Genomic DNA, 113630 nt, shown 5'->3' on the forward strand with positions numbered 1-113630 from the left:
TTTTTATGTGAAGCTACCATGGTGAAAAATGAAAATCAGAGAAATAGACCAAAAAGGGTAGTGAAGTTGATAAAGGCCACAGCTCAGTTTAGTTGTTCTTCAGGCCAAGCTCTTTCTCTGTTTTTATCCCAGGTTCATTGTTCTTCGTCTTGATTCTCTCAGGTATCAATACCCCTACTATGTAAAGCCAACTGAGTTGAATGTCTGTTGTGAGCATCAAGATTCTAATGTAATATGAACACTTTGGTGCGTTTACTCACATGTGCATATTGTACTTCTGTGTTCACATAATCTCTGTGTATTTGTATCTGTGCTTCCATTTGTGGGATATATATCTCTGTATAGTCCAACATATATTTTGTATATTACTGTATGTGTTTATTATATAGGAGTATGACTATGACTTTGCCTGGCACACAATGGAACAGATGTTTCCTGTACATCATTGTATAGCCAGTGAGTGAGAGAGAATGATGCGGGAAGAAGGGATGTACTGTAAATAGTAGAATTCTGCTGCAGCATCTCCTGGCTGTAATTGAAGTCAGGCAGGGATGGTTTTCAAGCTTCTATTCTTTCCAGATGGCTGATGAAGGTTTCCCATAGGATGTATATCAATGAGACTCTGTTCTTAGTCCTTTGGCAGGCAAAAGAAAAGAAAGAGCCTTACCACACTCTCTGATGGTTATAGGGAAACATTTTTGTAAAGACAACCTACATAAGTCTAGAGTCAGGTGGACAGATGTCAGTCCCTGTCATCGGCTGGATCTTTGGGTCAAGTGTCCTTTGTTATAATGGGGACTTTTAACTGTAGGCTGTCTGCATTTGTCTTTGGTAGTTTTATGATCAGGTGGTGTGACAGAAATGGGAAGACTTGATATCTGCCATTTGCACTTTATTGTCATGTGTTAGGAAAGTATTTTGCCTTAGTGAGGTGGAAAGATTGAACAGACAGCAGTGAAGGGCAGCAGAGGTGAGAGAGCGTGAGCACTGCAAAGAAGGTCAGTCTGATTCTTGGGGGCTTTCAATGTGAGAACCGGAGACTCATGAGTTCAAAAGGACTGTACAGCCCAGTTGGTCTAATCACTACAATACCAACTACTCTATGTTAAGCACTCTCATGTGGTCTTTCCTGGAGTCTATTTCTATTCATGGCAAACCAAAGAAAGGATTCCAACCCATGTTTAGCTGTTTGAACCAATGAGTTCACTGCAGTAACTTACAGAGTGAATATAAGAAATGGTTACTCCAAGAAGTCCAGGAAACTGACAGGCATCCACACCACTGAGGAGCCTTCTCTCCTACCTCCATTCTCCCAACATTTGTGTATTCTCTTGGGGAGAGCAGGGGCCTCATTGAGCCAAGGGGACTTCATTGTAGGCCTTGGATTTTCACTTCTTAGTTGTCTGATTGAGTATTAAGTGACAACTATTCTGAGTTACATTCTTTTCTCTCAGTTAATTTACCAGGGAAAATTGTACCTGGTCTATGAGATTCCCACAGATGAAATACTCAGAGAAGTATCTCATTGCATGGAGAATCACAAGGGTTTGCCATGTTGCATGCAGAAGGTATCCCTTCTCCATCTGAAATAGTGGTTCTTAGATGTGCATCATTTTGCTCTTCAAGACTCTGTGGAGGTACTGTCACAACAATAGAAAGGGTTTGCTACTGGCACTATGGATTGAGATACTTTAAACATCTTACACTATACAGAATACACATCACAACAAATGGCCAAAATGTTAACAGATTTAGAGGGATCACATAAAACTTCTCAAACTAAGAAGTATTGAATTGAGTTCACAGGGATGGATGAATGAAGGGTAGGGGGGAAATGGACTTTTTAGAAAGAAGGGCAACATAGCCCAAAATCTGGGAGTAAAATGGAATAGGTTAAGAATGGGCCCACCTTGAAATCCAGAACAGTAGACTCATCACAGTTCAATTAGCCTAAAGAGCCAGGAGGCGAAGTTCCCAACATACCCTTTGAGAGATGCTGTGTGGGCCTTGCCTAGCAGAGCTATAAGAAATGACCCTACTAAAGCCTTAGGGAGGAAATCCAGAAGAACCTTTACCCCAGAGAGTCCACAAGATAGAATGCAGAGTCAACAAAGATGGTTCTCAAGGCCTATGATTCCACAGTACTGGCAGTTGTTGAATTTACATGGCACCTCTTACCTCCCCCATCGCTTCCATTCCTCCTTGTCACTTTGGTCTCTTCCCCTTAGATTGAGAATGTCTGTTTTGTATCTGGGTCGCTCTTGTACTTTGGAAACATGTTGACTTTTCAGAACAATTGACTTTAGGATAACCCACCTCGAGCCTTCCTATGGGGGAATGAGTCGATATTTAGATGAATTTTTGACTTAGATGTCAATGTTGATGCTGGAATGAGAGTTGGGTCAGAGTCAATATACCTGGAGTTTGAGAAGGGTGTGGACAAGATGGGCAGGGGTTGAATGGAATTGTTCACCTGTCTCTGTACAGCTCATTTGTTGAAATCTAATTCCCAATGTGATAGTATCCAGGAGAGCTCTATAGGAAATGATTAGGTCATGAGCTCAGCCCTTACCAATGGGATTAATGTTCTTACAAAGGAAGCCACTGGGAGCTTTATACCTTTTATACCCATTGTTTATACCCTTCTCCCCCATCCCATGACAACTTAGAAAGAAGGTTCCATTTTTGAAATTGGGAGAAAGCCCTCACCAGATACCAAACCTGTTGGGACTTTAGTATCAGACATACCATTGTGGTTAACAAAGGATTTATTTATAAGTTACCAAGTGTAGGGTGCTTGGCTATATCAGTTTAGCCAGAACCCAATGATAGAGCACCACCCAATTGCAAAGTTATTTGACTATTACCCATTTTTGTTTTGAGAAGGAAAGAAAATGGATTTGGTAGTCACGGGACCTTTTATATCTGTCATAGGATAGAAGGAAGAGATCATACTTGGAGACAGGAAGACCACTTAGAAGAATTAATCAGAACAAGTACCAAGATAATAACTATGCCATAAGGCTTTTAAGTGCAAAATTGATAAGACTATTATCAAACTCACAGGTTAAAGTCATGCAATCCCTCACGGGTTTGAGCAGTCCTTTGGAAGAATTGCCACGACACTGGAAGTACATGTCCTTTGACTTTGTATTTGTCTTGTTAGACTTGTCCTGAAGATGACATTGTTTCTGCTGCTCTGTGAGTTTTGTTGTTGATGCAAAGTGACAAGGTTCTGTCTTACTGAAGCCATCACTGAAGCATGAACAAAAAGTGAGAATTTGGGTACAAAGATTTCTCAGATCCTTAAATGACATAGAAAATCCTCCCATAATGGCTGTTGGGAGATGTACTGAAGTCTGGTGTATGGATCTTGAGTGAGGGACCTTTTTCATCAGAGAGTTTCAAGAAACACATGAATAATCATAGAACCCAGAGACACCAAAACTCTTGAGATACAGGTACTTAAGGTCCTGTGTCTTCTAGCAAGGCAAGACAAGGATGAGTAAAGAGTAACACATTTATCTGGGAGGCAACATTCTAATAGGTTCACTTAGAGTTTCCTCCAAACCCTGCCATTCAGTTGTGACCTAGCATATTGTAGAGGCCAATATGGTTTTGGAACCAGGTAGGCTAAGAACTAGGTTCTATCCTCATTTAATGTAATATTTAATAAGGGAGAGTAAATTAGACATGAACATGGAGTGCCTGGCAGAGAAGTAATTCTTCGTAAGTAGTTAAATCATAGGAACAATAAAGGTGTATTTGCTAAAGTTAGACTTCTTGGGTGTGAATCTTATTTTAGCCATTTACCTTCATGCTTAAGTACACTTAATCTGTTGTGCCTTGACCTATTTATCCACACACAGGTGTCTTGGTATTATCTTGAATAGATGCTTATAAGGGGAAATACCATGAGTACATAAGAAGAGTGTGTGACATTGCCATATGTAAGTTGTAAATATTTATATTTGTGTTGGTTTGAGTGAGAAATGCCTTTCATAGGCTTATGTATTTGCTGTTGGTCCCCAGTTGGTGGCTTTGTTTATTGGGAAGGGATGGGGAGTGGGGATGGGGGAGAAGGTGGTGGTTGTAGTGACACTGGTAGTGGTGATGGAGGGTTATGAACCTTTAGGAACTGGAGTCTTGATGGAAGATGAAAATCACTGTGGGAGGGGGGCGCTTAGAGAGTTTATAGTCTTGCCTTACACTCTCTAATTCTTACATGTAGCTAGACATGTGAGTGCTAAGCCTCCTACTTCTGCTGCAATGCTTCCCCTGCCACATCGACTCGACTTCTGAAACTGTAAGATCAAATAAACCCTTCCTTCCTCAAGTTGCTTATGGTATTTCATCACAGCAACAGAAAACTAACCAATGCACTACCATTATTATATGATTATTTCACCTCACCACATGACCACCTATAGTTTGAGGTACAGTGACATCTCTTAAAGATCTGCAGGATAACCCAAGCATGCCGTGTGTTTTTTCTGTGTGTGTTTGTCTGAGATAGGTAGATAGATAGATAGATAGATAGATAGATAGATAGATAGATAGATAGATACAGAGAGACAGAGAGAGACAGAGACAGATGGAGAGGGAGACAGAGATAGACAGAGAAAGAGACAGAAACAAACAAACACACAGTACACACACATGCAAAGACAGGGATAGAAGCAAATAGAGAAGCAGACAGAGAAACAGAGAAAGACAGAGGAAGGGGGTCAATGGCATATTTACATTGTGACATTAACATAAGCATTTAAAACTAAAGTTTTCATTTTGCTATACTCAATTGGCAACAGCTGTAAATTTACAGGAAAAAATACATAGCCACAGGACAGGGCTATGAAGAGCACTGGAATGGGAGAGTCAGAATCAATTTATAGTTTATTAAGACAAAAGTATTAATTCTTTTTATTAGAAAAATGATGTTTTGGGTCCTTGTCCATCATTGATCATTACTTCTATACTTCTATAGCAGTCACCGCATGACCACTCTGTGTGTGTGTGTGTGTGTGTGTGTGTGTGTGTGTGTGTGTGTGTGTGTTGGGTGGTGCACTGGTAAGATCTAAAAAGGAGTTTCACATTTAGTCCTTACAGCAGCCTAGGATGCTGGAGCAGTTTAAATGGAATCTAATAGGTTGACAAGCTTCAAGTCACCCAGTCAGTAATGGTGGCACGACTACTCTGCTCCCAAAGGCAGGGTCTATGCTGCAGGTGGTGACTGTTAGGTCATGCCAGATGGCAGAGTAAAGTGTTTGTAGTCACTGTCCTCTCTGATGAGTGGGTCCCTTGACCCTCTGATGAACTGCTAAAAAGATGATGTATGGCTACACATCTCAAACATGAGACACCTCTGCAGTCAGAGGCAGGAAGGCACATTAAAGACCTTTTTAGCATCTGTGAAATATTGATTTGAACCTGAAAAGAAAGCTAAGTCTAAAACACACAAAATGTTTTGATTTTAGGAATAAGGAGGTCAGTTGTTTTACTACATGTAAGCATCATGCCCAAAAGCATCATGACACACTGTGTGTCAAAGAATGGACAGGAAAAGAAGCATCTGACCAGAAAGAAACAAATTCAAAACATAAAACACTCTATCACCCACAGTTGTAAAGTCTTACTTACAATCCTCCTTGGACTACTGTGACCACTTGGATGGGTCTATGTGTACAGTTTCAGAAGTATAAGAACATCTTTCTGTACTGCAGGATGAGAGAGTTGAGCTCAGGAATTTACTTTCTGTCCAATGCACCCTGACGATTACTCAAATTACTCCAACCAAGGTGTCCAAGGAGAGAAGTTAGGTACATGCCCCTTTTAACTGGGCTCTAGTTTGTCCCCGGCCCCAAATTGTCTAAAGAGAAATTTTCTTCCTGTGTAAAACTAAAAGGCAGGAGGCAGTGCAGTATGTCATTCTAACAATGCACATGACAGTGCAGTAAAAACAGAGTCAACTGCACACTCTCAACCCTTTTTCTCCCAACAGCTGTCTAACAGCATAGGACAATTATTCCTACGAGGTAGTAAAAACTTAAAAAGTCCCCTTACAAAGCCAGTGATACAGGGACGAATTCATTAACACTTTATTACCTTGAACTCCATTGTAACAGCAAAAAAAAAAAAAAAAACCCATATGATGTAATTTGTCACTTTTTTTTTTCTCTTCCCAGTTTTGTTCCTGTGACACATGAAGACTTGGGTGCTTGCTAGTGTGTTGTGATCCCACATTTAATGATCTTAACAGGGATTTAGGAAGACATTGTTCGTTTCTCCTGCGCTATCCCTGAGAGAAGTGTTACAGGAACAGCGAGACCCAATTATATTATAGTGTAATTTACAAAGGAGGGAAAAAAGTTCTTTTCATGGCATGTTCCCCAAGGAGACTGGGAGTACGGCAGCAGTTTCTTGGCTCTGCTTTGCAACAATATAATTAGCTATAATCTGAGCATTTGCATATAGTAAGAGAGCAGGAATAATTCCCCACATTCTCCACTCGCTGGCTTAGGATGCAGACTGTCTTTAAAAGACATTCACTCAGCTACACCTAATTTTACTTAGCACATTTGCATGTATGTTGTGGCTGATCATCACAAATGGAAATTGTCTCTCTCAATATGGAAGAAAAATGAGGAAATGCACGATAATGGAAGGTATATATATACATATATATGAATATATAATATATATATATTTCAACACAGAGACTTTAATTGAGTGCTTTTTATGAACTCAGGATTGGGGTAGAACTTAGAAGTTTTTGAGCTTAGAAAGCTGGGTTTTATTTTAAGGGTCAACTTTGAATGGCTGGGATTGTTTCATACTTTGAGGAGGTCAAGTTTCTTAGCACCATGGCAACTGGAGCCTTCAAGCACAGGTCTTTATTTCCATCAAGAAGAGAAAGTTTATGAAATTGGGAAATGGAAAAAGAACTTTCTAGTTTGTTATCTCTTTCTTAGCTGGCAATCAGGATTGATCATAAATCCGCCAATGAGTTGATTTCATTTCAAAAGTGAGGATCTGGCTCCAATATGTAAGACAAAGCATACTGGGGTCAAAATAACCTTTGAAAAATCACCTACTTTACCTCCAAGAATGGGGAGAATCCCCGTTATGAATGGCCTGTGAGAGGAGCAGTAGACTCATGGCAGTCTCTCAGTCTCCTTCTAGGGCATCCCTTATATAGGGTGGAATGCTCATCCTATGTGCTGAGTTTGGATGTAGAATGTCCCCCACAGGCTCATGTACTTGACCCTTGGACCTCAGCAGATGGTGTTATTTTAGGAGGATGTAAAAACCTCGGGTTATAAAGCCAATAGAGCACAGCAAGGTTTAATGTTGAGACTCGTTGATCTGTTTTGCTTCTAGCCCCAGTTCTTGGCTTCTAAATTTTCTGGCTGTGGCCAGAAGCTTCTACTACGATAACCCTTGTCTTAGTCAGGGTTTGTATTCCTGCACAAACACCATGACCAAGAAGCAAGTTGGGGAGGAAAGGGTTTATACAGTTTACACATTCACATTGCTGTACATCACCAAAGGAACTCAGGACCGGAACTCGCATAGGGCAGGAAGCAGGAGCTGATACAGAGGCCATGGAGGGATGTTACTTATTGGCTTGCTTCCCCTGGCTTGCTCAGCTTGCTCTCATATAGAACCCAAGACTACCAACACAGGGACGGCACCACCCACAATGGGCTGGGCCCTCCCCTCTTGATCACTAGTTGAGAAAATGCCTTACAGCTGGGTCTTATGGAGGCATTTTCTCTGTGATCACTTCAGCGTGTTAAAGTTGACACATAAAACCAGCTGTACAATCCTATTATGGTCTCCCACCCATGATGAACTGTATTCACTCAAACTATGGGACAAAATAAATCCTTCTCCCCCTAAATTGTGTCTGTAGGATATTTTATCACAGTGAAGAGAAATTGGCCATTATGCCATGTGTCGTTAATTCTCTTTCAGGGTCTCCTCCTATTTTAACAGCTATGAAGACTAAGGTAGCTCTGAAGCACAATGTCTTTCTTATGTTTTGAACACAAAAGTACCCCACAGTTGATTTGTTGCATTCTTGGTCTCTAGTCAGCAGGACTATTTGGGAGGATGTGGAAACATTAGGAAGTGGGCTTAACTCTAGAAAGTAGGTGGCTTGACTGTGTCCTTGGGTCTCAGTCTTGCTGTTGCCCCTTTATGTATCTCTGCTTGCTATGAAGTGAGCTTCTAGACATAGCCCCATTACCATGGTATCCTTCTTTCATCTTTGTTATAGACAAAATAGCTATAATAGAAAGGACATAATAAACATAAAGACAGAAGACAATAGACAGAAAGACACAATAGAAAGGAGAAGATAGAGACCCAGAAAGAGAATTTCCTAATGCACGTCATACTAACCACTTAATCTTCACTATGACAGAATATCCTACAGATATAAAGTTGACTGTGGACGGAAAGCTATGAACCGTGAGCTATCTCCCCCGTATGTGTCTATTGCAGATACTTTGTCACTGAGATAGAAAGTCATCATCAGCACGATGTTTTCCCACAGATCCATCTTACAACACCAACAATTCAGAAAGCAGTTAATCTGGGCTACTCATGTGATGCTCCATTGTTTGGCTCATTTTCTCTGTGTAGGATCGGGAATGTGGAATCTGTACCTTTGGAATGGACTGCAGCAGACTTTTTGGCCAGCCAGCATGTATGAGTTGAATACCGGGTGCTTTTGATTTTTAGATAAAAGAGAATGGACTCCAGCTCATAGTTGGCATTGTGGATAGGAGTGCATCTCTCTGGTTTCATATGCTGAAGGTCTAAGTGTAGTGGTTAGGACTCAGAAAGTGATCTTATTTATGGATACGTTTTCTACAGAGGTCATAAAATTAAAATTATGTCATTAGGGCAGGCCAGAATTCAATGTAAACCTTATGCATGACGGTTATTGGGATCCAAAGACAAGTATAGAGGGTAAATAATGGGAAAAATCTATACAGATAGAAAAAGGCCACCTGTAAGCCCAGGAAAAAGACATAGTATAATGACTCAATAGCAGGCTGAAAAAGACCTGCAAAGCCTCAGCTTTGGTCCTTCAACCTTCATGACTTTGAGACAATAAGTTTCTTCCGTATGAGCTGTCCAGGCTGGGGTACTTTGTCATGGCACAGAGTGAACTTGAGTTCCAAATCCAGAACACTCCCAGGCTTTTTGTTTGCCACGGTAGTAGGTGCTTTAGACTTGGCTTGATTGAATACAAAAAATTCTCAGCACTGGAGAGTGTTTTGGGAAAGGACATACAGTCTATTCTATGTGTAATTCCCTCTTCAAGAACATTCTCTAAACTTAAATGCTTAATCAAGAAGGAAGGAATATATTCTTCTGGCCCAAAAAGGCTGATGTCTTTGTTCTGTGTTTCTTTGCTTGCCTATCAGGCAACATGCCTGAAGAGCATTGGTAGGAGTTTCCTACCTTGTTTGAAATTTGCTCACTTAGTGTGTGTCATAATTGATTTTCCTATTTTGGAGTGGTGACTTCTTTTTGTGGAAGTTGTGAATGGCATAAGGGAAGAGGAAAAAAACCCAGAAAAGAAGAAAGGAAGGTACAGTGTATCATTTGTTGTGATTTGCCTAGCAACCCCTAAGTTATTTATAGATTAACTTGAAGTAAATTTAACTAACCAAAAAGTTTCAAAGTAAAAGGGATTTTGCATGGCTCTCATTCAAGTTCTCCAGTGGCTGCCATTCTTCATGTTTTACCACATTTCCTTTATAATCTAAAAATACACTCCTGTTTTTCACTAAACATACCATTGTGCTTCCCGAGGGTGAGAATATTTCTCCATGCAACTGTAATAAAATGATTAAGATCAAGAAATGTAGCATTGATATAATGAGTAGACATTGCTCAAATTTCTCCAATTATCTCAATAATGTCTCTTTTAGCATCGGCCTCCTGCTCAGTTCAGAATATAATGCATGCTTAGTATTCTTGAATTCTTAGTATTCATCTGCTTTATCTGAAGGATTCTTTAGTCAGAGATATTGATGTATTCTGCAGAAGGCAGTCATCTGCTGTGTAGGCCAATCCTTATTTGCTGCTCCCCTTGGTTAGAATCATGGGACTCTCTGGCAGGGTATCACTGAGGTCTGTGGTGCTCTTCTCAGCATGTGAGACACTGCATTGTTTTAGAAGCTTCCTCTCCCACAAACGCTCTACAGGGCAAACGAAAGCCGAGGAGTTAGTAGAGTACAGATAAGGTTAGCTTTTGAGAGGAAAATTTATGCGTTCATCTATTCCTTCATCATTTATAAAAACATTTACAATTTCAAGTATCAGTTTGTTTTGTGGAGCATGAGTGTGTGTGTGTGTATGTGTGTGTATGTGCAGGAGTGTGTGTATATGTGTGTGTCTGTGTGTATGTATGTGTGTATGTGTGTGTATGTGCGGGAGTGTGTGTGTGTATGTGTGTATGTGTGTGTATGTGCGGGAGTGTGTGTGTATGTGTGTATGTGTGTGTATGTGCGGGAGTGTGTGTGTGTATGTGTGTATGTGTGTGTATGTGCGGGAGTGTGTGTGTATGTGTGTATGTGTGTGTATGTGCGGGAGTGTGTGTGTATGTGTGTGTGTGTATGTGCGGGAGTGTGTGTATGTGTGTGTCTGTGTGTGTGTATGTATGTGTGTGTCTGTGTGTGTGTTAGTTTTTACTTTCTTTCAATGCTTCTAGGCAATTGTTTAGTTGAGGAATCCTTGGAACTCACAACTACTCTTTTCAATGGAGTTTTGAAAGATTCTCTCCCTAAATGCATATACAGGAAAACAAACTGCAAACATTCCCTCCCCTAAGCTTTTATATAAAGAAAGAAACAGTCTAATTAACTAAGAGGCATCATCATCTCCAAACTTCCACCTTCATAACTTTTCCTTTCGCATTTACTCTGTCTTCTCTGACCCTCTTTCAGTAGCTGAGGAACAACTAGATCTCAAGCTTTAAAATGAAACTTTTAGGGAAAAACGTCCTGGCTAAAAATTTGTTCTTCATTAACATTTTGTGTTGGAAAGATTGGAAATGTGCTGCCTGTGTTGGATTTTAGCTGCGGAATCCATTTGTGGGATACTAGTGCTCGCAAAGAGGATAACACGACCTGTGGCTTTCCGTCTCTACTTCTCCATTTGGTTTGGGGTAACTGGACTATTAGGATGTGAGGTGCTGGACTCTCAATGCCTCCGCCAAAGTCCAGATTGAAACTTAATCCTGTGCTGGGATCCTATCACTAGGGAGTGATAATTTAATCCGACTGTGGTGCTTGGAAGGGGACCTTTGGGAGATAATTAAGGTTGAATGAGGCCATACGAGAGGGGTGTTAATCCAGTATGACTATGGCTTTATAAGGAAAGAAGGAGAGGCTGAAATGGAGTGTTCTGTGATGCCACGTGTCAGTTCTGCATGGCTCTCACTAGCGTGAACCTCACCAGATAAGGTTGCCTGGTCTTGAACTTTGTGGCCTTCAGAAACATGAACTGAACAAACTTCACTATTCACTATAAATAACTCACTCTGGCACAGGGAATGGACTTAGAGGGTACTCTTTTCTCCTGTGTGTGTAGTCATTTGGTGGAGTCTGGAATTGGAGATCCTGAGCTTATTGCCCCAGACCACAAGCAGTCTTAGGACTTTTTTCTCTTCTGTCCCTAAAACTATTATGTTTTTCTGTACTTGGGAGATGACTCCATTTACCAATGGAGTGCATACAAGGCAAAGTACAAGGGCAGGAATTTGATTCCTACAACCTACTTTAAAAGTAATAATACTAATAAGTGGGCATAAAGGCATATTGGGGAGGAGATAGATGGGTCCCTGAGCTATCGCACCCCAATTAGCAAGTCTCTGAGTTTGGCTTCTGGCACACACACACACACACACACACACACACACACACACACCTATTGGGAAAGTCTTCAGTTACCAAATTGGTTCTCTGGCTCCCAACCCAAAGCAGGTGCCTGTAACACTACCAGGGTCTCTCCCCTTTCTTCCTTCATCTTTGCTCTGTGTGGCTTTATTGAGTTGAGATCATTGCTACTCTGCTCTGGATCAAAGCAGGGGTGGCTCCACTGTGGGGAATGTTTGCAGGCCACTTTTCCCACAGCGTGCCCTGGAGGACAGAGAGTCTTTTAAAGTACTGCCTTAAAGGACACCTTGAGTCTGAAATAGAGCGAATGACAAAGTGGTGAAGGAAGAGACACATAGCACATTTCTGGAGAAAGAGGGTGAACCCAATCCTGACAGGATTAGCAGGTTAATTAAAGAATCTGTCCTGATGAGGCTGGCACATCTTCAATTCCGACTGACATTAACTCCAGGCACAGGCTCCAATCTATCTTTTCCACCAGCTGCCATGGCGCTGAAATACTTATCCGACAAGTTGATCCCTAAGAACCTTCTAGACGTGTGCTATTGTATCACAGGCCGAAGCCCACTTTAAGAAAGATGATACGCCAGCTTAAAGATCAACAGGGTCTGGGTTATCTGACTAATAGTCGGCCACCTAGTGAGTCAGTGGATAAAATGGAATAGGAAAAGATGGTTTCGATAGAGTGAATGAACTGCTTCCTACTGTCTGTCATGTGCTTGGCACAGTGTCGGACACATTGTACCACTTAGTTCCCTCATTGTGCTGATTTGAAGAAGCTCCTGTGTTGTGGGGATGATCTGGGTCTAATATAGGCATCCCCATGCAATTTCTTTGTGACTCCGGGTAGCTTGTTTTTCATTTGATTCTTGGTTGCCTCATCAACCAAACAAGGACAACAATAACTTTTATATTCATTATTTTCGTTTTTTTTTTCTTTTTTTTTCCGGAGCTGGGGACCGAACCCAGGGCCTTGTGCATATTCATTTTTTTTCAGAGATGCTGTAAGATGATACCACAAGTTTGGTGGTTAAAAACAACTGAAATGTCTTTCTCTGTCATTCTGGAGACCAGCAATCCAGTAGCATGCTGCAATTAGCCTTGGGTTCTCTCCATAGGCTTTACGGGGAACTCCTGGCATTGTGTCTCCAAGCTTCCATGCTCCTAGAACAGTGCTTCTTAACCTCTCTAAACCTTTAATAAGTTCCTCATGTTGTGGTGATGCCCCCAACCATAAAATTATTTTCCTTGCTACTTCCTAAATGGAAAATTTCTACTGTTATGAATCATAATGTAAATGTCTGCGTTTTCTGGTGGTCTTAGGCAACCCCTGTGAGAGGGTTGTTTGACCCCTAAGGGGTTAAAACTCATAGGTTGAGAACCATACTACTCTAGACATTGTTTGGCTTCTGTCTGCATTATCCCAAGCATCATCTCCTTCACACAGCCTTTACCTGTGTCCTCTCGTTTCCTCCCAAGCACTGGCGATTGGACTTACAGACTGCCTGGGTGATTCAGGTTGTTCTCATCTTGGGATCATTAAGTTGATTGCTCTGGAGAGAAGACTCAACACTATGCAGTCTGAGAGACTCACGTACATGTCAAAATAGGTTCATTCAAGTTTGTCACTGTGCCCAAGGTTAAATTAGATTTCCTATCCAGTGACAAGTAGTCACAAGACACTGTGCTTTAGCCCATCATTGTGAAGACTGCACTGCAGCTTCCAACCCAGACTCTGAAACAGAGGTACCTTCAATGCAGACCTTCAGACCAAGATATGGGTAAACACTGGTTATTTGGAAAATGATCTGGGAGTTCAGTAGATGATTGAGGAAATGAGCAAAGAGAAGAGAGAAAGTTGTGGGCGTGACATTGTAGTGGATGCCTGAGCTCTGTGGGTATAGGGACCACTCTCATTCATGCTGAGACCTTTGGGAAGATGGTATGTATGAAAACTTTACCAAGACCCACGTGACCTATAATGTAGGACAAGAGGATTGAAGAACAGCACAAAGATGATCTTTTACCAATAAGCACCTCTATGCTGACAAAGGTCTTGGGGAGCTGAGAATGGGATGGAGGACACTGAAGTAAAAGATTGAAATTAACAGTAGAAGTCAACTCCGATTTCTGGACATCGTTTGGGCAACTCTTAGAGTTCTGATGAAGTCGTAGATGCTCAGTGCTGGCCTAGACCTTTTCAATCAGAAGTAATCCACATGGCCTTTGATTTGTCCTCAGTGTTTATCTGTAGCTTTTACCTGGACTTCTGTATGACCAGAGGGCTCACTAGCCCCTGGCATCCTGTTTTATTGATATACAACACCAATTTAAAAAGTCTTCTTATTTTGTTCACAATTTGGCTCCTCAAGTCTCCTATACATGAGCTCTAGTTCGTTCTCAGGGTTTGCTTGTGTACTGTGTTTGGCTCTACAGTGCTGGTTTGTCCTTGCCCTAAAGCTGTGGCTCTTTGGAGACACTATGTCCAGCTCCTGAAGGGCTGTTGTTTATAATGATCTAGGAAGTAACTTAAGTGGTTTTACAATGAAATATAACTGAACCCTCAGGGGCAACTGGAACATATGGTGTGGTAAGAGAAGCATCAATTCAAGGGATGCTGAGTAAGCACTTACTTTGTGTGTCAGCTCTGCGGCTGAGAGCATGTTGGGAGAGTTGGACAGAAAATGACCACCTATGATTCCCAGGTAAAAATCCTATGATATCAGTTTGTAAGGGCAGTTTGCATGGTGCTTATCAAAGCTCAGAGACAACCTGTTCTGAACACTTCGATCTCAGAAGGTGAATTGGAAAAGCTCCTTGTAGGTAGCATTTGAACTGGGTTTGGCTGGCTGGCTTGTGTTTTAACGGACTTTGTGAGAAGCAGAAAGGAATTTGAGAATATAGGGATATAATCTGAAAAATGAAGGCAGGTCTGCTGCATTCAGGGAATTCTGATTTATCAAGCTTTCCTCGAAGTTAGGGTAGGTATATGTGTGCCTTCATTTCATAAATACGTATGGTGAGGGAACCACCTGGTTCACCCACTAAACTGTAGGGAAACGTTCAGAGGTTTATTGTGTGTGGTGCTTAGGATTGAGCCTAGGCTTCTTTGTGCCTGCTATATAAGAACCCAACCACAGATCTATATCCACAGTCTTCTTTTCATTTTGAGAGAGCATCTTACTAAATTGTCCAGGCTGGCTTTGAACTCACTCTGTAGCTTACAACTCATGGACTTGTGGTTCTTCTATCTTAGTCTCCCATGTAGGTCTATGCCACCAGGCTCAGCTTCGAATGCTGTTTTCACGGGGAAGAGAAATACTTGCTTTTATTTTCATTTTTAACGTGGCATTCTAATACTTCTTTGGATAATAGGCAAGGTTGTAATTGGGGTAACTGAGGACAGAAGGACTAAGTAAGATCAACTACAGATATAAGAATTCTCCCTCCCCTTCACTCTCCCCTCCCCCTTTCTTTCTTCTGTTCATCTAACTTCCATCTAATATTGATATGCACAGCTAGAACTAAGCATTTATTCATTTATGTGCTAGAAGTAATCATTGTGCTAGAATTAAGACTTTAGAAAAATGAAGGTATTTTCTGCCTTCAAGGGGTTTATGTTATACTTGGGCTGGGGAACTAGAGAGGAAAGGGATTATAAAAAGATGACTTAGAATTGATCGATGCAGACTTCTTCTCTGATTTTACAAGGATGGAGATAAAGAGGAAAGGCAGAAAGTGGTCCTCACACTGGGAAGGGCAATGTGACTTCTGCACTCAGTTATTTGATGGCTACATTGTTTGATGCTATGCAATATCATATGCTGGCCATGTGATCTTGGACCAGTCTTTTTATCTGGGTCTTTTACTTGTCCACACACTTTGGACTGGGTAATATCTTTTTCTGGTATTTCACACACTACAAATCTATTATTCTAGTCCTGTGCATTAGTAAAAATAAGCAAAGATTAGGAGCTAGTGAACTGTGCGCTGTTTGGAGCCTGGTAAGTAGGATTCTGTGAGGATGAATAGTTGAGTAGGGACAAAGGTTGGAGTTGGGCATGGAGAGAAGATGTAGATGTCAGAATGACAGGACATGTCAAGTTTCTCTGCACTAGAAGTACCCTTGTGCTTCTGACTCTCACCTGTGACACAAACAGCAGTCCTCTGGAACAAGATAACCAGTTTCTTGCACTCTTTTCTTGACTGTGTCTGGGCTCACATTTGGGCAGTGGAAAATGTGGACTGAGGGGTTTTTGCTCAAGCTCATTGGTTACCCTCCTCTGTGTGCTGGCTGCCTCCCACTCTAGGCTAGGGCTTCCTCATTTTTACCATTTGGAATTGTATACAGCTTAACAAAGAAGAGATATATATTTAGGGACTCTAGAAGACACAACAGTCATTGATTCCTGAAGCCTAGAAGCTATTTAAAGTCATACCCTGGTACCTCTCTGAATTCTCTGAATTCTAGCACAGATCCTATCTATAACATTCACAGAAAGAATGATGGACTGACTGACTGATTGATTGAATGAATGAATGATTAGATTCAAAGACATAGAAGATTAAGTTCAGCGGGGCTAGGTGGCTGCTAAAAAGAGCCCTGGCTTTTGGGTCAGGCAGTGCTGGAGTTGTGTCTCAGAGTCACCCCTCTTGGTAGTAGCTATTTAAAACAGAGACAGTGATGCCTGCAAAGACAGCAGGTGCGAGGATCCCAAGGAGACTGCAGATAGAGCTTCTAGAACGGGGCTGAGCACACAATTTGCACCCAATATTTTTAGGCTCTGGCCTGGCCCAAAGCCTCCCAGAGTGTCAGTGACAATCCTCTGACCTTTGAGAAGTTTTACAACCATAGGCAGCTTGGTCTATCTAGGGCAACTCTGGATACAACCTCACAAGACAGAGAAAGATGGATTAAATGACCCTGGGCTCTGTCCAATCCCTTTTGGGTCTTCAAACCAAGGCTGTACTTCTGATCCTGACCATTGGATGGCACCAGCCCATCAGCTTAGGTAACTAGATGGTGGAAGGCTAGGCCCCCTTGGCTACCCAGCAGGGGAGTTGGAAAGGGGGCTGTGGAGTGGAACCAAGAGAATGGGTGGGGGAAGGAGCAGCTTAGAGAGTCCAGGTGTTTGTGCCTCTGCCTGACTGTCTGTGTGCTTTGTGTGGGGGTGGGCTCTATAAACATGAGGCTCAGGAGGTGTGTGTGTGTGTGTGTGTGTGTGTGTGTGTGTTGTCTTTTTTTCTCTCTTGCATATGTACAAGTAATCATTTGATCTAAATGAAATTGTTTGCCCAAAGGATATTAATTTATGGCTGTGGGTAAAGTGAGTCTAGGGGACATGGGATTTTCAAGATGTGAAAGGCATTAAAATTTAATTGACCTCCTGAATTTGCACATGGAACAAAATGGGATTCTAACTGGTCTGGAGATCCTGGTTCCTTGATCTTGCCCACCACAGTCTCTGCATTGAACAAGGAACTGGACCAACCAAACATGGTGAGTCACCCAGAAAAGAGAATCTGGACCAAAGTGTGAACCGGAACCCCCTTATTTAGCCTAAACCACGTGATCATCATGGTTTCTCTCCTTTGTATTTTATTCATTCCATCTGGATTCTAGAGCTAGCTCACACTGGCTGCCATACCTCAGAGGACAGCTGTCCTCGCTCCAGAGCCTATGACAGGTGACAACTGAGAACAGGAGTCTACATTTCTGCTCTTTCTCCCATACCACTTTCCTGCTGTTAGTGCTTCAGTTGTGTTCTCCTGGAAGCAATGTCTCCACTGTAACCAAGGCGTCCAGCCTCTGCAGGAGTAGCACATTGCTTTCCCCTTTATTCAGTACCTCCCAGGCATCTCCCTTCCTTTTAATAAAGACCACCATGAGGCGTGCTCTAGATCTGCTGATGGCAGCAAAGTCCATGCACAGAGTTGGCTTGCAGTCCATAAACATGACAAAGAGCCTTTGCCATCCTTCATTTGGTTGACTCTGTCCTAGGTGACAGGCGAGGTCATTAGAACTAAGTTCAGATTCCCTGTGCTTCTATGTAGGCTCCTCAGCTAAGCTGTCCTATGACCTCCAACCAATGACTTTAGTCTTTAACCTTTCAGTATCGACCTTTTAAAACTGAGCTGAGCCTAGTGCTCCCATAGGGGATTGCTGGGATATTTAAGTGAGTTGACACTTACAAAATATGCAAAATGAAGCTTCAATAGGTTATTGCTTATTCTTAGAACAATTCTATACCAAACTAGCAAAAGGCTATTCCCACCTTACAAATGAGGAAACTGAGACTCTGGGAGGTGATGGATAAAAACAAGTCAGAATGATAGCTGATTAATAGTGGGTCTCATTGAAGGACCCAAGTAAGATTCAGACTCTATATCAAGCATCTAAACATTCTTTATTGTCTCATCATCAAGTCTAGGTATTGGGATAGTTGTTTTAAAAACATTCCAACAAAATCAGAATTGAATATTATACACACACACACACACACACACACACACACACACACACACACACACACACACATATATATATATACCACACAGTTGAAGAAAGATTGAAAAAATGAAAAAGCTTCAAAAAGTGACTTCTTCCTAGACCTAGCCCCTCTGTCAAGCTCTGGGTCTTCCTTGGATACTGACAAAATACTGGAGGAGAAGAACCTTTCTCCTTCCTGGTCTGCTGAAGCCCTGTATTCCCAGAAGGGAGTCTTTGACAATCTCTCTTTTGTCAATTTGAACCCACCCCATATGGGTAGTGGGACTATGTGGAATGTACCATGGATTCCTCAGCTCAGTTCATAATCAGAGCCCCTTTGTAAGCTCTGTGCCAGCATATTGTTGGTTTTCTATAAAATATAATCATGAGCACTTACTATGGCTGGGTGGTAGTAGTTAGCATAGGAATCGTGCAGTTGGTATGTTCAGTGTCAGGCCACTAATGAATGAACCTGGAAGCCAGAAGGTCCCACCTGGCCCAGAAAGAAGCCTCTAGGAAGCTTCATTCCAGCCATCAAGATAAGGAGATGTTTTCTGGGTGTCAGATTCTTTGCATCTTTTCCCATGATTCTTCTGTCTGTGGAGTCTAACAGAGAACATTCTAACAGAGAACATTCAGGACCTTCAATCCATTCATTCACAAAACCCATCACTTTGAATTTTCTGCTTTGACTTAGTGAATGGTGTCAACTTCTACTCTGCCTTCATCTATCTTGGGACACCTTTGGATTTATGAGTGACATTGTGTCAGAGTACTGTCTTTTGGGGACCCAGAAGACCCAGTCTATCTCAATTTGTAAAGAGTCAGTTGTGCAGATGGGGAGATAGCTGGAGTGGCCAACAGCAGGTCAGGCCGAGTCTTTGAAGAGTGTTATAAATTACCCTGACATAAAGCAACTCAATGGAATAAGGGTTCATTCAGCTTAGAAGTCCACACTACAGTTCATCATTGAGAGAAGTCAAGATGGGGACTCGATACAGCCAGTTAAAACCATAGAGTAGGGAGAATGAATGGATATATGCTTTTGCTCAACTTGATTTCTGCCCCTCCCCCCTTTTTTACACAGTTCAGGGCCCAATCCCAGGGAATGGCATACTCATAATGGGTGAGATTTCCCACATTGATTATGCAATCATGACAACCCTCCCATAGACATGCCCACAGGCCAACATGATCTAGACAATCCCTTATGCCGACTCTCTCCCCAGGTGATTCTAGTTTGTCTCTTGACAACAATTAAAACTAACCTTCTCAGGGAGCCTTGCATCTGGGTGGAAGAAGATCATGTGAGTTGTGAACAGACATTCTGGGATCAGAAACCAGTGCTCAACTGTTTAATAAGACATTTAGCAGAAAGCAAAGGAAGTCTCCTTGCTTCTATTTTTTTTTTCTTTTTTCTTTTTTTCGGAGCTGGGGACTGAACCCAGGGCCTTGCGCTTGCTAGGCAAGCACTCTACCACTGAGCTAAAGCCCCAACCCCTGCTTCTATTTTTTTAAGAGAATAATTTAATTCTTTCATCACGTTTCAATAAATTGAGTGTGTGTGTGTGTGTGTGTGTGTGTGTGTGTGTGTGTGTGTGTGTGTGATTACACAGGCCATGGTGTGAATGTAGAGATCAGAGGATAGCTTGCAGGGATGGGTTCTCTCTTATGACTGTGTAGGCCCTAGGAATTGAACTCGGGTTCTCAGGCTTGGCTGCAAGCACATTAACATGCTGAGTCATCCCCCTGGCCCTCTATGTTTTCAATTTTTTGTTATCTACAATTCTTTTTTCACTCTGTTGGCTGAGGAATCTCCTAGACTCTTCAACTATGCTAACTCCCCCTCTTGTTTGAACCTCCCCAATGGTTCCCCCACTATTCTATAAATATAATACACAAAGAAAACACAAGACCTTTATAGTGATATGAAAGGGACAGTCTCTCTCCTTCTCCTGTTCCCAGGCCGTTATCATATTCTCATTATTTTCCATCACAACCCTTCACACTGGTCCTGCTAACTAGACATCCTTCTGTCTCTGGGAACACTGTCAAGCTTTCTCTTACCACGGAACCTTTGTACCATTTTCCCTGTCACCATGAAATACTGTTCTCCCTGGTGGTCCGATTCGTTATTCAGCTGCCAGTTGGCACAAAACCTCAGGACTCTGGCAGTAATGGGAGTGCTGGTCATTTTGTTTTAGAGTTGGTTATGGGACCCTGGGATGTGATGTAATTCCCAGGATGCCTATATTCTATATGTCACACAATTAGAGTTGTTTACAGGATGTATATTCAGAACGGTGGTGGAAAATAGAAGTTTGCATGATGCATTTGGATTCTTATAAAACAGTATTATGAGAGGTGGGCATGGTGGTGCACACATGCACACATACACACACATATGCATACACAGGCACACATACACATGCATACACTCACAGCTACATAGGAAGCTAGAACACAAAGATTGTGAGTTCAAGGTAGCCTAGGAAACAGCAAGATCCTGTCTCAAGCAAAACAAGAATCATATTTTATTAATATCTAGATAATTAAAGAGTGAAAATTGGCTCATGACCTCAATGCGTCAATGGAGTAAACAGATGTTGTGCTTGGCCTTTCTTCTAGGCTTGGTCCATACAGAATGTTCATGAGCAAGCCATCATTCTACTTGGAAAGGGCCTATGAGAACTTTACTGTGTGTCAGTGCCAAGTGTTAGGGGCGGACTTGCTGTGTTCTTCAGGTATGTAATATGGTCACTGCATTTGGAACCTGGCCTTCAAATTTCAAGCCTTGGCATTTAAAAGCCTTCTTACTGACAAACTTAGATTGATACCAAACTTGATGGTGCACATCAATATCCCAGCCTCTGGGAAGTTATAAACTCGGGATGTGGCAACACATCTGCTGACATAGGGAGAACTTATTTAAATAAAACAAAATAAAAAATTCTAAAATGGGAGTGATAAAAATAATACTTTAAGAACCAAGATAAATGGATACTTCATGGGATGTTATAGAACACCACGTGGGATAAGGGAGATGAGAAGAATCAGCTGATATGATTGCTTGAAGGCAAAGTGACTTTCTGTTGAATAATTATATTGGCTTATATGACTTAAAATAAAGAGTTGGCTTAACTGTGACATTTTCATTCATGTTTATAATACTCCTTGATAACATTTAGTCACCCTGTTGCCTACACTTTTGTTCACTTTCCTGTACTGTATTATTACATTTTTGGTTTGTTTCTGGAACAATGGATTTCATTGTGACATTTTCATACATAAATATAATTGCATTTTATCCACATTCACATTGCTCTTTGATGTCCTCTCACCTCTTATTGATTCCCCTTTTCCATGGAAGAAACTTTGTCATATTTATGTACATATATATATATAAAGTATATATTTAAATGTAGATTACATACATAAGCAAAAATCTTTTTATCTCCTTTATCCTTTCATTTGTTTATCTTTCATATTTTTAGACTCTATTCTTCCCCACATAGTTCTCCTCCTGCTTTCTCATAAGAGAAAAATATCTCTGTGTGTTATAGTATGTATATAGTTTATACATGTAATACACACACACATTTAGATCTAGGTACTGCAATGAGAGACATGAAGTCTTTTTGACTTCTACTTTATTTTTCTTAAATTGATATATAGTTGTATCCTTTTAAATTTAAATTTAAATTTTATTTATTTATTATTATTTTACTTATTCACTTTATGTCTCACTCATTGTCCCCCTCCTGGTCACCCCTCCCACAGTCCTTCCTCCATCCCCCTTCTCCTTCTTGAGCAGGTAGGGGTTCCCTGGGTATCCTCTTACCTTGGCACATCAAGTCTCTGTGTCTCTAGGTGCATCCTCTCCCACTGAGGCCAGGGAAGGCAGCCCAGCTAGAAGAACATATCTCACGTACAGGCAACAGCTTTTGGGATAGCCTCTGCTTCAATTGTTCAGGATCCACATGAAGACCAAGCTTCTCATCTGTTACGTTTGTGTGGGAAGGCCTAGGTCCTGCCTGTGTATGTCCTTTGGTTTGTGGTTCAGTGTCTGTTAGCCCCAAGGGTCCAGGTTAGATGACTCTGTTGCTCTTTCTGTGAAGTTCTCATTCTTGTAGGCCTGCAATCTTTCTTCCTATTCTTCTGTAAGAATCCCCAAGCTCCATCTATTGCTTGGCTGTGGGTTTCTTCATCTGTCTGAGTCAACTGCTGGGTGAAGTCTCTCAGAGGACTGATATGCCAGACTCCGTCTGTAAGCATAGCAGAGTATCATTGACAGGGTCAGGGATTGGTGCCTACCCAGGGGATGGGTCTCAAGTTGGGACTGTTATTGGTTGGGCCTTTCCTCAGTACATTTCTGCTCCATTCCCCCATTCTTGCATTTCTTGTAAACAGGATAAATTTTGTGCTGAAAGTTTTTGTGGGTTCATTGTATCCATTTTTTAGAGGTGCTAAGTTTATTTTTTTTTATCATTTAACATTTTGCTTTACAGTTCTTTGTGTGTGTAAATAAGAGGACAACCTGTGAGAGCTCTTTTCATTTGGCATGTAGGTCCTGGGTGTGTACTCGGGCCATCAGACTTGGTGACAATCTTACCTTGGCTGAGTCATCTCATCCTCGGCAGTCCAATTTTATTCATTTTTACATAGCTTTGTTGAGAGAGATACAGGCACTATGGGGGACAAGAGACTGCTGGAGAGGGCCAAGGAATGTTTGTTGCAGGAATTTCTGTCAAAGTAAGAGGATGCCAGTAGGGGTGAGGTCCTTTCCCTGTTGAGTTTGCAATTTGTCAACTCTGCCTTTGGACACATGAATAAACCTGTTCTGGGGACTAAGTGTCGTCTCACTGGGGCCAGGAGATCAGTGCAATGACACATTGGAGGTGCTGCATCACAGCGGGCTGGAGGGAAAGAGCAGAGTATGCTTGCTCCATGAAGCTACATTGTGACGCAATGCTTCAGTGTGCGACAGCCAGTCAGCCTTCTTTAGGATTGCTTTAGCAGAAGAGAGATGCCCTTCCAGGGTAACATGTCTTTGGGGGAAAGTCTGATTCTGTTTTCTAAAAATCTAGGAAGCCCGAGGACACCATGAATGGCACACAGCTCAGGTGCTTCTGTCGGGTGAGCTGAGGTCCTATCATGGTTGTGCCACCTCTGCTGTTTCCTGTTTCCCTGTCTCCTGGTGTTGTCTGGGCTCCTATAAAGGAGCATCACTCACTCATTGTCTTAAGAAACGGTAATATTATTGCAGCTCTAAAGGTTGGAGGTCCAAGGTCAAGAAGTCAGCAGGCTGTTTTCTGGCGAGGTCTCTTTCCTGGTTGCCAAGTAGTAGCCTTCTGTCTGTACATGGCTTTTCCTCTCCATGTGTGCAGGAACAATGATTCTGGTCTCTCTTCTCTAGTTTTCATAAGAAAATCAGTCTTATGAGATTATAGTTCTACTCATATTTAACCTTAACTCCGTTCTTAAAGATCCTATGTCAACACAGATTAGAACCGAGGTTTCAGCTTCAGCATATGAACTTTAGAGGCAACCAACACCATTCTGCTTCCCAGATACGGATCCTTGAATAACGTCCTTTACATGTTTGCCTCAGCCTCTTCATTCCAGTGAGTCTGAGATTTGCATTCTTCTAGTCTCTCTCTCTCTCTCTCTCTCTCTCTCTCTCTCTCTCTCCTCTATCTCTCTCTGTCTCCCTTTGTCTCTCTGTCTCTGTCTCCTGTCTGTCTGTGTCTGTCTGTCTGTCTCTCTCTTTCTTTGTCTCTCTGTCTCTGTCAATCTTTCTCTTTGTCTCTGTCTCTCTGTCTCTGTCTGTGTCTGTCTCTATCTGTCTCTGTTTCTCTCTGTCTCTGTCTCTCTCTTTCTCTCTCTCTGTCTCTCTCTCTGTTTCTGTCTCTGTCTCTGTCTCTGTCTCTGTCTCTCTCTCTCTCTCTCCGTGTGTGTGTGTGTGTGTGTGTGTGTGTTCATTTATTTACATGTAAGTGGAATCTAGAGGTCAATGTTCAACATCTTCCTCAATTTCTCTCAACTTTATTTTTGAGACAAGGTCCCTCACTGATGTGGCTAGACTGGCTAACAAGACAGCTCCAGGTGGTCCTCCTTCCTCTGTCTTCCCAGAGCTGGGACACAGGTATGTTCCATTGCACTTACCCTTTACTTTTCTGTTACCCATGGGTTCTAGAGAACTGACCTTCGTTCTCATGCTGTGTGGCACACACTTTACAGAGGGGCTATTTCTCCAGACCCTGTATCGCTTATACATAGCACTCCAGAGATAGCACTCATTCAGTGAATGGGAACTGCACGTATGGTTGTTTGGATCTGAGTTAGAGTGGATCACTCAGGGCTGCTGTTTGCTGAAGGCTAGAGAGAACAAAATCTTCCTGTGCCCTTATGAACTTGTTTAAGTACACAGACACCATGAATTCGAGGGCCAAGAAATTTAACTGATTTGAACAAACGCTCCTCTGGTAGTTTTAGGTCCTCTGTTAAGAATGTTGCTGTTGCTGGAGAGAGGACTCGGGGGTGAAGAGAACATAATACTGCACCCACATGATGATTCACAACTCCCTGGATCTCCAGTTCCAGGTTGTCCAATGCCCTCTTATGGCCTCTTTAGGTAGCTGCACTAATGGGCACATACCAACATGTACATGCACACATATAGTTTAAATTACATATAAACTTTTTTTAAACAAAGGAGAATGTCTCCAAAGATTTGACTATCAACTGCTATCTGCATCAGAAGCTGTGTCGGCCCCTTGCTAAGCCATGCTTTCCCCAACTGTTTGGTGAAGAACTCTTGTTTTGTTAATCCTATTACATAAACTCAGAAACTGAGGCTTCCTGCATCAGTGCAAACAGTCTCACCACCGAGAGTCCTATCATCCCATAGCCTCAAAATCCGTCAAAGGAGGGCATATCTTCTCTCCATCAGCAGATGCATCCTGCTTCCCTCTAGCTTCCAGGCCCCACCTCAGCTGCTATTTCCCAGAAGCCCTTGCAAGACTGAGGAAGCAACCTCTGGGGATATGGCTGACACTGGAAGTTAATGACTATCAGTTGAAACAAAACACTTGTTTACATGTTGCCATCATTAGAGGCTCCAGCCTTACCTCTGCTGGGCCTCCTGCCAGATGTTTGGAGGGGCTTTTCACAAGCTGTGCAGTTTACTAAATACAAAACACACTTATTAAGGCCTTTTAGTATTAGGCGGTGCAGCCCTGATAACCGGTAATTGAATTTCTTCATCTGGGAGATAAAGGACCAAGACAACTCTCAGAATCTGCTCAGCTGGGAACACAGATGGTTGCTGGAGACTCGGAGCTCCTCTTCTTAAACTCCTGCAGAGGAGGGCAGTGTGGTTCAGTGGTCCTTCATGGCATGTGGCTCCTGGCAGGCGAACAGTTCTTCCTGAGGCAATCGGGGGAGACTTCATGGGAAAAGTGGCTGGAGCCCTTGATGTTGAAGGTAAGTGGAGATTCTGCAGGCATGAAAAGGACCACCTCATGCCTCAAAAGAAGGTAGATTTACTCTATAGTCCAAGATGTCCTGCCTCCTCCCTCAGCATCCCCTCCCTCCCTTTGCCCCATGCTGGCCTCTATTTTCCAGAAGATTACAAAGCTGAGGAACTGAAAGGACATACTCAGAAGCACAGAGGCACAAGAAGTGAAGCACAGAAAGCAGCTCTCATGACACCAAGGACCCCCTTGTCTGACTGCTGACCATCTGGACCAGTGGCTCCAAGTTGTAGTTAGACACCAGAATTGCTCCAGAGGCTTAAAAAGTTACTCCCACCCTGTGTTCTAGTTTGTAACCTTGCTCCAACATCCGCATGTTTGCAAAGTTTTTCACACTGTCCTAACATATGGCACAAGTGAGGATGGATCCTAGCATCTCAATGAATTCCTGCTGTCTCAGACTTTGGACAAGTGCATCTGGGAGAGCCTTTGGTCAAGTCTTAGATTCGTTACCCTGTGTGACTGCAATGCAAGGTGGGACTTTCTGAGTGCTCAGCCTTGAGGGCAAACATTTCCCTTTGGGCTAGCGAGGCGTGCGAGGCACCCCTTTTCCTGTCAGAACCTGTTAGGGAAAGAATTGTTTGCACAGGGAACTCTACTTTGACCAGGTCCAGACCCCGTCAGTCACAGCAGTAAACAAACTCCAATAGGCCTGGCGTCTTTATCTGCATCATTCCTACTGCTGACTTTTCAGCTGAAGGAAAAAAGAAATGGTGAATTATTCAAGATCGGGGAGATCGGATTTTGTAACTGTGAATTGTAAGATGGCTGAATAGGAAACTATAGTGGCCTATACATATTTTATTCCTATGTTTCCACTTTCTTACAGAAGATTTCAGTTTCGTTTCTCCCAAGCAAGACTGCTCACTTTGACATTCCCCGGGTGTCTGTAGTATGAGGCAATAATTAAATATCAGGTGCATAAGTTGCTCTTTAATTTGACATGTGTGCTCCAGGCAATAACGGCACGCAGTGCCATGTGGGAGTGTAATTGCTAAGGAATAAAATCTTGTAGCGGGTGAGATCATTGTATCAGGTACGGCGTGACAGCTCATTTGATCATTATGCCCAGGCTAAAGAGTTTGCCTAATTAGTTTCCATTAAAACTCACCCTTTAATCAAGAGTTATTCTTGCATAAAGAATGTCACTCGGTCCAGATGAATGAACAATGGTTTCCCCTTGCGATGGACTCTCGGCTGCACCGAGATGCCATATGTTTTTTTCAAACAATCCACACCCAGTCCTCAGCTGGGAAACCCAAGCTAGAATGACTGGCATGGATGGAAGGGACGAAGGGCATTGGCAGGAAAAAGGTGGAGGTTGTCAGTCTTGGTGGGTGAGTCCCGAGAATCTAGGAGGCACGGTGGTCTGGAACTCTCTCAGGCTTCATCTGTAGAGGAAACGGGGACCATATTCTCTAATTGACTTGGTCACAGCTGCACAGCGAGTACCACAAAACTCATGCTGGGCGTCAGTGCTTGTGGCTTGCAGTCCAGAGCTTGCTCTTCTTATCATAGGCCCAGTTCAGTGACTCTCAAGCTTTTTAGGACGATAGCATGGACTTTGCCTGTTGACTCCTTCACAGTCAGGCTTTAAGAGAGCAAGAGTGAGAGTGGTCACTGCAGAGTCAGCCTTCCCTTACCTGGGCTCTACAGTCTATCTGATTTTCCTCAGAGTTCAGACTCTGTATCCTAATATCTGTGTGACCTTGGATAAGTCCCTTAACTTCTAAGATTTAGTTTTAATCCAAAATATAGAAGCTGTGGTATCTACCCTGTGAATAAAAGACTCCCCTTGGATTTCTGAAATTCAAGGTTCCTACTCTTGACTTTGGATTTTTATCCTGAGGAAATGCTTACCCAATGTTATGTGAAGTGTGACTGTTACAACCCAATCACTCCCCCAAATGCATGGGCCCCTAAATACCAATGACTCTTAGATTTCTGCCGTTAGGCTTGATCTTTTTACTTTTAATCTCATATGTCTCATTGTCAATTGGATCATTCCTGTTTCAGGAGACTTGCCTGATGTGAACTTATAGCTCATCAATTTTCCATTGTTATTTACTTTCACCACGACCACCCCCATCATTTTTTTGTGCTGGTGATCAAATGCAGGCCCTTGAGCATGCTGGGTGAGCACTCTTCCACTGAACTACACTCCTAGTCTTTTGCTCTCAAATCTTTAAAGGACCTTCAAATACTGAAAATTTCAAGCTTAAGATCTCAGAACAACTCTTGCATGGAAAAAGAGGAGTGGGAAGTCCTGGTGCTAGACAGGGTAGCTCACCTAATCCGGTACAGTTTGACTTGGTTTTCTCATAGTTTGAATGGAGAAAAACATCCAAGACCCTTTCTGATCTGATCCTTGCTTGCCTCTTGCATTTTGACATTGCCCTTCATTGATCTTCACAGTCTTTGCTCCTGACAACACAGGCTGCAAACTCAGAAGACATTCTGTGTTTCTACTCATGACTCCTTGATTTGAGGTATCTTTTTTTCTTCTGCCTGGAATCTGTTCCCTATCCATGCCCTTCCTTCTGACCAATTCCTACCATCTTTAATGACTTAGGTTGAATCCTTGCTCTGGTGGCTTTAAAAAAACCAGCCCTCAGAGACTCATATATTTGAATTCTTAGTTCAATTATTAGAGAGTATCATGATTTGAAAGGATTAGGAGGTGTGGCCTCATTGGAGGAAGCACATCACTAGGAGATGGACTTTGAGGTTTCAAAAAGCCAATGCCAAGCCCAGAGTCTCTCTTCCTCCTGCTTGTGGATTCAGACATACGACTCTCAGCTGTTTCTCCAGCACCAAGTCTGCCTGCATGCAGCCATGCTTGCCACCACAATAATAATGGACTAAACCTTTGAAATGGTAAACAAACTCCAGATAAGTGCTTTAAAATTTTTTTTCTTTTACAAAACTTGTGGTCATGGTGTCTCTTCCCAGCAACAGAACAGTGATTAGAGTATGTGACAAGTTTTTTTTTTAATTTTTTTTGAGTTTCTCAGATAGAGTTAGAGAGTGATCTTTTTCTACCTACATCCCTGAGTTCCTTATATTGCACAAAGTCTATTCTATATTTCATATCTCCTAGCTTTCTTTCCTGTATTTGTCTATCATTTCCTCAGAACAACCCACTAGTTTGTTGATTTGCTTTGCTTCAGTCAACTTCAGCTCTTAATGTATTTCCACTGACTTGTTTACTTTAAGGATTTGTATTGTTTACACATAATATTTCTATTTGGTATTGTTTGTTGATGCCTAATGCTTGTTTCAGACTATAAGTAATTCTCTTTGTGTATCTTTAAGCGTATTTACCATATGTTATAACTCTGACTCTTTTGCTTCAGGTGTTCTTCTATTTTCTCTCATCACAGAAACTGTATCTTCAAATCCAAATCCATTTTTTTTAAAATGACATCATGTTTCCCTGAGCCTGTCAGTCAAACACTTCGATAGTGTATAATGGGGAAAAGGTCAAGGTCAGGTGTAGGTGCCATAGGAGAGAATGTGAGTATGACCCTGCTGTGTCATTTGTTACCTATTGATTGCCAGGGTCTAGTGAGCTGATCGGCTAGGGAGGTAGGCACCTCTTCTCTCCCTCACAGCTTCATGTGCTTGCATTCTGAAGCTCCTTGATTGGCTGAAGAGGACAGCAGACCTTCTCAAGAGAAGACGGAATTCTTCAATCAAGAGTATAGTACTTGCCACACTCTCCTGGAATAACCATCATAGATGGTTTTAAAGAGATGGGAGCATGAATCTCAGGAAAGAAAGTTCAAGGAAGTGGAGGGGGATGGAGAGTGGGAGGGGAATGGTGAGGGGGAAGGGGGCAGGAGGAAGAGATAGCAAAAGAACTCCAAAGCATCCATCCATCCCAGCATCCCAGACCCTAGTTGGTCCTCCTTGGTCCACAGAGTTCTATGCAAATGCCCTTTCTCCTTGACACATGCCAGTCCCAGACAGCATTCCCAAGAGGCTCACACTATACTGTTATTATGCTTGGGACCTGCGTTTTCTTCTTGCTTCTATGGGTTTTCCAGTGTTAACTTTGGTAAAGAGAGAAAGAGCTATGTAACTACCTTGACTTAAATCAAAGCATTATACTTCATAATACTTGATACAACCCCTTCAAACACGTCCATTGCCTTAGTGTGCTGATCCCATGGTTAAAAGCAAAAGCTCTGAGGTTAGACTGTTTCAGCTGTCCCTTTGCATTTGAGAAAGGGTCCCGTAGATGAAGGAGGATCACCCAAGGCCCCCAGTGTAGCCCCATGGTTCACATCTAAAACCTGTGTAAACAGGGACAAGGAAACTGAGGTTCACTTGAAAACAGCATGTTTTGTACTTCTGAGAGGAAGAACAATGAAATGCAGGAAAGGGTCTTTTTCTGTTTTAATCTTTTAATTATGAACTATTTTTTGAGAATTATAGAAGAAATGAAGAGTTCCCATATGCTGAAAGGTCTAGTTCTTTCTTAAAATCCTATGTGTGGTTTCTGGTCTGAGTGTAGGTTATTACAAAGGTTTGCCTGGCAAGCCTCATGGGGATCACTGCTCCGCCAGACTTATGCATAGAGTCAGGAAACCAGAATGAGCAATTCTGGAAGGAATTTGGTCAAGGTCTCCAACCTCCTGGTCCATCATAGTCATTCCTGCATTTGTGTTCCTACCCTAGGCACTTTTATCCTTTCTTTAGCACCTCAAGCTTTAGTCAAGGCCCTTTCCAGGCGTTCTCTCTCTCTCTCTCTCTCTCTCTCTCTCTCTCTCTCTCTCTCTCTCTCTCTGTCTCTCTCCCTCTGTGTGTGTGTGTGTGTGTGTGTGTGTGTGTGTGTGTGTGTGTTAGGATGATATAACCATTTCTCTCGCTCTGACTGTACCCAGTGCTTTACTCCTATCCGGAGTGCATGTGACTGCTGGAGCCTTGGGTGTGAGTCTCTCGAAATGCTAAGAGGGTCCTCACACCTGCTGCTCCACTTGATTCTTCTCCCAGTTACAAGTGACGAAACTGAGCTGGTGAGATCCTTCTTTTCTCAGCACCAGCTCTTCACTTATGTCACCACTGTGAGTGACTGAAAGCAACTGTGGTCTATATGTTACTTGAATGAGTCCTCAAGAGTTACAGGGTGGGAAGCTTAGTCCTCAGCATGACAATGAAGGAGTTAGAAGAACATCACGAGGGGAGACAACATCAGACATAGATTTTTCCATCACTGCGCCAAATTCCAAAGGTAAATAATTGGGAGTGGGGGCAGGGGCAGTGGTTCTTCTTACTCCGCATTTCCAGCAGTAGTTCATTCAGAGCAGATCATGAACCTACCACATCATGGAACTAGTTGGAAGTGCAAGCCATCAAGAGCTACACCAGACCTACTGAATCAGCAACTTTTGGATGGCTGACACCTGATAAATGTGGAGGGCTACAGTTGTAGGGGATTATTAAACTACTACCTGTATGTATTTCTTTGATTCTTTGTAGAACACATGTCCATTTGAATCATTATCATTCCTATAGCTCTATGTGTGGATGAACCACTAAAACAGTGGTAGTTTCAAGTTTCTGTCTGCTTATAAAAAGACATGGAATGTCCACTCTGTGTAAGGCATTGTACTATATACCAGAGATATCACCAGCCTGATTTTAGGATGTTCATAATCTAGTGTGTAAAGCATATATAAAAACATAATTCAACAGCATGTCACAAATCTAGTAGATTGTGGGAAAATATTATATAGAAAAGATGATTAAGCCAGGCCTGGTAGAAAAGGCCTACATTCTCAGCTATTCAGACTTGGGTGTTGAGATTGAAATTCAAGATCAGCCTGGACTACAAAGAGAGTCCAAGGCTACCCTGAGTGATTTAGTGAAACCCTAGCTCCCATCAAAAGTAAAGAAGAGGCAGTAACATAGCTCATAGGTAAAGGAGCCTGCTTTATCTGTTGTTCTGAGTTCAATCACCAGGACCCACATGGTGGAGGGAGATAACTAGGACCCACATGATGGAGGGAGATAACTGGCCCTCACAAGTTGTCCTTCGATCTATGGGCACATGCTATCATGTGTACACATATGCCCAACACAAGTAAAACCAATACAATAAATTTATATAAAATTTAAAAAGTAGTAGAGATGCATCACAATGTCTGAAGCTTTAGATTCAGCCCCAAGTCAGACACACAGATACAAAGGCATAGACACACGCACATGCACACTCACACAGAGGGTGAGGAGAGAAAGAGAGACGGACAGAAACAGAGAAAGAGAAGCAGAGATACAGACAGACAGAGAGCTACAGAGAGAGAGAAAGAGAGAGAGAGAGAGAGAGAGAGAGAGAGAGAGAGAGTCAGCATGTTCATAATGCCTATTACTTAATACTTCTTGGCATCTATCATATGTTGGGTAGTTTTGTCTGTGTTTTGTCAACCTTTATCAAGTATAGTAAGGAAGATTCCAGTCCTCTTGCCTAGGTGCCACCACTGAGAAAGGATTTTCGTAAATTACAGAGTGTGTAAAGCATCAGGATTGGGAATGAACTCTTGTCTTGCTGATGCCTGCAACCGCCTTTGGGTTATGAGCCTGGCTTTGTCAGGGTCAAGGATGTAAATATAGGTGGTGAGGGAAAGCAAGGAATGAGTTGTTCCAGGCAGAGGCACTCACCTGAGGAAAGCAAGAATCATGAAGATGTGGAACCTGTTTCCCAAAGGCAAGAGACCCACATGAGGCTGTTAACAGGGGTTGAGGACAGTGGGGGAAGAAGCAGAAAAGGCAGGGATGATACATGATGAGGGGTGGGTAGGGTGCAAGACAAGGGCAGCACCACACTCCACACCCCTCTTGCTGCTAGCAGAGAACCAGCATGTGGCAGACTGACAACAAACTGAGAGGAGAAATTATATGGGAGTCTTCCCAGTAGGAGATGACCTAGCAAGGTAGCTAACTAATTGTTTGGGACACCATATAGAGTAGGCTCACCCCTCCCTCTTCTGAACACCACAATTTAAAACTTATTGCTTTCTATTCACTTTCTTTATCTTCAAAACTCTCTCATAGTGGCAGTACTTAATTGAGCACTTACTGTGTGACAGGTGCTTTCCTAAGTACTTTGTGTGAATTCGCCTACTCAATTGCCATAACTTTCTTCAGTCATCTTTTCAGCATTGTTTTTTCCTACATTTTAAGGAGGAAATGGAGCCATGGATAAGACAAGTCTACAGAGTGGTTGAGCTAGACAGCAGGGCACATGTGATTCCAGTCTGTCCCAGGAGCCCATTACTTACTTAACTAGTCTGTGTGGAATTACTTATCTGGCAATACCAAAGTCCTGTGCAATTCATAGGTACTTTCCCAAGATGCTCAGTGCAGGATTGTACCAATAGCAAGCCTCCAAAGACAGCAGCCGTGAGGAGTGGCCACTCATGGAATGGTGTGGCTGTGGACCTGTGTGGAGTAGAGAATTGTCTATCATCTCAGTACCCTGGTACAGTCTTCTACATGCTTTAGAACTGTAATCACTCTTCAAAGGGTCTCCATGTGGCTGGACTGACAGAAAAAAAGATATTCTAAAGAGAACTATTCAATCTATTGGACTATTAAATCAATGGACCCAAAGAAGGAGACTTCCCCAGTATCTCACACTGGGCGAAGGAAATGGCACCAACTGGAGGGAGAAACTTATCTTTGGAAAAGAAATTTCACACAGTCCTAACATATTGTCAGACCAACTTACAGGGTGAGTCTGAAGCACAGACTGTCATGGGTCAATGATGGGTGGGACCACACTTTGACCAGGACTCTTAGATGCACATGTCTTTGACCCTCTATTTGAACTTCAGTCTCTCTTCAGGATTCCTGAAGTCACTGAACAGGGGAGTCACTGGGCTTCTTTGTCCCTCTTCTCAGTGTGACCACATGGAGTAATCTCCCTTTCTTGTTCTTTATTTACTATTAATTTGCCTTTTTAAATAGACTTTTGAGGATGGGTGCCTGAACCTTGCTTCTGGTACAAGCCTCTCCCCTAGGGTCAGACCCTTCCCCCAGGCTTGGTGACACCCAGTGGACCCTGAATTGTTCAACACTGTGCATCTCCAGGCCGAGTTAGAATGTAAGATCTGAGGAACAGTGGGGGAAGGAAAAAGTTCACCAAAGGAGTCAAGGGTTAGAAGACCCTGGTTCAACACCTGGTTGTGCCTCTCACAACTGCACATGATGCAGGAAAAGGTATGTCTGCTACCTGGAGTCAGAAATAAATATCCCATTCTGAAAAGGGAACACCAGTATACAAATGTCAGAATGTCCAGCCTGCTGCTTTGGCACAACACAGTGGCTTGTAAAGCTTTCATCTTAAGAAATTCACGTCCCCTTCTTCCGTACACCAGGGCTTCCCCCTTCCCCAACCTTCCTTCTTATTAGTTTAGCACACAAAGCGTTATCCAACAACTTGGAACCCCAGACTGTGTATCTCTTTCTCATCTTAGACTTAGTCACAAAGCCTGCAACTTCCCAGCTCCCAGAGTTTGAGACCAGCAGGCACCAGCGTCAGTAAGGGTGAGGGTGCCGAGTGCCTCCTGCTCAACATTCATTCTATTTATTTTATGTACAGCATTCTGCCTGCGTATGTGACTGCAGACCAGAAGAGGGCACCAGATCTCATTACAGATGGTTGTGAGCCACCATGTGGTTGCTGGGAATTGAACTCAGGACCTCTGGAAGAGCAGTCAGTGCTCTTAACTGAGCCATCTCTCCAGCCCCTCAACATTCATTCTAAAGAACCCAAAGTCCTCTTCATGCTAAAAGTGAGTCATTACAATCTATTTTTTTCATCAAACCTCCCCCACTTAGGAGAGGAAGAGGAAGAGGTTGGAATCTTGCAGCTCTTTTTTGTGTTTTGTTCATCTTTTTTAAAGCAGCACATAAGAACTTGCCCATGTTTACAGCCCATCATATAATGTTTTCACATGTATGCATTCTTGTCACTTTAAACACATCTACCTCCTCAAATATCTACCATGGGTTTTTTGTTTTTTGGGGGGGGGGGGTTGAAAATCCTTTCTTTTAACTCTAAAAGCTATATGCAGTAGAGTGTTGTCTTAGGGTTTTGTTGCTGTGAAGAGACACATGACAATGGTCACTCTTATAAAGGAAAGCATTTACAAATGGGACTGGCTTACAGTTTCAGAGGTTTAGTCCATTGTCATGGCAGGAAGCCTGGAAGCAGGCAGGCAGACATGGTGCTGGAGAGGGAGCTGAGAGTTCTACATCAGGATCCACAGGCAGCAGGAAGAAAATGCCACACTGGGAGTAGCTTGAGCATCGGAACATGGAAGCATCAAAGCCTGCCCGCCCCCCAGTGACACACTTAAGCCAACAAGGCCACACATCCTAATAGCACTGCTCCCTGTGGACCTATGAGGGCCGTTTTTATTTAAACCACCACAGTTATCGTTACCTACTGTCAGACTGTTGTCAAACCCAATAATGAGCTCTTTCCTTTCAGCTATAATTGACTACCTATTAACCAGCCCTCCTCCTCCTTTTCCCCAGTCACCATTGTATCTCCAACTTTTATGATGTCAACTTTGGATATTATGATGTGTGAGTTCCCTCTTTCCTGTGAGGAAGAAAAACGTGCTACAGAGTCCTGGGCACATGTCCTTTGACATCATTGTCCTTAGATGTCATTGTCTGGGCGTCATTGTCATGGCAGTTGCTTTCTCTGCACTTTGGGAACATGCTTATTTTTGGATTTAGCACATCTTTATTACATTTATTTATTGCTTATTCACAGTCTAACAATGTTGCACCTTTCTACTGTGAGACACATATGCAACTCTACCAATGTTACTGTAGCCACGCCCTTTGGGAACATGCTTATTTTTGGATTTAGCACATCTTTATTACATTTATTTATTGCTTATTCACAGTCTAACAATGTTGCACCTTTCTACTGTGAGACACATATGCAACTCTACCAATGTTACTGTAGCCACGCCCCACCAATTTGTTAGCATGCTAATAAAGACACGTCAAGAAAAATCTTCTCTGATGAAGAAAATAGAATGTCAGGCCTGAGTGGAGTCTACTATTCCAGTACAGTTGGGTCAATGACCTGGCCAAGCGACCATGCCTAGGATGGCTGCACAAATTCAGTCATACAAGAGAGATGGGTGGAATGACTTTTGCTTCAGTGAGATGCTAAACTTCTCCTTCTTGAGCTCCTGCCCCATCACACCATCTCTTACAGAGCACAGCCATGCTGGCTTGTTGGTCTAACCACTCTTCTAAGTATGGCTTTTCCTTTTCTCTCTATCACTGTTCTGATCATTTCTCCTCTGACACTTCGGATTTCCCCACCATTTGGGGAATTCTTACTCTTTCTCTAAGGCTTTCCCCACTCCATCGTGTGGCTGCTTGTCAGCCATGTGTCTCACCAGCATAAAAGGCGTGACTCCTCTATATCATCTTTCTGCTCCAGGAAGCTTCTGGATAAATCCCCGCTCTGGGGGTTTATCTTTTAAAAATAATAAAAAATTTTCTCAAGCTTCCATTTGAGTCTGTTCTTAAATTTCGTTATAAATGAGAGTAAGAACTCCAAGTTGGGATTCCAATTTCCCTGATATAATCTGGTGCCCCAGATGGCACTTCCTAAAATTTCTATGACAAATTTTGACTTAGATTCTGAGTGAGAAGTTTAACTTTCATAGTGCTAGCTTGATTCTGTATCCAGCTTCTTCTGAAGACTGAGCAAGCAAGGGTAAGAAGTAAAAAGAATCAGGAAGCATGGGAACAACTTCAAGTTGACCAGCATCACTGAGATCAATCGTTTTATTAATAATTGTTAAATTATCAAATTAATAAAATATCAAAAGCCCCTTGACACTATTGTTTTAAAAGTGGGAGGAATAGTGGGATGGAATCAAAGAGCTTATTGAATATGTCCTTGATTATTAGAGCATCTTTTGAGAGAACTAGTGCTGGACAAGCTGCAAAAATCTCAAGTCTAGGGCTGGAGAGATGGCTCAGCGGTTAAGAACACTGACTGCTCTTCCAGAGGTCCTGAGTTCAATTCCCCAGTAACCACATGGTGACTTAAAACTATCTGTAATGGGGTCCCAGGCACTCTACTGGTGTGTCTGAAGATAGCTACAGTGTATTCATATAAAAAATACTTAAAAAATTATCAAGTCTGGGATTCCTTTAATAGTTTGAAAGAAATAATAACAAATGCATTCTCCTAGACTCTATAGTTCTAACTGTGAGTGACATAAGGACAGTGGTCCCTGATGGCATGGGCAGTCTGAAGATGTAAGTGTCTGTTTTCCCTAGCATGGCAGTCAACTTCCTGAATAAAGACCAGGATGTTTTCCTTAGTCTCTTTGTGGCCTCCCAACTTGGGAGATCCAGCAGCTCCTCAGACGGTGGGAGGTGTAGGGGAACAATTTTCACCCCATTTATCTCTTCAGCATCACCATTTTCTGTGTGTTCCTGACAGCCATGGATATCATGCTGGGTAATCCTCTTCCTGTTGAGAAGGGGCCTCAGCAATTACTGGTAAAGTATTCATGAAAGATCCAAGGGGAAAGGTATTTAAGGCTTTTTATTAGTTCTACTTATCTGGAGGTCCAGCAGGAAATGGGCTGTTTTCTTCTCTTTGAGGGCACACCCTGAAGACTGTGTTATGTTTTGTGTATGCGGATGTCTATGTTTATACATTCTTATCAGTTGTAGTATTAACAATTATACTTTCAGAGGGAAATTCATGTCACAGAATTGTAGGAGAATAAGACACATCAGCCTTCTAATTACTCTTGTTTCTACCCACACTGCTGCTTCTTTCCTTAAGGTAATAAGAGTGACTGCCTTCTAAAACTTAAAACTGATAATGCGGCATCCTTTCAGGTGTTTTAGGAAATCCAGGCCTCTCTACCCATTCTACCTGGGCTTCACCATGCTCTCTGCCAGGCTGTCAGGACTTGGGCTCTCTTGAGCAAGCTTCATTCACACTAGGCCACTACCCACCTTTCTGATCTTTAGGTATACCGGTGTGGAAGTGAGCATCCCAGCACTCCTGTTTCTCAAGGGCTAACTGTCTTAGTTAGCAGGCATAAAAATGATCTACCACACTATTCCGGATCACACTTTTCCCCTTTGGATTTAAAACTTCAGGCAAGACTAGAGAGATGGTTCAGACGTAACAATTTCTACTGCTTTTGCAACAGGACTCATATCAGGCAGCTAATAACTCCAGTTTCAGGGGATCCAGGCCACAAGGCCAGGATACCCTTTAGCCTCTGTGTGCACTTACATGCACATAGTATGCATAAACTCATGTAGATCTACACATAGATAAAAATGAAATAAATACCCCCCTACAAAACTGCCAGCAAAGTTGGTCATGGTGGTAGTCACGTGCAATCCTGGTGTACAGGAAACTGAAGTAGGAGGAATGTGAGGTTAAGGCCAGCCTGGGCTACATGGAAAGACCTTTTATAAAACAACAATAAACAAATAAACAAACAAGACTTATGAAAATGATAATAAAAAATTTGGCTGTCTAACAACTGGCCAGTTGAATGTGAGTGAGAGTGAAGGAGTAGTTGGAAATCTGTGTCAGAGGCTGGCAATGACCAGCTGGGCCAGGCAAAGAGGCATTTGGAGCTCAAGGTATAAAGAACTCTCTGAGATACAAATGTAGCTCACAGGTAGTGTTCTTCCATGCAAGGTCCTAGGTTCCATTCACAAAACTACAGAAATAAGGAGAATGAATGAATGGATGACTGAATGAATGAATACAATTAAATCAAGATTTAAAAGGGCTTCAGAAACCTCCCAGTCAGGAAGGTACTTGCCTTTCAAGCATAAACTGTGTTTGATCACTAGAACTCACATTTTATAAAAAACATCAGGTAAATGATAATGCTTACTTATAATCCCAGCCCTGAGGAAGTAGAAACAGGGACATTCCCGGGATTCACTGGCCAACTGGCGTAGCCTATTTGGTGAGTTTCCGGTCAGTTGAGAAACCATGTCTCACAGACAAAGGGAAACAAGGTGGATGAGCCCTGAAGCTACTCTCTGCTTTCCACATTCCCACACACAAAAATGCATGCATATCTACACACACACACACACACACACACACACACACACACACACACACACACAGAGAGAGAGAGAGAGAGAGAGACAGAGAGACAGAGAGACAGAGAGAGAGACAGAGAGACAGAGAGACAGAGAAAGAGAGAGAGGAGAGAATGACACAGAGAGACAGAGACAGAGACAGAGACAGAAGAGAATAAGGTAGTTCTCTCATCCTCAAGTTTATGATAAGCATGCTGTGCAGTTTATTGACTGTCTGGTCAACAGTAAATCCTTTAACTGTTTTTCTAAACTATTGACTCTATTCCTCCTCTTCACTTTTCATTCTCTGCCTTTATTACAGTTTGTTTATCTCTCTCCTGAAGGAGATCCTGAGGGGGTCATTCTCCAAGCTGTTATAGAGCTGAAGAGCCCATGTACTCCTCCACAGTAGCCTAGAGCTATGGAGATTGTGGAGGTGAATAGGGTTTGTACCACACTGGATCAATTCCTGACTCCTGGCCCCTGATCCTGTTGCAAACTTTCTTCTTGTCTAAGGTGACTTCTCCTTAGATGACAAAGACTTTCCTCCTGCTCAAAGCCTCAGATTTCCCTATTCTTGTACTCTAAATAGAGTGGTGATGGCAAATGCCCCAGTGTTCAATCTGAAAATGGTAGATTTTCCAAATAAGAGGAAGCACAGAGGTAGAGACCAAGGCTAATCTAGCCCCAAGGTTCTTAGGGAGGATTTCGACCTTGGGAAAGTTGTGTCTGATTCAAAAAGCTGTGAATGGGAGAGGAGACATTGAAGAATTGGATCTGCTCTCTTTTTATCCATGTAGAATTATTATTTCTTTTTAATATCATGAGGCTCATATGAGTAGACAGTCTAGAGCAATAGTCCTCAACCTTCTAATGCTGCGACCCTTTAATACGGTTCCTCAAGCTGTGATGACCCTTAACCACAAAACTCTTTTTGTTGTTACTTCATAACTGCAATTTTGTTACTGTTATGAATCATAATGTAAATATCTGATATGGAGGATGTCTGATCTGTGACCCCTGTGAAAGGGTCATTCAACTCCCAAAGGGGTTGTGAACATGTTGAAGAACATAATTTCTAGATACTAATTCAATCCTAATAGAGAAAGATAGGCACACAGGTAGGTAGGAAGACATCAGGCAGGCAGTGGAGACAAATGGTGAGAAAGACAGTGCTTATTTCCTGTGACCTTGGGCAGAACCTCCCTGCGCTTCAGTTTTCTCTTCCAAAAGATGAAGCGACAATAATGTTTATCTTACAGGATTATGACGCTCAGAGAAGAAGCTACATGCATTTATTGCTGTACCTTGCACATAAACACATATTAAGCATTGGTTCCATAAATAAAGGTAATGCTGGGGAAACTCTGTTAATTCACACTTTAATTTTTAAAGCATGCATTTCTGAGAATAGTATTATGTGAATATATATGAAATATATAGAAGTGTGTAGTATTTTTAGTATTATGTGAGGAGAAAAGGGGATTCCCCCACCATCTGTCCCCTCTCCCATGCACTAGGACTGAGCCTAGGACCTCTTCAAGTGCTCTCCCTCTGAGCTCTATCCCCATCCCGCTCCCCCTTTTTTGAGACAGAATATCATTAAGCTGCCCCAAGGCTTACCCTGTAGCCCAGGATGGCCATGATTTGCGATTGCCCTGCCTCAGCTTTCCAAGAAGGTGAGGGCACATATAGATAGGTTTGTGCCACCAAGTCTTACACTGCAAATTATTTGCTTCAGTGCACACATTGCAATATCTATGGGCTTGGAAGAATTTGATATATGATTTGAAGGTGGGTGTGGCTAGTGCATACTCGGGAGCGACCTCCTACAAATAGAAACATTTCCACCCATCACTCACTGTTTTTCTTTAAAGAAAAGAAAACGAATAATTTCTAACTCGGGGAGAAAATAAACCCCCTGAGATGCTTGCATTTCAATTCAGTTGCTTACTCTCCCACCTCAGTTTCCCTTTTGACCTTGTCCAGTATGTTGCAATGCCAATTCTCCAGGACAACTTATTTTCCATACCTCAGTGTCTAAGGCAGTATATTCCCTGGTATGCACAGTTTCAGCTCCTAGGTCACTATTACGCTGCCCAGTTAGCTTCTTTCCATCCCAGGGCCCACCAGGGCCCTGTAATAAACTCCAAGACCCTTCTTCAACAGCCCACGTTCTCTAGGTAGCTGCCACTTCCAAACACAGCATGGTTGGCTGGCACCAAGTATTCAAATGCATGGGTTTGTTGGAGGCGTTTTAAATGCAAATTCCAGAATGCATGACTCAAGTTGAAGGAATATGGCTTATGAAAGTTTTACTGGAGTTTAAAATGATTCAGGTTTTGTCATTAGCCTCCTCCCCATTTTGAGATTGATGGGACCCATATCCAGTCACGGATCAGGCATCATGTTTCTGTTCTGTTGCCACGAGCGGTATCTAACTTTATGAATCTCTGTCCATCATGTTCGATTGACTGCAAAGCCCCTTCCTTTTCCATGTCTGACTAAACTGTGTTGGTTCGTTCTTCACTGTAGCAGCCAGTGAGCTCTAAGTACAGAACCTTCCGAGTCCATTTCAACTGCAGAGTTTACATCTCCCTTACTGTTTCCAGTTGCCCCTGTGGCTGTCCTTACTCTGGACAGTTCAGCTGCACAGATCATGCATTCCAAGTACACCCACTTCTCATCAGGGCCCTCCTGAACATTTGCCTGCTCGCTGTGACTGCCCTCAGGGATCGTCTTTCACTTCCAGAGAGCTCCATCTGACCTGAGTTTAGGTCTGCTTCTTCTGTTTTGAAGAATCTCTACAGTGTGGCACTGGAGCTTCCATGACTTATTGCTAGTTCCCAGGCAGAAGATCACTCCTACCAATGTAGAGATATTTGAATAATTCTTCCCCACTCTGTAGGTGCCACAGGCTATGACTGTTGCATTATTAAATATGGTTGCAAAAGCAGGCGCTCAGACTGCCCTTCTCTGTTTAACTCTGCGAGAGCAATCTCAACTTGAACTGCTTAGATACTGCTAATGAGCAGGACCGGGAAGAGACGAATCTGCCGGCTAAGCTGCGGACCTCCGATGTTTACACACAAACCTCTGGATAGAAAGTAGCTTAGTTAGGCGCAGCAGGTCCTACCTAGCAGAGGAATATTAACAGCAGAAAAGAAATGATCAGAGGAAGTACAGCCTGACTGAAGGAAAATGACCGCTCTGGTTTATTGCATCGGGAGTCAGCTGTGGAGGAGGCAGGACGTTAGCAGCCAGGGATTGAGGGATGGCAGTGGCTGATGCTAGAATGGCCGCAGCATGGGAGGGAGAAACAGCTGGATCAAGAAGTCTCTCCTACTTCAGACTTGCAGAACCATCAGACCTACATTTCTACCTCAAAAACACTTCATTCCAACATCCCCTGGGACCTTCCTCTAACACACTGGATGGTGTCTGGATGACAGTGAAATGTACAGTGGCTAGTACTTCCAGGTGCTCTATCATTTGAGTTCCTCTTTGTAGCTTCTGGGCTACATGCCTTTGGGCCTGCAGTGTGGGAGTACTATACCATGACAGATAGCTGCTTCCTCATTCTCATCCTTCCGTTCCAGATATAATATATACCTTTGCATGGACCCCTTTCTGACACCAGTTTCTCTGATATAAAAGAGAGAGTATTGGAGAGGTGCTGTCTGAATTTCCTGTTTCCTCCTTTTGGCTTTAATTTTTAATGTGTTGGTACCCAAGGCCAGAAAGGACTTGAACACCAACAAACTGGGAAAATATTTTCTCTGCTCCTGTACTGGCTGGTTTTGTATGTCAACTTGACACAAGCTAGGATTATCACAGAGAAAGAAGCATCCCTTGAGGAAATACCTCTAGGAGATCCAGCTATAAGGCATTTTCTCAATTAGTGATTAAGGATGAGTGGTGGCATCCCTGGACTGGTAGTCCTGGGTTCTATAAGAAAACAAGCTGAGCAATTCAGGGCAAGGAATTAAGTAAGCAGCACCGCCCTATGGTCTCTGCATCAACTCTTGCCTCTAAGTTCCTGCCCTATGTGAGTTCCTGTCCTAACTTCCTTTGGTGATGAACAGTAATATGTAAATGTAAGCTTAATAAACCCTTTCCTCCACAACTTGCTTCTTGATCGTGATGTTTTGTGCAGGCATACAGATCCTGACTAAGACAACCTGGTACCAGGAGCTGGGCATTTCTGTGACAGCCTGACCATGTTTTTGGGAGGACTGTGGAAGGACTTTGTAACTTTGAGGTGGAATTGCTATTGGGATGTTAAGAACTCTGTAGGATGTTCAGTGGGATCTTGGAAGATAATGTTGAGAACAGTGCAGAAGATGGAGGCCTGGTTTGTGAAATTTCAGAGGGAAGATTAAAGACTCTTATCAGGGCTGCTGCTGTTTTGATTGTGAAGATTCTATGGTTTTGGTTAGCTGGGGCTGAAGAATCAGCTGTGATTAACAAGGTACCAGAACTATTAAAGCTAACCTTTGAGTTACTGGGTCTATTGATACTGGTTAGCTGGAGCTAAGAAATTGGTAGTGATTAAGAAGAGACCAGCATCACTAACATGAAGTCTTCTGGGAAGTATTTGCTAATAGAGAAGCTATGTTCCAGAGGCAGCCAGGGTTGTATCTTGTGTTGGCATCAGACTTTGTAATGTATAAGAGTCATTCAGGTGATACTGGTTTTGAAACATGAAGGAGTAGCAGCTGATACTTGGCACTGTGAGAGGCCAGGAGAGGCCACTGGCAAAGGTGCAGCCTCAGTGGCAGTTGAAGGCCCAGGATTGAAGAAGTCATGCAGAGAAATTGAGGCTTAGCACCATGAAAAGAGCCTGTGAGAGGCTATTTGTGAAAGTGCAGACCAGTTGCAGCAGAAGACAGCAGTGTTTTGGAGATGTGAGAACCATGAAATGACCACCAAGAGCAGCTTCAGCAGTGGAATACAGGCAACTGGAGCCTAGAAGGCAAGTGTGTGCTACAAAGGGCAGAGCTGGAGAAGTGACCCAAGTCCTTGGAGGAGCCCAGAAGACTGTGAGTGGATCCCAGATATTGGACGGTTAGAGTTTGATTTTGCTTTTGACTGTGACTGTGCCCTGGTATTTTTTTTCTCTTGAAGTAAGAAAGTATTTTAGTGGAGCCCACAGTTAAGAGACTTTGAATTGTAAAAAGACTTGGATTTCAAAAGAGATTGGGTATTTTAAAGGGATTGAAATTTTAATATGTAAGAATTTGTAAAGACCATGGGACTTTTAAAGTTATTTAGATCTTGGAGAGGAGTAAAAAAGGGTTGAAGCTTAATAGTGATGTGTTTGTGTGTCAAGTTGACAAGGGGTCAGTTGTACTGGCTGTTTTTGTGTGTCAACTTGACATAAGCTAGATTTATTGCAGAGAAAGTAGCCAGCCTCCCTTGAGGAAATGACTCCATGAGATCTAGCTGTAAGGCATTTTCTCAATTAGTGATCAAGGGTTGGGGGTGGCATTGTGGGTGGTGTCATCCTTGGGCTGGTAGTCTTGGGTTCTATAAGAAAGCAAGCTGAGCAAACCATGGCCTCTGCAACAGCTCCTGCCCCCAAGTTCCTGCCCTATGTGAGTTCCTGTCCTGACTTCCTTTGCTGATGAACAGAACTGTGGAAGTGTAAGCTGAATAAGCCCTTTCCTCCCCAACTTGCTTCTTAGTCATGATGCTTTGTGAAGAAATACAAACCTTGACTAAGACAGTCCCCATTTATTTAAATTTTTTCTCTCTGAAACTGACATATTAATTTCGACAAGTAATTGCATTTAAATTAACATTGTTCTTTGGACCTGTACTAGGGCACAGAGAACAGACACCCCAATTTTCTTTCTGGTCTCTCTGCTGCAGACTGGGTGGGGTGGAGATAGCACTTTGAATGTTTTATCCAGTTCAGGTACTAAAGGTCTAATAGGAGTCTGTGAACTTGTTTTTGAATGTGCCAGTGCACACCAAAGGTCTCGCCTTGGATGTGACAGGGAACAACCTGTGAATTTGCTTGCTACTCCAGTTTTGCTACTGTACCCATCATTAATGGATGAATAGTGCCAGCTCTGGTGGATGCTAAGAGACTCATCCATGTTTGAACGCACCTAAGATCACTGAGAACACATACACATAGATTATTATGAGCATCAGTGGCTGAGGGAGTCTCCCTACTAGATATTTCTTGGAAGGATTTTTCCTGTCTGTTCAAGGTAAAAATTTGCTAGTGTAACTTGGACCAGAAAGCATATTTGTAAATGTAGTTAGTAAACTGGATATCAAATTCCCCAGGGAGCAGTGGCTAAAGCTGACAGATCCCCTTTTAACTCTAACCAAAACCATGTTTTGGTTAACTCTTCCCATTGCTATAACCAAACACCTGCCAAGAAGCAACTTTAGGGAAGAAGGCTTGTTTCGTCTTATGCTTTAAAAAGGGATGCAGTCTGTCATGATGAGAAAGGCTTGATGGAAGGAACATGGAGTGGTTGTGTAGTTGTAATTCTTAGGGGTTTCTTATATCTCCTTTGCTCCCATATAACAGTTGTTTCTATATATCTGCTCTAGCCCATTTTAGCTTCTGAATAAAGACACGGAAGCCTGGTATTTTCATTAACAAACTGCAAGCAGTAATATCTGGACAGTTTCTGAGCTATTCTAACTCAACTAAACTGCTAATAGCCAGACAAATGGTCTTTTATCTGCTTCTGGTCTTGCCCTGGCTTAATTTAGTCTATAGCTGCTCTCTCATGGTGACCTCATAGTGAACCATAAGTCAGGAGGTAGAGCAAGCAATCAGTTGACAGGGAGTAAACATAGGAAAAACCATAGTGAGTGAGAGGGAATCAGGATGGACAGAGAGATTCACACAAAGTAGAAGGGAGGGACTTGAGTTTAAAGTGTCTTTGAGATGGCACAGAGAAGGAGAGCTTCCTATTGGCATGTTGGCTGAGGAAGAAGCTCATCTGGGTGCTCTCTGAGCTACCAGGCTTCCACTCTAGCATCTGGCTCCCCAGTCTTTAGTTGTAAAATCAAATATTTGAGATTTTGTTAAAAACAACAACAGGTAAAGTGACATTGCCATGGTAAAAAGGAAACTGCAGGAAAAGTTAAATGATGGGACCAAGGTCACCTAGTTAGAAACAGACAAAGCATTATGTTATCAAGGGACTCCACGATGGTGGTAACTTATAAATGCATCCCACTGTGGACTAAACCTCTAGAACTGTAAGTCAGCCCCAATTCAATGTTTTCCTCTATAAGAGTTGCCATGGTCATGGAGTCTTTTTCACAGCAATGGAAACATTAAGACAATCCCCAACCATAAAATTATTTTTGTTGCTACTTTATAACTGTAATTTTGCTACTGTCATGAATCATAATGTAAATGCCTGTTTTCCAATGATGTTAGGTGGCCCCAGTGAAAGAGTCATTCTACTCATAAAGGAGTCACAATCTACAGGTTGAGAACTACTGGTCTAGACAGTTACCCACAGAAATGCCCACGGGTCAATCGATATAGGCAATTCCTCGATTGAGGAATTTCCTCTCCATGACTCTAGCTGCATCATGTTGACAATTGAAGGCAACATGCACAGCCAGATAGACACAAACATAGGGTGTATTAACAATGATAACTAAAGATGAATAGAGATACTAATACCTGAGCAGAATGATCATCAGTTATGATCGATAGTGCTGTAATGATGCTTCCACTGGCTCACTGCAGGGGCTTACTGTATAAGCATTTGAAAATTTATAATGTAATAGTACCAATTTCCAACACACATTGCATCAAATTCACAGTCCTTTCAAACTGTGGTAAAGGGGGAGACTGATTTTCTAATAATATTGGCAGACAACTATTCATTCCCACAAACTATCTACTCTATACAAACATTAGGCAACAGAAGCCAGGGGGACACTAAATACAGGTGTCTCAGGTCCTCACTTTTTCCCTACTAAGATGTATCAAGTTAAGTGATAGGGCACCAAGATACCACGATTCTGGGTAAAAGTGACTTTGAGAGCAATCTATCAAAAGCTCCCAGTGGAGGAATGGGATTCCTGATATACAGAATAGCTGGCCAATAGCATGCATATTTACCTTCTGCTATTCTTTTAAGTAGGCACATAATTTATACATTCATACAGTCACTCATTTATCCAGCAAATGTCTATGGAGTGTCAGTTATGCTATAGGTCCCGTTCTTTCCCCATGATCACAGAAGGGCACATGCTATTCACTTACCCCATCTCCAATTGTCTTTCATTTGCATTAGCTTTCCTCCAAGGTTTCTCAGGAAATATTGACAGGGAGTAGAAAGGTGCAACTTAATGTCACTCTGGTGAGCCCCTTGGTTCCTCTTGTATAATCACCTTATCCATGCCTCCAACTTCTACATTTTTTTATCTTCCTCTCTTATTTACCTCTGTCTATGCTTTACTTTTCTTCCCTAACTGCGTCTGGGGTTAGAGACCCCTATTTCAAAGAAAAAGAATTAGAGAATAGAATTAACTCCTTGGCTTTACTGGACTACCGAATGAACTTTCTGGATTGTACATTTTAGGAAACAGAGGGGCCTGGGACTAGCAAAAAATACCAGAGGGACCTGGCAACACCTACTATGAATTTTTTTTCCTGTGGCTCCAAAGGGCTATGAGAAAGAAGCATGGACTGTCTTACATGTTTTCAGGATCAAGGCTGATGAAGACAGAGCGGTCTTTTTTTATTAATTCCTAGCTCAGTCAGCCATCTCACCTGATTTGCCACAACTCAAGCTCTTTAAATGACATTTAGCAGGATAAACATTTTCCTCCCTGTGGTAGAGTGTGGTGAGCAATAATAGTAATTTACAATACTCAAAGCCAAGCAATTACTGTAGCATCTCATTAAAATGCAAGTATTCTCTGAGTGGAAACTCAGGGGCCAAGGGTCAACTTTGTGGGTCTCGTGCTCCTGTCTTAGGTGGGTGGAGAACATTTCCGTTTGCTCTCCTCACCTAGCCTGGCACACAGAACAGTCTGGGCTAACTAGACTCTGCATTTAGCTTTAGATAGTTAGTGTGGACAGGCAGTGCTAACAGTGGAGAGGTCCTACATGGGTAACTGGTATTGTTCAGCTTTCAGCTGTGTTTGAGGGCTTCTGATAAGGAAATGAATGTTGTTTTTCTAGAAGACTCAGCTTTATTTCTAAATCGTCAACTTTCTTGCTGAAATTAAATCTACATATGCATGTATGTCTGCACATACATACTAGCATTGTAAACACACACACAGACACACACACAAACACATACACACACACACAAACACACACACACACACACACACACACACACACATACACACACACCAGAGATGTTGGGCCTGCAGAATGTCATTAATAATATAACCAAGTCTGGGTGCTTTTTAAAAGTCTATTTCTTGCTTATAAATAAATGGTAATTTGTTTAAAAGCATCATTACACACAGTGTTCAGTCAGATCCCATGCATTCGATTATTTTAAATAAATGGACCATAAATGGAACAAGTTCTTTCTAATTTACAAATGATAGGAAACATTTTTCAAGAAAAAAAAAAGGAAAAAGTGTAAAATTTGTTCTTAACTACATCTCATTAATGTGGAACTGTTCAATGACCTGTAAAGATTAAAGAATTAGTGAATTGGTAGAATTATCAGAATGAAAAATCTGTATAATTTTGGTTTCAATTTAAAAATCTACTAAACAGTCTAGCGACTTTAGTCTTGGATATTACTTTTTAATATTGGCTTCTATAAATGTGGTGGCATCAGGGTTACAAATGAACAGAATGGAAAACAACCAATAGTGTTTAAATTCCCAGCACAACGGGGGAGCTAAGTGGGAAGGAGGATGCTGGAGGTGGAGAGATGGTTATTTTTTCTCTAATAAAACAACTGAAGACATTTAATTAAGTGACCACTCTGCTAAGTAGAGCAAAAATTAATATACATAAATGCATTTGCGTCCAGGCAATGGTGCAGAATTAAGAAGTCAGTTTCAAATGGAGAACCAGAGACAGAGCTATTTAACCAGAATTGCCAGAGCATCTGCCCAAAGTTGTTTCAATGGCCACTCACAGAAGCAAGACCTGCAGGAAGGGGTGGGGAAAAGTCTAACTCATTAGATGGGACTCTAAAAGCATGGCTTTCCCTACTGATGATGGTCTGCTCATACAAGGACCATATATTAATTAGCTTTTTACCTCTGAAACAAAATATCTGAGGCAATCAACCTAAAGAAGGAAGGTTCTTTTGGGTCATTATACCAGAGTGTTCAATCCATCATTACGATCCCCATCTCTGTGGGCTTGTGGTAAGGGACAACATCATGGTGTAACAAAGCTGTTTAGAGATGTGAGAACCATGAAATGACCACCAAGAGCAGCTTCAGCAGTGGAATACAGGCAACTGGAGCCTAGAAGGCAAGTGTGTGCTACAAAGGGCAGAGCTGGAGAAGTGACCCAAGTCCTTGGAGGAGCCCAGAAGACTGTGAGTGGATCCCAGATATTGGACGGTTAGAGTTTGATTTTGCTTTTGACTGTGACTGTGCCCTGGTATTTTTTTTCTCTTGAAGTAAGAAAGTATTTTAGTGGAGCCCACAGTTAAGACACCCAGGAAGCAAAAGCAGAGAGTGAAAGGGCCAGAATCATTTATACTTCCCATGATTAATGCCTTCAAGAATGCATCCAATTGAGTCATCCAAGGAAGAGTCACAGTTCCCAGGAGTCAATTTCCTCCTCAGTTCTCCTTTCTGAATGCTGAACTGACGAGTAGCCCTTTAGTAAATGAATCTGAGGGATTTTCTAGATCAAAACTGTAACTTTATTTAGTTCCCTACTTAGCTCTATGACTTTCTCACACTGACCTTCATATCATACTTATAGAGAGTATATTGTCTTTTTTCCTGCGCTAACACCATGGATCCATCTATTTCAGATCACATTAGATGTGAGCGAAATAGGATGTAATACCTTTGAAGTGACCTGTTATTTCAAAGTCTTTCAGTGACTATCATCATACAAGAAAAATTGAAGCAGAATGTGTGTGTGTGTGTGTGTGTGTGTGTGTGTGTGTGTGTGTATTGTGGTTTGCCCTGAAGTTACTGTATTTTGATGCTAATTTCACTGCCCCAAGGACAGCTGCCTAGTCAAGGACTCAGAACTCAGGTGACTTCACCCAAGCCATCTCCATTGAATTTGTAAAGTACTGGTAAGGGGCAGGTACAGGATAGAAGGAGGCCTGTCATTGGAGAAGAAGGAAGGATGGGTGGGAGAGAAGTTTGAAGGAAGAGGAGGAGACTAGGGGAGAGAGAGAGGGGAGAAGGGTGGCAGGACAAGATGGCAGGTGATGTTAAGATTCTGCTCTGTGTATTTACAGGTTGTTATTAATGTTCTCAAGGGATGGATAGTACCGGGCATTGTATGTTTAAGTGGGCAATTATATTTTACCAATTGGATCTAAGATTATTGTGTTGTGTGCTTTTTTATGTGAGGGTTTGAGTGTAAGAAAGTGTGCGGCTGGGCTGTGTTTCTGCCAAGATATCTAGCAGATATCCTGGGGCACTACAGTGAGGACCTAGCGGGATAAAAGACTTACATTTTTTATTTTTATATTTTTACAACAACATGTGTGTGTGTGTGTGTGTGTGTGTGTGTGTGTGTGTGTGAGAGAGAGAGAGAGAGAGAGAGAGAGAGAGAGAGAGAGAGAGAGAGAGAAGATGAAATGCAAATATATGTATGGAGTATGTTGAGGTATGCATGCATATGTGAGAGGAGTGATGGAGGCCACAGGTTGACTTCAGTGTCTTCTCCTACCTCTTCTCTGTGTTTTTGAGACATATTTTCTTGCTGAAAATTGAACTTACTGATTCAGCTTGACTGTCTAATGAGCAACACAGCTACCCTGTCCACCTGCCTCTACCTACTCGCATTGCCACATGCTTTAGGCCATATCAGCACATGCTATCTTGCCTGGTTTGTGCATGGGTGCCAGGATCCAAAGTCAGATCCATGTGCTTTTCACTTCACTGACTGAACTATGTCCCCAGTCCCAGAAACAGACTCATCTAATATAAAATTCCTAGACACATCCACTTTGAAGAGACTAGCTAACCTTGGGCCTTTGCTACCTGCCTAGAAGAAAAGGAATTCCTATAGGCATGGTCTCTGGACAACTTGCTTGTACAATGAGGATGGGTTAGTCTGGGGCTGGTATTTTATAAGAGTCTAGACCATACTAAATAGCAAAGATTCTGCTCTGTATAGGGGTGAGGTCTTCCATGGAAGAATGGAAGACCCCCTGATTTGAGGGTGACTCTGGGAATTCTTCTAACACATGGTTGTCACATGGGACAGATGAACAGAGCTGGGGTCCATAGTTTTGTGTTCACATGATCAAACCCCATGGATGCTTCCAGGTGTATAGTAGGGATGTGATACAATATTACTTGTTAACTTGATAGACTCTAAAGTCACCAAGGAGATAAACTTCTGTCCTGCCTCAGGGGGATTATCTAGATTGTTTGCCTCTAGTCATGCTTGTGGAGTATCAGGTTAAGTGAGGTGGGAAGATTACCATAGTTAACTGTAGACAGTAGCATCTCATAGACTATGGTCTGGACTGAATAAAAGGGACAAAGCAAACTGAGCATTCATTGCTCTCACCTTCTTCTAAGGGTGCATTGTGAGCAATGGTCGCAAATTCTTGTTGTCATGACTTTTCTTCCCTGATGAACTGCACCTTGGAACTGTGAAGCAAATGAACTCTTTCTCCCTTGAGTTGCTTTTGTCAGGGTTATTTTCTCCTAGGAACGTGAAAGTAGCCAGGATACCAGGCACTGAGAACATGTCCAGACAACCCCAGAAAAAAATCTCTGTCCTCAGGAGGCATTATGATCCAAAGAAACTATCATGGGCAGAGTTGTAAAACAGTGTCAGAAAACCAAGTTAGCAGCCTGGGAACTTGGGCTGGATATATCCTCCCTCCATTCTGACTCCTTTGAACAAACCTGTCCCATCTGAAGTGAGCTTTATACCTGTACAAAGACATTATTACCACTTTATTTTCCAAGGAACTTCTTGCAGCTGGATTCTGGCTGTTTCCTCAGCTCCTTTCTTTGTGGATTCTTTTCTGTACCTTTGACTATGTTCAGGTCAGAGGAGGAGCCCAGAAACCATCTAACAGATGCTTTTCCTCTCTCTTTTTAAATCTTGATTGACATTGCTTTTTGTCCTGCCATCTGCTCACTTCTGCTTCCACTCTGCTCTTGCCTCTGGGGTCTGACCCATCACAACTGTTTCAGTGTCTGTCTTGCTTCTAGAGGAAGGGTAAGGCCCATCAGGGAGCACAGTCCAGAGATTAATTCCCTGCTCCCTCCTTTCCAAAGACCTGGGAGTTGGCTGAGGATCACAGTTCTGCTCAGAATCTTCCCTTACGTAGCTTTCCTGTGAAAATAGCTCCTGCCTTTCCTTTGTATTCTAGGCTAGGAGTGATGGATAGCTCAGCTGTTCCAAGGCCTTTACTTAACCTATTTAAGGACCAAAAGGACCTTACTGCCTTGGAGACATATTGTTGTACCTCCCACTGCCTGTACTCAAGCTGCTAACTCTTTGCTTTCAGGTCCATGATTCTCACAAGGTAGTTCCTTTTGGTAATTCCTCTTTAGTCTTGCAAACTATGGCTCTGGATAAGGGACATTTATTGACTCAACACACATATTGGGTCTTATGAGAAACTTTGCATCTCTTGGTGTCCATGGAGATGAAATTCCATGGGTAATATTGTTGGCTTAATGGGATTTAGAATCATTATGAGACACACCTCTGGATATGCCTATGAGAGCTTTTCCAGAAAGTTTTAACTCAATGTGGGTGGTATCATCCCATGTGCTGGGGTCCTGGAATGAATAACAAGGAGAAAGTAAACTAAGCATCAACGTTCATCTAGCTCTGCTTCCTGAAGGTTGATACAATGTGATCAGACCTCTCATGGCTCTGCCACCATTACTTCCCCACCATGATGGACTGTATCCTTAGGGCAGGAGTGGCCCATGTGTCATTATTTCTAGAAATATAGAAGCTCAGTGCCCAGGATTACAAAAGTCATCTGCATCATCATGTAGACAAGACATCATTGCCTTTTACAGAAGTAGCATCAGAGCTGTGGAGGCCACTGAGAAAATAGTAAGTCTTGGACAAAAGGAACCAAGAATGCTCATGTAGAAACCAGTGGCCAAGGGCTTTATCTGTGGCTACTCTCATTTCTGCAAACTCAGTGATAGAAAGCAGAAGAAATCACAGCCAAAGAAGGCTGAGGTAGTCTTGGTTGGCAAAACTTTAATTTTGATGGGATATTTGAAGGCAGGGAGATGCCTTCCAGTTGGGCATCAGCTATACCTAGACATCTTTATGGCTTTGCAAAAGTCAAAAGCAAACATTCTTGAGAATTTTTCAGAGGAGGCTGGACTGTGCGGTCAGGTCGGGAGTTTTTTGTAGCCTGCCATTCTCTAGAACAAGGTTTAGGTGGGGTCTTCTTGTGACCAGACTGTCATGCTGGCCCTGGTAGGAAGGGAGGACTAATGTAGACCTCAATTTCTCATCACCAGAAGGTTTCCACTGCTTCCTGTGCCTTTCTTTGAAAGCAATAACGCCTTTCTTGAATATTTGTGTAAGAGTCTTGCCCTCATGGAAGGAGCCTGGTAGCCTTCTTTCTCACTGCCATATTCCATAGATAAGGTTTGCTTCTTGATGGGGCCTGATGGTACTGTAAGAACTTAAATAGGTCATCATTAAATACATGTATAAATTCTTGTAAATGGAGGTGGCATAAAAAGTTTTGATGACCTGGGGACTTTATCAGTAAGAAGAATATTATTATTATTGTTATTGTTATTATTATTATTATTATTATTATTATTATTATTTTGTGTGTGGTTCAAATACGCTCTTGAAAGTGCTCACATGCATGCAGTGGACAAAGTACTGAGCATAGTATTATATCACTCTCCATTGTATTCCCTTGAGACAGGGTCTCTTCCTGAATCTAGAGCTAGACTGGTAGAGAAATCCCCCTGAGCTTTTCATGGCAGTGCTGGGGCTATAAGTATACATAGGCGTACTCAGGTTATTTTTGGTCTGGAGGTGGCTGTCTTACCAATTGAGCCATCCCGCAGTCCTAAGATGGGAAAATTTTTAAGGCAGATATGGAGAGACTGAGGAAATGTCTCCATATGGCTAGCTCACTCTCTCCCTCTTCTCCTCTCTCTCCATTTCTCCTTCCTCTTCTCTGTCTCTGTCCCTCCTTCCTTCTCCCCTACCCTCCTGTCTCCATGTAGACCACCTATGGCTGGTCTAGAACTCAACCTCCACCAAGTAAACCAGCTGGCCTTAAACTCAGACATATGCTTGCCTCTGCCTCTTGAGTGCTGGGATTAAAGGCCTAGAAACTACATAAAGTATTATAGAAAGCCACACACACAGTGGTTGAAAGACTAAGTGTTGGGGTCAGGAAACACTTCAGATCTCTTACTTCCTTTGATGGCTTTGGAACTTTATTTTAACCAGTATAAGCATTGGTTTTCTATTTTGAACAGTAGAGATTGTAACACCAGCTTATCAATGTTTCTAGGAAAAGCAGAGTTGCCGCTATGAAGTGAGTTTAGTTTAGCATGGTAGTGGCAAAATCAATTACCAAAGGGCAGGGAGAATGTTGAACATCCAAGATACAAATGTAATGGTAAGTCCATTCTTCACTAAGTTAAATGGGAACATGGAGGACAGGTGCAGTTGCCTGCTACATAACTTTGGATCCAGGAGTGGGGAGAGTAGATAAAGCTTAGGAAACGTGAAGGGAGCTGGGGACATCAAGGGGCTGTGAGGTTGTAGCCATAGACTAGGAAATTTGAGTGGTTTGGAGATTCTAGAGCAGCCATTTATCAGTGTCTGTGAGGATCTGGAAGAATGGTCAGTCTTGTCTTGGCCTTACAGACATGTGATGTGGAGGGAAACCAAAACTAGGCTCCAAAGGTACAAGGAACAGTTTTTTTGTATCCCCTTTCAACAATGAAGATGGTTCTTTTTGAGGAACTTTTCTAGTGGATACATGGTATCTTAGGACTTGATCATAATTATGCCCAGTAGAGCCAAGTGCTTAGAATGGGTTGACCTGGAGAATGGCATGGAAGAAGGTCATGGCAGAGGAGTTGTAGACAAATATATTATCTCCCTCCAAGTGTGCAAGGGTTTCCAGCATCCTTTGATATCAGCCAGTGGTCTGTCTGCAATAATTGATGTGCACAGCCCCCTAATCAGGAACCAGAGTCTGATGCCAATTGTTTCTTTTACTTTTTAATGGATTCGAACTCTATACCCAAGCCTAGAAAATCAAAGCACTTCTGGAAGATATTTATTAGCGGCCAAATTATAAAAACACACAGCAAACCTTTAGTTTGCATTATAAGTGTTAATATATGCAGAGCCCCGTGAATAGCTCGTCTTTCTGCCTCTCTTGTATCTTAAATTTTTCATTACAAATTTCCAGGGCTTCAAAGTAGACTCTCACAGCCAGTGCCTTTTTTCTCCCTTGCATGACAAAGAGCTGTCAAAAACGGTTCCTGGGCCTGTGAGTTTCTTCTCCTTTTTTCTCTCATCTAAATGTCAAACAACTTAGCTTAAATAAAGCCCAGCATTCTTCGTCTGGTGCTTCTCAAAAGAAAAACACCACCACAGAAGGCATCTACAAAGGCCCTAATTAATGTTTCTCATTGATTTGGTTTTAGTGTGATGTATTTTATGAAAAAAATATGAATCCAGAGGCACTCTCATTAAAATCATTAGCGGGTCCACACTGGCTGCAAACAGGCTGGTGTAGGGCTTCAGAAGCCAAACTCACATAAACATGCAGACACTGCACTTCCACATGTACTTGTGCATGCACGTCACATGCTTTGTAGATCATGCTCACCACACCTGTGCACACATATAGGATCATATGTAGGGTAGGCACAGAATACCTCCCACATACATGAATCACTGATGTACACATGCATGTACACATGCATAAGTGTGAGGATGGTTGTTTGCGATTGTACAAGCAAGCATATCAACATATGTGGATCCTGTGGTTGTACAGGATGGCTTGAGTGTCCAATCAGTATGATAGTGCATACTTCCGATTATGGCTATGAATATCCATCTATTAGAGAGAGGGGGAGAAAGTACTGTCTCAAGTTCCTTAGCTTTATTAATGGGGCAAGGGGATCTAGAAATACAGTGATCACTGGTTTTCCATATCAACACATTGTTTTTTTTATTAAATTTTTTCAACTTTTTTTTCCCAATGAGGTCTTAATGCTATGAGCCAAAGCTGTTAGGACATGTGAGGGACACTTTTAGATGGTTAGATTGTTTCATGGAGCACTTTATTCTGATTGGTCTTTTGGTTCATCCTCATGAGGATGAAAATGGAGAAGAGAAGAATGAGAAATCTTGACAGAACAGTGGGAGGAGTGGCATGATCTGGGATTTCTGAAGGTGACATTTATGTCCTAAAGCCCCCTGTTGACTGTATATCATATCCTGTTCCCATTTGTCAGCTCTTACCTAATCTACCTGCTTCTGTTTCATAACCCACTTTATGTACCTCCCTTGTTTTCCAGGAGGGAGTCTTGATTTTACTGACTTGCAGAGGAACACGGAGGATGCTCTAACCTTAGCTTACATCTGTCTGTTCTCCTTGTGATCTGCTTACAGCTACTCTTGCCACTGGGTAGTCAGCAGGAGACTGTAGCCCTCAGTAATTCTACTTGGCAGGGTAAATATGTCAGGAAGTGAAAGCATGAGCCCTAGGGAATGGATCTCTTCCCCCCAAGTAGGGGTCTCTTTTCAACTGGGGAGTAGGGGTACAGGCAGTGCTGATACAGGGGAGTAAATTTACTCTCAAGTTCAGAGACATTGTGTTCCTTGATGCTCAGGGATTTCTTTCAGAGCTTTGCAGGGAATCAGTGTTGAGTTTATGTATTCTCACAGCCCATGTGACAAGATATCGTCTACCCCACAGAGTTCTGTGGAACTTAGACTAGATAGTGGAGAGTTATGTTCAAAGTCTTCTGAAATAATGAGATTCTGCTTTTCACCTCCTGGAGTGTTTTCTTAGTACCTCAGGAAATAAGGCTTTCTTTAGAGGACCTTCTGTTTCCCTCCACCATGGGTTCTAGAGAGGTTCTGGTGCCCCCCATAGGATACTTACTTATCTCTTCCAGAGTAGTTGCTTACCCAAGTGTAGAAACTTTACTTTTTGAGACCATACCACTGGTGCAGAAGACCTCTGTGTTCAAGTTCAGAGGTCATTGCAAATGCCCTTCTGACCCTGGTTAGACATTAGCTACTCCTCTTCTTCACTCCCATAACATATGGAAATCTGGGGACCCATGGTGTTTTAAATTTAGAAGGAAGAAACCAGTCCATACTGCCTTGGTATTATCAAATTTGGGGACTTTGGCTACTCATGGGCCATTAAAATATAATTGATGTAGTTTTTTCCATTTGGGACATGACCATAACACCATTCTTAAGAACCACAGAAGAGAACGGGGGAGAGAGTTTTCAAACTCACAGCACTTGCAGACATAATGCTCAATGGTGACATATGGAGAAAATACGTAGCAGTTGCTTTAAGCATTCAAGAGAGGGTAGGCGGGAGGGGGAAGGGGGGGTTATGCGCCAAAGCTCTTCGAGTAATTAAAGTGCAGTCTTCATGTCTTGCCATTTGTCAGAACAAAGTAAATATTGGAATCTTAGTGCTTGCATCCTCTCGGCTAAATATCCTTCTGTGGCTATTGCTCAAATATTGAAAATCCTCATAGAAGTTCTAGTGTGAAAGTGTCACTGGAGTAATTTATGTGGAGACATAACCTGCTGCCTCCCTGAACTCATGCATCTACCATCGCAGCTCATATCAATTTTGCTTTGGTCCCCATTAGCAATGTTGTCAAAAAATTCACAGAAAAATAATGACCTTGCAAGCCAAGAAATTTAGATCCGGATATGAGCCATAAATCTGTATTAATTTAATAGTTAAAGTGCGTTAATGCTTTGTAATATTTTTTCTTTATAGAGAACACAATAGTGAGGTCATCTGTAATAAAGATGTTAGTTCTGAAACACCTGCTGGTTTGTTTTGCCTCTTGGGGCAAGAGGACATTAATGGATGAAATATGGCCTGGAGCTCCTTAAAATGCTGTTTTCTGGCAACCTCTATACAGGGCAATAAAACACTCACTCTGAGTGATAAAGGGTCTGGAGAAGGGATATATGCTCTCCATCATGCCTGATCTGACGTGAGCTTTGTTAACCTATCACTCATCCACTGACATCTACTGAGCAGCATAGGGAGGCCAGGGGCAGCCCTAGGGTTCAGTGAGTAGAGGGGTCTGCCTTTCTGGACTACTTTCTTGGCCTTGACTCCAGAGAAGGTGCCCGTTCTGGATTGGGTATCTACTTTTTCTCCTGCCATCGTGGTTCAAGAAAATGGCTTACTGCCTATCACTGAATCTCTGGGCAAGTTTCAACACATGCACAAAACAAAACAGTCAGACCTATCATTTCTGTAAGTAATTACTTTTCCATATTGGGGAAAACATATTTTGCTTCAATTTTATTTATTCTTCCCATAATAAAAGCCCTAAGACATATATGTGTGTGTGTGTGTATTCTTTCATATTCCTTTTTAATATTTATTTTTTCTTCATACTGGAATAAATCTCTTTTGCAGAAATACCCAATAACCTACATAGATTGTGCCAACCCCAGGTGGGAATTCTCTACGAATTCCATAGGACTCATAAAATTTGAGGTCTACAGTCAACTTTGGAATCCAAGAGTCTTGTAATCTCTTGACTAAATATCCTTCCATGGCTATTGCTTGACTATTGAAAATACCTGCATAAGTTGTAGTAAAAACTCATTGGTGCTAGCAATCTGTTCAAGCAACAGCTCCAGGTCCAATGACTCATGTGTCTGACCTAAGTTTCAGGTTGGTGGAGCTGAAGGAAAGGCAATGCTATTCAGAGGGCAAGTGTCAATGGACTCTCAGAGAACTTGTTCTATACACCAGCTCTGTAGGATCCATGAGGTATCAGGACAGAGATACAACCCTATAGGAGGAAGTATATAAAAAACTTAAAGGGAAAGATAAGTCATCCTCTTGTTAGTAGGAGGCAGGCATAGAATGATCTTTCCCTAAATAAAGCCCCAAATGCAGAGAGCAAAGAGTAGTGATGCTTTGTGTATTGGTATCCTAGTGGGATGAAGGGGTGTGTATGGCAACAACCTAGTGTGTCCCAGAGGCAGACTGGTGATGAGTACACTATTGACCAAGAGCTTTAGCACTACCTCCCATAACACCCTATGCTTGAGAGCAGAGATTGAGTTCACTCAGGGACTGTAGGGGAAAGCAGATATGTATGTCTTTGAAACACCATAGCTGCCTAGACATGACATAGGCCATGTGTGTGGTCATAGCCCCTCTTAGTGGAAGAAAGACAGGACTTTTGTTATGACACCAACTTCTTGACCAGCAGAGCTCCTTGGCTTAGCTCTCTTGGCCTTGAGGTTTAGTCCTGCAATCAGATTAGTTAATGAACACTCCTAAAAGAGTCTGAACATAGAGATGTCTGGAACAGAGGCTATATATCCAGGTTTAAATCATTTTAGCTGCTTCATGTTGTTCAATGACTTGCCAGGCCATCAAAAATATAATCTTGAGAATGATACTTTGAACATATTTCTATTGTTCCAATTTTTTCCAATGAAGAATTTAAGGATGAAGATGAATGAAGTTATCTGAGATTACAGTCTAAGTCACTGGCAGAGTTAGGAATCTGTTCTAGGTTGGCCTGGTCACCAAACTATGATCAGATATCCTAGTTTTGGCAAAACAACACTGTCATCTTCTGTTCAATAGTTAAATCAGGAAAAAAAGATATCTTCCTTAGAGCCCTGGATTTATGTGGTCTCTTTAATCTATAACCAAGCTTAGATGATGGAGGTAAAGAGCTATTCCCATAATGCCTTTAGCCAGACAAGAGCTGATCAAATGCATTTGCTGGATAAAATAGTATTGGGGACAAATACAGTCAATATTGAGAGTATCCAGAATCCATAAGTTATAACATCAGATGGATTTCTGTCTTCTGCCTCTCATCTCCCAATACTAGGTTCCTTTGCATGCCAAATTTGAGAAAGAGTGAAAGCTCATGGAAGACCTCAAGCAGAGGTGCTGGTTCTCTGTAGCCTCTTAATTGTAGTCTCTAATAGCAGCTGATTACATTTTCATTTCTAAGTCACAGCTCAGTTTCTAGGCTGAGGAAGGTCTTTTACTGTAATATAACCTATCCTCAGCATTTTTGTCAAAAGCCAAGGAGTCATGGCCAATTTCCGGTGTTTACGTTACCTCAACCATCATTGAAGCTACCAAATGAAGACTGATATTTGGAGTTCTGCTGACCTGGGGGGATAGAACTACGAAAACAACACTTAAGGATCACCACTGTGTACCAAGTACTGAGCTGTTAGCTTGGCTTGCATCTTAAGCCACTTATGTGGGTATACTGAGCCTAATTCATGATCAGGAATATGAGATTCAGATAGGTTTGTCACATGTCCATGATCACTCATAGTAAGCCAAAATCAGAGTTGTTTTGAACTTGGGCTTCACCCTGAAATATGAAGGTTTTAGTCTACAGTACTGGGAAATTTGTAATAAGTGAAAAAGATGACTGGCTGAAGGCAGTGGAAACTCTCTACTGTTTGAGCATACTCTTGAAGTTAATCTGATTTTAGCCTTTCATTATTCTTCTCCTGAGCTGTCTTACAGTGTAAGTTGTGCATAAGTGAGGGCCATGCAAAACAATTCTTGTCTATAGAAATGCAAATTAATTCTGTCCAGTCCAGGCTTAATTGACCCTCCCCTTCTACTCCCTCAGCTAAAACAAAACCAAAATAACAGTTTTGCATCCATCTATAAACTCGTGTTAGAATCTTTGATTTCCCCTTTGAGCAGGTTAGAGCATCTTTTCTAATTCTTTTGCTAACAGATGTTCATTATATGCTTTGCATTCATTTAAATATGAGTCAAGACTTTGCTTTGCATCTTTTTCTTTTTTCTTTTAAGGAGGTTGCCTTTCAACATCCATGTAGAAAAAAAAATCAGGCTGGCCACCAGCATGGCCAGTCTCTGTGTCGTCACCAGTAGAAATGAAGACTTATACAACTGGGATATTGGGATGAGAAGGCCTTTGCCTCCATCATCCAAGCCTGGTTATTGATTAAAGGGACCACATACCCCTACTATTTATAAACCTAGGGCTCCAAAGAGGATGTTTGTTTTTCCTGCTTTTAATTATTGAACATGAGATGCCAGTGTTGTTTTGCCAACAGCAGCACAATAGGTCCCTAATGAAACTCACTGAGCTACTAATAATTAAACCAGCGAGCGGAAGTAACCAGAGCTGTGAGATATCAATTAACATTATTCAATAGTCACTCTTATTGTTTTGATTGTTTTAAGGAAAGCTGATTTTGATGTTATTTCTTCAAATGCACCACACAGAATGTCCACCTCTAAGGAAACTATTGTAAGGTTTGAACTCCAAAGTGGCCTAATCCCTGGTTTATATCATTGTCTTGCTAATAACTTCTAGATGACTCTGGCTACCTGAGTGTATTTTCCTGAGACTGACTCCTTAAATATGTAAAGAGAAAGATTTAGGAGGATTATTCTGAGGCCAAAATAGAATTGAGAGAGTACGAATACATTCAAGAACTAAACTTGAACTTGGCATCAGGTTCAACACATCTTCATTTTATTATGTCTCATCTCCCTCTTTGTCTTCACCTCCCACCACCTTATAGTCACAAACCCATCATCTCCTTAAACATGCCTAAATATCTCAGTGTGTCCATATCTTTTCCTTTGCATCACAACCTGGACTTTGAATCACAGCCCTTCCAAAATGTCAGATCTAGACATCATGGTACCAGATTGTAACAGGGGCTTGGGTAAGTGGCAATCAAGTCAGAAGGAAGGTCAAGCCTATGGGATTTGTTTCTGGGAGCTAAAGAAATTTAGTTTCCCTTCTTGACTGATTCCCATAAGCTCACGCCAGAGTGTTTAGGATCTCTGAAGTAACAGGATTTGTGATTTGGATATGCTTCTCACTACTAGCCACAAGCCACAGTTGACCTTTCTAGGTTTCCATGTCCCCATTGCAGGAAATTGGCATAGTCACAGCTGAGGGTTCTTGCAGCCCCTATCAAGTTGAAGTAAAAACAGCAGAAGGGCCTTGATCCCTAAAAGTGATCCTGATAGCTCAGGGTTTTCAAGTACTTAATTACTAAGAATTTTTGATTCATTCTTCTCATTTAGTATTGATCTAGGATACTCTTCTCTTACTTTCCCATGTTTCTAGTTCTGACCACTCCCAGTCTTGGGTCTATAATAAAGCCTCATTTCTCAGATCCAATTTCTTTCTAATTTTAAACCCCTTTCCTGCTTCATTAAAACATCATGAAGTCAACAGACTGAGATGCCAAATACTGCTAGGGTACCAGCTTTCAGCTTCCAATTCAAACAGCCACAATACACACATACTGTATGAGTCTAAAAAACCGGTGCTTTTATGGGTCACCATAAGCAAGAATTGGGGCTTTAAGTGGGTGTTGTTAAAATATTTGTGTATTATTAGCTTAATAATGAGTCAACAATTAAAAATCAATATGAGGATATATCAAGTAGAGCAAAAGTATCTCAATTTTAGGATCATAGATTTGGGCCTGTAGTGAGATACATGATCTCTCTCTCCTCTCTCTCTCTCTCTCTCTCTCTCTCTCTCTCTCTCTCTCTCTCTCTCTCTCTCTCTCTCCCTTTCTCTCTCTCTGTGGTAGTTCTAGTTTAGCACATCATAACAGTGAGAAAGTGATACTTAAATGTTGACGCCACATGTTGTAGCAAACCACTTTTATCAACAACACGCCATACCTACACCCTTTCTGTTGTATGTAGAAGGGAAGGAATGTGGAATTTTGATTGTCCTTGTGAGAAATTGTTGTGTGACACTATTCCTGGATAGATAGGAATGAACATCTACTCACCCCAGATAGGAAACTGCTACAAATTACTGATACTACCGAAGTCCAACTTGGTGAAACAATGAATTTATGGAGACTACTTACATGAATATGCGTAAGAGGAGGGGTTACTTACAGGATCAGAAATAACCCAAAATATATGCATTAACAAAAGTCCCCCCTCCCCAAGCAAGGGTGACAGTTTAAGAATGCTAGACACCTGGAGCATATTGTACAACCTTCAAATTAGATAGTGCTTCAAATAATTGAATGGTGTCCTTTTCAGGAAGGTCAGTTGGTTCAAGCATTTTCCAGGCAGCTTAGTTGCTCTATTTCTTCCACGTAGTTTGGCTTGTGTCTTATCTTCTTTTCTATTGCTGTGAAGAGACGCCGTGGCTAAGGCAACTTATAAAAGAAAGCACTTAATTGGTGATTGCTTACAATTTCAAGGGGAAGTCCATGACCATCATAATGGGGAGCGTAACACCAGGCAGGCAGGCAGGCAGGCAGGCAGGCAGGCAGGCAGGCAGGCAGGCAGGCATCTCTGTGGAGCAGTAGTTGAGAGCTTACATTGTGTCAGCAAGTTGGAGGCAGAGATAGATAGATAGCTAGACACATAGGTAGATAGATAAATAGATGATAGATAGGTATATACAGATAGAGACAGAAAAAGAGAGAGTCAGAGAAAGAGAGGAACATACACATGCACACACACACAGACGGGGGTTAGGGGAGAGAGAAAGGGGGGGCAGGAGAACTGGTAGTTTTTAAATCTCAAATCTCACACCTAGTGACACATCTCCAACCAGGTGTTAGCTTCCAATCCTTCCTAAACAGTTCCAGTAACTGTGAATGAAGCATTCATATATGAACCCATGAAAGTTATTCTCCTTCAAACACAAGAGTTGGTTTGGGATTCATCTTAGTAGTTCATCTTGTCTGAAAATGTACCTCAGCAGTTTCTACTACTTCTTATATACTTGCTTATGTAGGGACCTGTGAATCTGGTCATTTTCAGGGACTTCCTGAAGATTTTGATTTGTTTGCTTGCTAAGCTTAAAGAGCTACCTTGTAGAATGGAATGTTTCACCTCCACTTAGGATATTCAATGTCATAAGAACTTTTATCCAAGATGAAACTTATATCTCAGAGGAAGTTGTTGCACAACAAAAGTTCTCAGGGTATTGTGGTGGGAGAGGAAAGAATTATGATGTTGATATTTTCTGTTTAAGCAGGGAATGGACTGGCTTGAGGAACTTGTTTTGGCCAGACTTTCTTGGTAAAAACATTCAGGTCTTTAGCATACGATGCTAGTGGAGTGGTGCACAGGGAGGCTATGCTGAGGAAAGGAGCCAGTGGTGTGGAGGAAGAGACCATGAGAAAGATAACCCTGGTCAGTAGTAACACCAGATCAACACATCTAAGCTGGTGTGATGGTTGAGTTTATTGTCAGATTGACCAGTGTCTTGGAGGTGTTTCTAGAGAAACATCTTAAGTGAAAAGTGGGGGCACCATCTCATGGGCTGGGGTCCTCAACTGAATAAAAGAGACAAAGCTGAACACCCACATTCACATCTCTGCTCTCTCACTAAGGACACAATGTGACCAGGTCCTTTACCTTCCTGCCCTCCCGCCATAATAGACCTTAAACTGTGAACCATATAAACCTATCCTTAAAATAATCCTTTAAAACAAGATAATTTTTTTCTTTATTTACTTATTTTCATGTGTATGTGTGTGCCTGCATAAGTTTATTAATGTACAATGCCTACAGTGGCCAGAAGGAAGGGGCGTTAATGCACGTGCTGTGGACAAGCCAGTAAATGTTCTTAACCACTGAGCCATTTCTGTAGACTAGACTCCTTTCTTCAGTTGCCTTTGTCAGGTACAGGGTTGAAACAACTATAAAAATTGACTTCCTTGGGGTTGGGGATTTAGTTCAGTGGTAGAGCGCTTGCCTAGCAAGCACAAGGCCCTGGGTTCGGCCCCTAGCTCCGAAAAAAAGAAAATTGACTTCCACTATTGGCTTCTCCAAAAATGTTTGCTTGCAGGTCATTATCTGATAAAAATCAAAGGACCTGAGGCCCACAGCCAAGCAGCTCTGGACAAATACTCAGGATCTCAGTCTTGGTTTAAGCATGTTCCACTCAGGTTCCACGAAAGCCGTGGTATGAGGTTTATTGTCAGCACTGGGAGAAGGGTGTGGGCATGGGTTTTCAAGCCACCACAAGGTTGGTTGCCCACTGGACATTTTTCTGCATACAGCTCTGAGCTTTCTCAGAAAATCAGCTAACAGCTTTTCCTTGGGCTGCTAATGTAATAGTGCTTATTTTAGGGATCTTTGTAAGGCTGAAGAAAGCATCAGGGTTTCGTTGTAAATCCATTATGTCTTCTTCAGTTAGAAATTATCCCTGACAAGCAGTCCCACAGCAAAGAAAAGTCGGCATTTCTTTCTTTCTTTTTTTTTTTCTCCCTAGAATAAAAAGGAGGATTGGCTTCTTCTATTATTTTTTTATTATGACTGTCCTCCTTTTGGTTGTGACATTCGATGTATTATTTAGCGTAAGTGCTTGATTAAGGACAAACCAGTGGGGGCGGAGTAGGAAGAGGAAGGGAGAAATCAGAGATGCTCTCTCTGGTCCTCCCACTCCGAACTTAGCAGCTGGGATAAAATCCACTGCAGGACTCTTTGGGGATCCAACTTGTTACCCTGGGCACAGGAGAGCATATTCTGGCTAAGGGACCTTCTGGCCGTTTCTGGGTCAGCAGAACCTTGGTTGCCTTTCTTTCACATACTGGAACCCTTGTGCCTTTATTAAATATTAATTTGCTGTCAATAATTAAATGCTGATTATTTGATCTCTAATGGGGTCAGGATTCCCACAGTCCCATATTAGTGTAATAATGCAAAAGTAAAAATTGCCTTTCAGATGGAAAAAAGTGTACTTATTATTCTTTCTTTGTTCAGAGTAAAATGGTTTGTCTTAAATTAAAAATTAAAAGCAGGATTTTCTTTAATCTTCGAATTAAATTAGTGCTAATTAGTTCTATTTTCTGTACAACATTCACATGCTAAAATCTCGGCCATTCCTTCAGCGTTTTAATGGTGCCCTTTGGCTGTAATCAAGATTGTCTTACATTAAAAATGATACAGTTAACTCAATTATATTAAGATTCATTGTTCTCAAATCACAGGGTTATGACTAGAAGCTGTTGGAGCTGTTGGAAGGGCTGAGATTGCCAGGGTGCAGAAGAGAGTCAGTCACCATTTCCACTTCAAAATCCTGGTTGTTAGAGGAAGCTCACAAAGCTCCGCGTGCTCCGGGTTTCTGGGGGTAAGTGGTGGGCACCCGGGATTGGGTGCAGATTCCCAACAACACGGTAACAAGCATCACTCTCCGTGAAAGAGGAGGGAAAAGCCTCTAAGGGATTCTGCCTTCTGTGTTGGCACTGTATTTAAGGGCAGCCTGTATCTCCTTCCGCCTTACTCTTCAAGGATGCAGGGCCTGGGTTCCAGTAGTAGTAGCAGTGATAACAGCATCTGGGGTGTGTGTGTGTGTGTGTGTGTGTGTGTGTGTGTGTGTGTGTGTGTCACCGTCACATTCTGCTGGACACTGTTTAAGCAATAGCCCTGAAGAGTTGATGTGTTAGTCTTATTCCACAGTTGGCCAAGGCTCAGAGGGTAAAATGCTTATTCAAATAGCACTTGACTGGTTAAGGGGCAGAGTCAGCGTTCTTACTCAGATATGATCGATTCCATGCCCTTACCTTCATCTATTAGTGTGTATCCCTACAGTTCGAGAAGTGGTTTTGTTTCTATTACCACAAAGATGCTTGCAGTGTCTATGTGTGCTTTTTAAGAATGTTTTTTTCTTTTTAAAAAAATATTATTACTGTTTTCTTATTATTTTGTGTGTCTGGGTGTTTTACCTACACATATGCCTGCATAACATCTGTGTACCTGGTGCCTATGGAATCTAGAATAGGGTCATGGATCCCCTGGAACTGGAGTTAAAGATCATTGTGAGCCTAAGGCTGGCTGCTGGGAAGTGAACCTGGCTTCTCTAGAAGAGAAGGCAGTGCTCTTAAGTACTACTGCCAAGTTAGCCCAATGTGTATATTTTGGTAGAGGCATGAAAGAGAACAATTCTAGAACTTTCTAGGAAGGCAGGATAGGGAATCACAGACGTGTTCCTTTTTCTTTTTCCATAGAGACATCATCTTTGTGTGAAGTCATTTGTGAAGAAGTTAGAAGGTCTCCCTCTGAAAGATTCACACTGCTTCTCTGATGTGGTACCCACTTCTGCTGCAGGAGGACCTGCAGAGTACTTTTGCTGTATCAGCTCAGAGGCTGTCAATAACCCAGGCTCATCCTGAAACCTGACCTCAGTTGCTGTGCTGCCCTGAACACGAGGGCCTATGGGTACTGCTGTCTGTATGCAATGAACCTCTGTTTCCTGGTCATACTGTCTAGTATCAACAGTAGATCTGACCTTGGATCTTGGAAAGAGTACATTCTCTTAATGTTCTAGATTTCTTTAAATGATATATATCATATATAACATATATTATATAATACATAACTATAATAAATAATAATCATACATAAAATCTTAATCTGGTTCAGTTTTCACAATGACCCTATGAGGTTAGGCATGCTCACTTCACAGTTAAGTAACTGAACTGTGAGAGAAGAAACAAGATGTCCTATAGTTCACCTTATTTCAAATTCCCTGCCTCTGTTACAACACTAGATACCTCATTCTGAAAACTATTTCTACATAACTAGAATGTGTATTCTAGTTAACACTCCAGAATAAACAAAGGTCTAAGACGAAACCTCTGTGTCTTCCCTGGGGTTCTGTTTCCAACTAAAGCTATTAACCTTGGGCAGTATTTTCTCAATTAATTAATTATGTCTTGGATCTGAGGGAGAAAGTGGAAAGGAAGAAAGACTATGGGAATTAGAGGTGGTGATATGGGATGGGGAGAGGGAGAGGGACACACACATATACACATGAGATTGAATATATATATGTATATGTATAGATAGATAGATAGATAGATAGATAGATAGATAGATAGATAGATAGATAGGAGATCCTTCTAGACAACAAATAGGAGCGCACATAGAGAGAAAAGCCTCTAAGTTCTGTTACGCCATAATAACAATAACCAGCAAAATGAACGTACATTAAATGCTCATTTTAGCAGCTTTCTGAGTATTTCTTACATAAACCATTTCCATAATATGCAAGTTTCAAGCGCTTACCTAGGAAGCGCAAGGCCCTGGGTTCGGTCCCCAGCTCCGAAAAAAAAGAACCAAAAAAAAAAAAAAAATGCAAGTTTCAATTTTTAGCTAAGTTGCTTCACAATGCAACAAATGAAACTTTCATACCCTCTGAAAAGAGGATTTAAATATATATATATATACATATATATATATATATATGTATAAAACTTTCCAGATGCATTATCGCCATCCCGTATACAGCAATGTATATTTATGGCATTCACTATAAATTTTCACAAAACAGGATTTTCTTCTCTTGTGTTTGTAGTTCATTGATGCTAAGATTTTCTGTTGTTTGTTGTTGACAATCTTTCAAAGCAAGTAGACAGTGCAGGAAGATCGGTGCATTAGCAGAGAGCAGGAAGAGGGCAGGAGCGAGCACTGCAGGTGGCCTGTTGGGTTGAGGGAAGTGAGGGTGTGGATGGAATCAGTCAATACTTCTTAGAGGGCCTGAGACCATCTTAATCCAGCTACTCAGCTCAGCGGTGGTCATGACAGCTTTGACACATGGGGTCTGGCAGGCTAGAGTCCTGGTTGGAGGTCTGGGGAGCTCTTTTCAATGTGACACATCACATTTTTGTCACAGTTACCACAGTGGTACTCCAGGCTCTCATCTGTCACCACTTCCTCTTTTCTCTTCCACCTGTGCTTTCACTTACCTGTGCTTCAAAGCAGAAGCAGACTTCCTGTAAGAACACACTCAGAGACTCGGCACCGAGTGTCCTATTTTCAAATCCTAAATTATTTACGAAATATTTTAATGGCTGAAAAGATATTAAAAGAAAAGTCTGCATCTAGAAACTAGAACATAGTATCAATGGTTTTGAGAAACATTAGTTCTACGGACCGTGGGTGTGGCTGAACTGAAGGAGGGGGGGCATCGAAGACTTTACCCCATGTCTCCTCCTGAGGCAGCGGCATAATCACTGTCAGGGGAGCACTGAGAACTGTTTGGTCCCTCTCCATTTAGAGAGTTCACGAAGGTCCATCTGCAGTCACATGTGGCTTCCACAGACAAGAAGCCACTAAGTTTCAGGGCCTTTTCTGGTTCAAAGTCCAGAGTCAGGGGGCACTTAAATATTCACAGTGTAAAAAGCCACCACAGCACAGAGAGATGGCTCTGCATAAATGTGCCCACATTCACATTCATCCTCCCCGGGGGCATACTGAGGCTGGGCTCTTATGGTATATGTCAGGTTTTGTTGTTACTCTAAGGAAGTACCCAAGGTACATTATAAAGAAACAAGGATTATTTTGGCTCATAGTTCTGCAGGCGCAAATTCTGGTAATGGCCTTCTTGTTGGCAAAATCCTGAGGTGATGCAGGGCATCGTACTGCAAGGGATAGGGAGTAAGGTGTGCATGGTTGTATTTGTCTGAGACTTCTCTCTCTCTCTCTCTCTCTCTCTCTCTCTCTCTCTCTCTCTCTCCTCATAAAAACCATCAAGACTCAAGTATAAGGTCTTAGCCTGCTGATCTTAGCTAATCCTAATCACATCCCGAAGGCCTACTCTCCCAATCTCATAGCAGCACAATTGTATTTCTCTCATATCCAGATGGAGACACCTGCCCCAAGTCTCTCAGGCACCTGCACCAAGTCATGCAAAACTCCACTTGCATTCTGATCAAAGCAGGTATATGGTGAGGCAATCAAAAGGATTATTTTCAACCTTTTCTGGTCTTGAACTAGCATTCATCATTCAAAACTAGGAACATAAGGAAAGAAAGTGACTAACCACATACGCTAATACAAAGTATATGCTTGAAGCACTAGACAGAAGAGAAAAAGCAAAAATGGAAGCAAATGTTTCACTCTGTGCTTTGGGTCTTTAATAAAATATAATATGATAAAATGCAAGTAAGAGAGGCTAGTGCCACTGTTCAAGAAGAGGAAAGCTGTGAAAGGGAACTAGATAGGGCAAAGAATGTGGAGAGGGCCAGGACGAAGAACAAAATAAACATCATTGAAGATTTAATGAGTGGTTCAGAGGACAAATTAGAGTCTTCTCTGAGGTATGAACTATAAAGGGATTAAAGTAATAAATTACAAATTGATAGGTATAAATGACCAAGGATAAAAATCTGAAGAATAGATATTTGAGAGCTCTAAAATAGGGACAAAAAAGTGTGTGCAGAGGAGAAGGGACAGAAAAGAAATACAGGGGAGGGGTTGGGGATTTAGCTCAGTGGTAGAGCGCTTGCCTAGGAAGCGCAAGGCCCTGGGTTCGGTCCTCAGCTCAAAAAAACCAAAACAAAACAAAACAACAACAACAACAAAAAAAAAAGAAATACAGGGAAAATTAAATTGGAAAGTGATAAATCTATTTGCCTAATTTCATAATCAACTACCTTGTCCTTCACTCCAGGTACAATGGAATTCTCAGATGTTGATTTATGTGAGGTCTAGTCAATAGTCTGTAATTGTTCTTTACCTGTCAGCCATCTAAAAAGAAAAGAAACAAAAAAAAATCCTTCAAAATATCGTTACATTCTTTAACTTGCCCTTAAAGCTCTTTATCGAAAGTAATAGTTTCAAATGATAAGGTAAAAATTTCTTTTTAAGAGTCAGCTTACAAAATACTGAAATAGCTAGCATGAAATAAACTCTCTTACATCTACAGTCTATAGATAGGCCTTTGAAAAATGCAAACAGTCACGTAATCACCCTCAGTGAAAATACAGAGCTTGATCCTTACCCAAGTAGTCCCATCGTCACACACTTTGTCATCAACTTCTCTTTCTACATCACCTCCTGGAAGCGCTTATCTGATTTCTCTTTGTGGTATGCCTTTTCCAGGACGCTGTAGAAATAGATGGCTGCAGCAAATAGTTGTTAGGTGCTGGCCTCCACCACTGAGTAATGCATTTGGAACTTTCTTACTACATGTCTGAAGAAATCTTTTTATTGATGAATACTATTCCATTGTATGACTACACCATAACTTCTATTTATCTCCTGAGAACATTTTTTTCTCCTAGTTTAAAAAAATTGCTATAAAGTGTAGGTTTTTAAATGAGCAACTTTTATTTTTGGATAACTAACAAGAGGGATTTTACTTTTTAAAATGCACCCTATGGAATAGAAAAATCAAAGGATTTGGGGGACCCACTCTCACTTACATTTAAATAATAAGCAAGAAGTCCTTTACTATAACTTTGGTCTTCTCTTTCTTCTTGTGTTCATCATACTTCACCCCAGAATTATATTCTAATATCAATATAGTCCTATACTTGGAAGACTTCAATTTATTTTCATATCATCCATTTTTGAATAAAAAAGGTGTACATAAGTATTAATTTGAAATTTAATTTTGAAATTATCTTTAAAAGTATTAGGTTTCGGGTTGGGGATTTAGCTCAGTGGTAGAGCGCTTGCCTAGCAAGCACAAGGCCCTGGGTTCGGTCCCCAGCTCCGAAAAAAAAAGAAAAAAGAGAAAAAAAAAGTATTAGGTTTCATGTGCTGTTCTCTTACATGTTTTGTTGTAGTTGATTCTCTTCCTCCTTGATTTCCCCTCCTCTTCCTGGATCCTTTACCCCTGCCACATCTTTTAATCCCCAATATTCTTCTGGTACTTGGATTTATTGTCTCCTTCCCAAACCCCCAAAGTGCTCAGTGTTTCTCATGCAATTGTGCAATCACCATCTCAATTGAGGCATCAGAGAAATGCAAATTAAAATCACTTTGAGAGTCCATCTCAACATTGTCAGAATGGCCACCATCAAGAAAGCAGACAGTAGTGAATGCCCTCTCTGATGAGCACCATGGCTCTGGTGAAGCCTGAATGAATGTTCAGATTCTCCAGTGGTTGACGGTTGATTTGATCTGCAGCTCCCCAGCTTAGAGTATTAGAATATCTTTAGACATGGCTAGTGTTACAGCCTCTGGTACTAGACTGCCTGAGACTCTTGACCTGGCAGCATTCAACAGATTCTTTCCTTCAGCTCTTTACAATCTTCTGCCATCAGCTTTTGGGATCAGATTAAAATCAGATAGATACACTCAAGGTGTGATCACAGACATCACAGCCTCCCGTCTTTCTCCAGCATCATCTCTCCATCTTATCTTCTTTCCCCCCACCACTCCATTTGTGTTTTTCAGATGCTGCTTCTCATGCTGGTGACTGTCCTGGCCACTGCTCCAGGGTTATCCGTCACAGGCTGTATTCGCTGCTACTGTTGCTCCCTTAGCTCCCATCGCTGCCACTTGCACAGGCTATCCTGCCCCACTGCCATTTACCACTGGGACTGCTTTCAGGGCTCTTGACAGCTTCTGCAGCTCTGAGGTTTCCACAGCTTGGCCGCTACCACTCTCCACTGATACTGCTTCTCTCTTCCTGCCAGCTCAGCCACCTCTACTACTGATCCATGTTTAAACTAGGCAAAAAAAGACAACCCAAGATAAGGCTTCTCTGGAGTCTAAGGTTGCAACACCAGGGAGGCAGCACAGTAGAGTTTCTCCTGGCAGTGAGCTGAATGGCCTGCTTATAGATCTGGAAAGGAAGTGTTTCCACCAATTACAGCAGACCTTCATGCATATGAAGGACTGTGCTTGCACACAATCACTGCATTTTCTGCTTTGGGCTAGTTTCAATAGTCTTTCTGTTGCATCCCAGACAAGTGCTACCTTTCTTATCTGGGTAGAAGGGGCAGCAGATCATTTGTAGTTCACCAAGGTTTGAGTTGACACAAACTTAGCCACAGCTGTACTTCAGGGATGGAGTTGTGTTTTGTGTTTTGCATCAAGCAGCTGCAATTGGAATGCAGCTTCCTCAAGGCATATGCAGAGTTTGCAGTGGTATAAGGATAGTCTGAATTGCTGTTTAACTGACTTCAACAGACAGGGAGCTCGGGAAGAGTCTAAGAGCTGGCAATTATAGAACCAAAGAGTCCTATCCCTAAACATCCATGCTTAGTTACAGGAAAGTAAACAACAGAAGGGATGCTTTCCTTAAAGAACTATTGGTACTGTCAATGGTTATTTTAACTATGTTAAACAGAATTTTAACAATGCTTAACACTTGTCCAGAACCCCACGGTAAGGTTAATTCTCATCTGCCTCAGGTCTTAAAAGGTCTGATTAGTATGTGTAGGTCAAAGCCCCTACTTTCCTATTACAGTAATAAAAGAGAATCATGGGGTACAGAGATGACTCAGTGAGTAGACTACCTGCCACTTAAGTGTGAGAACCTGAGTTAGAATTTCCTGCACCCATGAAAAGGTGGGTAGGTTAGCTAGTTATGAGATGGGAGGCAGAGACAGGAAAAGCTCTGGGAACTTAGGCAAGCCACCCTGGCACATGTTTTGTGAACAGGTAACCCTTTCTAAAACAAGGTGGGAGACAAAGACTGACTGATACTAAAAGTTGTCTTCCCAAGACTACGCATATGCTGTGACATTTGTGTATGTACAGATACACACACACACACACACACACACACACACACACACACACACACACACACACACACTGAAATAGCAACACTGAGGACTACCAAAGTCATCCGGGGAGACTTGAGAAGCATTCAGAGCAAAGCCCATCTATCTGTCTTAGTTTGCTTTCTATTGCTGTAATAAAGACCATGACCTTGGAGAGGAAAGAGTTTATGTCATTTCTCATCTTAAAATTCATTATGCTGGAAAGTCAAGGGAGGAACTGAAGCAAGGGCCATGAAAGAAGGAGGAAACACTGCTCACTGGCTTGCTTGCTCATGACTTTCTCAGCTAACTACCTACGTGTAGCTTCCTAGGAATTGCACTGCACATGGTGAGCAAAGCCTGTTCACATCTACTACTGATCAGTAAGACGCTCCCGCAGACTTGGTTATAGGCCAATCTGATGTAGGCAATTCATCATTTTAGATTCTCTTCCTAGGTACATCTATGTTTATGTCAAGTTGACAAAACCAACCAGCACAACATCGAAAGCAAATAAATGGCAGTTTTGAATATTAATACTTTCAATTGTCAAAATAGAGACTATTTTCAAAACATGGAGAAAATTATTTATCAACCTAGAATTCTAGATACATCTAAACTGCTATTCAAAATGAGGGTAATATGCAAATACCCTAAGAAAGAATTAAAGAAGATTTTTCCATAAGTGTTAACGGACACTCTTAATGTAGGCTCTAATGAAGACCAGTAAGAGGGCTTAGTGGATAAAGGTACCTGAAACCAAGACCCATGACTTGGGTTCGATTCCTAGGACCCACTTGACAGAAGGAGAGAGCTGATTTCCTAAAGTATTTTCTGACCTCCACATGAGTCTCATGCAGCAATACCCCTCAGATTCAAACAAAAAAATAAAAATATTAGACACTGTTTACAAAGAACTAATGAAGAATGAACTCTAGGAAGAGGGAAATGTAGCTGAAAAGAAGTATGCAGTCACAATAATTTACTGAAATAAATTAAAATTTTTACCACAAAGAAACATGAAGATCAGAGTAAATGGTATCTCATCATATCATGGAATGACAGTGCTGCTGCTGGCTGGGCGTCAGTCTACAGTCACCCCAACCTGGGTGCCTTATAGCGTAACTGGTGTCAAGGTTTTGACATCTCCAGTTATCCTTGTTATGTTAAGTTTTAGGAAACTTCAGCTAATTTTCTTAAGCCACAATGTCTTTAACTTTATATCAGGAATGCATATATCATTTCTATATTTATGTAATATTCAAACATATAACTTATTTATGTCACTTCTATTATGCGGTCTTGAAATACTGTCATGAGCAGATCCTGATCCCAGCATTTCAATATGAAATTAAATTCTGTTTCACTTAGAGAAATCATTTCACAAATTATTTGGAAAAGTAAAACACTTAAGTTATAGAAGCTTCACTACATGTCTGTTTTCTGTGTTAACCCTCCCATGTAGCCTTGGGCCACCAGATGACCGGGTTTTCACCTTCTTTCTGAGAAGATGGGTGGGCCTTTGTATTACTGAGCTTCTGACTGGTCTTGCTGCTTGACAGGAGAAAAGCAATATTTTGGCTCTTTTAAACATCACTTTTCTTATGAGGTAGATATTTTCTTTAGCTATAGATGGATTGAATATCTTTCACAGATTACACAATGCATCCAATGTCATAACCAATAAATCTAAACCACAAAATCTGAAAGCCCATGCTGTTATTACTGAGTAAATGAGGGGTCCTTTTGACTTAGGATGAGAGTCCTCACACATGACTTACCTTGTGACTTGTAACCTTATTTGATATCCATTTTACCAATACAGTTTTTCATTTGGTTAAGTCTTATACAGGACAGATTTAAAAATAAAATATATTTGTTTTCTCCAGCTCCATTTTTCTAACCCAAACATCTTTCTTGATGTTACTAAAGCAGTTCCTTAGTCTCCCCCCAGACAACACTGGCATTTCCTACCTCAACATCATCTCCATATGGAAAGTCAAGTTGGGATTTTTGACAGACAAGCTCAGAAACAGAGATCACTGTTGATTTCATAATACTGGTAGGCCTGTCATGTTTTCTTTGTATTTTACCATTTCTGGATGTCCCCTGTGCTCTGTGTGTGAGTGTGTGTGTGTGTGTGTGTGTGTGTGTGTGTGTGTGTGTGTGTGTATAGTCAATGTGACACAATTAAATGTTATCTGAGAAGAGGAGACCTCAATTGAGAAAATGTCTCCATGAGATTGGCCTGTGGGCAGGTTTAGGGGGACATTTCCTTGATAAATGATTGCTGTAGAGGAGGTCCGGATCACTGTAGGTGTTGTCACCCTGAGCAGGTTGTTTGTTCTGGCTTGTATAAGAAAGCACTCTGATGAGCAAGCAATGGGGAGCAGGCCAGTGAGCGGCACTCCTTCATGGCCTCTGCTTCAGCTCCTGCCTCCAGGTTCCTGCTTTGAGTTCCTGCCCTGAGGATTTGGGGTTTACTGAAAACACCAGAAGCAGAAGAGGGAAGTGAACACATTTTTCACTCAGAACTTTTAGGAAGAATCAACTCAGTTGCCATCTTGGGGCTTTGGAATGCCACAACTGAAAGACAGTAAATTTCTATCTATTTTAGAGTCATGGGACTCTGGTTATTTCTTACAGACTGCTTTGGATGCTGAAACACATGCCAAGTGTGAGCTGACCCCACACCCATTACCAGCTCACGCTCCTCGCCTCCCTAAAACCTAGAAGTCTGTAGAAACTTTGCAGCTCCCCCTCCCCGGCCCTACCAGGAAAGCTATAAATCCTATTTGAAATCTTTCTGTTGGGGGATTGGTGTGGTAGCACATGCCTATAATCCCAGTTATTAGGCAGGAGAACTGTAATGAGTTCAAAGTTAACCTTGGCTATGTAGGAATACTTTGTCTCGAAACAGATATACACCAACAGAAACTCACAAGTTTTCTGGTTCACCAGCCCCACCCTCAGGCCCACTTCTAAACCCATCTCAGTAGCAGGACCAGGTAGCCCTACCAGCCTATCCCTGCACCACCATGCAAGTCAAGTTTAGCCTGTATCTCTATAAAGTGGGGCAGTTACTTGGGCAGCCACGTGTCTAGAGCAGGCCTGAGAGTCCCAGAGTTAATCAGCCCTCTGTAGACCCCAGCCAGGCTGTTCCCCAGGCCTGGCAAGCACCCCAAAGGCGTGATTATCTGATGGTTCTAACACAGCCAGCACCAGGGCCTTTTGCTTAATTAATCACAGAAATGTTTCTGCCTAACTTCAGACAACAAAATAATGAGCAGGCCTGTGAGTCGTTCAAAGGCTGCAGAAAAACAAGCTTTCCCTTAGGAAAGGCCCCACTGGGACAGGGAGGTCAGAAAGTCACCGTGCTCCACTGATGCTACTGTATGCATTTGGCTATAGCCCCCTTACTAGTTATACAGTGACATTGTAAATGTGTGGAGATAGCATTCACACATGAACCATTTGGGTTTTAGGATCAGGAAACATGAAGATGTAGCTGGATATCAGAAACTACTCAGTTTTACCTGCTATTTGATCGATGAAGACAGTAAAACCCATGATAGTTTTACGCTGTGTCAGGGCCATGAGATTGAAGCATGGCATACTATCCTAGGACCTGGGATCTGTAAAAGTGAACATAGAAACCATTGAAAGAAGAGGTTGCTTGAAATTATGGAGGATAAGAAAAGCAAGTAGGGTCAGGAAGAAAGAGATGAGATCTGAGCTCATAGGATTTGGTAGAGAGATATCAACCTGGGGCAGAGAACATATGGGACAGTATAGGTCAGCTGAGAACTTATAGAACAGTCTGGAGGTAGAGGGCAAATTGGTTATCTTGACAATTTATGAGATCCAGGGTAATACGAATATAATTAGTTGGGAATCTATTTTTGAAGAAGCTTGAGACAGTTCAAGGGTTAGGGAGAATACCAGAAAAATGTGGGTGAGTCTTAATGGAAGAAATGCTGCGAGTTTGAAGAAGTGAGGCATCTTTGTTGGTTTGTTTTGGCTATGACAAAACACTGTGACCAGGATAACATAAAAGAAAGCATTTAGTTGGATTAGTGTTTTAGAGGGTTAGAGTCCATGTGGGTGGAGCAAAGGCAGAGCTGAGAGCTGAAAGGTTGATCAACCACCACCAAGCCAAGAGAGAGCACTAGAGCTCAGATGTGGCTTTTGAAACCCAAAACAAATAAACAAAAACCTGACCCCCAGTGACACATACCTCCTCCAACGTACTGTATCTCCCAACCCTTCCTACAAAGTTCCACCAACTTTGGACGAAGCATTCAAATTTTATGAGCCCTTGGGGGCCATCATCATTCAAGCTACCAGGGGTAAAACTGACCAGTTTCAGTTTTAAGGAAGAGCGCCAACAAGGTATCAGCACCTTTGAAGAAAGAGGTACGGACATATCAGGTCTCAGAGCAACTTTTGATAGGCCAAGGTTTGATAGGGAGAAATCCTGGAGAGAAGGAGAGGCTGAGAAATTCAGATCAACTAGTGGAAAAGACACATGAAGAGAGGACTCAGTAGGTGAGGCAGTTGAGGAGAGCCTGACAAGAATTTTGTTTGTGTGGGAGCAAAGAGCACTAACCAGAAGCATCGCACATTATTTTATGGGTGTCATGCAGAAGGGTGTTGTTGCCACAGGGTCACCCTTTACATCACGCACACAGCTTACTGAGAGCCCGAGAGGCAGCAGAGATGTTGCTGAGTTTTACATCAGCAACAGAGAGCTGCTTCCTACACTCACTCACAGTGGTTCCCAAGGCAGGGCACACAGACACCCGCATAATAAGGCTGAGTCCACACTGGCTGCTCGATGTATTGTAGTTTCTTCCTAATTGAAATATTTTCCCCAGGGGAGGAGAGGAAGCTCATGATTCTCTTGAGGTAAGCAAAGCTTGAGTCTACAAAGTGGAAGGAAGCTTATCAGACTCTTAAAGGCCCCTTGCCAGTGCAGAGCTATGAGAAGCTGAACTACTTAGGGGAGCTTTCGGAGACCTATGGAGATGCGTGTAAGTCGCTTAAAGAATGCAGCATCCTTTGGTGAGCTGTTGCCTGTGTTTGGATGAGCTTTTCAGTGGTTCAGGTGCTTTTGGGTCATCCCTGTTCCTGTAAGTGGTCCTTCACCCACACTCCTGTAAGTAACCCTAAGAGAATATCATTGGTTCATAAAGGTAAACCTTGATGCAGCTGTTATACTTGGATCTGTCATAGGATCCATTATCCATTTCTGGGGTAAGGAGGCGTGTGTGTGTGTGTGTGTGTGTGTGTGTGTGTGTGTGTGTGTGTGTTGCATCTCCTTAGGAAAAGTCTCTCATATAACACCATTTTCTATAAATCCCTTGAATGTTGCTTTATAACCCTTCATTTTGGAAGGCCTAGTTCATACCCTACGCTCCAGCAAGCAGGACTAGGAGAATGCTAAGGCTACATACTGAATAAACTTCTCCCCTTAGAGTCAGCACTTTAGCAGCTATCTAGAGGTGTTGACATGAACCGGTGGTGGTGGTAATCTGAAAGGTTCTGGTGGTGCTATAAGAAGCAAAGTGGATAGCCATCTTGAAGGCAAGTAGAACTGCAAAGCTCACAGCAGGCAAGACGCTCTCATTCAGGCTCTTGGTGTATGCCCCTCATATGTCCCCCTTGGCTTGCACATGGAGCTAGCAGAACTATTCCTTGGATGTTCCCCTCAGCTACATGAGATTTTGGGTTTCTGGGAGAAGGTGCATGCAGGAAAGTATAACTTCAGCGTCTAAACCACAGGCTATAAGTCATGCAATGTTTAGAAGATGAATCTAGTCCCCTTAGAAATGTGCAATGCAGTGAGATCTATGCCTCCTTAAGAAGGCTGGAGCCAAAGGCAGATGGGAGGTGGCCTCCTCAGCTTTAGACAGCTTTCGGTGAGATAGATGTTTTCAGTCTCTGAGTGACTGGTAGGTGAGTAGTGACTTCCCTGGGGGCACGTGAAAGTGACTCATGCATACTCTTCAAGAAGTCCCCAACAGCAGACCACACAGCCTGAAGCCATGCAGTGTTGCTGGGCTCATGTAGATGAGAAGAAGCAGGAAAGGGCCTGAGGAAGCTGTTGGGTTGGTGGTCAGTGAGTGCTGGTACCTCTATATTTTGTCATTGACCTTGAAGAATAAAGCACCTGGCTTTGTTCTTGTAACAGTATAAACCCCCTTTCATTTGGTCTCTGGTCCTATTGCTTAGAAATGATGGGTAGAGATGGCATTTGGTGACCTTTGAGGCCCTTTCAGATTAGTAAGATGGTGTCACTTTGTTTCAGATAAAACACATCTCTTACAGAGCATCAATTTTTTTTGCTCTTTCTTAAAATAATAATTTAAAAGTCTTTGTCCACAGATCTTGTTTTGTGTATCTATCATTCTTTGTCACTCTATAAGTTATTACTATGCTCTTATGATTTGGACCAAGCAGTTAGTAATGGTACCAGAGGCCAGGTCACTTCAGCATTCTGTGCTGGTGATGCAGGTGACATTTAGAATGTCTCACCTTTGGCTCTAATGTTAAAATCACCTGAAAAGAAGACTAGCTACACTCACACAGCCATGTAAACCGTCTTCATTGGCTAGACTGAGGACCACAGTTCTTAACTTTTTTGCCTAGACTTCTCTTATGACCAGAATATGCAGCTATGTTAAAGTTACAAATCACTGGTGATCAATGGTTATATCTGTTAGGCTCATCTTCTTGATGAGTTTTGAGTTATCTCAATGTATGAGTCCTGTCTGTCATGAACCTAGAAGGGAAGATCAGTGACCCATGGTACTACCTTTTTGTAGAGGAGTGTCTGGGAAGAGATCTTCCATTTTGCCTCAGACAGCATAGCAAAACCATATTGTTCTGTATCTGGTTACATATTAATTTATTTTAAGGGCATCAGAACTAGACGCCTACCTCATACTCAACAGCCTAGAAACCCCAGCACTAGAACAAAAGAATTGCTTTCAATTAATAACGAGAATATTGAGAGATGAGTCATATCTTGATCTGCCCACAAGGCCATTAATAGATAACTATTTAAACCTTGGTCCAGAAAACCTAGCTCTTACAAGATTGCTATCTAGCTGAGGTGTTCTGATGAACAGGTACCTCATTTGGGTGTAAGTTCCTTCAAACCTGGTCAGGACTAAGTCAGAAGAAGCTGCTTATTCTGAAAACTTTAGAGAGTAAGTTAAGGCCTACCCAAAATGTAGATTAGGGAAATGGGGTCCTTGGCCATTGTCTTCTTTTATCCCCTTGAGAGTGTGCCTTCCTTTACTTTGAGATAAACTCTATGTGGCTGGGGTTTGGCTCAGTTGGTAAAGTGCTTGCTTAGCACATGTGAAAGCCCCATGTTCTATCACCTCATCATAAACTGGGTGTCATGGTACATACTTACAGTTCCAGCTCTGGGGAAGTAGAGGTAAGGGGATCAGAAGTTTAAGGTCAGGCTACATGGGACCCTGTGACGGTTAAAAAAAAAAATCTAATCACCTGATTATGTGACCGTTACTGAGTGCAATGACTAGGAATAGGACAGGGTTTTGCTAACATGATGTATCCTGCTCAGGGACCTAATAAGCAGATGCTGAGTGGAAGAGGGAATGAAGACATCACCTTCAGGCTTCCTCTCATTTTACTGACCTTTGAAACTTACACTTCCGTCACCATAGAGTAGACTCCATGCTTCCTGCTGTCTGGCCTAGTGAGATGCTGCAGCAAAGAAAACTTGGACCTGAGCGACAGTTCTGTCAGATAGATCAACAGTGTGGCTGAAGACTGGAAGAGGAGGATTTGAGTGCATATCTGTGTTTGCTCTGGCCTCAGGACACATTGTGATCTGCTAATTAATCTCTTTAACAGCAACTTTTGAGAGCAGCTCTCAGGAGCTAGCTTGGCTGGGCAGTCTGCCCTGTGTACTTCATCAGTCGCTTTCTTTGCCACAGAAGAACAATGGAGCCTCTGTCCTCCCACACCCAGGTCCCAGGGTTGCCTTCCAAGGAAAGCCTTGGGCATGGGTTTGCAGCCCTGTGGGCATGAGGAGAAAGAAAAGGGTTCCCAGAGCAGGTATCAATTACTTGACCCCCTTGGAAAGTTTTTTCGCCACTTCTCTCTCATTTCTGTCCAGAAACATGGGAGGCAAGGGGGCTGGGGTTTCCTGGTAAAGGACTACATTCAGGCAATGGATCCAAGGGAAACCCAGAGAAAAGGTTTTCGAAGCGTTAATGGCTTTCTCACAGTTGATGAAGAAGTCTGGCTTTAGCCCGAGTCTCTGTCAGAGCATTGGAAGAGATATTTATTCATTTATTCCCCTGTCCCTTCCCTACTAAAGACAGCTCATGCTTGTCTGAGGAAGTCCTGGAAAACATGCTTCTCTGTGGACCTGTGCAAAACTCTTACTTTATCAGGGTTTTTATAAATATATATGTATAACATAAATTTTTGTTGCTGTGAAAATGTGTAGGTGATACACCATTAAAAATATGATAAAACACACCCAGTATGTCTTTGTTGATTTTTAGCAAAACCTATCAGCAGTTTTTCAGACAAGTGCATTTTTACCAGTCCAGGGAGATGACACCTGCAATGAAGATGGTGAAGTCACACCATGCAACACTTTGTTATTATAGCATGATGGTTAGTTTTGATGGTCAGCTTGATACAACTTAGACTCTGGGGAAAGAATGTCAATTGAAGGATTGTTTAGATTAGGTCAAATTATGGACATGTCTGTTGGGGATTGTCCTGAATGACATCATTGATAATATGGAGTTCCAGTCGACTGTGGGTAGCACCATTCCCTAGGCTTGAGATACTGACAGAGTTCTCCAAGTATAGGCACAGACCAGTTGTGAGTGAAGGATAATAGAGAAGTTGAGGGAGATGAGCAACAAACAGTGTTTCACAACCATACCAGGGCCAACTCAGTCTCTAGAGGGAGAACTGGTGGGCATAGTGCCCGTGGGCCTGTGGAGGCCTTTCCTCAGCCCTGGGAGCAGCACAAAACTGCAGAAGCTAGTGGTAGTACTGAGAGATTATGTATGAACAGCTGGACCTGGGAACATTAGCCAAGTCACCAAGTCCTGCCAGGAAGGAAGATAAGGCATGGAAATAGAAAGTACCGAAAGGCAGGATGACCAGATGAATTGCAGGGTGTAAGCAGAGAGGACAATTTCCAAATTCTAGGGTTTGGCATGGAATAACTAAAGAAAATAAAAATACTAATTGTCAGTTTTTTTTTTTAAGACAAGTAAGTCTTTCCAGAAAAGTCAAGTCAAACGCTATTCTGTGGAGGGGGAAAACATCAAAGCCCTGTCAGAAACCTTCAAGCAGGAGGGAGTGTACTCTCCTTCTACATGTCGGTCATGCTGCATAAGGGAAGGTTGAAGATAGCAGGGTGGAGGCAGAGGCTGTGGGGTTCTCTGGAGGGAGTGCTGCAAGCAGAGACAATCTCATAAGTCCAGGGAACAGAAAAGAGGCTGGTGCTGCTCCTGAAGCAGAAGATCATGTAGTTGTGCGGCTGGAGAGACTGCAGGATGTGCAATGAAGACAGGCTCTGACTGGAAAAGATGCTTGAGACGCTGGGGCGCTTGGGGTGACAGTGTATAACAAGGGTTTCTCAGGACAGTTTCTCCCCATCACTACCACCCTTCAGGTGGAATCTAGATCAACTGCCACTGGAATGTATGATACCACTATAGTTTCCAGACCCTGCGAACTGTTAAACCTGAATGCTTCGTCTTGGTTTGCAAACTTTAGTGATTCTGCATCTTTGAGTCTTCAATGTATCTTAGGAGACTACTGAAGACTGTATGTCTGTGTGTGTGTGTGTGTGTGTGTGTGTGTGTGTGTGTGTGTGTTATACATGTGTAATTGTGTATCAACAAGAGTATGCACATACACATGGGGGTCGGAAGTCCAAGCCACTATCTCCACTCATCTTTTGAGAAAAGTCTCTCACTGACTGGCTAGACTGGCTGGTCAGTGTGATCTGGGTCTCCACCTATCTCTGTGTCTCCCTGCCCCAGTGCTAGGATGATTGCAGAAGCATCCCACCATTCTGGGGATCCGGATCCAGATCCTTATGCCTCTACAGAAGGCACTTTATTCGCTGAGGTATTTTCTCACTCCTCAACTGTAGATTCTTTAAGGACACTTGGAGAGAACCCAGGAAGAAAACTATGAGAAGGGAAGCCAACACCTCTGACACTGATGAAAACACCCTCTAATATCTCAACAGATACAGGTTCACATTAAATGTGGGCCTGGATACTGTCTGGTCTTTCAGCTCAAGGTAATTAGTGCTACAGCCCCAGGGATCAAGGCTGGTAGGAAATACTTCTAGTATATTACCTAAAAGGATAATGCAGCATTTCAACCCGAGGTAGCAAGGAACCCAGATGGGACACCTGTTAATAGTACAGTTGGTCTAAGTCACAGAAAGCCACCCTAAGCCAGAAATGGCTGTAGAGAGAAGAAGCTAGAGCAAGGAACAGACCCAAGTCCAAGGGCATAGTAAAGCAAGAAGAGAGATAGAACAAGTGTGATGCCTGGATGGGATAGGATTAGCATGAAGTGTGTCTTCAGTGGAACCAAAATTCCTGCTGTGTGTCACAACCTTCCCAGGGGAATGTGGTTTCCTATGAGAGGCTGAAGCGTGAGGCTGTTACCCAGCACCCTGTGCGTAATTATCTTCCATTCCACATGACGCTCATCTTCAGGTTGGACCCTTGCCTTGAGTCTCCCAGGGATCCTGGTGATGCTAGTGAGTATCAGTTCGTCCCTCTGCACTTCTGTCAGTTAAGCTCCTAGGAGAGTTCTCATCTCCACAAGGATAGCCCATGTAGTAGAGCTCAAGTGCATGCTTCAATCCTACAATTCAACATAAACCCACCAGAGGAAGGAAAGGAACCTGGAATTCATTGACTTAGGTACCCAAATATATCTTCCTTTAATTCGATTTTCATCAAACCCTTAAAGAACAAAAATTATTTTGTGGCCTATAGTAGGTTCAAGGGCAAGGTATTTATGTGCTTTTTATTCTCTACAACTGTCCTTCGAGATAGAAAAACTAACATGGTGAGTCTGCAGCTGAAGAAGGGAATCTCAGAAATGTAAACGGATCTTGCTTGGTTATACAGAGTTAAATCAAAACCTAGTGTTCACAGCTTACAATGAAACTTCCATAGTTCAGAGAGTTAGTGTTTGCCTATGAACTCATAGCAAATAAAGCTGAAATTCAAACCCTTACCTCATGCCTCACCAAAAGACAGAATGCGTGTTATCCTATGTCAACATCTCCTGGTGAGAAGGGAAGATGTGTTATTGGAAATGAAACTGCTCTAGCTTCATCCTGTAGCTATAATAAAATACTCATCAAAAAGCAACTTTGAGAAAGAAAAAAGTTTATGTTGTCTTATAGGCTTTGAGAAACTGTCTTAGTTAGGGTCTTACTGCTGTGAACAGACACCATGACCAATGTAAGTTTTATGAAGGACAACATTTAATTGGGGCTGGCTTACAGGTTCAGAGGTCCAGAAGTTTAGTCCATTATCATCAAGGCAGGAGCAGGACAGCATCACAACCTTCAGGCAGGCATGGTGCAGGAGGAGCTGAGTTCTACATCTTCACCTGAAGGAAGCCAGGAACTGTCTGAGCATCCTCAGACAGCTAGGAGGAGGGGCTCCAAGCCCACCCCCAAACACTGACACACTTCCTCTAACAAGGCCACACCTTCTAACAGTGCCTCTCCCTGGGTCAAGCATATGCAAAACATCACAGAAACTAAAGGAAGTCAAAGCAGGAACTTAAGCAGGAACCTGAAGAAGAAACCATGGAGGAGCATCACTAGCTGGCTTACTCCTGTTCATGATTGGCTAGCTTTCTTATATAACATAGTACCACCTGTCAAGGGAATAGTGCCACCAACAGTGGACTGGGCGCTTCTAAATCAATGAGAAATCAGAATAATATCCCACAGACCAGACCACCTTACACAGACAAGTAGCACAAGCCCCTTGTTCTTTCACCCTTTTCCAAATGAAGATGCAACATCCCGCCCTCCTCCAGAGCACAAAAAGGAAACCCCATGAATGGCTGGCATCTTGATCTTGCCCCCTCCCAACCCCCATTCTCCAAAAAATGTTAGGTGTATTTTTCTGTTCACAAATTTTCCAGCATCAAGTATTTTATTACAGTGGTAAAAATAGACTAAGACGGCTGCACAGTAGCTCAGAGTAAGAAGCAGGTTTCAAATCTGTAAGTCCTCAGAGGATCAAAGGACCGCTGAGCAATGAACCACTCTTTGAGTTCTCCTCAAAGTATCATGCCCACTCTACATTGGGTCCTGTTGCCTTCCTGTTTACTATGAGCAGCTGGTTATTGGGTGGTAGAGGTGAGCTCAGCTTCCCATGGCTTCTAACTCTGTTGGCAGGACCAAGTCTGCCTCCACCCCCTTTTACTTCCTCTAGAAGTGTTACATGTTGTTTTAAAATGGCTATTGCCTGCACTCTGACCCCTCCCAACTTCCCGTTTGTCCTACACAGCTTAGCTCTGGAGGTGACCCAGTTGCCAGTCTCTCCTGGCTTCAATTGCTACCACCTTTGCCCAGGTTAGGCTGCCACCAACCCTAAACTAGCCTCCCTTTCTACCCATCTTTGCCCAGGACTGGCCGAGCTACTAACCCCTCCTGAGACTTGTGAATCCACAGATAACACACACACACACACACACACACACCATACAATTGCTGGGCACAGATATGTCTCACCAGGAAAAGCTTGCCCTTACTAGTTTATTATCTCTGTATCTACACCCGCCCTAAACTTAGTGGCTAGTCCCACCTAGCCCTTGTCAAACATCCTTGGCCACCTGCCTGTAGTGGAGGCCACAGCCCCTGCTCTCCTGGAGACCTCACATGATTGCTGCTCCCTTTTTGTTCCAAAGCATGGCCTAAAGCCCTCTCTCCTTTCTTGTGTCTTCCTTTTCTCCCTGGGACCTGGAAGTCTCACCTGACCCCTCCACCCAGCAATTGCTCCCACCCCCATCCCCAGCTTTCTTTCCTGACAAATCAATAACCAATTGGGGAACAGGGTTACCCTCTCCTTACATAGAGGCTCTCTCTTCATTTAGGAGTCTTCTGCTGTGAGTTTCTTTAAAACTAAGACCTTAATTGATATTAAAAAATTAAAACTTGGAGAGGAGGGTGGAGATAATTTACTCAGGACAGATATTCAAATATGAATACATAATTACTGTTTTAAAATAGGGTGTCAGGAAGCAAGATTGATTTAAAGCTGACATCTGTTTACACACAGTGAGCTGTCATCAGATGCACATGTAAGATCAGAACTATGTTCTGTTGCCATGAAGTAGATTTGGCTTCCTTGCTTCTTCAAGGGAATAGCAAAACACCTAAACGTGGGCTGTGCCTCTCTCTCACTACGGCTACTCTCTATATTCCTGTTGCCAGCATAGTACTATTCTAAGCATTCAATAAAACAGCAGTTAGGAGATCTGTAAAAGGGTATGAAAGAGAACAGGTCAGATACAGTGCTTACATTAACTTTGAAGAGAAACACAATAATTTTTGGAGAGGCAGGAACAGTGGTATGTCTCTTGGGAGTGTGTCAGGACTCCAAAATATAAAGCACAGGTTTTGGAGTTAGGAAGATTTTATTCTGAAGTCCGTCTTTGTCATTTCCTATCCATTATGTTACCTCAAGCAGGAATATCATCTATGACTGAGATTTGATGTCACCTATACAATTCACACTCAGGAACCAGGCAATTGTGTTAAAAATGGCAAAAAAGTCATATTTTTAAGCAACTTTATGATGGACAGCATTCAGAGAAGTTGCCAGTTGTAGGGTAGACATGAATTCAAATCTCAAGTTCTTTATCCATAAAGCTTCCCTCACAGGAGCGCTTGAGTTTGTATTCCATGCACAAGCCCAGGGCCAGGGCAGAACAGATGCTTGACAAATGGTGGCAATGCTATTTTAAACATCAGACAGAAAGTCCTGACCTCATCACTCGTGGGATCATGTTAAGGGAGGAAAATTCAATTAGCCAACAATCTGCCTACTGCTGGTGAGTGTCACACTCTACACAAGCTAGACGAGAGGAGAGCCTCTCCGTGAGAGGAAAAAGTCAGTTATGTGTGAAAGAAATGCTTGAAAGACACGTGTCTGTCCTGTGCTTCCATGTGCCCTGCATGCCAAGTCCTTGGGAATTTTCCCTGATTCCATCAGTTTTCGTTAACCCTTCCTTGTTCTTATAACGTGGACCTAGATCCACGTCACCGCTCATTTGCCTCTACTTCTTCTGTAATTGAGGTGTTTATTTATTTCTACTCTGTGTTTGTGTGTTTGTTGTCTGTGAGCGTGTGAGCACAGGCGTGTGCATGTCACAGCAGACATGTGGAGGTCAGAGACTGACCTCTGTGTCAGCCCTTGCTTTCCACTTTGTGGCAGTCTCTTGTTTCCCCCTTTGAACCACCAGGCAAGCTGTCCTGTAAGACTCCAGGGATCCTGTGGCACCATTTCCATTTCACTGTAGAGGTACTGGGATTACAGATGCTCAGGGCTGTACCAAGGTTTTATGTGCATTTTGAGGCTCTGAACTCAGATGAAGTTCACTATGGTGAAGGCAGGAAATACTTTGTCCTCTGAGCTGCCTCCCCAGCCCAATAGAATTGATTTCTCGTTTTTATTGATACAGGGTCTCATGCAGCCCAGGATGGCCTTAAGCTGACTTTGTAGTCAACATTGACTTTGAAGTTTGTATCTTCCTGCCTCTCCCTTTCAGGGGTTACAATCACAGATTTATACCCCACACGGCATTTCTTATCAATTCCCTTTAATTCTACAGATATTTTCTTAGTGTGCATGTAATGTTATATATTATATATGTGTATGACTTACATTGCATACGTTTTGAAAGTTTGGAAGATTAACGTGTGTCCACTCTATGTATTGCACGAAGCATCATTTTCTTAGCCTTCTACCCTAAGGCCCTTTTTGGGCCCCTTTCCTAAAATCCGTGGATGCGTCACTTGCTCTTGGCTTGTTGGCTCTGTCCTTATGCCTCAATTTTCCCCCTGTCATACAGAAGTGGAGTTCAGCTCTCTTCCTTTCTAAGCCCCACCTCTATCTATACTTATGTACTTCATGTTCTCCCTAACCTTCCAGGATAACGTGCCCTAACTATGGTTAGCTGAATATTAGGACATCTTTACATGATCATAAATGATGCCTAATTTTATAATGTAAACTGAATTTTACATGAAAACCTGCCTAGGAATGCAGACATCACATCAAATGCCAGTCTAATTGTCTCTGTGAAGTCATTTTTGTGAATGAGATTAGCATTTTAATCAGTGGACTCAAGTCAAATAGATTGCCTGCTGTGGAGTGGGTTCTTTATTAATGACTTATTACCAACTTAAAGACCAAGTGGATGTGGCATTAACTTAAGGACCAGGTCCAGGTGCACTGCCAAAGTAGCTGTGCATCCAGCCTCCTTGAACACAGAGACACTTCAGAAGACCAAACCCAGAGAGTGTATATGCTTTCCAATCAGCCAAAGGCCTTCCTGGGAAACCACTGAGATCTCCCTAAGAGGAGATTCTGCTCCAGACCACTCTCAGACTGCAGTTCTCACACGCACTGATCTCCTGTTCTCCAACCTGCTGGGTCAGCCCTGCATAGTTTGAACTTGCTAGTCTGTCAGCTAAGTCTTTAAGACAATCGTTCTCTTTACGCATGCAGCTATTTCTGTGTCTCTGGAAAGTCCTGCTAATGGACTATGCAAGTAATAGTCAAGCTGAGTGATCAAGTCCTGGTCTTTGTCTTTCTTTACCCAGCTTCTTTCTATCCGTACTACTAGTAGTTGTCTTGTTCTGCTGTTGATGATCCTTTAGTTTTCTACTTTATTACCATCCAATGTAACCCTAAGCTTGGCTGATTGGATCTCAGCAGGCAGAGGTGTGGTATGCTCGATGAGTTCTGTCTTCAAGTGGGTCTGTATTCAAGGGGACTGAGTACACGGACATCTCTGCAGTGTACAGAGACCTAGTCCTTAAGTTAATGCCATGTCGTCTTGGTCTTTAAATACTTCGTAAGTCATTAATAAGGAACCCCCACTTTCATTTGGCAATGACTTACAAATTATGTGGTCACTTTACCACCCAAAACTTTTCAATTAGCTCTGATCTAGACAGGTGCACAAAAACCACCCCAAGGACACCCACGAATTCCCTTCACTGATCATCCAGGGTTATTTTCTCCTCTCCAGGCCTGGTTCTCCTGTCCCTCCAACCAAAGGAAAACTCTTGAAAGCTAAACATGCTTACTTATTTGTTGTACTTCCCAGCCCCACTTAGCAGAGAATGCCAAACCTGGTGGTGGTGGTGGTGGTGGTGGTGGTGGTGATCGTGGTGGTGGTGGTGGTGGTGGTGGTGATCGTGGTGGTGGTGGTGGTGGTGGTGGTGGTGGTGGTGGTGTGTGTGTGTGTGTGTGAAGTAGATGTAATAAGAAGAAGGATGTGGTGATACACTCTGGGAAGGAGCAAGTGGAGAAGATAAGAAACAATTAGGGAGGTGGGACTATGCCACTGATAGGTGGGAAGCATGAGGAAAGTGCCATCTGTATCAGGAAGGTTCAAATGGACCTGGTCAGAAATACTGTGGAGAGTTAAACAGGTTCCAATTGCAAAGTGGCTCGGGTGCCAGACTAGAAATTTTCTACAGACTTGTAGGCCCCAAAGGACTTACTTCCCTTCTAGAGGTATGCGATCTACTCGGATAGAGAAACTCCAGCTGGACGGAATTTCACACTCCTCTGTTCTTGGCACCGAAGTAGGTGAATGGTGGAGGGTGGATGGAAGAGAGAGCCTAGCAACTGAAAACAGAGCGCCTTAGACAAGGCTTCCTGTGAATTTTAAAGCCCAGTATACTATAGAAGCAGAAGTGAAACCATTAGGAACCTGGCTGGTAGCCAGGGAGGGCTGCTGGATGGACTCCATCCTGAGTGAGTGGGCCCGAGTTGTGGCTCAGGTAACACTAAGCTCTCATGATTATAGACAAGCAATCATCAGCGCTTTCTGATACTCAATGGCACAGGTATTATCTGCTTTGACTTCTGGGCATCTTTATTCTCAGTGACTGCTTCCCATAAGTACAGAGATGCTCAGGCTAACTAGGACCTCTCGGGCCCAAACTTTAGCCAGCACTTGTGTAATGTGAAGTCTTTGAGCTTTTGTCACACGCATGGGTAAATAAAAATACATCCCAGAATCATTGATAAGATTGTTCCAAAATGTTCATCAGCATCTTAAAAAGAAAAATGCCTAGAAGTTTTTAAACAAATATGACAGACACATATATTTTACAGACCCAAAGGCATGTGAGTAGGGAGGGCTGAGGAGATGGCTCCATGGGCAACAATGTTTGCTATAAAAGCATGAGAGAATGCTTCTTACTTCCCAACAGTCATGTAGAAGCCAGGCATGGTGCACATGCTGTGACCTCAGTGTCAGGGGTAGGACCAGGGAACTTACTAGCCAGTCATTCTAACCAAAGTGGCTAGCTTTGGGTTCCCCAAGAGACCCTGTCTCAAGAGAATAGGGCAGAGAGTGACAGAGGAAGACAACTGATTTTGTTCTCTGGCTTCCACATGCACCCCACCTGCATATACACCAACCCATACACGCATACACATAGTCCACTTTTAAAAAATAACAATGCATAATTTTGTGGAGATATTTTTCTCATCATGTTCTTCATGATTGTCAATACTGAATACTCACATTCACAGTATGTCATCAGTCAGGGACCCACCATCATGACGTCATTCATAAGATGAGATGGATGCTAGATGGGGGGTAGGGTAAATGGCAGTGGCAGGTAATAGTAACAGCAGAGACCAAGGGGCACATGCCACGGTCACACTCATGGAAAGACCAAGGGGCACGTGCCACGGTCACACTCATGGAAAGGAGGGTAAAGTGATTTTTGGATCTTGAAGTCAGATGAGTGGTTCTCTTATGAGTCGCATCCCAGAAGCACATAGAAGAACCGTCTACTCTGACCTGGTCACTCACCTCTTATTGTCCCCTTGCCCACACTCCAGGAAGCTAGTGCTAAAACTGGGATGGTGTAGAGTTAAGGCCACACAACAGAAATGCTTTCTCATGTGCATTCCTCCGCATGCTCTCGATGCTGGTTCTTTATGAATGGCTGCATTTAAAACATAAGGAGTTGAGAGATAAACACTTAAGTGTGATGAAAACAGCAGCCTTGTCTCACTTGGAGGATGCTCTCCATGTTGGACGGTGGCTCATCTTGCCTCCACTGTGGTCCTTAATCTGATACATGCTTCTGGAAGGAGTCAAGTGAATCCTGGAAAACGAATCAAATCAGGGCTAGTCTCCTGGTTCTAGACTTCCTATTGGCTAAGATCTGAAGTCCTCGGGTCTACTGTGTCTTAGGGACAGTGATGGCCACATGCTTGTCATTAAGTTTCCAGGAGTTTTTAATACATGCTCCACACATGATGCTAGTAGACAAACTTGTTCTCACTTTTCCTTCCCTCTCTGCCCCCCCCACTCCATATAGAGTCCAATCAAGTTCCCAGGAAAAAAGCCACAGTGTAATTCAGAAGCTTAAATCGATGATAAGATTCACTGCACAGTGTATAGTTGCCAATTTGGGTTTTCTAAGAGAAAGAACAGAAATTATTAAAGAATTTCGCAGCTTTGTTGAGACCCAGGCAATTAGTCCCCTGAATGCCACAGAACCATCTGAAGCACCCATTGCTTATTTGCTGAATTAAAAGGCCTTGGCTATTATTTCTTGTTTAACAAACTTTGACCACACTCAGACTGGGGAGTTCCATACAAAAGATGTACAGGCCTGAAAAAAAAATTCTTTTTTTTAAAGAAACTGATTAAATTTTAACCAGCTGCTGGGCAGATAGTTTGCCTGAGGCACATTTGTCAGTTTCAAAGGGTCTTTTTATTAATTTTGCATTTTGTATTTTGTTAGTGGAAAGAGCTCCCTCTTTGGGGACTGTCAAAAGCTATAGGCTGCGAATCTCGAAGAAGCCCAAGGACGCGCCCGAGAATGCCAAGTAGATTTGGGTTCCCGAGCACTCCCCATTACGTGGGCTTCCTTGGTCCTAAAGATATATTAACTTTGGGGTGAGTTATTTGAATTAACTTTACGGGGTCCCTGCTGACTTTGCTCTGGGTAATGTAAATCCTGATGTTTGTCTGTGAGACAACATCTGACCTTGCTGTGTGAACTTCAACAATTTATTTGACCTCTCTAAGACTCGGGTTTCTCCTACATGAACTAATAGAGCAGAGTTATGGTTAAGGTTTCTTCATACAGGGTTATGCGCTTTATGACTGCCTGGCAACTTTTGACATAGAAAATGTTTCATATGTTTTTCTCTAAGTGGTATATGATAGGTGGGTCAGCTGCAAGATGTCCTGATGGGGGTGGTGTCTATGCTAGTATTAACAGCTAACCTGACAGTTATGTTAGTATGCCAGGGTCCATCTAACCACCGCATGCATTTCAAATATGTATTGTGTGTGTGTGTGTGTGCGCCCCTTCTTGAATGTGCTCATATGTGCAGTAGTTCACAGAGGTCAGAAGTAGTGTTGAACCTGCTGGAATTGGCATTACAGGTGGCTGTGAGCCACCATGTGGGTGCTAGAAAACAGACCAAGTCCTCTACAAGAGCAGTAAGTGCTTTTACCAAATGAGTCATCCATCCAGCCCCGCTACATACATTTTAATAATCTACTTTTCTCAGAGAAAAATTCTGACTCAGGAATCAATCTCTTATTATGAATTAGGCTACAGAGAATGAAACAGGCTGACACATGTGCCCAGAGCTAAACAGGAAGTGGCTAAGGCAGGATTCGCAAACAAGCCTCCTTTACACTGTTCACACAGATATTTCCTTCCTCAGGTTATAAAATCAGCTCTTCTTCCAGGACTGGAAATGTGCTATTGATTCATATGGATGTCTCACAGTTTCAGATAGGCCTGGGTCTGAGGTCCGTAAAAATACTGATGCTGAACCCAGTAATAGTGTCCTGGAAGACACACAGGAGCCCTCTGGGCTCAGCTGGCTCCAGGCTGGAGGGGTGGCCTGCAGCAGAGACAGGTTGAGGAGGCACTCTACTCAGGGGTTAAATGGAAAATACAAACCTCTTCTGTGATGCTGGGGATTTCATAAGTTCCACTCAGGCATCTTCAAACAGCATCAAATACAAAGTGGAGACGTCTCCCCTCAGGCTACAATTTGTAGAAGATTTACCTGCAGGAGCATATAGCTAAACTTCTGCCTGAAGACAAAGAATCAGGGCATACATTTACAAAGCAGATGTGAGCAGGATGTATGTGCGTGTGTGTGTGCATGTGGTGTGTGGTGTGTGTGTGTGTGTGTGTGTGTGTGTGTGTGTGTGTGTGTGTGTTTGGCCTGTATCTTCCGTTTTGTATGGCAACATAAATATATCATTCCACTCTTGGAACTTTTTATGCTAAATCAATAACCTGGCTGACTGACTTCTGCATCATTTAATGTCCTCACACATTGGGAGGGACAGGATGCCATCCTACTTGGTGTGACCCTTAGATTCCTGTGGAGGGTTCTTCATTTCACCTCTGAGGGAAATTCACCAGAGTATGTTGCTAGATCATGAGTGTGCTTTTTCTTTTTCCTTTTTTCTTTTTAGTCTGATGGTACTGGGTGGTAGAACCCATGATCTCATAATGCTAAGTTTTGTCACTGAGGTACATTCTCTGTGCAGTTTTTGTTGTTTGTTGGTTTTTTAGCTTGTTTGCTGTTTATCTGATTTGGGTTCTTCACTCATTATTACTTGATCCATTAGTTAGACATAAGAGGAGGGACTGAATTGTATCAACGTTTTGTGCCATACTTTAGGTAGAGACAGACTATATCTCAAGGGGTTCTCATATGGTTCTTCTGTGAGGTAAATTCTTCTGCTTCTTATAATTGGACCATAATGATACCAAAATGGCACATTTTAGAACTGTTTCTAGAACCCTAAAGAACCCTCACACCATGTTAGCACCATGAAAGAGAAACATACTTCCTGACAACGACATTTCAAAGCAGGTGGCATCTGACAAATAGACACAGGACTAGACTATTTTGGAGGCTCTCTTCTACGTTCCATATGTCACAGGGATGTAGGAATGTCAGGACCTACCCTTCCAGACTCAGGTTCCTGAAGTTTCTGTGGACTCTTGAGCAGTCCCTACCCAGCATCCTAGCTCCGTGAGATAAACTTACGTGAAATTAAGGAGAAGTTATGTACAACTGGCCATAATGTCCAGGATGTAAGCAGGGTAAAAATCAAGCGTATCAGAATTGGTCCATGGAAGACAGTCTGATGCAGTGTCTAAATTGATAGGGGTGGTTATTACTGAGTGTCAGTGTGACAGGATCAAGAATCACCTGAGCACTCCTGTGAAGGATGTTAGGTTAGGTTTACTGGGGCTGGAAGACCTGCCTTTTCTGGCACCATTTCCTGAGCTGAGATCCTGAACTTAATAAAAAGGACACTTATCTAAGCACCGTCGTTCATCCTGCGTCGCCTCCTGATTGCAGCTGCAATGTGGCCAGTTGTGCTAAGCTGATGAAGCTGTGCCTTCTCTGTCAATACGGGACAGACCCTCAGAAGCCATTTCTCCTGCTTTTGTCAGGTATTTGCTTACATCGAAACAAGAAACTAATGCACTGATATTTCTTTTTCTGCTAATTATTCATTCGTGATGTTTTATTCCCCCTAATAGTTGATAATCTTTTATTAAAAACTTTCATTTGTTTGATTTCAATTTTGGTGAATGGTTTATGGCTTACATCAAGGATACTTTCACCTATCGATATATTTATTACTTTTCTGCGAATCCAGAGCCTCTTTAAGTGTCATTCTGCACTTCCAGTTTACTGGATCTAAGAAAAAGAGCATACCTTGAGCTGGCCCTCACTCTGAGGCTACTACCTGCCTTCCCGGGCAAACCTGCAGTCCATGTTTGCTTACTCTTCACATTCACCCTTCCCATCTTTTCTTCTGAGTGGGTGAAGGGCTGCTGGGAAAGTTCTGCTGTTCCAGAGACCAGCAAGGCACTCAAAATCGCGCTTCCTCTAGCGCAATATGTATTGTGGGAAGCACGAGTGTCTGCTGTTTCCTCTTAGAAGCAGAAGGCATTTCCCTGTTCTCTTTCAGAGCTACTGTGGCCAGAAGGGAACTTCTGGAGCTGACAGGGGATAGCTCTGATTTTATTCTAGAGGTATATGGAGGTCCATGTGTTCTTATGCCTGTAATACACCAGGCCATTCCCCCTGCTTCCAAACTACAAGTCACATCCCATAGCTTCCTCAGAGGCACCGAGCCCAGGATGGCCATGGAACAGGAAAACCCACCATCCAATCTTCCTGCAAGCGGAGGCCTAGCACTGGCTGGAACATTAGCTATGCTCGACAACCATCTCTGCAGGCTGGGCCTTGGAGCAGGTGTGTTTTCAAGATAGCAATGACCATAGGTATGAGTGACACAGGCAGACAAGTGTGAGACATGAAAAATACAGGCTTTGGTAGCATGGCCAGGTGTATCAGGAGCACATCTGGCCACAGAACCCCAGGGGATGCTCTCTTAATGCTAGGAATGGAGTTGATGTGCAGAGCTCCCAGGGCAGAGTAGAAACCCTGTGGAGATTAAACACAGAGACTCTGAGGCCCAGGGAGTGGTAGAGGATCTGCCTGATTCTTTCACACCCAAGTGGGCACTGAAATCAGAGGAAACTGAGGCCTGGCTCCATGGCTGGGGATAGAAGCATGACATGCAGTTCTGGACACGAGAGAGGCTTTGAATGCAGAGCGAACACTATGAAGTAGAATGTTGGGGCCCTGCACAGAAGGGTACCTCATCTTCAGACAGAGCTTGTTCCTCCAAATATCATTTCCTGATTGCACCAAGTGCTTCTGTCTAGGATGGCAGCCTGCCTTTAAATAGCAACCTCTATCACACAAGTCACGTGGCTCCCGGCTTCACTTCCTTCAGTGTGCCAAAGGAGAGCTCTCCATGGCTGTTACTGGCTTTCGCACCTTCTTGACATCTGCTATTTTTACTTTGTAACAAAATGAAGAAAAATAAAGTGGCAGGCAAAAATGTTTTAGAACAAATGACATTGTTTGGCTTTTGCTGAATTTACTTTAATTTTTTAAAATTACAATTGTTAGCACATTTTAGTCATACAAATGAATGACTTTGGGGTGGTTTATAAACATGAATACATCAGACTGTACTCATGACTACTCCCTCTCTTCTCTGCTTGCCCCAGCTTCTTCCCCTCCCCTCCCCATTCCTTTACTCTTCCCTAATAATTCCAGTTCTATGTTCAGCTCATTATATTATATTTATTTTTGAGACACAATCTCATATAGCCCAGACTGGCTTCAGAATTTATATGTAGCCTTGACTGGCCTTGATCTTTCGATTCTCCATGTCTACCACCCAGGTGCTGGGATTATAGCTATGTATCACCACACCTGGTTTTGCATCTTATATTTAGTTTCTACATAGAACAGAAATCATGCTCTTGTCTTTCTGTATCTAATTATATCACTTAGTTCCTTGGAGTGATATAATTAGTAAATTTAAGCAACGTACAATATACATATATTTAGATATATATTAGTCATATCAGCAGAATCTCATAGCTTCTGGAAATTGGGACATGAACATCTTTTAGCAGAAGGAGATCCATATATATATATATGTAATGTATATATGTATGTATGTATGTATATATATATATGTGTGTGTACATATATGTATTATGTATATATGTTACATATTATTAAATATTATATTATGTATGTGCCAAATGATCAATTCAATGAAAGATATTCAAGAAAAAGAAGTATGAGTGACAATTAGATATGGTTAGTCAGACCATGAAGGTGTCCCCATCATGACCAGACAAGGGTGAACACTATGAAGTAAAATGTTGGGACCCTGCACAGAAGGGTACCCCATCTTTAGGCAGTGCTTGCTCTTTCAACAAAATCTTTTGCTAGCAGTATAATCCTGCCTTTATGGCCCAGGCCCAGGCAAATGGGAGGGAAAGGACATTATCTTCTCAAGACTATATCTCACATTAACATCAAAATAAGAAGCACAACAAAGTCTTCCAACAGTCATCATGGCTGTCATTGTCCACCATCCCAGGTGGCTCCATAATCTTGGACAATGTAGGACTCATACCGTGTACCTATGGGCTGTCGCCCTGAGTCAGGTGCTGGTGAACTAGGAGAGTGGTGTGCTTTAAGACACTAAGCAATGCCCCTTCTCCTGCTGTCAGTCTATCCCTTTCCCTTTTCTCTGCCCTATTTAACTATTTAAGGAGGCCATTCCTTAGACCTCTTTAATAAGGCACATGATAGATCTCTTCACTGATATCTGTGTTCTTAAAGGACAAGTAGAGGCAGTGAATATAACAAGCATGGGCAATGTGGAGAAAAGGAGTCTTTCCCTCCTGTCGATCTCCAGCTTATAATGATGCTCTTTGTCTTGGGAGTATGAAGGATGGGGTGGAGAACTATGGGAGTGCACATGGCAGTGACAGCTGTGGCTGGAACTACAGCCTGATCCCCAGGGAGACTCTCCTGAGCTCAGGAATCCTGATGGGTTTGTGGGATCTAGGAACAGATTGGCAGGCTTTTCTCCTAGAGTTCTAAGGAAGGAGCAAGGCTGCAGAGATGAAGTAGCCTATTAATACATCTGCAGAATAAGGATGAGGAAGCTGTAAGAGAGACAGTGGAACACCTGTGGCACAGAAGCAAAGGGTTATGAGCCATGTAGGAACCAGGAGAGCTTGCTGAGGAACAAACACGGGAGCTGGATTATAGAAAGCACTTGACATTCTCAGCAAATTTGGTGGACAGAAATTCGTGTTTGACTTAAGTAGGAAGAAGGTCTTGTACGTGCTCTGAGGAAAGAAAAGTTAATAAAATAATGAAATATCTGGGGCAAGCCCTAGGGGAGAGATGATTCTAAAAGCTAAAGGGATGGAAGATAGTAGAGAAACCATCAATGGAGGGGTTTTGTTCTGTTCTGTTTGTTTGTAATGTGAAGAGATGTTTTCTAAGAAAAGTTCAAAAGAACCAGAAAGGTGGAGGGATGAATGACTGAGTCTCCAGGGTAGCTGGTGAAGACCCATGCTGTAAGAATGGTTATGGGGTCCCCATGTGGACATGTTTGCAGAGAATATTGTCTGTGGCTGCTCAGCACCTGGGATGAAGGTCCCCAAGTGTTCCAGTTGTCTCTGGAACCTGATGTTTTCTACCTTCTACCCCATTCTGTGGCTAATCTGGAGAGAAACAGTTTGGAGTCTGTTGCAGTGGCGTATGCCTGTGACTCCAGCCATTGGGAGGTAGAAATGAGGGGATCATTGGTTCAAGATCACCCAGACCCACAGTGATCCTGGGGCAGCCTAGACTACCTGAGGTCATTCATATGTGTGTGTGTGTGTGTGTGTGTGTGTGTGTGTGTGTGTGTGTGTATTTATAAAACAAAATGAAAATAGAAAACTAAAAAGCGAGGGGTTTTGAACACTGATCACAGGATAGATTAATGAAGTCATGAGGTGGATGACTTCAGAGTTTCACAAGCCAGGTTTCAAAGCAGTAGTTTCTGGAGGCTCAGTGTTCATATCTAGAGGCACACCTACGTTTGGGGAGAGGGGTATTAGATAATAACAGAGCTGTACCTGGAGAACAACATCTGTATCGAGTAAAGTCTGGCAGCAACTGGAAGCTCTCCATTCTCTGAAGGGAGAAACATTTTGTTATCTCAGTATCCATCACCCTGTCTAACATTTTGTCTTCCACATGCAGGGGGTGATGAAGAATCATTTCCTTTGACCTGTTCCAACTCAAAGAACATGAATTACAGGCAAACAGACAATGCAAACAGCAATGGTGAGAGTGCCTGCCTGCGAGATGAACAGATCAGAGAAAGTTTTCCATTAAACAGTGCAGTTTCTGTCTCTGCCTGTCGGCCAGCAGATAATCCCAGGCATCAAGGCACTGGGAAGTGTATTTCTGGCTGGAGTGATCACAGCCGCCCTGACATGATACAGCTGCTACTTTCCATAATCAATGTCGGAGCGGAGTTTATGCACCTTATGAGTCCCTCATGAGATCCCAAAGCCGGAACCTGGATGGTAACATTTCCCCCTAATTGATGTATGTTTGCTCAGGGAATTACATCCTGTTTGATTAATTTTTGGTTTGATTTCCCTCCTCCTGCTATGATTTCCATGGACAGAGTGGTTCTTTTGATGCATTGCATGTGGTAGAGGAAGATGAATCTCAGGGCATAGAGCTGGGTCCTAATGCTAGCCTCCTGATTCGGGAAAAGTTTTCTGTGGAAAGAGACCTGGATATGACTGACCTGCAGTATCTCCATGCAATGTTTCCATTTCCTGCTAAGAATGGAAGAAGAATTTCACAGCTCCGCAGACACTGGACTAGAGTGTCTATGTTCAGAATTACACCATCATATGAGGCCTGTAACAAAGAAACAAAACCACAGGCTCAGTAAATGTGGGGCTTTTGGGGTGAGGGTGCTTTTCCCCATCCCTCTTAGACTAATCAAACCAGAATAGAACATAAAGACCTCAGGCTTTGAAAGGTCTGTATGTGTCCATGTGTCAATGTCTGTGAGTGAGTCAGTCTAGTCGGGGTGTGTGTGTGTGTGTGTGTGTGTGTGTGTGTGTGTGTGTGTGTGTGTGTACATGCCCATGGACTCCTGGGTAACAGCATTCATATGGAAGTCAAAGCACAACTTGCCAGAATCAACTCTTTGCTTCCGTCGTGTGATCCTGCGGTTCTAACACAGGTTGTTAGGCTGATGACAGGTGCTGTGATTGGCTGAGTCATTGCTAGCCCAGAAATTCAGTGCTTCAAGACAATAAAATTACTGTTACTTTCTCACCACTCTTGGCCTTAGCTGTGAGTCTCCTTGCTGTGGTGCCCACATTTGTACACGTTCTTAAGTAAATATTGCCTTAGAAGTAACTCTGTTAGATTCCCAAGAGTCTCCATTTATTTATTTCATTAAAAAAGATTTATTTATTCCTATCATTTATTAGTACAGGTGGTTTTCTTCATGTGTGTTTGTGTGCCACATGTGTGTCTGGTGCCTGAAGAAACCAGAAGACGACCCTAGATAATCTGGGACTTGAGTTACAGATGGTGATGAGCTGCTACGTGGGTGCTGGGGATTGATCCTGAGTCCACTGGAAGAACATCCAGTGCTTTTAACTGCTGAGTCATCTATCCAGCTCTAAGAATTTCCATTTATTGAGCTTCCTTTGGGTCTTTAGGTCCTAGAAGACCCTGGAGAGTTCTTGGTTAATGATGGCTTCAGGATATGGGGAAACTATCCTGCTGTATTTTTCTGTCAGAGTCTCAAATGGAAATTCCTCTGCGACCTGTTCTCTGGGTTCTTGGGTATCTAGCCTTGTGTGCTGCCATGTTTTGTATGTTTCAGTATCACTGAGAATGTCTAGTCTTCTTTTGATGAGTTCTTCCACTGTCTGCAATGTAGCAGAAAGCCTTAGGATTTTAGAATTAAACCTTAGAGTTGATTAGGCCTTCTGTATCTTTCATTACAATCAAAAGAGTCAACAGTTTCCTTATAGGACTAGCAAAAGCAGACAGTAAAATGATGTGGGTGTTGGGCTTCTTCTATGTGTGATAATGCCATTGAGGAAATACTGTGCTCATTCTAACCTTCCTAATAAATCAGGCAACAAAGACTGCCACCAAAAGGAGAGGTAGCTTCTCCCACAAAGTGTATCTGTATCTGTATCTGTATCTGTATCTGTATCTGTATCTGTATCTGTATCTGTATCTGTATCTGTATCTGTATCTGTATCTGTATCTGTATCTGTATCTGTATCTGTATCTGTATCTGTATCTGTATCTGTATCTGTATCTCTCTCTCTCTCTCTCTCTCTCTCTCTGTGTGTGTGTGTGTGTGTGTGTGTGTGTGTGTGTGTGTTTATTGTGAAGACAGAGGGAAAGGGGAGTGAAACTTCAGAGTTGAGGAGCAATCTCTGTAAATACAGCACAGAGTGACCTCTAGGGTTCCTGGTGAGATGCCCAGGATGCATGCTGGGGCAGAGAAGCTAGGGATGCTTTTACATCCCCTGCATTTTCAAAGACCCCAGGATTTTCATGTGACAGATGGCATTAGTAAACCATGCAAGAAAGAGCAGGAGTTACATAATAACCACACGGCTCCAGGGACTTACCTGCTCAGGCACGAGATAAAGTCTTTGATATTTACCCAGCTTTGTCTGATTTCACCAATCACTGCTTACTATTAGTTCTTCAGAACAATGCATCTTGGATCCAAGTCTTCTACCTACTGTGGCATGACAGAGTTGCCAGGCTTCCCTGACTATGGGCAAAGCTTCTTCAAGTGGAACTCATCTCCAGTTAGCCAAGAATTGAATAGTCGAGACTCAACAGCAACCGAGTCTATGGTGAATCCATGTTTCTGTTTTTCTCAGGAATAAGGGGTCCTGAGTCTGAAGACTCTCCGGTGTATCTGAAGAATAGCAGAGGCCACATGAACGAGTGTGCGGGGAGATCTAACGAAATTCAGAAAAAGAACTGGGGATGGTGGGGAAAGGGTGGAGCAAAGGGGGAGATCTGTTAGATTCTGTCTGCAGAGAACGCACACTACAATTTGAGAGGCTAATATTAGGTTTGCCACCAGCCCAGAGCAGTTCCCATTTATGCCTCTTATCCCTGCTTGCTTCATCATAGCTGGCTCGCTCTTCCTCTCTAAAAGCTTTCTTGATTCAGAAAATAAAGCAATAGAGGCCACCTGGTCCTGGTAGTTAAATGACATGTACAAATGAATACAGGAAAGAAGATAAGAATGAAAAAATGCTCTAAGGATTTGAGACAAAGAAGTCAGGCTTTTCTTTAGGATGCCTGGGGGAAGGAAGAGTTTCAACATTTCTGGCGCTCAGGTTAGTGGTTAGGGCTTCTGTGGCATTTAACCCATGGGACTTGATCTTGTCTAGTAGAACCTCAGGCTGGTGATACAAAGTGTCACTGGTGATATGCCCTGGAGATAAAGGTTCTGACTCACTGGCCTTCTAGCTTTCTATGTGCTTAGACCTAAACAATTTCACTAACCAGTGCAAGGGATTGCCCTTAAGCTATTGACTCGAGTCAAAGTCCTTCCTTTACATCTGAAGGTAGTTAACTAGGATGATGTGATATGGGATGGCATTGCAAGTGGAGAGTAGGAGATGAAGGATGGCGCATGTGCACAGCCATTGCCTGTACCAGGCTGGACTGACCTTGAGACTTCAGTTCCTATCAGAGCTCAGGTCATCTGTACTATTTATTTGCTTGGGACATTGAGGACAGTTAGAGCTCCAATTTATTTTAAACACAGAACAAAACATGAGCATTGTTTCACTTGGTGAAAACTGAAATGTCCTTGGGTAGGGGGATGAAGAATGCATGGAATTAGAAAGGTCAGGTCATTTTTGGTTTTGAGGCAAAATAGGGGAGGGGAAGCCATAATTCACATTTTTACAGGCAGATACGAAGAACCATAGCAGGACAACAAAAGAATCAAGCCTACCATTGCCTTCCACAATGTCCTTCTATTCAAATGATTGTCTTCTTCATCAGCTGACCACTCAGCCTATCTCTAAATACATAAGGAGGACCTCCTATGGGCCAATCTTCTAGGATGAGGAGAGATAACACCCAAGTCCCAGCCCCTCTCATCAGCAATCTCAGTGTCCATAAGGAAATGACTAGATTCTGCTAGCATTTGTCTTCACCAGACACAACCATAACCAGCTCCTGGCACAGTCTTTACTGAGTAGGCAGAATGGCAGAAGACCCAACCCTTCTAGCAAGCACTGAAGAGAGCTAGGCATGTACCCAGCAGACTGGCATTAGTGTGCTTGGGGCTCAGTCGGGACCTCTGCTTCCCCTCAAACTGAAGATGACTATGGACATCTGCTCAGACAAATCTTAGACTAGTTTTGATCTTAGGATCTGCTAAGATAGTTTGACTCAAAAATGAACGTGTGGAAAATGAATCTGTGGACTTTGGAGTCTAGTGGTTCATGTTTAAATTTTACCTCTACCACTTTTTGTCGGAACCAGTTATCAATTTCTGGGGGGTATTTCTGGGGTATCCTTCCAGACAAGGGAAAGATGCTGGCTTCAAAAATTCACAGAATTTTCCAACATAGAAGATGAAATCATGACCTTGCAAGAACAGCCTTTCCTTATAGATTATTTTAAACCAATAGCTTGCTGGAGTACCACCCCCACTTTCTCTTTTTTGCAGTGCTGTTACCACGATCCCTTCAACCCTGCTGAGGCAATTGTTTCTTCCTTCCTTCCTTTCCTTCCTTCCTTCCTTCCTTCCTTCCTTCCTTCCTTCCTTTCCTTCTTTCCTTCTTTCTTTCTTTCTTTCTTTCTTTCTTCCTTCCTTCCTTCCTTCCTTCCTTCTTTCCTTCTTTCTTTCTTTCTTTCTTTCTTTCTTTCTTTCTTTCTTTCTTTCTTTCTTTCTTTCTTTCTTGTTAGTTTTCTCATTGCTGTGACCAATTACTAGACATGAAGGGCTTACATGGGAGATGGTTTATTGAGCTAAGGTTTAGGGCATGTTGTCTCTAAGCCTAAGATATGCCCTTTCCTCCTTGAATCAGCTTCTAAGTACTGACTCTGAGAAAATACTTTCCTGTTGTCCTACCAAGCACAAAAGCTTTCGTTTCAGTAGTTTTTGACCTCTTACTAAACACAGTCAATTCCTCACCTCAGCATACACTGGTTCTTAGTCAAAATCACACAGGTAGCACCTAGTCTGATTTGCAGCAAAGTTCTTACTCCCTTCTGAGACACGATTTGGGTTTCTGCTGTCCACATTAGTCTCAACATTATCTTCCATGCTCCCACTAAACAGGTCATTAAGTTCTGAACACTCAATGGCTTTTCAAGTCTTGCACATTCTTCTAAAAAGACAGCATGAAAAGTTCATCACAGCAGCAGTAGCCCTACTTCTCTGCTACCACTTCCTGTCCTGGCTTCATTTCTGTTGCTGAGATAAAATTTCCTGGCAAAAAGCAACTTGGGAAAGACAGGGTTTAGTTGTCTAACTATGTCAGATTATAGTCCATTACTGCAGGGAAGTCCAGGCAGTGACTTAAAGCACCATAGCTACAATCAAAGCAGAATGAGAATAAACACAGATTCCTTGCTTGTTTTCTGTATTAGTAGTCAGCTAGCATTCTCTACTTTTATACTGTCCTGGACCCAGCCGGTGTAATGGTGCTGTCAACATTCTCAGAGTGTGTGTTGGGGAAGGGGGATTTCTTACCTCCTCAATTAACAGTCAGTGTAATCCCCTACAGACATGCCCTCAGGAACCAATCTGATCCCTCATGAAGACCCTACTCCCAGGAGATTATTCTAGGTTGTCTCAAGATGACAGTTTAAATAAACCAATATGCCTTGTTGTATAGCTAGTTAGCAGGTATTGTGGCAACCTGCTACTTATATGATTGACAGTAAAACTTGGAGGCAGTGTTCTGATACCGAGGCTCCTATGTTACCCTGTGGGATTTGAATCTCTCTCCAGGTAGAGTCTAAAGTGATGTAACTTAGACACCATAGGGTTGATATTCACTCCAAAGCTTCTTTTCATAAAGAAATGTGATTTCCTGTCTTCCCCAATTTGGCAAGTTCTATAGTTTTGCCTCATCAAAATTTCAGGTGTATATCACAACCATATTCCAAGAGATTAAATACTTTTCTGGTTATCTCAAGAAAGATTTTGCTCAATATATATAAGTATTAGAATTTTTCAGGAATTGGAGGACTGAATGGGTTGCAATTTGAAATTATTTTGAGATAAGGGAACTTTGAGCCATAAGTCCTGGACCTTCATCCCTTATTTCAAGTCCAGATGGCAAGCAGAAAGCAGAAATACCTCTGAAGTAGGCACAATGTGTGGTCCCAAATTAGGAACACCAAGTCTAAATGAAAAGATACTACTAGTTTACCTCTTCTTTAGTTACTATTAAAAATCTAATTGTATTTAAACACCTCATATTTCTTCATTAATATTAACTTACATACAGTCTCAAAATGCTTCTGGGAAATCCTCTGGGGGAGACATGAGGACCATGGACAGTTCTGTTCTGTTCCTTCCTGAGCAATGCTGGAGCCTTTTGGTTCATTCTGTGTGGTCCTTTATCCTCATGCTTCCGTGGACCGAGAAATACTATGTATACACAGTCCCAACTGCTAGTCATCATTTTATATCAGGCCTATTTATCACATTTTTGTTATAAGTGATTGATTGCATGTTAATCCCTTGCTATTGAAGGGACACTTGGAATATAAGTCTTCTCAGGGAGCAACTTTCTGTTGCCACAACAGAAGATGGATGGGAACGGTGTGAGGCTGTATTCTCATCACCTTATCCACGGTGGGTGCACCCACGGACTTTTAGATAGCATTAGGTGAACTCTGTAAAATTTCAGAGTTCTCTATGTCATAAAAGAAAACGCATGCTGAATTTGGGTGATTCCATCATTCTGGGAATGCCTACTGTTTCCGGGCAGCTGGGATGAGGTAGTGGGATGTCAGCTTGTTTATCACAATTACTTCTAATACTTTGAATCTTAATAATGAAAGGGATAAGACATCTGGGGACTGTGCCCAGTTGGGGCAGCACTGGTACCCAGTGTCCAGTGGCAGTAACAATGTAGTGTCAGTGCTGTCTGCTATGCAGCGTCAGTGCTGTCTGCTATGCAGTGTCAGTGCTGTCTGCTATGCAGTGTCAGTGCTGTCTGCTATGCAGCGTCAGTGCTGTCTGGCATGCAGTGTCAGTGCTGTCTGGCATGCAGTGTCAGTGCTGTCTGCTATGCAGTGTCAGTGCTGTCTGGCATGCAGTGTCAGTGCTGTCTGGCATGCAGTGTCAGTGCTGTCTGGCATGCAGTGTCAGTGCTGTCTGCTATGCAGTGTCAGTGCTGTCTGCTATGCAGTGGCAGTGCTGTCTGGCATGCAGCGTCAGTGCTGTCTGGCATGCAGTGTCAGTGCTGTCTGGCATGCAGTGTCAGTGCTGTCTGCTATACAGTGTCAGTGCTGTCTGTCATGCAGTGTCAGTGCTGTCTGGCATGCAGCGTCAGTGCTGTCTGGCATGCAGCGTCAGTGCTGTCTGCTATGCAGTGTCAGTGCTGTCTGCTATGCAGTGTCAGTGCTGTCTGCTATGCAGCGTCAGTGCTGTCTGCTATGCAGTGTCAGTGCTGTCTGGCATGCAGTGTCAGTGCTGTCTGGCATGCAGTGTCAGTGCTGTCTGCTATACAGTGTCAGTGCTGTCTGGCATGCAGTGTCAGTGCTGTCTGGCATGCAGCATCAGTGCTGTCTGCTATGCAGTGTCAGTGCTGTCTGCTATGCAGTGGCAGTGCTGTCTGGCATGCAGCGTCAGTGCTGTCTGGCATGCAGTGTCAGTGCTGTCTGGCATGCAGTGTCAGTGCTGTCTGGCATGCAGCGTCAGTGCTGTCTGCTATACAGTGTCAGTGCTGTCTGGCATGCAGTGTCAGTGCTGTCTGGCATGCAGTGGCAGTGCCATCTAGTATCACTGATATCTTTAGAAGGCTGATGCTGAAGCCCTTTGGCTTAGATTATTTTAAGTATGTGTAATTGTCTTGTCACTGTCTGAGTTCAGTGGATATAAGTATGGCTTACGTGAGCCTTTGCTCCCAGGTCCCATGCAACTACAATCACAGGCGTGAGCCAGTCTCATCGGAGGCTCAGATGGAGGAGGGGCTACCTCTCAAACCCACCCACATTCAAAGTTGTTCATGAAACTAACTTTTTCAAACCTATTTTTTTTAAAAAAAAATACTTATTTAGAGTCTATGTGTTTATGTTTTACCTTCATGTATGTAGGTACCACATGTGTGTAGTGTACATAGAGGCCAGAAGAGGATATGGGATTTCCTGGGAATAATTATGGATGGTTGAGCTGACCTGTGGGTGCTGGAAACCAAACCTGGGTATTCTGTATTCTGCTCTAACCCCCAATTATGAATCCTGAAGGACTGCTTCTTTTAGGGCAGTGGCTAAAGTTACATTTTTGTGAGTAGAACTATATTCTAAAGTAACAATAGATAGTGTAGTAGGTGCAGAAACCAGGAACGGGAAAGGCAAGAAAATTCAAGACCATCCTCGCAGGGGTGAAATTTTGCTAGTCGACTATGGATCATACCGTCCCAAAAAGGTCTCTGATCAGGAAAGTCTGAGCCTTCAATAATACAAGGGGACACACAGATGTGAACATGCAGAATTTCTTTACTATTCAGTTACCCCTGGCTCCCTGTCCTGTGGACGTCCTTTCTTCTTGGTCACATAAAGCTACATTACCACTCTCTGCTTCATAGCCAGACAGGTCCAGTTCCCCATGTTATTACCATCTTCCTGATGCAGCCTCCCAAGTGCTGGGATTACCTGCATGACCCTTCACAGCTGCCTTCCTCACGTGTAGGTCTTGAAAGAAAAGACAAATGATCCTCTCATGCGGTAACCTACAGCTACAGAGAGCAGTCAGTTTGACCCTGAAGCCCCTCTCTCCACAAACCTAATCACAAATCAAACCAGGAAGAAGCTTTCTCACAGAGAAACTAAAGTTCAGGATATTCCCTCATAATGAATCAAAACTTCCATGTCTTTCCATCCCCTTTGACCTATTAAGATTATAAGATAGTGCAATGCATGTTGGTGGCCAGAGGTCCAATGAACAGCAGGGAAAGGATGTTTACATTTGCATAAACTTTCTGGATAATTTGGTAAAGCACATCCAACAACTTAAAAATGTTTATATCCTTTGAATTAGTGATTCCATTTCTAAAAGTAAATCCTAAGGACATAATAATGCAAATGTGAGCCACAATAATGTTTATCATGCTATTAAAATAGCAGAAAATTGGATAAATCTAAATTTCCAACAGAAAGAGATTAGTGGAATAAATTTTGGTATATCTGTGCCACAGAAATTCTTTCTGGCTATTAAAACAGTTCATTATGGAGAAATATTTATTGGTAGGGAGCGATGATCATTAGATGATTATTACATTTTTAAGGTAATTCAACAGGTTATAGCATAATATGCATTCTATGACTTGTGCAAGTTTAATGTGTGTCTGTGTGTGTGTGTGTAGGAGAAAGAAAGAGGAAGTCTTGAATATAAACATACCAAATTTTTATAATATCTGTCTTTAAAAGTGGTATTATGTCTCGTGCTTTCCTTTACCTTAGTCTCATTTCTAATCTCTTCATGGACTTTGTATCCATTGTGTATAAGGAAACAAACCCAGTTTCAGCCTGACAGATATAAGATAATCTCCCCACTCTTATCGGGCGTTAGTCATCATGTATAAATATTCTGATGTGCGTCTCACCCAACGTACCTACTTTAGCACCTTCAAACGCAGAAATTCACCTAGGGACTCGTACAGTGAGAACACAGGCGTAAGAATGAATGGCAGAACCATGTTAATCTAGCCATAGTCTCTCTTTACAGAGATATTGTTTGAAACAATGGAAGATCTGGTCAAGATCACTTCAGCCTGTGGTGAGGAAAAGTGTGCTTTCAGAACTTAGCTGAGGGGGAGATGCTTCAGGACCTCTGGGGATGAAACCACAGATGGGTGGATGCCGGGAAATGTTGGCTTACTAATCTGAGTTGTACCCAAAGCAGACACATCAGTGGGGACATTCTGTGTTGTTTTGATTGTGGACTGGCGTAGTGCTCCTTAGCTTCCATTAGGTCCCGTTTTCTACAAACTCTATGGCCATTACACTTTTGTTTGAAACAATGATGAATCTAATACAAACTGACTTCTATGATAGGAATTTATTTGCTTTCATTATCATAAAGTCAGATGTGAAGTAAAGCTCTGGCATGCTTATTTCAGGCCTCCAATTTGTTTTCTGTAAAATATTCTTGGCCCCATCTCCATTTACCAGCTTCTCTTTCATTCTGGCTTACAGAACAATTGCTTTAGTAGTCAAGTCCAAGAACACCTACATTCATCTCACACACTCATCCTTATGAACTGTCCTGGACCTTCTCTTGGGCAGAATGAATCCCTGTAGTACCTGAATCCTATGCAACATTTGGTCCAGACAATATTGTGGAAAGTGGGTTGGGGTATCGTGATGGAATTGGGCCAATATTAGTCAGATTTGTCCCTTTAAATACAGTTGTACTGGAACACATGCAGAGGTTTACCTAGTGCCCATGGCTTTTTCTTTATCCAAAGGTTAAGCCACTACAAGCACCTGACTCACATCATGGAAAGTAATTTTTACCTAGTGGTTTGTAGGAATGCTTCCTGACCCTTTGAGCAGACCATGCTCCTGGAGTTGAAGAAGTCTTTCTTATCCAAACTTTTAAGCCACTCTAGAACATAGAGTGTAGGAGTGTGTGTGTGTGTGTGTGTGTGTGTGTGTGTGTGTGTGTGTGTGTACTACTCTTCTATATTTTAAAAACATTAGAGAGGCTCTTTTTCTGATGTTCGCAGTCAATTTAATTCAGATGAGTCCCAAACCCACCCTGTAATGTCTTTGTTCACCATTACCTAGACAACTCAGTACAATAGCTATAGACTTAGGACAACTAACAACAGTTCCTCAGGATTTGTCGCTGCTCACACCTCACTACCCACTTTTATCACCTTCTAGTAGAAACAGATCCCACAGTAGGTCCTTGACAGGATTCCAGTATCCAGTACACTGTTAGCTACCTCTGACAGTTTGGTGATGGCTTCCCTTGGATGTGTGGATTACAGAAAAACTAACCAGACAAGCTCAGAGACTAGTACTCTTTTATATTTCACAAGAATAGGAAAGCAGGCTTACATAATAACGGAAAAGAAGGGTGTTAAGGTCGATACATAGTGAGTACCAGGCCTGCCACTCTCTGGCTCTGTAAACTGGCAAGAGACCTCCATTCTTGAGTCTTGATTTCTGTGTCTTCAAAATTGGAGGCAACAGTAGCAGCCATTTGCCCAGAGCTGTTGGGTAGACATTGTGGGATAACAATCTCTTTCATGGGACACATGCATACTAAGTGATTGTTAAATATTAGCTTTAGTTAGCAGCTATACCTTTGCCTGTCTTGGAGGGCTTTTTCCTCTTCCTAGGCACTGACTTTACTTGAGACTGTCCACACCTCACTTTTTTGTCCATCGATGACCATGGAGTGTAGTCTTGTCCCACCCATTAGTGCCCCCTTGAATTTTCTGGCTTTGCCTTTGAACTCAGCCTGGGATTCTGATGACACCAATTGACCAATTGCCCAGCATGGCTTCCATTAGTTGTGAGCATTTGCACCCTCCTCCCTTAGAAAGACCCTGAATCCAGGGAAGTGAATGTCAAAACACTAGACCTGTTGTAGAGCCCTTTTTACCCCCTTCACTTAAGAGTCCTCAGAGGTCAAAAGAAAATAGACTTAAATGTTTCCCAGTCAAGTGTACAGCCCTCACTGCATTCCACAATGGAGTCACAGTGGGAGTATTCCACACCTTCCCCAGCCTCTGGCTGCACAAATTGATCTAATATTGACTTGCCTGGGGTTTGTCTCACGTCATTGTAGTACAGACAGCAGAATGCATCTTCCATTAGTTGGAATTAATGGTAAAAGTTCCTGGATTATTTTTTTCTTCCAATGTAAAGGAAAAGGAGTTTCTCTGTGGAGAAGAGAATTGAGTGGTACATTCACTTTGAGTCCTATTTTTCCCCCTCACGGTTTACAGGTTGTGATTGATGAAGTCAGTTTTCAATAAAGCCCCTAACTGAACAGACAAATATCTAGGAATAAGTTCAAAGAAGGACGGAGAGAAGAAAGGCTCGCTCCATAAATCATTCATTGGATTCCCCACATGAGCAGAACAGAGCAGTTCTGCTGCTCTCTCAAAATTACCAGTTGCAGAGACCATGGGTACGAGTTCCATGGGCTGGTGTTACAGGTGAATAGACTGAAACACACAGAAGAAAACCAAGGGAGTCTCCAACTATGCCCCCTCCAGTGCTCTGGAGAATACCTGCCTCACATATTGCTGTTACCTGAAGCTGCATCCCCTCGCTGAGATGGCAATAGGATTAGAACATTTCACTCCTCAGGCTATTGAGAAAATGCCTGAAAATATGAATATAACATGCCTGGGAGAATCTAGCATTGAACTTCATACATTAACAGCAGGTAGACATTGATTTAGTGAACATGTCCTTTTTTGATGATGGATGAAGGGTTATTTGATAATTTAGACTATTTGTGGCACATCTTCATGAAACTGACATGGTCAGTTTTAAATGTCAGCTTACCACAAGATAGAATCACTTGGAAGGACCACCTTAATGAGGAATTATCCATAAGATAAGGTTGACTTGTGGACATGTCTTTGAGGGACTGTTTTGTTTGTGAATTGAAGTGCATAAAATGTACTCTGAGTACAGGAGGCAGCACTCCATGGGCTGGACCAGAAGCTGCTTGAGAGTAAGGAAAGCTGGCCGGGGAAGTGGGCAGGCAGCCAAAAGTTTTTTTTCTGCTCTTGATGGTGGATGTGATATGACTAGCTGTCTCAAGATCCTGCTTCTATGACTTTTCTGCTGTGATGTACCATAGTCTGGGACTGTAAACTGTATAATCCTGTCCTCCCCTGAGCTGGTTTGGGTCAGGATACTTTATCCCACCAACAGAAATGAAGCTAACATATAAATGCATCTTCATATTCCACTTTGGACCTAGGGCACACACAGCTGCTCAGAATACGTTGTTGGTTGGGACCTGAGGGACCATCCTTCCTGCTCCTTCAAGGTCTCACTGTGGATCTGTGTGCTATGGCCTGACGTTTCACTGTGAAGCAATGGCTAGCTAATAGGAGGAAGTAGAAGATGCCTATGGCACCTGGCTTTTCCTCAGCCCCAGCTCCCTTCACAATTCAATAAAAGGTGAGCATGGCTGATAGCAATATGACTTATATGCTTTAGGAAGGTGACTTGGAGTTTAGAAGTTTTATGCACTCACTGATAATTATTGAATAACAAAGTCCACTAACCCATGAGTTCCAGGGCAAATTTGCTACAAATGGATCAGAAGAGAGCATGTGTGGAACCAGACTTTCCTGCAATCTGTAATTCCTTTCTGGATGTAATTTTGAGCCAACAACTCAAGTGAAATATTTCCCATCAAAAAATGTAGTGTATTTGTAAATGAGAATCTAATTAAGGGTATCAAACACCAGAGAGAGAGAGAGAGAGAGAGAGAGAGAGAGAGAGAGAGAGAGAGACAGACAGACAGACAGACAGAGAGACAGAGAGACAGAGAGACAGACAGAGAGAGAGACAGACAGAGAGAGAGACAGAGACAGAGAGAGAGACAGAGAGAGAGATGCTTTGATGCTTTTTCTTGGAGTTCCTAAAAAACTTTCATGTGCTTTATCTCACTTCTTCTTAGAATAGGTCCATGAGAGGTCTGGGTCTGAAATGCCCCTATAGACCATCTAGTTGGCAGCACTG

The 113630-nt window shown here is 42.5% G+C and overlaps 1 long non-coding RNA gene across 1 annotated transcript; it reads left to right on the forward strand.

Moving 5' to 3' along the window:
* The first annotated feature begins 24118 nt into the window (after positions 1-24118).
* LOC134485166 (uncharacterized) lies at positions 24119-67827 on the forward strand. The gene is made up of 3 exons (XR_010063137.1): positions 24119-25890; positions 66412-66551; positions 67429-67827. It is a non-coding gene; the product is annotated as an uncharacterized LOC134485166 (long non-coding RNA).
* The last annotated feature ends 45803 nt before the right edge of the window (positions 67828-113630 follow it).

This window comes from Rattus norvegicus, chromosome 1 (genome assembly GCF_036323735.1).
Source record: "Rattus norvegicus strain BN/NHsdMcwi chromosome 1, GRCr8, whole genome shotgun sequence".
NCBI lineage: Eukaryota > Metazoa > Chordata > Mammalia > Rodentia > Muridae > Rattus > Rattus norvegicus.